Below are 121,896 nucleotides of genomic sequence, written 5' to 3' on the forward strand. Positions count from 1 at the left end.
AGAATTTGACGATAGTTGAATTGAGGTCTAAGAGGTACTGCAGATGATATGTCAAATTGTAATTCTTAAAATTGAAACCAAAACGACAATTTGACATAGATATTGCATAGTATAAACAATAGTGTGGAAGATGAGGCAAGATATTAGTTTTGTTTGGAAGGTGTAGACATAGAGGGTCAGTGCAGTGACAAAAATTTGAAAGAGAAAGTAGTTTTCCAACTTTTGAAGTTCTCTGTACCTTATACATATGCAGGCTTTAAGAAAGTTAAAAACGCCATTCTTTGAAAAATGTTTAGGGCGGTCAATATACATCCTTCTCTGCTCAATTGTCACTCAGTGGAAGCGTAGATGTAATGCTAGTCGTTACTATTTCAATGAGCAACAATGAAACATACGATACCCCAGGGGCGGATCCAGGACCGACTTCTGGGGGGGGGGCAGTGGGTTGTCATACTGCTACTTTTAAGGGCTCCAAACTTTGGGATGGGTTTTATTTATATATATAAAATAAGAAAGTTTCCTCTTCTGGGGGGGGGGGCGATCCCCCCCTGGATCCGCCCCTGCAATACTCTCGTAAGCACTTGTCAAAGCATGGTATTTTTGGTGTTTTAAACGTTAGCATATCAACAAGAAATAAAGAACTGCACAATTTGGAATGCTACTTTCTCTTTCAAATTTTTGTCACTGCATTGACCCTCTATTTCTACACTTTTCGAACAAAACTAATATCTGGTCTCACCTTGCACATTTCTGTTTATACTATGTAATATCTATATCAAATTGTCTTTTTTTTTTTTTTTTTTGGTTTCAATTTTAATAATTATAATTTTACATATCATCTGCAGTACCTCTCAGACCTCGATTCAACTGTCGTCAAATTTGATGCCACAGGCAGGAGTACCTCTGATGCAGGGTGGTAAAGTTCTCGTGCCAAAATAATCACAGTAGATACTTACAAAAATCAGGAGTGTTCGAAAACTTTTGAGCTGTAGTGTATATTATACGATATTAAAGGGAAGAACTTTCTGAATTAACTGCTAAGATCATTCTTTAAGTGATTTATATTATAACTATATACATTTTATTTAAGACTACACTTGCGGAGAGAGGAATTGGACAACCCACACAGGGAGAAGCGTTGGCACTGCTGGAAGCCTGAATTTTATGTGGAGACAATATTTGCTCCTGCAGATGAAGATTTGGTATCACAAAAAAGCTTTTCAAGATCTCACTATTCCTTCGCACTGCACTTATTAGGACGAAGAACCCATGAGGTTGAGGAGTCATGAGGGTGGGTTTGGATTTAATCCAAACCATTGAGTGAGTATAATTGCAAATACGTATCGAGTTATGCGTTAGTAATTTTTATCAAATGAGATCTAAAACAATGTCATTTCATTGAAAAAAAAAATTATAAAGAAATATTTATGTAATACGTACATTGCTATATAATGTAATTTCACGTACTTCTTCGTATGTGCATATTTCTAAGGATCTTCTTCAAACTATTTGTACGGATTGTGTGTAGATTTTATTTTTGATATCTCGTGTTATATTGTACATTTATTTCACTGACAATCATGATCTTTGCAAATTACTTACTCATGAAAAGTTACATAAAAACATGATCTAGTGCTGTAATGGAAGGATTAATTCCCTCCAATACTTGATATGCCAGTTAATATCGTCATTAGTGTTATTTTTATATCTTGTCAGATGATGAAGTTCATTAACGTTATATAATGATACATATATATTTGAAGTATTTATTCAGTACCATATTTTATCCGTTGAAAGCAAGGTATGTATTTTTATATCAATTTTATATTCCATAGACATATTATATTTGACTTTACTGTGACAAAGCAATGTGTGTATATATGTATGAAATAATTTACTTATTGCAATCAATTTGTTATACTTTTATACGTATTTTCCAGTTATAGATTTCAATATTTGCAGATCATTCATATTGTATTTTCTAACTTATTGTATGTTGTAAAATCAGATGTAATTTTATATATATATACCACTGCAGTCAATAAGTTCGTGCACCGGACGTAGTGTGGCGCTAGTGGTGTAATACAGTTGATAAATGACGTCCTGGAGGAAGCAGTGGAAGTTTGTCTCTCGACCCAGCAAGAGACAGTTGTGTCCATAGGGTGTAAATAGAGTACTGTCTCTGTTGTGAAAGGAGTTGAATGTTCCCCGGCGGACTTGGAGAATGTCGTAGTTTGAGAATGTCAGGCAAACATCAAGTCACTTTGTCGTAAGCGTTCTAAACTTGACGCAGGAAGAACTTGATGTTGTTACACGACAGCGCTCCTGCACGTCGCTCTCTCTTTGTCCAGGAGGAGCTGGCAAGGCAACAGATCACAGTTTTGCCACATCCTTCATACTCACCTGATCTCGCACCATGCGATTTCGATCTCTTTCCCTGCTTGAAAGCTGAGTTACGAGGACGTCGTTTTCCCGTCTCTCTCCCGAAGAGATCATCACTGCCATAAAGGATGCCCTACGAGAGATGTTTGCTAACGCCAACATTTTTCAAACATATTTTCAACGGTTCTACGAACGTTGGCAAAAATGTATCGCTGCCAACGTTGACTATTTTGAAGGTCAGTGTTGATCTGTTTTAGTGTCTGTGTGTGTGGACGTTTACACCGAACACAGCAACCGTGACGACATCTGGATTCTGCTGGTTGCCTATAATCTAAGTACCAGTCCACGAATTTATTGACTGTACTAGTGTAATATATATTACGTATAAATATACGTAAATTAATTTCTAGAAATTATCATACCTAATTAAAAATGCAAAGTGTCAATTCTACTGTAATCTATTAAGCATTTTTCATGTTATTTTCCGAATACGTTTTTTTTTAATGCTCCTTTTTTGTAATTGAATTATTATTAATATTTTTCACTTCGTATATCTGTAACCAAGTGGTGAATTCAAGTAAAACGTAGTTTTGTTAAAATATTGATAGATGTGCCTTACTAAAACAATTACATTTTTATTTCTGTCTAGCTATACAAAACAGATGATCAGTTATCATATAATCAACGAATTGTAGTGATAAGGTCAAACGGTTATTTGAATTGTTGAGAAGATTAACTTTTGAACATTCTTTAAATAAAGATACGAAGCACGTTCAGAAAATAAGTGTATTAGATTTTTGTAGTATTAAAAAAAAAAAAAAAAAAAAAAAAAAAAAACTTTTACATGCTTGCATCAGTACGTATGTGAACTATTTTTCCATTAGTCGCCATCCCTCTCGATGCACTTAGTGAAACGAGGAATTACTTTTTTGTATGCCTTAGTCAAAGAAGTCTGCCGCCACTTCTTTTGCCCAATTTTTCGTCTCCACCTTCACTTCGTCATCAGTTGAAAATTTTTTCCCACGCATGTGCATCTTCAGGAAGGTAAACAGATGATAGTCTGAGGGCGCCAGATCAGGAGAATGTGCATATCAGTCAAAATCGACGGTCTTCCACTCCTTTGCTCATCGTGCACATTACTACGATCATTTTTAAATTTACGACACCACTGAAACACACTCGTAAGATTCATAATTCCTTCGCTATAAAGTGATCTGATCTTATCACAATATTGCGAGCGGTGATTATATCCAATGGGGAAAAAGCGGAAAGACTATTAGTCACCGCGAAAATATGTAGCAGAATTTTCTTTTATCAATACATGCAACAGGTAGCACATTCAGAAGATGATCCTTCCTTCATCAGCCTGTGGTAGACTTCAAAAAGGATAAAAAACATGATTAAAAAGGATGATTAAAAAATGGTTAAAAGGTTAGGATATGTAAAAACAAATCTTCTGTTAAACATTAAAACATACGGGAATGGAATCTCACTGACATTGTACACTGCTGTTCACTGTTTTCTGTTCTTGCTTTCCAAATGGTGAAAGTATGTAATGAAAAGATTACTCCAAATAATATTTATTTCTCCTCTATCCAAATTAAGTGAGTTCTTTTCTTTATATAAAAGCAAAAACAGCAACGGAACGAAAAATTAAAGAATCATGTTATATTCACAAAGAAAGGCCCTCAATTAACCTGGATAGAGGAGAAATAAATATTATTTGGAGTAATCTTTTCACTACATACTTTCACCATTTGGAAAGCAAGAACAGAAAACAGTGAACAGCAGTATACAATGTCAGTGAGTTTCTATTCCCATGTGTTTTAATGTTTGACAGAAGATTTGTTTTTTACATATCCTAACCTTTTAACCATTTTTTAATCATCCTTTTTAATCATGTTTTTTTTTTTATTCTTTTTGAAGTCTACCACAGGCTGATGAAGGAAGTAGCATCTTCCGAAAGCGCTACCTGTTGCATGTAGAAGAATATTCTGCTACATATATATATATATTATATATTATATATATTCGGCGAGTAATAGCCTTTCCGCTTTTACTCATTGATTTGATCTTGTTAAAAACTTCAGACGGAAATTTTCCCTTCACGACGAGATAACGGATAACGCTGCGAATCGCGGCAGATTTTTATCGACATCTTTCACGGGGTACGTTACTGTGGCCACAGGTTTGAACGTTCTGATGCGTGATTGGACTCGCTGGAAAGGGTAAGAACTAAGCTACACGGCAGTATGACCAACATAGCAATAATAAATTCCCTCTGCCCACGATTGCCCTAGTACACTTACTTTGTGGACGTGCCTCGTAAATCGCGTACTGTTTTGATTATCCATATTCATCTTCATTGTGGTGTGTGAAAACTTTTCCAAGGATGATGACAGTGGATCGTCAAAACCATATATACAATTCATCTTTATTTGAAGACTTAAAAGGTGAGTCTTTTCAACTATTTAGTATGCATCCAGTATTATCATAAGCAGTTGTTTAAATTGTTATGCTAAAGTTATAATTAGCTGTAGATTTCTGTAGATGAGACAGAAGCAATGTGAAGTTACCACGTTTCGTACTTCCAATCTAGTCGAATGTATAATTGTGAGAAATTTTGCAACATAAACTAGTCATCCGGAAAAAAGAAACTTTTCATTTTCGTAGCATGCTTTTTAATGAAATTAAATAGATTGATTTTAAAATTTTACAAAATCGATTTCGTTTCCTTATCAAAAGAAGTATTATACCGCAGATTGTATTGTAATCAGAATATTTACCTCGATTATTGTTCTTTGTTGTAGTATACGTTGACCTCCCCCCTCCTGCTCCCTCTATTAGCATTTTCCCAGCTCGCGCCGTGTGGACTTTGTGGTGGACAAACATCGTGCTCGTGGGTTTTCTCGGGGTTCTCCCGTTTCTTCCCATTTTCTTCATTCCACCATTTTCACTCATCTCTCATTATCACCGTCTCCTTTAGCCTAACCGGCATAACCGTGGGACGTAAAACTTAAAGATTTTTTTCTATTAGCATTTTTAGATCAATCAAACTTTGTGCGATCTTTCAAACGTTGCTCCATACACACTGAGTTTGACGTATTCGAAAGTTTGAAGTCTGTAATAAATTATAAAGTAATGCAAGTTAATTCTGAATGTTCTGAAGAAGAAAGAAAAAAAACTATTGTTTTAAGTAGCTGTTAATAGGAAAATAACAAATTTTAGAATTTATGCAATATTTGCTTTGATTTTGGGGCTACAATATCTTTTTCAGATCTAAATGTCCGAATTTGCACATGCTAGAAAGTGAAATCCATTATACGATACACTTCTATATCTTACGTATAGTGAGGACTGCATATTGTCGTATTTTATAGTTAGTAATATGTTGCTGTATATTTTATATTATTGGGTTGGTTTTTTGTATTTCTATAGTTTGTGTGATTAATTTTCCCTTTTATATAGTGTACATTATTTGTGAGTGCTTGCATGACAGCATTTTTCCTTCACAATTTTTCATATTAAACTATTAAGTTTTTTTTTTTTACACATTCCTATGGATATTTATGGTTTTTGTATGTGTTTTATACTTTCATGTGGTAATGCATTAAAAACCATGTTGCAAAGATCTTGTAATTTTGTTTCAGGGAAGTATTAGGTAATCACATTTTGTACAGTTATTTTCATTGTAATATTGGTTGGTTTGGAGCTTAACGTTCTTTTTCAGGATCCGAATCACAAAAGTTCTCACTAGGAAGTTCTCACAGTTATGCTAACAATATATCTACCTAGGTGCTCGAGTGTAATCTTGGGTTAATGTTGCATATCACGTTTTTTATACACAATAGACTCCCAATTATCCGTCCTACTTTTCTTTTATCGTAATTAAATAAGGAAGGCAAGGCGTTGCATTGGCAACATTGTCAAGGTACTGGAAGAGGATGTCTGCTACGATCCTCCTACGTGTCGTGTGCTAAATACAAGTTACGACATGAAAAGAGCAGCGTTCTGCTCCTTGTTCATTGTTTCCTCAGTGTGTGACGGACCTCAATACAGTACGCTTGCCGCTGTTCCTGATTATAACTGTACAGTACTGTATTTGTAAATTCTTCTTGAGGTATGCTTAATGAGTTCATAAAACTCCGGCCTGTCCAGCTTTTTAAAATCCGGTCTCCCCCTTCCGCCGCATTAGGCCGGGTACTCGGGAGTCTACTGTATATTGAATGTCGCAATACTTCATAATTCCATTTATTTTTAATTCTTGTTCGCATTTTTCAGTAATTATGTCGCACTTTATAATTTCATATCATAACTTTCATTGTAATATCTCAGCTGGTATCTCTTTAAATATCGCTATTACATATTGAAGGTAGTTTCCGCTAATATACCTAAGTGTTACTAGATAAGAATAACGCTTTTGGTCTTTTCTTTTAGTTGTTCGTGACACCCTTAAAGCATATTAGTACGCTGTTCGTCGTAGAGTTCCACTAATATAAATATTACTGATTAGCACACGTGCATTGAAGGAAGATCCTAGAATTACTTTGGATGGCACAGCCGTTATCAGCAGGACCACTCACGAGTATGATAGATAGATAAAAAGGGTAATAGAAATAAATCTCAGGGCTAAACACAAGTAGAAAGAAAGGTATGAAGTTTCATACGTAGCATGTTATGCATTAATACAACAAACCACATTACTTAATTAGTCCTCTTGTTCTTATTAAAATGTGGAACTTTCAGTGCATGTTTCCACCTGAGATTTTTTTTTTTTTTTTTTTTTTTTTTTTTTTTTTTTGTCGTCTGTACTATATATTCATTGACACTTCTTCACCGTGTTTTCTGCTTATTTCCTCCGTTAGTAGTCACAGAGCACCGTAGCGCATGATCTCATGTATTTTCTGGACCGGACTTACAGCAACATTATCTCTCACGATGGCGATGTTTTGCGCAGAACGTCTAACACGAGGACACCCCGAGAGTTTAATGTCCACAACCGAACCGTTTTTCTCAAATTTCAGTCTCATTACAGTCGAGTTATTCGGTGTATTACGTTGACCAAACATTCCACGGAGTTTGCGAACAGTGCTCAGCCAGAGGTACTTGGTGAGTACTTCAAATTATATGCCCATAAGCAGACTCCCTGTATAAAAGTTGTTGTGTGAGTACCGCAGGATACTGAAACTTGGATATTTGGTAGGACATATATTAGTTCCTAAGTGAAGTCTTGACCCGACTACGGTAAGTCCCATAGTATGGAAGTTATGGGCCTTTCAATTTCATTTTTTCATGTTTTCAGCAGCCTGTAACTCGGAAATAACGGATTTGTGCACCCAGGTTGGTCTACACTTTTTGTCTTATCTTGATGTCAGGAATCACCTCCCAAACGTTGTCGGCGTTGTTTTGAAACACCTTATATATATATATATATATATATATATATATATATATATATATATATATATATATATATATATATATATATATATATATAATATAAAAATTAAAAATGGTTCTATCTTGGGTGGTATTTCTATATTTCTGGCCACTGCTGTGAGTCCTTTGGCAGATAACAATGAATTTATGGAAAACAAAGAAAATCGAAAACTTTCCTTTTTTTAACTAAAAAAATGGGTGTTCTTATTGAAGGGTAAGAGTAACGTTACTGGTAAAGTAAGAGTACTTGCAAATCTTCATAGCATTTAGAGTGAAAAGGTTTACATTAAAGTGACATAGCTCGATATTACTTTCTTTTTCTATTTTGTGTAGCAGTACACTTAGTGTGCTGAAAAATAGCTGAATTTGATCGAGAAGATAAAAGCTGCTACAAGTAAGATAAGATTTGAGTTGAAAAAACACTGAAGTAAGTCCAAAAACGTCAAAATTTTGTACTTTCACCTCACTTAGTAGTATGTGATGGTAATTTTAAATGTTCTAATTAGTTTGCTTGTCTAGTTGAGATTGAAACATTGTTTTATTTGTTAAAACCAATGAATTATAAAATGAGAAATATAATGTATGTTTACATTTACAATATATATATTAGTTGAACTCTTACCTTTAGAAGCAGCCAATTATGTTCGAAACATCAGGAGTATCGTGGATGAAAGACCAAAAGCGTTGATTCTTATGTTCATGTTAACTGTTTCTGTTTTATGAGACGTTCTATTTCAATATGATATATTAAAATAATATACGTACTATATAGTTAAATTGTTTCCGTATTTATTTATTTACCCGTTTATATATGTATTGATAACATTTAGTTCATCATTGAATTCGAGTTGCTCTGATGGATAATTATGGGTTTTCATCAGTTCTGCAGAACGCGGTGGTGTAGTCATCAAAGACATTTATTTAGCAACAGGATAGCCCAGGTTTCATATTGGTGCAGTAGGATTTATTTTTAAGGGGTTTGTTTTACAAAAACGTCTCTCTCTCTCTCTCTCTCTCTCTCTCTCTCTCTCTCTCTTTGTGTATGTGTGTGTGTGTGTGTGTGTGTGTGTGTGTGTCTGTCTGTCTGTATCTGTATGTATGCATGTGTGTGTGTGTGTGGGTGTATGTCTGTCTGTCTGTCTTTCTCTATCTGTGTGTGTGTGTGTGTCTATCTGTTTGTCTCTCCCTATATATGTTATCTCTCTCTCTGTGTGTATCCTCTCTCTCTCTCTCTCTCTCTCTGTTTATCTGTCTCTGGAAATATATATATATATATGTACATACAGGGTGTTAATGAACTACACCGAAAAACTGTAAGAGGCGATTCCTCACATCAAAATAAGAAAAAAAGTTCATATGGACCTATGGCGAAAATTGGATAGTTTCAGAGCTAGGGCTGTCCAAAATCGCGCAAAAGCCAAATTTCAACAGACCCCGACACAGCCAAATTTCGAATTCCAGAAACTGTAGACATGGTCCTTATCAGCGTAAAGGAAGCCACGCATACATAATCCAAAAGTGCATATTTCGGCAATTTTCAATAGGTGTACAAGGCATTTCCTACAGGGTATAATTCTCACAAATACTCTCAATTGAGTTGTCAGATATACCCTAATTTCAAGGAGGATCTAAAGTAGGCAGGAAGTAAGCCTTGACAACAATGGACATCCAATGCTTCGAAGGGAAGTCGGAAGTGTTAGGAACCGGCAGCTTCATGTTTTTTGTGTTCGGAATAACGCGCGATGCGATGTATTTCGTCATTGTATATTCAGGGTGTCTACTGATACTGGAAATACTGGAAATATTGAATTATACTGAAGTTTAATTTTGATACTGGAAATACTGGAAATATACTGGAATTTTGGTCCACATACTGGAAAAATCATTAAACTAGTAATTTGTCAATAATACTTTTTTGTAATTGTTTTAATAGTCTTAGAAACAATTTTGTATCCATTGATGTTGTAAATTTTTCCAAAGCAAGAGTTGTATGCATTTTGTAATTAGACATTTAAAGCAATGGGTGGCGTAGAGGGCTGTGAGTGGGGTTGGGAAGCCCCTTAAAAATGTTTAAAAAATCATTGTATTTAAAAAAATCAAGTCTAACTGAATTTATTAAAAATAAAATATTCTTTTAATGGTGAAACAATTACAAACCTGAAATCATCAAGAGTGTGATTATTCCTAAAGAACTTTAAAAAATCATTATATTAGATACTGGAATTTTTGCTGATAGTTATACTGAATATACTGAAATTTTAAAAATGAAACAGTAGACACCCTGTATATTTCACGTTTTCTTCACTTATAAGCGTGAAAGAAAACATGACAGCATGCGTTCTCTCGAGTACGAGAGACCGTGCTGCCGACAATCCTTAACATTTCCGACATTGCGCCAAAGGACTCCGTGTTCACTGCTATGAAGGCTTATCGTTTGTCTACTTTGGACTAATCATAGAGTCAAATCACATCTTAAAATTCGGTTGATGGCACGTCTGGGAGTTTCACCTGCATATAATACTCTGTATACCCATTGAACATGAATGAAATATGCATTTTTGGATTACGTATGCGTGACTTCCTTTACACTGATAGGGACCACCATCCACAGTTTCTCGAATTTGAAATTGGGGCCTCTTGAAATTTGGCTTTTTCGCGATTTTGGACAGCCCTAGCTCTGAAACTATGCACTTTTTCCCGTAGGGCCATAGGAACTTTTTCTCTTATTTTGATGAAAAGAATCACCTTTTACAGTTTGTCGGTAACAAATATGTGTGTGTGAGGGGGGTATCGTCTCTCTCTCTCTCTCTCTCTGTATCTGTCTGGATCTGTTTGCCTCTCCGTCTATCTATCTATCTATCTGTGTGTGTGTATCTGGAAGACAGATATGTGAAGAACTTCTTGATAAATCACCAACAATTTGTACAGGGTGTGGAAGGTCAAAAGCTAAGAATCGAGTTTGCTAATGGAGGTGATGTTCAGACCAGAAGTGGTAGCAAACAAGTACAGTACAACCCCTCAAATCCGAACTAATTGGGGCTGAAGCCTGTTCGGATTTCGGGGGGAAGGGGAGTTCGGATTACCCGGGAAATAATATTACGTACTTATTTCGTCACTGAATTGGCGGTAAAACAACGGCTGAGATTAGACAGGGTGACCCAGTGGTCGAAAGGGCAGTGACCTTGACTGGCGGGTGTACACTCATGTCCAAAATGATTGTCGAATATCTATAACTGTCTTCTTGTAAAAATATAATTAGATAATGATTTTGAATAAGCATTAAGTCTAAAAATGTTAAAACCTTTAAAAAAAAACTAAATTTGTGTGATTAAATCTATTTTTTTTCATTTTCCAGCTGTAGTTTTTTTTTTTCTCCTGAGAACGTGTTCGGATTTCCGGGGTTCGGATTTGAGGGGTTGTACTGTATTTCCGATTTTAACGTTGATCATTATAGAAAAAAAAACTGTAATATATATAGCGAAAAGGGAATTTTTTGAAGTCGATCCAGCTTTCTAAGAATAGGTATTTTTTCTTCTTTTAGCCCCATATTCAAACTGGAACGGATAGAAATAAACCACGTGCGGTTTTAATGTTGACCACTATAGACCACCTTGTTGATCACGTGGTAGAAATCACTACTACTTCCGGTTTCAAGTTTGAGAAAATATCACGCCATGCAAATCAGATTCCTTCACGTGGTGCACACGTGGTACTTCTTGTTTCGTTCTGCTCACGTCCAAAGGTGGCTGACGGATTCACCCAACCTCTTGGGAAATATAGATGAATAAATGCGTCCAGAGCTTAATTGCTTACTACATCATCTTGTTTCCTCTAAGTTCGAGGTAATATAAGTGTAAAACATACCCTCACAAGCTAGTGAACTACATTGGAATATGGAATGAAATATTTTAGTTTAACATCCCATGATTATACCCTTTAGGCTAAGGAAGACGGTGATTAAATCAAGTGAATGATGCTGGAAGAATTGGCGGAATGAGAAAGTGGGAGGAAACGGGAGTATCACGAGAAAACCCACGGACACGATGTTGTCCACCACGAGCTTACTTGGCCAGAGATCGAACCAAGAACCCCATACGCCAGAGGTAAGCACTGTGCCATTGAGGCGCCATGTCCCCTGGGGGAAGAGGGTGGGGTGGGAAAGAACCTTTATATCGGGTCTGACCTATTTTTTTTAAAAAATAATACATTTTCTAGAACATTGTGAAAAATGAAAGAGTGATACTACCTTTGTTTTTCTGTGCAATTATTTAACGAAAATATTATTTAGAGAAACAATCTGCATTGTTGATACATTGTCGGGAGTATTCAAATAAACTGAACAAGAACAAAAACAGGGACTAGTTTATTCAGAAGTAGCATTTATTTCTTCCATGTTTTGAGAAAGTTCAATAGAAATGGAGCAGCAGAACTGATGAACGCCTATAACGAAAATAAATCATAAATAAATACTTAATGCGATTTAAGACTGTAACCTGTATCACGATTTCGTATTTTATTGTTAAAGTGTTCAGTCACATGTTAATGAAACAAATTATAAAACGGAATTGGTGCCTATGAAATAAATATATTGGTAATATGTACCACACATTGTATTCGTGTTTTCTATGTACGGGTATGAAATGGAATTTTATATTCTTATTACATAGTTCGTAATTTATTTTATGTTGCAATGTATAATGTGTGTGTTTTCAATAAAATGTTCATTACATATGTACTGTGTATTATTAGAAGTTATGCTTCATCCACAAAATATTCTCTTGCTTTATATTTATTTATGTACAGTGCAGCGGTTTGTAAACAATTCGGTTTACAAACAAGTTTTGTAAACTTTTTACCCTTGGCTTGCGAACAATATTTCGAAACGCTAAACTGACAATTCCATACACCTAGTAGCACTTTTATGAGTTTGCCGTAAACATTACCTTCCAGAGTTCTGACAAGGAAAGGGCACGAACCTGTCAACGGGACTTCCTAATCATCGTAAAACATTCGATAAATACAACAAAGATATGTTCATGCACAAAAGAATTAGGTGCCAGAGGGAAAAGCTTGTATACCAATACACGCTTTCTCCTAATACCTATTCCGTCCATCAATACAAAATTTGGTACACACATTTGGTATCTTCTATAGTATTTTTCTAGATACATTTGGATTGTGTGCTTTTACTCGGGGCCACTCCAGAGGTGTCCAAAGTTGATGGGGGGGGGATTTCTGGAGGGAATTTTCCCTGTTCAAGCACGTTTTGGGCCCCAATACATAGCACCTCTCGAAAGCTTGTTTCATGCTGAAGAGAATGAACTATAAACCATGATTATCTAATGGACAGTGTTGATACAATGGCTATTACATTTCACTGCGAGTCTACGATTTTCTTTATACTAACAGGGTTAATGGTCCCCCGGGACTTACTCCGTTGTCCATGGCACCTAATTTTTTGTGCATGAACACATCTTTGTTATGTTTATCGAATGGACTAAGTTTGATTCGGATATCAGGATGACACGTTCATGTCCGTTCCTTGTGAGTTCAGAAACTATTTCTTGTTTTCGTTTAATTTCGTGTTACTTACTTGTCTTTAAAAAAGGATAATGTTATCAACGAACTTAAAAAGTTTGTTGCTGTATTCTCTCTCTCTCTCTCTCTCTCTCTCTCTCTCTGTGTGTGTGTGTGTGTGTGTCTGTCTGTTTGTTATTTGTGATTTTTTTTCAATTTTGAGGCCTCCATTCAATAGAAAATCAAAATCAAAGAAGTGATGGAATTTTTCGCTTCACTCTTATCGTTTCCGAGATATTGCCAAAAAAAAAAAAAAAAAAAAAAAGTTCCAATTTCGGAGATTGAAGGAGCCATACCTTGGAAATCGTAAGTCATAGAGAAATAATATGTTGCGAATTTTTCAATTTTGAGCATGTGTCTTCATAAAACAACATATAGAACCTTTTAACAGAACTCGTAAACAAAACACGTGGAAAACATTTAGTACTCAAGCAAATTATAAATGGATAGATATGTTACAAGAATTGTTTATTGAGTATAATAAGAAAATACGTAAGCTTGATTAGAATTTTTTGGTTGACGCTGTAGTCACTCGTGCACCTCCAAATGAACATCTTACACAGACTTGAATTTCTGCCCTCCGAGGTACTTCTTTAAAGGACTAAAGATGTCTAAATCTGATGGTTCAAAATATGATGATAATGGCGGATGTTGGAGGCACTTGAAGCAAAGGTTGTTCATTGTTTGTACGATTTCATGAGCAGAATAAGACGGACATTGTCATATTGAAGCAAAACATCTGCATTCAGCAGTCTTCTTCGCTTGGTACATATCACTAGTTTCAAATTGTTTTTGAGAAGTTCGGTGTAAGTGGTTGTAGCCACTGTAGTACATGGGGGCATGTAGTGTTCTAGAGTAGGACCATTCTTATCCCAGAATAAGGTGAACATGAGTTTTCCTGCAGAGAGCCGCTGAACTTGTTTGGTTTCGGCAAAGACGAATGTCGCCATTCTTTGCTTTCGGCTCCGGTTGAGAATAGAGCACTCAACTTTCATCCTCGGTGACACTGAACTAGAAAATACTCGCCCTCCTCTTTATGACGTCTCAGGAGCTCTTGATATGTATCAACCATCTATCTTTCATTCCAGTTCCTGCATCAACTGGCGGGGAACCCACCTGACTGACACTTTTTCTGTAACGGAGTTCGTCATGCACAATGTGTTGGACTGAACCGAAATTCATAAGGCGGATTTTCATGCCCGCGTTAGAACGGAAGCATCACATGTAGCGTATTCACCGTAAATTATTTTCGTTTTCATACATTCGTGCGTGTATTGCGCCAAATTACTACTCCCTAGCTAATGCGCATGCGTAAAATAGAAAGTTTGCGACTTTGGTTTGTGATAATGGATTCCCGAAGGAGAGCTATCGTTTTAGCTGGAATACATTATATTTCAAAACGCCGCCGTCGGAAGTATGTTAGGAAAATGTGGTGGGTTCACCCCATTTTCCAGCTTCGACGAGAATACGGAATATACAGGAACCTTTTCTTTGAATTAAAATCCGATTCGGATAAATTTTATAAAACAAATAAAAATATTTATAAATCATACGAAAGCAGTTTCAAATTACATTGCTTTTATTTTATATAGGAATTTATAATTTGTACATACCAGTTATTGTATGAACTATCTATTGTTCCCGGTAGTACAACTAATTAACTACACAAATATAAAAGTACTAACCATCGATACCAATATTCTCAGCAATTTGATGCCATGTTTTTGTCCTTAATACTGAATCCTTGTATTTCGGATGCTTAAGGTTGTACAAAATTTCGTTTCCTCTTACTTGTTCTACGAGCAGTTCTTCAAACGTTGTTCTTACCTCCGCCATTTTAGTCAGTGAATACAACAGTGTACGCGCGCTACTTCCGTCAGAATTGAACAAATTTCTACTCTGACGCGAGTGTAGCGCGCCATCTCCGATGCGTGATTTCATTGGCTGTTTAGCACAATCGCTCGCAACTCACGGAGGTAAAGGACACATGAAAATCCGCCTATATTCAGCAAAGAAGCCATTTCAGCCTGGCTATCAGGCCGGTTTTCCTGAATAAGCCTATCTGCTGCTGCTATAGATTTCTCTGTTACACACTCACAACTCGATGAGTCTGACCTGGATAAGGAGAATCAGTTAACGAAGTGGTACTCCTGTGAATTTCTTGCACTACTTGCACCACTGACAGAAATCTAATAATTCTACTCTGTTTCTCCTTGGTGCAACTACGTAGTAGTGTCGCCATATTGAATCAGCTGTTACTCAGCTCCAACTCCATCTACCAACATGGCTTCGTACTGCCAGCTGGGAAAGACGTGAAGGACTGTATCTGCAAATTTCCAAACGCCTATAGAAGACAAAACAGATTTTTAGTGATACTTTTTTTATTTTCATTTGATTCTTTCTCCTTAAGTAGGCCTACAGGCAGGGCTGGATTAACCATCTGGAGGCCCAGAGTTAGAAAAAATATGTGGCCCCTGCTGACTTCATCTAATACATTTCTGTGAAAGTACAGTAGGAAAGTTTAAGGGAATATGTTTCATACTTTTGGTCATATTTTATTTTATCATGATGACTGTATCTTCAGGATTCTTTTTAGATAGCCAGTTGAGATTTTGATTAGAGAGGAGGCCCGGAGCTATATTCCCCCTAAGCCCCTCCCTTAATCCGGCCCTGCCTACAAGCAAGAGTCTCAAGTGGATATGGAAGAATCTAGTGTTTGTTTATGATTTCTTGGATTTAAAAAAAAAAAAATTGCGAAATATACTAAACCACGAATTAAATGCACGACAAAATAAATGTACAGAAGGTTATTTGTCTTTTTTATTCCTGCTCTTCCTCGTATGTTCTAGTATATTATTCCAAAAAAAAAAAAAATGTTTCTCTCCTTAATTAACACTTAGTTCCCTATCTAACTTTTCAGATATTTTCATTTTCATTACGAGGGCAGGGTGAAAAGTTCTCGGTCTGACAATGAAAGACTGCGAATTTCAGTTGAAAAATGATTTTATTTCTCGACATAATCTCCCTTAACTTCAATACACTTGGTCCAGCGTTTCTCCAACATCACTATTCCTTCCCGGAAGTGAGGGTCTGGAAGGTTGTGAAAGTAGTCATTTACGACCCTCTCAACTTCTTCATTCGATGTAAAGCGCTTCCCAGAAAAAAAATTCTTCAAGTTTGGGAACAGATAGAAGTCCGATGGTGCGAAATCAGGAGAATATGGGGGATGGAAGAGCGAATCGTACCCCAAATCCCGCAGTTTTCCCATCCCCAACGCACCATTGTGCACAGGTGCGCTGTCCTGGTGAAAGATGAGTTTCTTCTTCTTCAAGCCAGGCCTCTTCTCGCGAATTTTGGCATCCAGCTGGTCAAGAAGGTTGGAGTAATATTCCCCTTAATTGTTCTCCCTTTCGCAAGGTAATTAACAGGATCCCTTTCGCATCCCAAAACACACTGGCCAAGACCTTTCCGGCTGATACGATCGTCTTCGCTTTCTTTGGCGCTGCACCACCTGCTTCCTCCCACTGTTTGGACTGCTGTTTCATTTCTGGCGTGTAGTGGTGAACCCATGTCTCATCCATTGTCACAAATTGCAGCACAAAATCGGTCGAATCCCATTTGAATCGGTCCAAAGATTGCTGCGAAAATCGTTTTCGCATTTGCTTTTGGTCGGCAGTCAGCAAATGTGGCATCTATCTTGCGCAGAGCTTTCGCATCCCTAGTTCTTTGTGCAAGATGTTTCGCACCCGTTCCTATGATATTCCCACGCTCTCAGCTATCTCACTCACCTTCACTCGCCTGTCGTCCAACACGATATCATGCACTTTTTCGATTGTTTCCGGTGTGGTTGCGGTTTTCGGCCTTCTTTCACGTGGGTCATCTTCGAGGGATGTGCGACCACGTTTAAATTCAGCTGCCCACTTTTTAACGGTTGACATGGAAGGAGCAGAGTCCCCTTAAACTTTTGTCAATTTTGGATGAATTTCCGTAGAGGTTAATCCATCCAAAACGAAAAATTTGATTACCGCACGATATTCAAGTTTATCCATTTTCATAACTAACACGCAAGACGTCTCACTGCAACAATGCCTGCACACAAACTACTTGAGAGAGCAGGTTGACACTTGTTATACGAACAACTGAAAAGCACCCCCAGGCAAGAACAATAAAATTTTGCTGAGTGGAGTGCCATCTCTGGGTCAGTTCGAGAAATTTTCACCTCGCCTTTGTATACTGCATTTCCTATTTACCAACTAGTTTTCTCTATTTTCCATCTCATTTTGAAGTCATTTTCTATTCCATGCTACGAAATTTCTTTTAGTTTAACGTTTCATGTTTATGTTCCGAGGCTAAGGGAGATGGTCTTCAAGGTCTACAAATATTCTTACAGCACAGTAAAACATTCTTATAGCATGATCAACTTCGGTTTCCAATACTTGACTAGGAAATTTATAAATCATTAAATTGATTGGAACAGTTACTAACACGCTAAAGATAAAAATTTGGTGGTTTGTCCAGAGTAAGTCCACAAAAACGTTAATGTTTTCTAACGACATTCACGGAAGTAAGTAGGCCTATATAGCAAATTTACTTAAAAGTAATTAAGTTTATCCAATTCCAAAATGTATTAAAAAGTGTACATTCTATTACCAGTCAGCGATATTGATAATTTGATATTATAATAAAATTGAAACTTGACAAAGTATTCAAGAACTAGTGACAAAAATAAAATTAATAAAATAATAATACGAATAAAGCTTTACGTAACAATAATGATTATTATCATACGTAATTTGAGGACGTGCGAAAGTGGTGTGACATTTACTTCCCCCGAAATGCAGAGACTTTTCTGTAAATTTAGTCTAATTTTAGATGTAATTTTACAAATTTTACTATAATTTATCCTCATATTGGAATAGGACCCTCCCAAAATAAATTCCTGCGTGTACATGCCCATATTCTTCCTTCTCTGACAAGTTATTTCCTGTAAATAGAGAAGCTTCAATAAACCAAACTAGTGCTCCGCTAAACGTTTTATCTTGACTTGGGAGTTGTCTATGTTCATAGGATTCATCAACGTTTTTTTTTTTCCCCTCCTTGTTCTTGTCCTGCTATCATATCTTCTATCACGTACTTCAGGATCTTTTTTTCTTCAACATTGGTTCTCGCTCTCTTACCAGCAGCGATGCCAGATCTAGCATAATGATGCTAGATCTAGCGTAATTTGCATGTCTTCAGCATCTAGCATCTTGCTTTTAGCATCCTGCCCAAATCTAGCATAATTTCAGCAAGTTTATCAGAAAGCTGCAAAACCTGTAGATGAGAAAGAAGTTGGTTGTGGGGAGAAAAAGAACGGCAGAAGTGTATCCTCTCCCATTGATTCATACGGTCGGTAAATCATACTGGCAGTCATATTGTTCGTGTCAAGTTTGAAACGGCCGGAGGTCATCGCTTTACCGATGCCTTTAGAGAAGGGGCGTGGGAGTAAAAACAACTTAATGTTTCTGAAAATGAGTTAGAAAATGAATTTTATTGAAGACGGTAGCTTCTTGACGTTAAAATGAAACATATAGCACACAAATACAGGTGACTCAAAGGCCTTTCGCCATGTGTTTGGCCCAGTCCACCCCAGAGATGCATTTTTTTTAAAGCTACACCCAGAGATTTTTAATCCTTAGACTGCGAGGTCATTTTCTTTCAAAATAGGTAAACAAACACTTTGCATTCATTTATACGACATATTTTTCTTCATCCTGAGTTGTTCTTTTTAATGTTAGAGATTGTTTTTCTTTAAGAACTCTTGAATTAGTAATTATGAGAATCTAGCATAATTTGACCGAATCTAGCATAATTTCGATCAGGTTTTGGAATAATTCCGAGCTGAGAGTCTGGCAACGCTGCTTACTAGCTAATCCTAACATTTCCTCATTGATTTGTGAGAGGCACACTGGCTTAGTGGTGGAGTGCTCACCTCTTGTGAATGGTTCGGTCCCTGACCAAGTAAGTTTACGGTGGATAACATCGTGTACGTGGGTTTTCTCGGAGTACTACTGTTTCCTCCCATATTATCATTCCACTAATTCTTCTGTCATCATTCAACTGCATTAATCATGCTTTCTCCCTTAACCTAGAGTGCATAAACGAGGGACGTTAAACTGATAGATTTAATTCCATTTTCAATTCAAAGATTTTTTTTGAAGCATCTATTCCGTACTTCTTTGTGTAGACGCACTGGGCATTATGCAGAGTCGTTCTGACGCATGATTAGTGCCATACTAAAGAGTTCTACTAGCATATGTTTTTTGCAGTAGTCAGGCCTTTAGTATGACACTAATCATTCGTCAAAACGACTCTGCATAAGGCGGTCTGAGTCAAAGCATGTCTACTGGCGCGGATGTACTCTGTCACAGGACTAGCTCAGGAGAGTAATGCTCCCGGAAGTAGGAACGAAAAACACAGTTGTCATTGGTTGGCGTTATCCATTTCTTGCCACGTTGTATTCAAATAGCAGAAATCAAACTAGCGTTGTTGTCGGTCTTCGTGGCCGAGTGGGCTAGCGCTATATGCTAGTAACGAATATCTTTTTTGGCGTGAGTTCAAACCCGGCCCGAGGAAAGTTTTTAAAATATTTTTATAACACTTTTTAAATTAAAATAATGTGAAAATAATACTCAAAAAATGATTTACTTACTTTTGTGCAGATAAGTAGTAGTAGTAGTAGGAACGGGTTAGAAGCCCCGCGGGGCTGTTTGTTCCCCTTGTACTCCATGATATAGAGCTTGTTTTGTTACCCTTGTACTCCATGATATAAATTTTGTGACCAACTTAAAACAACTGGCTAGGATAGGTAGAAATCTTCATCTAGAATTCGGTCTAGATACGTTGAACAATATGGCCTCTATTTGAATGCATGTAAAAGCGTGACGAACCGACAGACGAACAGATGGACAGACATCAAAATCACTTTTTCGATATGTGGGGGCGTGAAACTTGAATTCATTGAAATCTCGAATTCAATATTTATCACTATCACTACAATTTCTACTTTTGTCGCTCGAATGTGAAAACGAATAGGAATACAACGACACGTAAGGTGATAATTTGTAATCCCCAAAATTTAATGATTTACGTTTAATGTGTTGCCATGTTAGAAAAAAAAGCTTATGCCTGTTTGTTATATCATTTTAATATCAGTTTTTCACGCTACTATATGTAGAAATATGGCATGATTATCGTTCATATTCATGCTATATTTTGGAAATATTCGTGTTCCGCATACATAGATCTGTATAATTTAGTTACGTTCAACGAAAGCATTCTTGCACTTGTGGATATGAAAAAAAAAGAGAGAGAAAGTCAATACTCTAAAAAACAAACACAGACACACATAAACGATAATTTGAGATCAGGTCGATGTAACAAGGGGTATGACTGGAAAGACTGTCAAGGTCACGTATGTTCTTTTTTCTGTTCCTGACACACAAATCCGAAGTGAGTTGTCTGCTGTTCAAGAACGGGCAGGGGAGGTGTAACATACAAGACCATAAACTGAAAGCAATCGCTGTTTCCAATAGTAGGCCTACACGTATTCTAATACTGAATAAATACGTCGATTAAAGTATACTATCAATAAGTTATTTCCTTATTATATTGTTTCGGTTCTTATTAACATCAAAATTATACACTTCCTATAATGTTTTGTAAATATATATCGTGTCAAAATAATAAAATAACTGCTAGTCCGTCACTGTATCCACCTAACCAGGGAGATTATGTTTATTTGCTCTCTTTTTCTTAACAAATAGTGCTCATAACTATGGTGCGTATCGCTTCGAACCTTAAGATAAGAGTTTTTCTGTTTAATTATATATTTTCGTACGAGATCTTGGTTACAGAAGCTAATTTATATTTGGCAAATCATCTAGACACTAGGTTTAAACCAATAAATTCAATATTTTACTCCACTTTCCAGTTCCTTCCTTCGCCTATCGCCCCTCGTTCACTGCCTATTGTCAATTTCCCTTCGCAATCGTGCTCTGCTACTGAAAATCCCTCAAAACCTTGATTGTCAGTATATACAAAACCGAGCGTAATTTGGTTTTTTGCTTATATTTTTTATTATTTTATTATATGTTTTGGAAATATCTCCTTAGATGAATACCTTTCTATCATCTCCACATACTAATAACTGAATTTTACTCATAAACGTAAGGAAAATGGAATAAATGCGAAAAATCGTGAGTTACAGTATACACGCAATTTTTTTTTTGCGCATGTGAGTACATAAGGCACATACTGGGCACATTCCCATGTACCTGATGGAACTTCATAGGCATATGTCTGCTACGTAATTGTGTTGTTAGGGTAGATACGTATTTGAGCGTTTTTTTTAACATTTTCTCTAGAAGGGGAGAAAAGAGGATGAGAAAGAAAAAGAATTGAATCACAATTACAGTGGAGTTCCGGTAATCCGAACAGGTCCGGGAGTAAAATTTTATTTTATATATTTATTTTTGTGGCGAAAAAATGCAGTTTTAGGAAATTAATACCTAAAAGGATGAAAATGGGTGTAAATTTTCGTAGGAAACGAAGTAAATTTTGTTAAATACAGCTTTTTTCTTTAATGCCTGTATTTAGGTCTCAAGTCATATTACGACAATTACACAGAGTTTGAAACAGAATACAGTACGTAGTGTACAATATTGAAACTCTTCAGGTTACAACGATATTGTATATCTGTGCATTATTTTTATGTGAATTACTTCCATTTTTCTTGTAGCTTCATTTCCATAGACACTTTCAAGGGCATACTCTTTAAGGACCTGTTCCCTAAGAGTACCATTTTTCTATCAATTTAGAAAAAAAGTATATATCCTATGTTGTGTTTACATTCATATTATTTTTCGTTATACATGAAAGTAAAGATACTACTTAAGAAGTAGGGGTAGTTGTTTTGTGTTTTTGTTTGCTCCTTTAATATGACTTCTACCACTAACTGCGTATTCTTATAGGAGCCTACCCTATATATATATACAGCGATATATACAGCGGTGCAGATCTGTCTTCAACATTGGGAGGACGGGTAACACCGTTCCTATATATATATATATGGTCTACTGTAGTCAGAAAACGTGTTTGGAAATACTATACGCTATGTATTACAGCACAATAGGCCCATTTACCCACTTCAAAACGTGATTTTAAAGTTATTCCGGCTAATCCGAACAGGGTTGAGTCCCAATTATTTCGGATTAGATTAGAGACATGAAATTTGGTACTTGGACTTCCCACCTAAAATAATAGATACATGTTTCGGTGTGTATTTACATTTGATCCAGAAAATAAGAAAATAGAGTGGGTACGGAATTACAGTGATCATAATAAGACGTCACAACTTGGAATCACTTAAGGTTACAAACAAAATTTGGTAACTGAACTTCTCATTTAAAATAATAAGACGCATGTTCTAGTGTTTTCTGATATTTGATCTAGAAGGAAAGGAAATTGCCTGTTGTTCTGTATGGTTGCAAAACATGGTCGCTTACTCTGAGGGAAGAACATAGACTGAAAGTATTTGAGAACAGGATCCTGAGAAGAATATTCGGACCCAAGAGGAACGAGAATGGGGAATGGCGGAAGCTTCATAATTTATACGGTTTACCCAACATTGTTAGGGTCGTCAAGTCTAGGAGGCTTAGGTGGGCAGGTCATGTAGCTAGAATGGAAGAAAGTAGAAACGCTTTCAAAGTCTTGACTGGTAGACCCATAGGAAAACGACCATTAGGAAGACCTAGGCGCAGATGGGAGGATAATATTAAGATGGATCTCGCAGAGATAGGAATACAAAGTAGAAACTGGATCCAATTAGCTAAGGATAGAAGTCAGTGGAGAGCTTTTGTGAACGCGGTACTGAACCTCCGGGTTTCATAGGCCATAGAGTTAGTTAGTTAGGAAAGGAAATGGAGCGTGGGGGCATTTGCTAGTTGCCAACAAACTTGAATGCTAAGTGTACAATCATGGTACTTATTGTTCAGTTATGAATACCATACTACACTCAGGGCTGGGTAATTACGCGTAAAAAAAGGTTTTCTACGTGACGTGTAAAATACGCGTAAAAACGCGTAATTTACGTAAAATACGTAAAGTACGTAAAAAGTTAGAAACAGGTCTACAAATTAAAAGAAAACGTTCTACGCGCTGAGCTTTAAAAAAAATTCTTCCTAAAATTGTATGGAATCTAGCTGAATTATGCAAAACTTAATCCGTAAGCATAAACTGGGAATTTTGTATTGTCTTTCTGAAGTAGCATTGTATAATACGGTTTGCACGCGTGACTGTTCAAAACCCATTTCATCATGTTTCATGTTTTAAACCCTCTGTAATCGAGAAGAGTTTTATGCCAGAGAAGCCATGGAAGAAACTATTGTGCAATATAACAACAATGGTAAGCCTTCGTGGTCTCCATTTGTGACGACTTTCTGCAATGTCTGAGAAAAGCATCACGAACAAGTAGAGGAGTTTCTGTTGGAAAACCTCGGCTCTTCAGGAATAACTAGCTACCAGCAATATCGGGGAAAATGTGGACATTTTGAAGAACTTATGAAGAAGGGAATTACAACACCACGCACATTCTGGTATTTCGCTACTCGGTAACATAAGGAGTTGTCGGAATTTGCTATGAAGTTACTGAACATCCTAGCATCTTCAGCGCAAATTGAAAGACTTTTTCTCAAATTGGTCCTTTGTCCATAACGTCACAAGAAACCGGCTCAGCTTCGAACGTTCGAAGAAACTACTTCAAATATACTACATCCTCAAATTACTAGACCACTCAAGTTATGAATATTAGTGCGATTAAGAGTATTGTGTTCGAATTGGGTATAATGGAAATGGCATGTAACATTTTTTTTTTAAGAATTAAAATAATGGCTGTTTTAAATGAAATGATATACGCAGTTTTATTAGAACGAAGCGAAATATATTCAGTATTCGAACTAGGAAGAAAGATAAATTGTTTCTTTCAAAAAAAAAAAAAAAAAAAAAAAAAAAAAAAAAAAAACCGAAGAAACAAGTAGTTCAATTTTCTGTTGAGTATTTTCTTCAGTTTTGTCTATTTATTATGAGCATGAAAAATTTCTACATTAAATGTTCAAGTGATAGTCAAGTGCTAAGGGGAGTAATATATTTAGTGTTGTTGTTGGACTTGGAAGAAAAGAGCAAAATAAATAAGTTCATTCCGAAAAATTTAGTATAATGTTCTGTTGGGTGCTTTTATATTTTTTCAGTTGTGTGTGTTTAAAATGAGAATCTAATAACTTTTACATCGAAAATTCAACATGTCCCAGTGCTAAGTGAAGTGGTATATATAGTATCGTTCAGACGTGGAAGAAAAACAAATCAGTTTATTCTAAAATTTCATTATTGCAATATTCTGATCAGTACTTTTCGCATCAGTTATGTGTGTGTGTTAGTGTGTAATATGAAGGTGAAATGAGCCTAACAGTCAATCTCTTTTTCTTTTCTAATAGAAGGTTCAAAGTATACTGAAATGTTTCGAGTTTTATATTAAAAGCTGCAAAGGTATAACAATAAATTGTTATAATCAAAAGGTTACTTGATACTATCAAACATATCCGAACCAACACATATTTTTAATGTGTGTGCTTATATGTTGGGTGGTTGTGCTTGGGTGTACGCTAATAGCTGGAAAGTAGTAGTGGGCCGGCGAGGGGCTATCCTAAATTATGTTTTATTACTATGATTTGGCATGAAATCATTACTTTTAAATATAATGTTTAGAAGATAATAATGTTTTAATGCTTAAATAAGAAAACTAAGCTTACAATATAACCGACTATTCAAAATGATCTTAGTTTTAATGAAAGAAGTATAGTTTTCTACGCCTGCGTAAAAAACTGGTTTTCTACATGACGTATATTACTAGTAAATTACGCGTAATTTACGTAAAATACGTAACAAGTAAATTACCTTGCCAACCCTGACTACACTACAGTAAATAAAATGTGGTTGTAATCGGATGAAACACTGTCAATAGTTGGAGAAAAAAGGAAACAGTAATTAAAGATTAATATAGAACACTACTATCCATTTCATAAAGATAGGCCCCTGACTTCGCGGTGCTGCCGTGACGTCCAGTCAAAACTTATACTGCATTGTCGTACCTCGTTGGAATTGTTGGAATGTTGTCTTTTCAATACTTAAGACATACAAATTTTCTTTGTACTGTGTAGTGAGAAAAAAATAGAAATTAATGAAAAAGTGCGTATTTTTTCGTACTTTTTTGGTAAATCAATGTTTATAGGACTATATCTCGGAAATGAGATAACATGAAATAATTTCCTGTGCACGATATGTAGGTGCATCTATTATCTGTAAGTTCTAAAAATTTCATTACTCAACACGTAGTAATTTTCTTGTTATTCAGTAAAAAGTGAGACATCATTATCTCTGAATTGCTGCGGTGTATTAAAAGTCTGAAAAAACTTTTAGAAAGATCTTAAAATAGCTTTTTCAACCAAACTATTTTGACTTGTTTTAAAAGATAAACAATCACAAATATGACATTATGATTATTTCTGCTTTGCGCCCTTTGCTATCGCAGTTTATTCGGAGTGCTACGTTGCCACATTTTCCTGGCGCGTATAGACTCTCAGCCGGACGGCTATTTAAACTTGTCACGCACACTGTCTGGCACTTTTTAGGGATATTTTAAAAATGTAATGTCTCCACAGATTTTAAACCAATTTCTTAGAAATTAACAGGATATACAGTAAATGTACCAAGTGTTCAAAATTAGAAAAGCAAACTCTTATCTTGTTTGGATTTGCATGTGATGGTCCTCGAAAATTTGTTGCTTTTTGTCAGTTTTTAACTTATTGCACGCAGTACAAAATACACTTGCACAGAAACAAAAACACGCACAAAGTTTATTATATGATACAACCTTAGTTGATATGTAATATTGAGTTTACACTTCACAGAAAATCTGTTTTCAGATCTAAGAGCTCCAATGACGCGCTTTTTTTTTTCGGCGCAGCTTCAGGTTTACTTAAAACAGAGTTACTATCTTGTTCACTCCCGGATACGCCACTGAGCACAGAATAATCAATGTCCTTATTATTAATTACTAACTCATAACCGTCTGAGTCGGAGTCATTCATCACTTCTGCAATTTCATTATCGCTAAACATTTTGCCTCTTCTTTTTGTAATATCGCCGCTCGTGAAGGAATATCCATTTTTTTTAAATCAAAAAGCACAAGATATACTCACAAAAATATAAATGCCCATTCGTCCGTTTCATTGCAATGAACCCATATGATGTGAGTGTGTGTGGAAGTTTTTGACGCCTACGAACCGAAGGGAAGTGTTGAAGATTTAATCAGTGCGACGTGATTAGACGCAAATACAGCCCTCGTCACCTACTCATTGCATTGTTTACTTTCGTTGAAAGAAAACAAAGGACTCATTCTGTGTTACATTCGGCAGGGGAATTGATCGCAGAACTTGGGTGAACACATGATTGCCAAGGTTACAGTAGGGCTACATTTCTTTTTAACCTTTAACATGTTCGTAATCTGTAGAGTGTGTATACTGATAGATCTTGAGGTAGAAATGGAGCCATTGTTTATAAATATTAGGGAAGATAGCAGGAGCAGCGATGAGTCAACAAAGCCATGACGAAAGTGAATGAAGTAAGTAGATTAAGAGATGAGTTTTTGGATGTGTTTCTTCAACGTTTTATTTCGATTACATTGAGATGTGTACACTCATGTCCAAAATTATTGTCGCATATCTATAACTATCTTCTTGTAAGAATATAATTTGATAATGATTTTGCAGGGTACTTTTAATACTGATACTATATGTAGAGTCGGGAAATGTATATTTGTAAATTTCATAGGAAAAGAATACGAAAATTAGCATGAGTAAAAGAAAATGTTCCTAAATGGATAAGAAAATTTTAGTTTCGTTTTATTGTTCTTATTTACTGCTCTTTTGACATGAAATTTGCCACATACATGTCTTTGCCGATTATACACATACTAACATTATAAGAAATACCAGGCGACTTCGTTATCAAATTATATTCCTACAATAACATATTTATAGACATGCGACAATAATTTTGGACATAAGTGTGCATGCATTAATATTTTTATGATGTTGTGAAAGGTTATAATAAATACTTTTCCTATTACATTCTTATGAAGTAGGCTTCGCGCTACAAGCTTCCTGAACGCGACAACAGTGCACGACAGCGTTGCCGCACTTCCATTTACTGTATGCTGTTTCTTCATATAAGCGCGGGGAATTTAAAGATTTGGTTGCAACATGGCTCACCGCTTAACGCAGAGAATATGTTGAAGTAAACATTTTTTTTTTAAAATAAATACTCTACCAACTAAACCCTTTTTTGTTTATAGTTCCAAATATTTGGAACACTAGACTTCCAAATTTTCGAACAGTGTTTTGTACGTTTCTCTACCTACCATGGTAAAGGAGATCAGAGCGTCGTACATTTGTTTTAATTACACAAAAAATATCAAGTGATGAAAATTGAACTTTTCACATCTTACAGTTAATGGATGCATCTACATACTGTACACAGGAAATTATTTCACGTGTTCTCTTTTCTGAGATATAGCTCTATAAGCATTGATCTACCAAAAAAGTACGAAAAAATACGCACTTTTTCATTAATTTTTATTTTTTTCTCACTACATAGTACAAAGAAAATTTTTATATCTTAAGTATTGAAAAGACAACATTCCAGCAATTCCAACGAGGTATGACAATGAAATATAAGTTTTGACTGGACGTCACGGCAGCACCGCGAAGTCAGGGGCCTATCTTTATGAAATGGATAGTAGTCACTTCACTTGCGCTAGATTGAGTACCACGTGCTAAAAGCATCCACACCAAAATAGCCTGTCTAACAATTATTGCTGATAATATTTTCAATCGTTTGGGTGTTCTGATCCTTAGAATTTTGTATAGATTCCTACGGAATGAGGCCAATAATAATATGATTACTTGTTAGATTCAGGGATATATTTTAGTAAGGAGCTGGTATCCCTTATGTTGTATTATAATAATTCATTTGTTTCGTGTGGCGGCGATGCACGAGGATTTGTTTTCATAACAAAGGAGAATTTGAAGCGAAGAATCTTGGTGGTGGTGCTAGTAATGCAAGCAAAAAATAATGCATTTGGTTTTGTTTAATTAATTCTAATGTTTCAAATATGACTGATTATTTAAGTTTTGAACCCTTGTAGTATCTTACTTAACCTAATTCATGCTGTTTCCAAATTTTGTATGGAAAATGCTCTTTCAAACGTGGTTTTGACAATATCTTGTTGCAAGAATTTTTGCTTTACCATAGTCCATTTTCCTCAAAATGGGAAGAAGTTTTTCAATTGTGAAAATAATACTGAAATCTCAATTTAGAAATCTAGGATATTGTACTTGTCTTTCATTAATGAATAGTAGATCAAGGACGTTTGCGTACGTTCATCTACAGAAGCGTTCTTATGTTCATTCTGTTGATTCTTCAGAAATACCTTCGGTGTCAGTTACTCTTATGAAGAGAACATTGAGGGACAGTGGTGTAAGCGTCGAGGAAGGATATTCATGTCTGAAAGCCCAGTGTTTTCTTTGTAGCGAAAGTCCTACTGATTCATCGAAAAAATTGTTCATAAATAAAACAACCGGTAAGTTAATGGTAGTTTATTAAGCTTAAATTTAAGGGTGGGATTTAGTATATTCTCCAAATCCACACATAATGTAAGTGTTCTATGCTATATACTATGTTTTGCGCTAATTTCATTTGTGTACCCACTCGCTGACGCGTCTGCTTCTCCGGACGCCGGACTCATTACCAAATGATTTGGGAAAGAAACTAAATAACACCCAAATTTAAGTGCAAAAGTGAGTTGAATTGCTAGTTTCAGGGATGTCTACCGGTCAGGAATTACATTATTGGTCAGAGAAGAGTCTATACCAGGACTCCTATATGAGGAATGTTAATGTTTTTGTAATGCAGATTTGTTGCCAGTCTCGTACTTAAATTCACAGAATATGTACTTTTTCCTCGGTGAATGAACTATTTCTACTTTAAACAATCATTTTTGGGGCCTGTACTTGCCTTCTTCGGTGCATATTTACTTTAGGCTGGCTTGTGTAAAAAGTACAAACCAATCTGTGCTAGGTGGCCATTACAATACACGATTACTACGTAACCGAGTCAGAGCAGGAGTGCAAGATGCATCCGTAGGGAGGAAGGCGCGTTAGCGACGGTGGGATTACAAATATACGAAAATAGCGCTAAAGACCGTAACCCATATGGCATAAGAATACTTACCTTCTGTGTTGAATTATGTATTTGTACGTTACCAAGGAACTGAAGGAAATATGGCGATATGTTTTTATAATTTTCACATTTGTGTTTTAATATAACATAACACACTACGTACGTAAATATCACAAATATTTGTATCCTTTAACTTTCGGACGCTTTTATTGTTGCGCGTAATGAGTTTACACTGACTTCAGATACTTCATCTCACTTTGCATACTATGGTTAATGGTACCTTGGTATCCGTGTTTAACAGGTTAGACTTTCATTAATGTATTTCTGCGTAGATACGCATCTCACAAATAAGAACACAACACATTTAAATTACAAGTATTTATACCAGGGATGCAAATAACCACGCTCCCGGGGCGAGTGGTTCATCGCTGCGGGCGAGTATTTAATACCTTACCGAAGGTAAGTAAATGATTTCTGTTGTGGGATGTAGGCTAGTAGCTTTTTTCGTGGGCTAGTAAAATTTTGTTGCTTATTTGCATCTCTGATTTATACTTTTATATATTAAAATATTACAAAATTGTTCTGTGAATTTTACAAATATGTGGATCCGTATAGTTAATCGCCGGCCCACTTTCTAATCAAAATTATCCTGCGTTACAATGTAGACCATATTATGTTTGTTATGTGTAAATTCTCAGTGCCACATATCTTCTGTGGTTTTCCCTAAAAATCTTAAGATCTTCGTTCTTTCTCTGAAAGATCTGGTAACCTTAAGCTTGAAGTGGAATCCGAACCACTACTCGGTTTGCACTTGAGAGAAATGATCTTTCATGTGGGCTCAAACACGGATTCCTTTGATTACAAAGGCGGCGAATCTACTGACTCATCTATAGAAATACGTTGTATGGTCTTACATACTTGTGAATATTTCAGCAGTCATGTCAGAAGGATAAAATGACACATGACTGCACAACTGAAAAAAATGAAATCTTTTACGTCCCACGATTATGCCGGTTAGGCTAAAGAAGGCGCTGATTATCACAACTGAAATCACTGCACAAAGTTATACACGTTATTAAAATAAATGGACAATTTTATAATCTAATTTAGTTTAAGTTAGTTCAATGAGTCAGAAATACAACAACTTAATCAAATTTACATATCAGTAAAAGTAGTGAATAAGGATACGAATGATTTTAGTTCACAGGTTCTCAGTCATTCGTATATATATATATATGAACATGCAGGAAATACTTTTGATTTTAATGGAATATTTATACTCATACTTCCTGAGTTTATAGTGTACTGTAGATTGCTTGTTCTTCGCACGGGGAGAATACGTTTCATTTTGTACATAAAGTACCAATGCGGGCTGAATTTAGATTTAAATGGCATCGGAAGTGTCACTGTTCATCTCAGCGACCCCGAAAACTATGTATTTAACACTAATATCGATCATATTTAAATATCTCTCCCTCCCCTGCGTTGCACCGTCAAAGTGAAATGATAAAAAACCATCGAAAGCCCGAACGTAATCTATGTGACAAATTTGATCGAGATCGGTCTTATGGTTCAAGAGCTATGAAGTGTTGAACATAGTCACTTTCAGTTTTATATAATAGATGATAGAAGATCTGGATAAGCCTTTCCCAATCTTTCTGATGTCGCGGACCCTTTGTAGCGACTGTTAAATTTCCATGGCCTCTCATGAAATAAAAAATGTTTCTTAAAAAATTCTATTTCGCATGTTATTTACGGTAATACAATATTCTTATAAATGAAGATATTCAAAAAGGAATCCCTTCATATCAGATAGACCTAATATTATGAATTAAACGTCCACCTAATGTGATGGGTGATTGATGCGTTTTTCAACCTGGATTGGTAATTTGTTATTTCTTCTTTTATCTTGGTGGTATTCTATTATTTTAATTGGTTGAAACGTAGGTAATGTACATTACAAATATCCCAGGTGTCAGCAATACAATAACAAAGTTTAATGAAAGTAAAGTGTCTTCCGGATTCCTTTTCAGTCTCTCGCCCCCGGGTAGGTCTGCGGAGCACAGATTGGGAAATACTCTTCCAGACTGTTTGAAATATGAGGAAATTTCACACGATGTGTGGCATTTTTACTCTTAATTTTTTTTGTTTCGGTTAAAAAAAAAAAAAAAAACACGTGAGTAATCCCTCTTGGTTTAAACTAACCAACCGTGCTTCACTTCAAAATTCTGACATAGTTTGTAAAAATATATTCACAAATTATTAAGAAAAATAACGATTTTTTATACTCGCCATTGTAATTCATAGTAGCAAATTATTGTGGTGTATTCGTTTCTTGCACTGAAAAATTAGTGACACATTTTTTTCAGTATGATGTGGAAAAAAAGAAGGAAATAGGAAGTTGTTAGTTTAGTTTAGAAAGTTATTAACCAAAGTTGTGCTTTCCTTAAGTTGACCATATAATTCCAGTTCTTGTCTAGAGTTCCTTGCTCGAGATTTAATTCTGTTCCCATAGTTCTAGTAAAGTCTATTGGCATAATTTTCTACTGTGGAGGCATCTTATAGAGTAATTGTGCTACCTTTTTGATGGCGTCCGTAGCCATATGCAGCCATATGCAGCCATTTGATGTTTAGAGGCAGCCATATGTGTTTATAGTCCTGAAACTGCGAGATCTTGATCCTTGCACTCTGTTATATTTTCTTTTATTCTCGTTGTCTTATGTCTTATTGTCATATCAATATAAGTTTATTTAGAATTGCAATTTGCTTAATATGTATGTGTATCCTTAAGATTGTACACATAGTAACCTTTTTTGTATCTTGTAAAATAATTTTCTGATTTCATCTGTGGGTTAAGTGCTACGTTAAAATCATACTTATTTGCTATTTTTTGTAGTTTGTACGAAAGTTTGGGTCGCAAAGGAAACGAAAACCCCTTAGTAATATTATTCTTTGCAAACTTTTTTTTTTTATTTAATCTTACTTACTTAAGCCGTCCTCTTCTACCTTCCAATGTAGAGGGGTTTCCAGAGAGCTTTCCAATCGTCTCTGTTTAGTGCTGTTGTCTGCACCGTCTTCCTGAAACCTTCTTGTTCTTTGCGAGTTCTCGAATATCTTCCAGCCGTGTTTTCCTCGGTCTTCCTTTTGGTTTCTTTCCTATAACTTTTGCCTCGTATACTTGTTTCACTATTCTCTTTTCATCCTTCTTGTTAAATGACCAAACCATCTCAACTTTATCTTCCGTATTTCATCTTCCAATGGAGCTATTTTAAGCATTTCTCTTATTTTTACATTCCTTATCTTGTCTCTTCTGGTTTTACCCTCTATTTTTCGCAGAAATCTCATTTCCGTTGCTTGTAATTTCTTTTGTTGGTTTGTACTCAAGGTCCAAGACTCACAAGAATATGTTAATATTGGCTTATATATCGCTTTGAATACTGTTGTTTTTGTTCTTTTTGTTACTTCCTTTCTGTTCAGGAGCTGTGTCTTTAACCCATTAAAACATCTTCCTGCAGCTGCTACTCTGTTAGAGATTTCTTTGTCTAGTTTCCTTCTTTATTTATCCAGGTTCCTAGGTATTTGAAGTTATCCATTTGTTCTATTGTTTCATTTCTGATTTTGATGTGGTGCTTTTTATCTTCTTTAGCAATTATCATCGATTTTGTTTTGCCTATGTTTATTTTTAAATTTCTCTTTTTCAAGTGCTCTTCCCACAACTTTAAGTTATAATTCAAATTTTCTTCTGATTTGTCTATTAGAACTACATCGTCTGCAAGTGCTAATTCTGCGATTTTTATTGGTTTCATTTTCCAGAAACCTACTTCATACCATTTGTTGTTCTTGCAGCATTCCTTCATAACGTCATCTAGTACAAGGTTGAACAAAATAGGGCTGAGTACACAGCCTTGTCTTACTCCTGATGTAGTGTAAAATTCTTTTGATGTTTCATTACATGTCCTTACGTAGTTCCTTGTTTGCCTATAATAACTCTGAATTACATGTGCTAACTTACTATTTACATTCCTGTTTTTGATTCTTTTCCATATTTCTTCTCTTCTGACGGTATCAAATGCTTTCGTTAGATCTATGAAGCAGAGATGGATTTCTTTATTTTGATTTATTCCTTTTTCTATGATTTGTCTCAGCGAAAATATTTGATCTTGTGTGCTTCTGTTTGGTCTAAATCCACTTTGAGAATCTTCCAATTGCGGATCGATGTCCTTCCTTAGCAAAGATTTTAGCTACTGTACTCAGGAGCGAAATCCCTCTAAAGTTATTGCAGTCTTTGTTGTCTCCTTTCTTATAACTGCGATTTCCCAATCACTGGGTACTTGTTCCTTCTTCCAAATCAAGTTAAATAACTTTACCAGTATTTTTCTGCCAAACGTAACTAAATACTTTATCATTTCTGGAGCGATTCCATCATGTCCTGATGCTCTTCCGGCTTTAATTTTCTTTATTGCCCTTTCCAATTCTTCCTGTTGGATGTTATTTTCCGTCTCTTCTGCTTTGTGTCTGTCGTCTTCTTGTGACAGTTTTTCGGTTCCTCTATGCGCATATTTCCTTAACTTTTGCTTTATATTTTCGACTCTCCTATTTCTCTCTTGTATTGTTTCCTCCTTCTCTTTCAGTGTTTCTTCGAAGTATTCTCCCCATCTTTTTATTATCTCATCTTCCTTAAGCAATACTTTCCCTTCTTTATCATATATTCTTTTAATTATTGGCTCTTTTTGTTCTTTTCTCATTGATTTTAGTGTACCATAGAATAACTTTACGTTTCCTTGATAATTTTTGTGTAACCTTTTCCCGAAGTTATTACTAGATCCTTAACCTTTTTTCTCTGTTCTTTGTATCTCTCATAGTCGTTATCCGTTTTCGTTGATAGATAGTTTTTCCATCTTTTGTTCTTCTCTCTGACTTCCTTTTGAATTTCTTCATTCCACCATGCTGTTCTTTTAATTTGTGATTCCCCAATTTTGGATTTCCCGCATACCTGCACTGCCTTATTTATGATTGTTGTTTTAAATTGCTCCCAAAGTTTTTCTACGTCCTCTATTTCTTCTTCTTGTAGTAACCTTTCGAATACTTCTGTTTCTTGTGTGTATGCTCTTCTAGAGTCTTCTTCTGACAATTTCTTAATCTTTATTTTCTCTGTAACTTTCCTTTTTCTAATGGCTGGTTTTCTTGTTTCTTCTCTAGTAACTATTAATTCCATTGCTAAAAGATAATGATCGCTCCCTATTTCTGGTCCTCTCATAACTCTTACATCCTTGATTTCTTTCCAGTTTTCTCTAGGCACTAATATGTAATCTATTATAGACTTCTCTTTCTTTGATGGTTCTTCTCTTGTATACAGATGGATATTTTTGTGTTTAAATTTTGTAGTGGTTATTACGAGGTTGTTTTCGACGCAAAACTCGAGGATTCTTGTTCCGTTGTCGTTTTGTATTGTTTCACCATATTGCCCTAGTAGCCCATTATAGTTCTTATAGTTTCTCCCAACTCTTCCATTGAAATCTCCAATTACTATTGTTGATAGGTTGCTGTTGTCTATTGTTTGTTGTAATGTGTGCCAAAATACTTCTTTCTGTTCTACTGGAGCATCTTCACTTGGTCCGTACCCTATAACTATTTTTTCTCGTCTATCTTCTTCCTGATCTAATATGATTGTGAGTGTCATTATGTTTTCGTTCACAAACTCCCAGTCTTGTATTCTGCTTATAATGTCCTGTTGTACTATACAACCTACTCCTCTTCTTGCTCTTTCGAATTTTGATACTCCTGAGTAAAATAAAGTATACCCATTCCCTATGGTTTCTATACCTTGTCCTTTCTTTTTGGTTTCGGTTATTCCTATAATTTTCATTTTTAGCTCCTTTGCTTCTGCTGTTAGTTCTTGTTCTTTGCCTGTTAATCCTTGAACATTCCAGGTTCCAATTCTCGTATATCCTAATCCTCGCCTTGTTGTTATCAGATCGTCCAAACCGGCTCTCTGTTTCCCTGTTCTTTTGATGGTTGACGATTTCGGACATACGAGTTATCAGCCCGTAGTATCCTATCGTGATGAAGGGGTTGCCTTCTTTAGGTGCTCACGCTCACCTTTGACTGACTGTTGGTCTGTAGACTTGTTTTACAGGGAATTAATGCCTAACCCTCCTCCTTTCTCATCCGGGCTTGGGACCGGCAATGGCGGAGTTTTTTATTTTATCAAAAGATCCAATATATTTCAATCAAAAATTTTCTTGTACGCCTTATATCTATAGAATTACATGTAGTGTAGCCAAACCCAAACTATCAGTTAACTCAAGATGGTGTGCTTACGTAGAAAATACGAAAACTCGATTTAGGGGCCGTTCAAAAATTCTGTGGCCGGTGGTCTAATTGGCCCAAAAGATCCAATGTACTTCAACAACAATTTTCGTGTAGGGCTTACCTCTGGAGAACTACATATAGTGTAGCCAAATCCAAGCTATCAGTTAACTCAGTATGATGTGCTTATTGCGTAGAAAATACGAAAACTCGATTTAGGGGCCGTTCAAAGATTTTGTAGCCCTGTTCCAAAAACTAATTATTGGCCAAGATCCATATTACCGCACTAAGATAATACATTAAAAGAACTACATTTAAAACGTTGTCAGAGAGCATGCAAACTGTTTGGAGAAGTTTTTGCTTCCCTGATGAAAGGCAAAGTCTCTTTATCTTCTTTTATCCAGTATATGTATCCTATAGTTGCAATTAACAATGCTTATATATGTATATATATATATTACCCTTTTGTCTTCAAGGGTACTTTGTGTGTCAACAATGCAGATGTTGCGGTCAGTGGGATCTTCTGAATAGATTGTTAAATCAAAAAAGAAGCGGAAAACCTGTATCAAGAGATGATATCCCTCAAATGAAACCGGATGTGATGGGACAAGAGGCAGCAGAACAACGATCGAAAATGCTGGAACAGTCATCCTTAGTTGGAAATTTATCTTCCGAGGAACTGGAGCGAATAATAAAGAGTTTTAACTTCTTTGTAAGTAGAATTATTTTACTCTTATCTGTAAAAGTACTTAAGAAGGTAAATTTTAAACAATGTAATGAAATCTTTGTTTTATGTCCCACGGTTATGTCGGCTGGGCTAAAGGAGACTATATATATATATACAGCAGCTCTTCAAGCTGTTTACACTGACACTTCTTACTAAAATTGTTTTGTTACTGACCAATTAGCCAAGTGGTTCTACAAACCAATAGATGTAACTAGAAAAATATGCTGGGTCAGCATTTGTACATTCTCTTTCTTACGAAATAAGGAGGCGTCATATCTCAGCGGTAGAGCGGTGACCTCTGGTGCGAGGGGTCCGTAGTGTTTCGTAACTTCAAAAACATGGCGATTTCTTCGTTACTCACAAAATAATAGAGAATAGAACTTAAAGTTTGATAGATAATTCCTTAAATTACCATGTTAATATTCAAAATTTGAAACATTACTTTTGAGAGAGAAGTAAAATAGGTTATAGATTTCTCGGTAGTAAAAGAATTTAGGTGAGATGCTTGTATCTATTTATGTTATATACTAATATACATGATGTTACATTGAATTAATTAAGCCATTGATACAATAAATTTACAGAATTTTGAATTGAATAAATGAAGTCTGTCATGGAGGAAGACCTTCACGCACTATGAAATTCTTATATGTTGTTCTTTACATAATTGAATTAAAAAGATTCTACTTACAGGTGTGGTATGCTTTTATTGAGTTGCCTTTAAAGAGTTCTTTAGTAATAATAGATTGATATTGATAGCGAAAGCATATCTTTCAGTAGTAGTACTAGTAGTATACATTACCTTATAATAAGCCCTGAAAGGACCTATGTTCTAAGCAGATTTATAAAAGAATACAAATTCAATGATCATGATTTATTAAAAAAAATATTTGATTTCATAACAAATTGCAGACTTAAATGTCTGTATGCAGAACAGAGTTTCTATCGGTCACGAAAGTCAAGGAAAAGGCACGAAATTTAGCTTTTGGGTCACGATTTTTTTTTCTTTTTTTTTTTTTTTTTTTTTTTTTAAATCTGTACAAATAAAAGTATAGACTGGAAAATGTTGTTCTATAAAACGTCAAAGTTCACCACCAAAAATGTCTGTGGTCGGCTTTAGACGCTACCAAATCGCAAGCAAAGTACACTTCTATCGCATGCATGAAAATTCGGCCTAATCTGCACCAAGTTCGCTCGTGAAAATGTTACTAAATTTTATGGTTTGGGAAAGAAAACGTCACGAAAATTTCATTTTTGAATTTTAGTAGACACCCTGTAGAGAGAAGAGTATACAGGGTGTCTACTGATACTGGAAATACTTGAATTATACTGGAATTTAATGTTGATACTAAAAATACTGGAAATATACTTGAATTTTGATCCACATACTGGAAAAATCATGAAACTGGTAATATGTCAACAATATTTTTTTTGTAATTGTTTTAATAGTCTTAGAAACAATTTTGTATCCATTAAGATTGTAAATTTTTCCAAAGCAAGAGTTGTATACATTTTGTAATTAGACATTTAAAGCAATGGGTGGAGTGGAGGGCTGTGAGGGGAGTTGTGAAGCCCTTTAAAAATGTTAAAAATTCATTGTATTTAAAAAAATCAAGATTAACTAAATTTATTAAAAATAAAATATTCTTTTGATGGTAAAACAATTAAAACCAGAAATCATCAAGAGTGTGATTATTCCTAAAGAACTTTTTTAAAAAATCACTGTACTAGGTACAGGAATTTTGCTGATACTTATACTAAATATACTGGAATTTTGAAAATGAAATTCAGTAGACACCCTGGTATAGTAAAGCAAAAACTAAGTAAAATGTGGTTAAATAAAACAGAGTAAAGCAAAGTGCACCTTTCTAATAGTGTGCATGATTGAAACAGTTATTTCAAATGTTAAATACAATATTACTTGAAGAATAAACTTTTGCAAATGAATACTTAAGGTAAGCCTTGAGGAGACCATCAATTGAGATACACTTCTGAAAGAAACAAACCAATAAAACAAAGACATAAGACTTACATTGCAAACGTTGCAAATGTCGGCTTAATTCTCTCATATCTCAAAACTATCCTGTGGGGGCGCGGTGGCTCAGTGGTAGAGCGTTCATCTCCGGTGCTTGGGGTCCCTGGCTCGATCCCAGTTCGCGCTGTGTGGACTTTGTGGTGGACAAACACCGTGCTCGTGGGTTTCCTCGGGGTTCTCCCACTTTCTTCATTCCACCATTTTATTCATTACTCATAATCACCGTCTCCTTAGCATAACCGTGGAACGTAAAACTCATAGATTTCATTTCATTTTTACTAATTATCCTGTATAAACTGCTTGTTGAGAGAGAAGCATCCATATATGAATCCACATAGCATCGAAGCGTCAGAATGGATTTGTGTCATTTTTCTCTCAACTATATATATGATTTTGATTTTTACAAATATGACTTTCACTTTTGATGAAATCTAGGAACTGGATTATGCTAAAGTTGCTTTGTAGAGTGTTTACGTCGTTCGGATTTTACGTTCACTCTTCTTAAAACGGGACAGGACGTTTGGGCGTGAAGTACATGGTAAAAATGACAATTTACGACATATAAAGTAAGCTAGGCACTGAAAACGAAACGCGAATCAAGATATATATACATTTCCTACACTTCTATCTTTATCTCACCTTATTTATCTATTTTCTATCTCTATCTTATTTATTCATCTAAATTAAATAAAAAAATATTTAAATAAAAATCATGTAGTTTTATCTTTTAAATTTGCATTTGCTGCACCATCCTGTCTTACTAAAAGTTGTGAAAGACGGGAAAGCAAAGTAAGCTTTGATTTGCTCTCTAGGACCAATCAGAACACGTTGTTCATGATAAACAGCCAATCGAAACACTTCAATTGTTTTGTTTAATCTTCGATATTTAAATCGATAACCTTAACTTTCGATACTTAATGTGGTAGAAGCTACTCACCGCACGTTGCAGGTGAACCATCCTTCGATCTGGAGACTCATCGAAGCTCTCAGGAGAACGCAAAGGAAAAGAGATTTGGTGTTTGAAATAATGGTGCGGGGTGAAGAGACAGAAATACATAAAGACCGATGACAGAATCAGAAAAATTGTAAATAATTTTGATAATGTTGAATTTGTTGAGTACTTAAGAGGGTTAGCCCATAACGTCATCATGGATTGATTCTTTTCTTGTTCACGATTCTTGTACTTCAACATGTTGATCTAATTTTTGTATTATATAAGAAAGCTAGGACATGAAGGAATCAGACGAACTGTTAATAATTTTGTTTTTGTTAATTAAAACATTTTGATTGAATTTTTGTATTTTTTTTTTTTTTTTAAAAAAACAACTTAATAATTACATACTTATGAATATTAAAATTTGTTTTCTTTCGTATTACGTTTGCCAGACTCTTCTCTTCCTTAAGTCCAATAAAGAACTACCAATAAAAGATTTCCGCGCACTCGAGTTGAGGGAAAGATGTTAATACAGGGTGTCTAAGACATTGAGTTTAGGAACTTCAGTTGTATGCCGTATTTCTGGTATCATTTTTTTAAAATTAGGATTCCAGTATAAAAATCAAAACTTAACATATTTTCATTTCGTCCCATGGTAAGCATTTAATCTGTATTAAGGAAAGTGACGAAAGGAAAAAAAGAATGATTTCAAAGTTAAAAATAAGAGTTAAGTGTACATATATTAATCATTTAGCCACTAAAAATGTGTTTGACATTCGCACTGTTTGCATAACTACAGTAGTAGGCCTGCTTTAAGTTCTTTAATGGAATAGGCCCACTATGTATGTAATGTAGTCAATTATATGTAGTCTGGTCTGCTTACCTTTGGCTTGAAAAGTTATCAAATAAAAAGCACACTTAACTTTGGTTGAAACTTAAATTTACGAAATTTAATTGTTAATTAAGTTTTTAGAATTTTGAAATTCCAGTATTTCTAGTATGTAAAACAAAATCCAGTATAACTCAAGGACTTCCACTACAGTAGACACCTTGTGATATCTTGATTCGAACTTAGTACTTAGCGCCTAACATAATGACCTTTTAATTTAACTCGCGTCCAAACGTCTGGCGCCTAAACGTCCAGTGCCTAAACGGCGGGGCTCAAACGATGGCGCCCAAACGACGTAACGTCTTAAAATAATTTTTGCTTTTCATCTGAGTTCCTAATTTCATGTACATGCTTAAAAAAAAAGTTTTGATTTTCGTACATGCTTGGAAAAAATATTTTTAATATTTCAACAAATGAAATCGTGATTTCTAATTAAACAACACAGAGGATAGATGATTAATTTAACAGACTGAAGACCATTATGCCTATTTGAATCTGCTTGTGAACAACTTGACTATACTGAGAGACAGAGGCGGATCCAAGGGGAGGCTATAGGAGCTATAGCCCTCCCTTGACGCTCAAGGTATACACTGGATAAAATCCTGCTTTACACTGCATAAAACTGCAAACTATGATTTAGTCCCTCCCTTAATCATATGCTGGATCCGCCACTGCTGATAGATACGACGCTATTGACATGTCTGACTTGGTGGTGGGAAAATTCCCTGGGAGTATTCGCGGGAAGATTCCCAAAAATGGGAATATTCCGGGAATTTATGTAAAAACACAAAGAAAATTGAATTCTATTACTATATTATGATTTCAAAATAAAATTCATTCTTATTACAGTATACTTATTAGTGTTGTCTCCAGAGGATTCTTTAAAATGTACATTTTAAACGGTATTATGTTATTTAGAGACTACGCATAAATGTATGTTTACTTCCAATATTTTTCATGCGAGTAAATACGTAGGAGAAACATTTGATATAGAAAGTCCACATGCATTTACACCGTTAAACAGTTTAAATTTATATGTAAGTGGATTTTCTTAATTTAACCCTATTACTAACATTAGAGTCATAGTAAATTTTAAAATGTTATAAACAAAGTAGGTTGTTAACTGCCAGAAAACATACATAGTCCCTTGAGAAATTCGTAAGGTTACCATTGTATGGAATGGCATATTTACAGAATGTTGATTTTAGATACACCGTGCATCGTTACTGTGTTCTTATTGTGTACTATTAAATCTCTAATTTAAGAACATAGGCTCTTTCGAACAATATTTATGGTGTTACAAAAATTCTCCAACAACGCTTGGTACATGATTACACACGTAAAAAGAAGGAAACAAATACTAATTAATATATGTCCGGAAACACCGGTACTAATGAAATACCCTGAGAAATCACCCCTAATTTTGATATGTAAACATTACATTTTAAAAGTATATGTATCTACGATTACATAGATTTCTTTATTCAATATCTGGTTCTTCCTCAGAGAGCGAAATTCGAATCAAGAGACGGCAGACAGACTGACATCTATTACTAATTTTGGTTCGGGGTGTATTTATAGTACTTCACCTTTATCTCTACAGAATTTGTAGATTACTTTACAAACTGGTTCCTTTTCATCATTTATAAATTAATATTTTGCTACTTTCGAGTGCAAATGGAAATGCAAATTTAAAAAAATCATATTAATTAGTTAAATAAAATACCGTCAACGAATTTCATTTTTTTTAAACCTCCAAATTATTTAACACCTAGAAGTGAATGATAGTAAATGAAAATAAAATAATTAGTCACATTTTCTCAAAATTTTGAAAATAAAGTAAAGAAATAGAAATAAATTCCTTCCCGGGAGTTTATATGCCAGGGGAAAAAAACCCGGGAATATTCCCATTTTATATTTTCCTTCCTACCGGGAATATTCCCACTGCCCATCACTAGTCAGACTGTTCTGACCCTTTGTTAATTTTTTTGGTCAGTTTATACATTTTTGTTTTGGCCTTTCACTTATATATGAGTTCCTTGTTTACACTGTGTATTTTGACGTTGTCACTTTCATTTACCTGTTTTCACTTCCTTGGAAGTGAGTCTATTTGTTTATAGAAACTTGTTTCTTTTTTCTTTTTTTTTACTTTCAATAATAACATTTTTAATATACATTGATGAATTTTTAAGAACTACGTTACAGTAGTTCTAACCCAGGTAATGTCAGTTTGTGGTGGATAACATTGTGTTTGTATATTTTCTTGAGGTTCTTAGGCTTCGTCTCACAGTATCATTCAATTTCATTAATCATCCCTCTCCTTTAGCCTACAGGCACAATCATGGGACGTAAAACTACAAGTTTAATTTCATCTGTACTTTTTCTTACGAAATGACCATTTTCCGCGTTATTTAATGTATTTCTTTTATATATGGCGCTAAATTCGTTGTACAAAAGCAGAGGAGTGATTCCTGGTAGTAAAACAAACAAAAAAGTTCCTATAAACATACGGCGAAAATCCCATCGTTTATGTGTTATAGGCTGCCGAAAACATAAAAAAATGAATTCTAAAGGTCCATACCTCCAAAACTATGGGACCTACCAAAGTCGGCTCAAGACTTGACTTAGGAACTAGTATGTGCTCTATCCAAAAATACATGTTTTAGAATCCTAAGGTACTCACGCAATAATTTTTATGGAGGTAGTTGGAGAGTACTTGATATCATAGGCCCGTAGTCAAACTCCTTCTATAAAAATTGTTGTGGAAACACCTCAGGATTCTGAAACACGTATTTTTGGATAGAGCACATACTAGTTCCTAAGTGAAGTCTTGACCCGATCAAGGTAGGTCTCATAGTTCATGAACCTTTAAAATTCATTTTTTCATGATTTCGGCAGCCTATAACAGATAAACGATGGGGTTTTCGCCCTATGTTTATTGGAACTTTTTTGTTTGTTTTATTCTCAGGAATCACTCCTCTGCTGTTGTACAACGAATTTAGCGCCATACTATATATATATATATATATATATATATATATATATATATATATATATATAAAAGAATACAATAGTTAGAAGTTCTGTCGTTTTATGATGAAAGCGAGAGATTTAAAAAAAAAAAAAAAACTTTGAGAAAAAGGAAACCAAAATAGGCACAAAAACCATCGGAAAAAACTTCGTCTTCGTATATTTGCAAAACAACTTTCATATGTATACAGGTATTGAACAAAATAATGGAAACGTGAAAGTCGGAACATCTTGTATTACTACGATTTTAGTTCTCCTTTAGCATGCAGCTTTATCTCCGGACGGAATATATCGATACAAGTACTGAATAGTGCTGAGTGGATTTTGAAACCATTGTTCTTACAGCATAGTCTCCAGCTCAGGTAGAGACGAAAGAGGTGGAAATCGACGCCGAACCCTGTTTATCAAAACAACCCTCAGAGGCTTGATAATGATCAGATCTAAGGACTGGGCGGGACAGAGAAGAGGCATGCTCTTGAACGGAAGTATGAATGGAACATTATTATCCTGGAATATGACATTCTCGTATGGATATAAAGTTTGCACTATTGAGTGGACCTGGTCACTCAAGAGTTCTCTATATACCGAGTGAGCCGAACGTGCAGTGTGACAAGAGGAGTTGCCGAATACCATGATACGGCAACCCAGATCATAATAGAGCCGCCACAATGTTTCACAGTCAAGCAGAGACAGTGCACATCATATGTTTCGGAGAGTGTTCGTCATGCGAACACGCGTCTGGTGGTTGGGAAGAGGATAAAGGATAACTTGTCCAAGAAAACTACAAGTTGCCAGTTTCTTTTTCTCTTTTTAAGTTTAACTTCTCACGGTTATGGCCATTTCACAATGAATGTTACATTTACACATTCATGTCGTTTGTTAGGAGCTTGGAAATAGCAACACGCCAGTGGATATCCCGCCGCACTGTTTTGTATGGCACTGATTAAGCTCTGTAGCCGTTGTCCTCACAGCCTCAGCCACACTTTCTTTGCCGCTGTCGTCACAATAACGCTTCAATTCCAGGCGTACCTATTCTGCAGCTTCGTCTTTGGACCACTTTTTTGTTTTAACCGTGTACTGTGTATGCGGTCCCGACTTTCGAGACCATGCCTTGTGTTACACTTCATAACGTCGCTGTGCTCAACGATGCTTCAGCTAACAGGATATCAAGAATTAGATCTCTCGGATACTCCGTCAGATCGTATATTACTGGTCACCCAACGCCTACAACCACACTACATCACTCTACTAGTTGAGTTGAGTTGATTTTGAGTTTAACGTCGCGTTCAGCAGCGAGGCATATGAGACGTGGACCTACTGATTAACGTGGAATCCGAACCACATGAGCTCCCGCCGGGAATCGAACCCGGGTCTCTCACACCATAGGCGCGTACGCTAACATCTTAGCCACAGAGGAGCTCTCATCACTACTAGTATACACAACTAGTATTACCCCGAAAGGAAGCATTTGTGCACCCAGGTTGTTCCACACTTTTTATCTTATCTCGGTGTTAGGAATCACTTCCCAAACGTTGTCAGTGTTGGTTTGATACACCCTGTATATAAGTAAATAAAGAAAAAGGTGAGAAGATAACATAAGTCAAGATCTTTGAGAAGTGGATAATAATAGTCTTGATCGTATTATTTAATACGGAATAGCATTTTTTTTTCTGTGGTTATAATGTAGAACATAGACATTTTGTATTCTTAGCCTTTGGATTTTATTAAGAGCAGCCTCAGTGTATAATGTATAATGTTCTACCTCCGTACAGTTGAAAGCTGGTCAGTGAGACTCCCTGCTATTTTGTGGTGGGTAAACACCGTAGAAAGTGACTTTTACGGAAATGTGCATGCTTTCCCCTATTTCGTGATAATACAAATCACTTGAATATATAATTGTTTTGTTAATTCTAAAGAACATGTGAATGAGAAACAATTGAATGGGAGTAGGTGTGCCTCGCTTAGGACTTCATTTAATATCTTACATGTCTCGTGGTTTGATGGTATCTATAAATTATGTCTTTCTGGTTTCATGATTCCTCTGCACTACCAAAGTAACTTATGAATTAAAATGTATTCTGATACCACATCTACAGAGGTCATTTTTAGTAATTGTTACAATATTGCAGATTTCGGAGAAGTTATCTTTATTATATGTATAAAGGCAACCAAAAAATTATGTAGCTTTCTCACCCATTACCTTCGAACATCGATATGGCACCTAAGACGTACCTGGAAGATCACAAATAGTCCCCATCAGCATCGACGATCTTCTGCCAACGTTCTGGAAGGCCATTGATTCCATCACGGTAGAACTTGGTGGGCCGTGAAGCGAAGGTATTAAGTGCATTTTGCACCTCTTCAAGGGATTTGTACTGGCGTCCTCTAAGGTGATTGTCCAAGGAATGGAACAGGTAATAATCGGACGGTGCAGTGTCTGAGAAGTATGGCGGATGCAATAGTTTCCTATCTAAGGCGTAGAATGGTGTCCCGGGTCATCCTAGCCACGTAGGGCTTAGTGTTGTCCTGTAACAGGAGGACCCCTTTGCGATTCAGAAGTGCTAGCTCCAGAGTTTTGAGTTTTTCTTCAACACGGCTCAACTGCTGACAGTACACAGATTCATTGATGCTGTGACCAGTTGGTAACAGTTCCGATGCACGATGTCACAAGTAGTCCACCAAACACAGGAGGACCTTCTGGTGCATTGCTGGTTTCGATTGTTTTGGAACCCGTTCATGGGATGCTAACTAAAGATGACGGCGCTGTGGAGCTTCATACAGGACCCACTTCTCATCACATGTCATCATCTTGTCCAGAAATGGTTCCTTCCGCAGACGAGACAGCAAAGAAACACAGGTGTCTGCTCGCGTTACCTTCTGACCCGGAGTCAAATCATGTGGGACCCATCGACCCAACTTGTAGAGCTTCCCAGGTTGATGGAGGTGCTTCTGCGATACGTGATGTGTTTTCGAGTGTTTCGTTATCGTCCTTAAACTGGTTAAACCACCACTGCACTGTCCGCGTAGTCACGACACCCTCACCAAAGGCCTGCCATATCTTCCGCCCCGCTGCAGCGGCGTTTGACCCCAGTTTGAACTCGTACAGCATGCACGTCCTTAATGACGTTCTGTGGGGGTCCCATGTTTACTCTGTCCTTACGCAAGTTCATAGTGTAACTGAACTGCCACAACCAGGTGGATATACCCAAATCAACAACTAATATGTTCCCTTAGTCAGTCACTTTTTACTATTACTGAAGCGCTCTCTGATAAACGATGGTTTTTTTTTTTTTTTTTTTTTTTGTCTTGCCGGTCATTTTCGATCATTTTTATGTATCTCCCCCAAGTTGCAGGGTTGAATTTTGATTTAAACGGCAACGGAAGTGTCAGTGTTTGTCTCAGCGAACCCGAATACTATGCAATCGGCAGTAATATCGGTTATTTTTGTATATCACCCCTTTCCCTCCCCTAAGTTGCACCGTCAAAGTGAAATGATAAAATCCATCCCGGGCTTGAACGTCATCTATGTAATAAGTTTGATTGAGATCGGTCTCATGGTTTAAGAGTTAAGTTACAAACATAGTCACTTTCATTTATATATATATATATATATATATATATTTGTATTGCTGTATTTATAATCAGTTGTATGTAGTATAGTCTGTTATTTATTTCTAATAGGCATCAGAGGTAGATTAAGAGAAAATGTTTTAAGGCAATTGGTCAAGTATAAACAACAGGTGTGTCTGGAAAAGATAAACACAGGTGGGAGGGTAATTAAGTCAGGGCAGGTGGCCGAAAGATGACGTCCGGGGAAGTCCGACCCAGGTGGCTTCCCATGCACACAAGGACTTTCACTTTTAGTATAAATAACTGCGCTCTAAGATATCTCTTTCAGTTAGTGTCTGATGAAGACAACGTTACGTTGTTGAAACTGTTACACTGGAATTTAGTTTTTAATAAACAAGTGTATATACTCTGGTCAGAAGTGTTTATTATTTCTATAAAATATATATTTCATACATCCGTTGAATTTTCTTTATTGCTTGTAAGGGAATGATGGGTACTGTTCTATCTGACTCCTGACTTCTTTTCGAATCTTTCTTCTGAGGTCTCGTTTCAGTGTTTCGAGCGCAAGATGGCCCGAAATGCGTAAGATTATATATAAAAACTTCGAGTAGGGTCCCATTAAATAAACAAGTAATGCGCTGAGATATTTATGTGCGGTGTTTTTCTCATATTATTAAAATTCCATATTTTGACTGTAGAAAGTTTGCTTTGTTTACGAAGAAAGGAGGAATGAACATTCGACTAAGAGCAAGAAAATACAAACAAAGTATGACTTCATTTATTAGGTAATAATAACACACACACACACACACGTTAGCGTAGCACCCCTTAAAAACTCATCAGCTTTCAAGTCAGATTCTACACAATTAAAACCGCTTCTACATCATTATGTAACACTGCACATTTTTAAGAATTCCTGCACACTTTATAGTCACCTTGAGAGTCTTGTCCATAGTTTGTAGTGGGCACTATTGTGGTCGTGGGCTTTCTCCGGTTTCTTGTACATTCTCGTTCCACCAATTCTTCCATAGTTATTAATCATTCATCTCCTTTAGCTAAAGGGCATACCGTCGAACTTTAAATTCAAAATTTCTTATATATAGGACAGTTCAAAGATATACGTTGGAAAGTTTATGGCATGGGCCGTCGAGTGGCCTTACCAGAGGAGGGCTGGATGAAGGAGAGGAACAAGAAAAAACATAGATAACCGGACAACATTGGTTTATAATCGTATGAGCAACGGTTACACAAAACTACTTTACAATCGTACACAGTACAGGTCTTGCAAGTTCCCTGGATATTTAGCAACCTTCGAAGTAGTCTCCGACTGTTCTTTGCCAGCGATGAGGAAGGCGTTGAATATCATTTGCTTTATGTGAAGCACTGATGTGAGCTACCTTCCGTCGAAATGCTTCACAATGTCGGGTTTGTTAGCAAAACGTTTCCTACGCAATGGTGTTTCATATGGGGATTAGATCATAATCGAATGGACTAAGATCAGGAGAATATGGCGGGTGTGGAAAAAACTTGTCCAGCGCGTATCATCGCGTAAGCATTGTTCCAACACCATCACCCGTACAACTTTGTCCGTGGACACCCACTGCGCAGCAGAACGGCAGTAGTCACTCTACCTCGTTTGAATGCCATTATCCAACTCGCACTTAAAGTTTCCCGTAATTCGGTGTGGCATTCCCCGTGCCAACGGACGTTGTTCCCTCTTCGTTACCTCCATACTGGACCACTGTCGCTCACCTACAAAATTTCTGTCCACTTTTTAAAGTGAATCTTTGAAAAAGAAAAATAAGAATCTTATCAAAGTTTGAAATTAACAAACCTGATGACTATAGTTGAGGTAAGTGACTGTCCCGGGCTCGAGCAAGTGTTTTGAGGACAGTAATTGAAGAAAGATTATTTTTATTTATTTATTTATTGTGTGTGTGTGTAATTTTGAATTCTCAGTGCTTTTTAAGAAAATGTATTTCAACTACTTTACTTCTTCTTTTTCCTTTTATTTACAGCGCATATCTCCTTCTGTTCTTCAATCCTACGAGACGCGAATAAGTAATGATCACCAAACACTATATTTTCCTTTGTATTCTGGCGAGAATTTAGCAGGATTCAAAGTTGTAAGAAAACCTATCGATACAAAAGATCCTCCACAAGAAGATGTGCTTCCGATTGGATTGCAGTTACTCCTGGGTCTGAAGCAGACCAAGCGAAAGCAGGAAGTGGTGCTTGTGAAGGATGTCAGAGATGCTTTGGCAGTTGCTCAAAGTTCATCTGTTGGAGTTCTTTGTTTACCTCACGGTAAGAAAATTTTTATACAGGGTGTTTCAAAACAACACCGACAACGTTTAGGAGGTGATTCCTGACACCAAGATAAGACAAAAAGTATAGACCAATCAGAGTGCACAAATGCTTCTTTTCGGAGTTTTTAGAGGTAGTTGGTGAGTACTTCAAATTATATGCCCGTAGTGAAACTTCCTCTATAAAAATGGTTGCGGAAGTACCACAGGATTCTCAAACATGGATATTTGGATACGGCACATACTAGCTCTTAAGTGAAGTCTTGACCTGACTACAGTAGGTCCCATAGTATTGCAGTTTTGGACCTTTAAAGTTCATTTTTTCATGTTTTCGGCAGCCGAAAACTCCGTAAGGAAGCATTTGTGCACCCAGGTTGGTCTATACTTTTTGTCTTATCTTGGTATCAGGAATCACCTCTCAAACGTTGTTGGTGTTGTTTTGAAACACCCTGTATACACATGTTACCCTGACTTGGAAGTTCAATTCAGTCAAACAATTGTGAATCTTCTGTAGCTGTCTAAAATCTTCATTTCAAGCCAGAACATTAAAATATTCTACCTACTTTATTTTTGAAGTTGAGGTATGATTTGCCTACAACGAATATTCTTCATTAACCTTGCCTAGGCTGTATTACATAACGCAAAATTTTACAAGATCAGCGTAACATTCGAGATGCTGCCCAGAAGTTTCGAGAATTTTTATTATTTTGTCCATACCAGTAGCACCACAAATTCTGCCACCAGTTGTTTCAATTGGTGTGCATTTTAACTGGTAGTCCCGAAGTGGTATTGTTGTGTGTTCACCCCTTAATTAGTTTTTGCTGCTTTCGTTGCGCTGTTCCGCTGTGTCAACGAATTTTGGGATGGGTGACATGAAAGAAAAAAGTGTCTGTATTAATTTTTCTTTGAAGCTGAAGAAAACTGCAAACACTGAATTTTGAAGGAAGTTTTGTATTACAACATGGCGTGAATTTGGCCTTGAGGCCAGAAGGTAGACAATCCATTATGTTTGGTTAAAGAGTTGGACTGTCGTAGAGACATGTCAATGCATTTTAGTAGATGAATTGAGCATGGAATGAGTTGCAGCAGCATAGTTTGGTCCTTGTATAGAAGCCTGAGGTGACTACTTCGAAGGTAAGTTCCCTGATTTTTAAGAAGAAATTTTGGGTAGCACCTCGTATGAACTGAATAGGATGTAGTAGTGATAACAGAATCCAACTTGTAAGTACGAGTTAATAGCTATTTAACTAATCCTAGTATCGTTGTGTGTGTGCGAGTATGTATGGATGTTTCTTCTTTCGTTATGTAAATACTGGAAATATGTATGTAAGAGGTTTGTGTTTCCATTTTTGTAGGTTTGAAAACTTTAGATCAAGAACTTCTTCCTGCTTTGGAAGCTTACAAGAAAGTAATCTTGTGGTTTGGAAATGACATCGAAGCGTGGGGAGCCACTAGGGCATTTGCCAAGAAGCTAAATGAAAAACGGTGTTTTCTAGTCAGGTAGGCAGAAGGAGGAAAATACATTTCAACTGTCAAATATCTTGTCATGTTCTATATGGGATTTAAATATTATTGCCATTATTTACATTAAGTCAATATACACAGATCAGCCAGAACATTATGACCACCTACCTACTATTGATGTAAACCGTCCAGGCAATAGCAGCGTCACGACGAAGAATGCCTGCTAGTCAGACACACGTACGGTACATGTAGTATCAGTGAGCGTTCTGGCCGTGTGTAGAACGGGGAAGCCGCGCGATCTATCTGAGTTTGACCGATGACAGATTGTAATGGTCCGGAGGCTTGGCACGAGTATTTTGGAAACTGCAGGACTTGTCGGGTGTTCGAGGAGTGCTGTGGTGAGTGTCTTCAACAAGTGGCAAAACCAAGGTGAAACGACGTCCAAACGAAGGATTGGGCGCTTCCCACCCTCATTACAGATGTTGGATGTCGTAGGCTGGGCAGACTGGTAAAACAGGACAGGCGGCGAACTGTGGTGGAACTATCATCAGACTTTAATGCTGGGCAGAGTACAAGTGTTTCTGAACACACAGTGCACCGAACACTCCTAATGATGGACCTCCGCAGCCGACGACACATCCATGTGTCAATGTTAACATGACGACATCGGCAGCTACCACTAAAACGGGCACGCAACCATTGCCACTGAACCTTGATGCAGTGGTAGTGTGTTACATGGTCTGATGAATCCCGATACCTTCTTCATCATGACGATGGGAGGGTGCGAATCCGCCATCTTTCAGGGGAACAGCTCCTTGACACCTGTACTGCAGGACGGAGACAGGCTGGCGGCGACTCAACTATGCTCTGGGGAACATTGATTTGGGCATCCATGGTTCTAGTGGAGCACGTACAAGGCACCATGACGGTCGAGGCATATCGTACATTGGTTGCAGACTACGTACATCCCTTCCTGACGATCATGTTTCCCAACGGCAATAGCATTTTCCAACAAGATAATACGCTATGTCACAAGGTTAGGAGTGTGATGGAGTGGTTCAAGGAACACAGTAGCGAGTTCCAATTGATGTACTGTCCCCACCCCCAACTTGTTGGATCTGGACCTAATCGAACACCTTTGAGATGTGATTGAACGTGCTGTGAGAGCGCGTCGCCCCCTCCCCGGACTTTACAGGAATTAGGTGACGTGTGTGTGCAGATGTGGTGCCAACTGCAGCGACCTACCAAGACCTCAGTGCTTCCATGCCAAGACGCATCGCTGCTGTTATCCGTTCCAAAGGTGGACGTACCGATCATTAGGTAGATGGTCATAATGTTCTGGCTGATCAGTGTAGATGCATATAGTTAAGTTAAAAACTCTTAATTTATCGCTTGAACTCCCTCGTGGCTATATCGTTAGCGTACGGGAGGCCGAGTTTGATTCCCAGTTGGACTTCATATGGGTCCACGTCTCATATAACCTCGGTGCTGAATGGGACGCTAAACCGTAACTCAAGGAACCAACCAATCTAATTTAGGGATTATTAAATTGAATATTTATCTCACTGTTGGTGAGTTCCTACGCCAGCTTATTTTTTACGTCATTGATTTCTATGCAAAATTATTTTTCTGTTTTCTTGAGAAGAAACTGAATTTTAATTATGTGATTTTACTTATACAGGATTTCTCATAAAGAACGCAACCTTTGAAGTGCCCGCCATTTCTCTTGTAGTATCATGGACTCTATTCAACTCAATTATTAAACTCTTTTTATGTGAATGTATTTTTAGTTCATTGCTCTTCAAATGACTTACAAAGGACAGTGAAAGGAAACGTTGGATAATTTCAAAACTCAGTTGTGATTAATTATAGTTTTATGTTTGAATTTGTTTCCAAGTACTGGAGTCATCTACCGTACACAATCCTTCGTGTAAGTTCATGCGTTGATAAACATGACAGAAGCTTATTGATAGGTACACGTTCGTACTATTTTACTATGAGTACAGTAAATGCATGACCTCAGCACTAGTCGAGAAACAAAAACGACTTGGCTTTCAATAGTCGAGACAGTTAACTATGCAAATCTGAGTAAGAAGAGAACATCGTACCCGAGATAGGAAGAGACTTGATTGATCTACAGGACTTATATTCTCCACATATTTATATTTTACGTCGCAAGTCTAAAGTTTGTAATCGTAGTTTTGATTCGGTACTTGGGAAGTTTCAACAAACGCGAATAAGCATAAATTCCACGTATTAAAGTCATTCTTCCAAAACTCTATTCTTTCATTGCACCGTAAACAAAATGTTCATGAATATTGATGTAAGAATTAACGATGACTAGATTTCTAAGAAAAGGTTGGTTATTGCTGTGACTACGAAATCTCTCGCGTACGTTCCGTTCTATGTTAATCATATGTAACACATAGCATAACCGCACTAGTAAGTTGGCAGCACTGAATGTTACATGATTTTTATCTATTATCTTTGTGGTTAGTAGTCACACAGTGCTGAATAGCACATGATCGTCATCTGTTTTCTGTATGAGTAGCAATGGAGCACATCACGATGGAACAACATGATGTTATAGTGAAGACATTACAAATATGGTGAATGTTGTACAGAGATTGTTAGAAAACTTCGTGAAATGTTTAGTTAGCGTCATGGGAGTCGACTTATTCGGTGCATGCATCTATAAGGGATTATATGTAGAAAGTGTACAGTAGATATTATTATACCGCATTAATTTTATTGTATTTTGTAGGCCAACCGATTCCCAGGCAGATCCATATGTGGCGCTGTGTAAAGGCAAAGACATCAAAAGAATATTGGCCCAAGCACAACCAATAAGTCATCAGGCTATCACAACATTCTCCAGCTTGAGAGAGGACGTTTTATCTGAATTGCAGAATGTGGAAAAGGTAAAGAACAGATCAACTTTTAGAGAGGGAGAACTTTGATCAGTGTATGAAGAGAGGGAAAAGCACTCTGTTCCTATGCGGGCCAAGGAATGAAGTTCTGATTCAAGCTACATAGTTTAAGATGAGGTTTCAATATAGAGTTGGACAAAATACTGAATTCATTATTCCAATTACCTTGAGTGTCAACCGACTTTTATTCTGCAATGCATGTAGTAGAAGCTGTTGCAAGGAATGCTTGTAGTAGAAGCTGTTGCAAGGAATGCTTGTAGTAAAAGCTGTTGCAAACTGCAGTTTCGGTGGTTTCGTTGTGACATCACTAGCTAGAGATCAATTTGTTATAATTCTTTTGCTTATGGTTTTGTTCTTCCTTGATTCAACACTGACTGAGGGCTGTGTAATAAATTTTGGTTTGAATGTGGTTATCGATAACGATAGCATCTTTTATCATGTCATTTTCCGTACATGGATAACTTCATTCCTGTATAACACAGTATCCTATAAAGTAATTTGTACTTTCTAATTGACATTAATATCAAAACAGCATTACAACTTAATAAGGAAATTGGGGGGCGCGGTGGCTCAGTGGTAGAACGTTCACCTCCGGTGCTTGGGGTCCCTGGTTCGATCCCAGCTCGCGCCGTGTGGACTTTGTGGTGGACAAACACCGTGCTCGTGGATTTTCTCCGGGTGCTCCCGTTTCCTCCCACTTTCTTCATTCCACCATTTCACTCATTTCTCATTATCACTGTCTCCTTTAGCCTAACCGGCATAACAGTGGGACGTTAAACTTAAAGATTTTATTTTTCATTTAATAAGGAAATTTTACTTAGTTTGATTGTGTAATACCGTGAATATAAGCCGCGTGCGAACTTTTGACATGAGATTATAGAAAAGTAAATCTTCGAATATAGGCCACAATACTAACTTTACGAGAAAATTCAATTAGACAATACTTTGGGATGCATTTCTCTCTCTCCCGTTCCTTAACTTTCGCATAACTAAGGATGACTTATGAAAATGATCTTCTTTGTAATAGTGATTGTGAGCAGCATTCTGGATCGTCTAGCGAGGGTGAAGAATCAGACGCTGGTGGTGCTGAGATGGTAGAAGTGATTGTGCTTGATTTGGGTGGGTACAGAAGCTGACACAGTTTTGCGAAACGAAGTTGCTTTTCTTTTTTTAATAACAGTTAATGTATATAAGTATTCCGTATATATTATATATACTGTATACCAAAGATACGTATTCCTGTTATTCAAACTATTAAGTGTACAAATGTTTTTTGTGCCAGTGTAAGGTGTTACTGGTACCCAATAAAGGTGGCAATTTTTGCGAAGAAGGTATGTTTTTCTGCTATTTTCTTCCTAAGTTTTTGATGGTTGTAATGATATTAATTTCAACCCACAAGATACGTGTACATGTCATTTTGAAATTGACGATTTATTATCTGAGGAGGAAAATCTCGATTATAGGCCGCACCATGATTTTTCAAGCCAAAATTTAGGAAAAAAAAAAGTGCGGCGTATATTCGCGCAAATAGGGTACTTAAGAGGAGTAACGCTTTCACTCCTATGTTTACATAGTTATGCAAATTCCAGCTTCCTGCCATTTTAGTTCATTTTTAAAGGACATACCAAGTAGCACAAAGAAGATAGGCATGCGAATATATATAGAGCAAATAAATCTGTAAGCATTCTGTTGTAAGATGAGTGTAAAATTTAATGGTATTGCTGCAATATGACTTGAAACAAATACTCTTACATAGAAAAAAAACATTTTTAAAACGGAAACATAATGTGAAAAGGTTCACAACTTGTTTTATTATTGTTAATATCGGGTGAAATTACTACAATGTTCGCTATTTGCTCTTCATTTATTTATATCTCTCTATGTATTGCTATATAATAATAATACGAGAAAAAAAAAAAAAAAAAAACAAAGTTAAATTTCTTAACACAATACATTCATCAGTGTTCGTGAGCAGTATACCACAAAACAAGAAAATCTTTCAACATAGAAGATCTTCAGAACTTCATCGCTAGATGTCAAGCAAATAATGTTTCCTTTAAAGTGAGAGTTCAAGTAAGTTTTTCCGAAAATCGACCATCACGCACGAAAGGTTGCTGAGAGATTAATATTTCCATCCCGACTTGGACTTAGCCTTCGTCCAGTCGCATTAAAAGGTACCTCAAATCCTGTTTGGCCTTATAAAATCGAAAGTCTTAAATTAAAATATCAATATTAGTATATATAGTCGCGTTGCTAGTGTTGATGTTTAAGTAGGTAGGACTATAAATAAGTAGGACTTAACCATTGTATTCATTATGGAGATGTAGTATCTAAAATTTCTCTTCTTTTATTAAGTGCTCAGTAGACAGATGCCGGAATTGCAACGTTGAACACAAATAAGGCTTAGGGAGCACTGGGCTCAGTGGTAGAGCGCTCACTTCTTTGTCCGATCCCGGGCCATGTGAGTTTGTGGTTGACCACATCTTATTTGTAGATCTTCTAAGGGTCCTCCCTTTCCTCCCACGTTCTCATTTCGGTAATTATTACTCGTCCACCAATTGCCCTCTTCAAATCATCATCAGTCTTCTTTAGCCTACGGAACATAAACGTGGGACGAAAATCTAGATTTCGTGACCTCGCGTAGCGTAGTCGCTAACACACTCGCCTTCGGTGCGAGTGGTCCTTGGTTCTATTCCCGGTGGAGGCATTCGGTCGAAAACGTGTAAAAAGCTTTTTCAGGCCAGCAATCCTGAATGAGGTTTTCCTCATTCACTCCAGGCAAAAAATCTTTGAGTTTTACGTCCCATGGTTATGTCGGTTAGGCTAAAGGAGACGGTGATTATGAGAAATGAATGAAATGGTGGAATGAATAAAGTGGGAGGAAACGGGAGAACCCCGAGAAAACCCACGTACACGGTATTTGTCCACCACAAAGTTCACTTGGCGGGAGCAGCACACCAGGCAAATGCCGCGGTGGTACCTAACATATAGGTCCCAGTCCATTCCTTCCTTCCCCAAATCTTTGTTCCCTTTTCTCCGGTAGCGTGCTCGTCGAAGAACGTCGTCCCTCAAACGTGACGGACTAACGAGGCCATAGATGATGAAAGCCCAGAAATCTAAATTCTAAAATCCCCTAAAAATCTTGATTTCTTTCATTTCATTTCACAAGCAAGCATTACATTCCTTAGGAACATATGTATTATTTGCTTATACAGTTACAGTTGTAGACTTACTTATTTATTTATTATTGGAATTTTGAAAATTGTATGGAATCGTTCTATAATAATAATAATAATAATAATAATAATATACAGTGAAACCTGTCTTTAGCGGAATCGAGCGGGACTTGGAAAAATTTCCGTTAAAGTCAGGTTTCCGCTTAGTGGAGGTAGACCTTTCCTTTTTTTTTTTTTTTTTAAAAAAAAGATACATGCTTATAAAGGGGCATACTGAGAAAATATATTGCTGTACGTACATTGTTCGATTACAGTACTTCTTTCTTCTACGAATAAATACACAAAAAATTAAAATGAATACAAAATATACTATGCACACGTTTTCTTTATTTTTCTAATAGCCAAGCTGGGTTTTCTGTGTACATTGCTGCTTGGCTGCTTGACTTTCCGCATACACTTTAGCCTGAGAAATTATACTAAGTGAATCAGAATCATTTTTCCGTAAGGCAAATTTTTGCAGTCCCTTTAAACTTCTGAGAACATCTTGATATGTATTTATTCTACACTCTTCTTCGAACTCGGTATCGTATTCCTCTTCTTCCTCTATCTTGTTTTTTTCTTTCCGATATTCCCTATGATTCTTGATTAAGTTGCGGGGATTAAGGACAATTTGTGGGGGTGAATATGAGTAGTGGTTGGGGAAGGTAAACACTGTCCAGAAATATTTAACAAAAGAAAGAACATTTTATTGCAGACAGTGTAATGTATATGTCTCACAAAATGTCTAAACATCTTCTAAACGCTGTTGTCCGGAACTCAGAATTTTCCGTTAAGTGTTTATTTTTCTTTCCGTTGTCCGCGTAACACAGTTTCCACTTAATTAAGGGACTTTTTACACGTTTTGTTCTCCAAAATTCATGGGACCGTGAAATATTTCCGTTTAAGACAGTTTTCCGTTTAATAAAGGGTCCGTTGAAGACAGGTTTTACTGTATTTATTTATTTATTTATTTATAATAGTCCTCTACAGAGCCAAACTCCATTTACAGAGGAACATATGTACACACACATAATTACATATGAAATACATATATATCTATATACTGAAAGAAATAAAAAAAATACATGTAAACAAGGAAAAATACAAGTTAAATAATAAAAACAAATTAAAATATTAATAGTATAAATTTAATAGTATAAATAATAATAATAATAATCCATTATTGTTTTATTTACAGGTTTCAGGAGTAAAATGGAAACGGTATCCCACTCTAAATAATATTCTCAAGGGCCATCGTAGAGGGGAGCTCACTGTGTTAACAGGACCTACAGGCAGCGGGAAAACCACATTCATGAGCGAGTACTCCCTTGATTTATGTATGCAAGGAGTAAGTAATTTGTTGCTGACTTTACCTTAATAACTATTAGTTGATAACTTGTGGTTAGCTTTCTTCTCAGTCGGGATCATGTGGATTGGAATCCCTCTGATAGCCATCGTAATAGGTTTTCTTCAGGTCCACCAGGCAAATACCAGAGTAATACCTTTAAGTGTAGGCCTTCCTGTTCATTTTATTTTCTAATGTTGGTTCTTAATTATTTTAAAGTAAATTAACGTCGTGTTTTGTATTTGAAAGTCGCTTATACAGGGTCGACAATATTTGGGAGATGATTCCTGACACCAAGATAAAACAAAAGTATAGACGAACTGGGTGCACAAATGCTTCCTTTCGGAGTTATAGGCTACCGAAAACATGAAAAAATGAACTTTAAAGGTCCATAGGGACCTACGGTAGTCGGGTCAAGACCACTTAGGAACTAGTATGTACCCAATCTAAATATCCAAGTTTCAGAATTCTGCGGTACTTCCACAACAATTTTTATAGAGGTAGTTAATGAGTACTTCAAATTATATGCCCGTAGCCAAACTCCCTCTGTAAAAATTGTTGCGTGAGTATCTTAGAATTCTAAAATATACATTTTTGGATAGCACACATATTAGTTCGTAAGTGAAGTCTTGACCCGACTACGGTAGATGCCATAGGAGTTATGGACCTTTAAAGTTGATTTTTTTCATGTTTCCTGCAGCCCAAAATTCCGAAAAGGAAGCATTTGTGCACGCAAGTTTTTGTCTAATATTGGTGTCAGGAATCACCTCTTAAATTTCGGCGTTGTTTTGAAACACCCTGTATAAGGTAAATTTATTTGCTTATTGTGTTTAAAGACAAAAATTGACTCATTTTAAATTAAATTATTAATGAGATAAGTGAAACTCTTATTTCATTGATTGCAGCTATCCTCAGGTCTTATTTCAATTTTAGAACCAATGAACCGAAAGTGTAAAATATATTTGTATACTGATTTGATCTTAACATGACTTAAGCTGGTAACAAGTGTTGGTATATAATGGTATGTTTTATTTAGGTTGGCTGAAAATGATTAAGGGTATTACTGTCCTGTTGGTGGTATGAAAGAAGATAGCTATTCTTTTTTTTTATATACTGTATAAGTGTTGAATTCGTTAGTTACAGAGTCATTGTCAAATTGGCTAGTGAATGAACAAGTTTATTTATAATTGATTGTACGAAAAGGTACAACTCTTATTTAAAAACAATATAAGGACACATAATAATAATAATAATAAAAAAAATGAAGTGAAATCTTTCAGTTTAACGTTTCACGTTTATGCCCTTTAGGCTAATGAAAACGATGAGTAAAGGCAAGTGAATAATAATGGAAGAATTAATTGTTGGAAAGAGAACGCGGGAAGAAACGGTAGTAGCCGCAGAAAACCCACGGACACGGTGTTTTGTCTACTACAAACTTACCTAATCAGGGATCGAACCACGGACCTCACTCACAAGAGGTAAGAATTCTACCACTGAGTCACCGCGCCTCCCTGCCACATAATAATAAGTGACTATGGCACGGCCAACAAGAGATGTTCTCTGACGTTTCTTACCACATGCGGTGGGACATTGCAGCCCCTACTTTGATACCAGTGTTACCAACCACGATCACTCTGTCTTATATCATTAATTAAATTGCCACTACAGTTGCACCGAAAAAAAAAAAAAAAAAAAACTTGACACACGAGTAGTGGCAATGTCACTGCGAGCTGTCAGAGACGTTCTCTTACTGGACGCTCTATAAAACTGTACTGGAAAACTCTTACAGATATAAATATTGAAGTAAGGATTTCATTAAAAAAAAAAAAAAAAAAAAAAAAAAAAAAAAAAAAAAAAAAAAAAAAAGCTTAATGTATATGATAAGTTGAGGAAAAATATATTTTTCATAACTAATTCCTCCATAGTTATGAATTCAGTAATACTCGGAGAGTGAAAAAATTCACGACTGAACCGAGAATCGAACTTCGGTCTCCAGCTTATCATGTTGGTGTGTTAACCACTACGCTACTCAGTTAACTCTCTGATCAGCCAAACAGTTTTATACCGTTGACGTAGCTGTTGAACTATTCAGAATACGTGGACTATGTCGTAAATCTTAAATGGTTAAGCACTGACATAAAATGCGAAAAATACGTGTGGCTAATCAGGAAACGGATTGAGCTACATAATGGTTCAAGGTGTCTATCGGTGACGAAAGTCACAAAAAAAAAAGTCACGAAATCAAAATGGTCATGAAAGTCAAGAAAAATTCACGAAATTTAGCTTTTGAGTCACGATTTTTTTCCACGTTCTACAGAAGTTTTAGCGGACGACTTGCTACAAGCGAAACTTTCATTCCTGCAACCAGTAGTGTTGAAGTAGAATACTGTATGGCAGATTTTCAATCGGACAAACCTTTTTAATCATTCATGTTTGACGAACTGTATTCTCTGGTCCACGGTATTGGTAATCGCTTCTTGAAAAAGAGTGTAATGTCTTCTGTTAAAACAGCCAAGCAATCTAATAGCTGTGGATGTGACAAAGACAGAGAATCTTATGGATGTTAGACCAATGGATATTGCCTTTGGTGCAACAGCAACATGTAAAGGAATACAAGAACTTGGAATTCTTTCTTTCATAAAAGATGGCAGAAACTTTCTCGTTTCTTTGTTTACATCATTAGTCAATAAGAAATCACCACTGCTCAAGGTTATAGTGAAAAGGTAATTATGCCTTTCTCCGTATGTGATGGCAAATAGGTGTTTGAGAGAATCTCGTATTACTAATGCTGTACAAGACTTGACCTCTAAAAGCCATGCAGCTTGCGTCGAAGCAGATGAAATTAAGAAAAGTTTTTTATCGGTGTGTGAAAAACAACATATTGAAGAAACCTGTAAGTCGTTTAATTGGAAGAAAGACAGATTAGATGTTTTCTTATGAAAATTTTCAGTAATGATGAAAAACTTGTAGAATTTTTTAAACGTATACTTAGAATGTTCCATGGAAATAGTGCTGTAGAAAGAGGATTTTCTGTTGACAAAGAGTGTTTAGTGGAGAACGTCTCTGAACATTCTTTGATTTCCCAACGTTTATATATTGTGCCGTACTATCCATTGGAAGTTTACATAAGGTATCGCTAACAAAGTCTATGATCATGGCTGTGAGAAATGCTTTGCTGAAACAAATGGAAGCTTTGAAGCAAAAACGAGATGAGGAACACAAAAGACGAAACAAAATTAGGATGGAAGCAGAATACCTTAAAGAGTTGAAGAAGAAGAAAAGGAGATTGTTACAGCAGACCGAAGAGGAAGTTGAAAGACTTCAGAAGGAGATCGAAAAAGCTCAAAGAATGGGGTAAAACAATATTAGCCAACTTAAAAGAGAGATAGAATCCATCAGTACAACTGTTTACAGTCAGTGTGACATTTTTAAAGGATTGTTAAGAATTTGTCAATATACGTAGTTATATCATAAATACTGTCACAAGTTTGAACGTGAATAACACAGAGAGTATTAACACCAAGGCAATTTATTTTTGTCATGTTTTACATTGATATGTTGCAGTGGCGAAGCGTGCCGTAAAAAAGTGGGTATACAGATAGACACACACACACATATAATATATATATATATATATATATATATATATATATCAGCGTTTCCCAACCTTTTTCAACTTGCGGCACACTACGGGGGTAGCTTGAATTCCCGCGGCACACTCAAAGATATAATTATTATTTGTAAATATAAAGTACCGTGGTATTTTTCTGTGATTACTGATTTTCTCACAGAGAAGAAAGCTCGATCACTTCCCCCCCCCCCCGTGGAAATCATTATGCTTATTTTTCATTTCAATTTAAAACTTCAAAACAATTGTAATGAAATATAGGATTCAGATTTTTTTTTAAAAAATACAATTTCTGTTTCGAAAGCTGTATCCGATTTTTCACTAACGAGGGAACCTATCCAATTGTAACTCTGACTTTGAGTCGAGACTATGGCCGTTGGATACCTTGTCCCAAAAGAACATAACACGAAAAGGGATACATCCTCGATCGCAACCGTTGCGGAGATATTAAGCTCCATACTATACATTACAAAGTCAGATTCCGGGTCAGATTTTTCCGAAACGGTCGGGTAAGGAAACTCAGCGAATACATATCAAATTAGTGTGAGGAACCCAGCACCTTCTGGATGAAAAACTTGTGTCCGCAGGGCACCCGCAGGTTCCCAGGCGGGGTCCAACTCAAAATTTGCAAATGGAACCTGGGGTCAGTAGCATACTGTATGAAAGCTATTGTTAAATAAAAGAAGATACAACAAATCTCAACTCTCCTGTGCCAACGGGTAACTGGTCAAAATGTCAATACAACCAACATCAGAAAAACTATGGCCACGCTTCTAAATCCGTTAAGTTGCGATAATAACAAAACAGAAAAACATGTTTAAAAGTGCAAGGTATTGAAGTAAAGCAAATTGCTGCAGTCTCTCACAGAATCGCACAACGGACCTTATCCAAGTATAAGTGTGACTTCGAATGACCAATAAACCATAGAATAACCATGACCATTGGATTTCGTGTCCTAGCAGAGAAAGGTTACATTGTCAATCGCAACCGTCGTGGAGGGTGAGAAGGTCAAAAGACAACGGTATATCCTTCGCGCATCGAGACCCCAGATTCACAGATTACACCGTGAAATTTCTGTCGGAGGATTTGCTGAACGAGAAACATGATGGTAAAGACGAATAGGAGTGATCTTGAACTGTGAGGCAACTTGGAGAGGAGTGGGATTGAAGAAACCTGGAATAATGGTGCAGAAATAAAATATATCGGAGAATGCTTTTGAGAGAGAGACTGCAGCAATTTGCTTTACGTCAATACCATGCACTTTTAAACATGTTTTTCTGTTTTGTTATTGTCGCAACTTAACAGATTTAGAAGCGTGGCCATAGATTTCTTGATGTAGGTTGTATTGACATTTTGACCAGTTGCCCCTTGGCACAGGGTTATTGTAGAGTTGAGAATTGTTTTATCTTCTTTTATTTAACAATAGCTTTCATATAATATGATACTTGACCCCCGGTTCCATTTGCAAATTTTGAGCTGGACCCCGCCTGGTACCCTGCGAGTGCCCCGGGGACACAGATTTTTCATTCAAAAGGTTCTGGGCTCCCCACACTAATTTGATATTTATTCGCTGAGTTTCCTTACCCGACCGTTTCCGAAAAATCTGACCCGGAATCTGACTTTGTAATGTATAGTATGGAGCTCAATTTCTAACTTTTCACGCTTATATCTTCGCAACGGTTGCAATCGAGGGTATATCCCTTTTCGTGTTATGTTCTTTTGGGACAAGGTATCCAACGGCCATAGTCTCGACTCGAAGTCAGTGTTACACTTGGATAGGTTCCCTCGTAAGAAGGAAGATCACTCAAGAACGAACGAACAAACAAATCTCTTGTACTTTTAAAACACAGTAGGTAATTTGTATGCACGTTTCCTTTGCCGAGAGGATTGAATGATTTCTTTAAAATTAAGTTACGAAATAGTCTGCAACAATAAAGAAGCAATAATGGTCATGACAATAATAACAAATACGTTTGTCCACATTAAAAATGTACAGAAAAATAACACAGCATGAAACTTAAAATTATAGATTCATAGTAGAGGTTCATAGTAATGTGAAATAACAAATATACAATTTTTGCCTATGTCTTGCAATTTATTGCTATAGAATTAATAATTTTGTTTCGATTTCCTCGCGGCCCATTCGCGGCACACCAGTGTGCCGCGGCACACCGGTTGGGAAACGCTGATATATATAATATGACTCTAAAGAGGATATGGGGAAGTAATGTTCCCATGCCCCCTCCCCATTTCTAGCAAATGTACCAATCGGAAATCTATACTTCTGAAAAACATACCATACACCAAATTTAACTAATTATGAAATTCAGACTAAACATATATTGCAAATAATATTGAAAACTCAAACATTAACACAGTAGTATATTTACGAATTATCAGAGATCATTTTATTTGATGGAGTGATTAGTGTACATTAACATCCTTTATACAATACAAAATATCAGAACTAAATGGAGGTAAAAAACAAATACCTTATACCACAGTCTTGTATATTAGCTCTGTACCTTGTTCTTCATTTCAGCGAAAATATTAATAGCTCTTTCTTTGAATTCAGATATCACCCAATTACGCGAGGGTGATTGACAACTCCCTTCGCGAGGGCGAGGGCCAAATAACGCGAGGGCGAAGACAAGTTTCGGCAGCGATAGCGAGGGTGAACGAGGGCGAGGCCAAGTTTTCAGCACGAGGGCGAAGATGAATGAGGGCGAGCACTAATTGTCACTGCGAGGGTGAGGTTGCGCGAGGGCGAAAGTCAACTTCCTCTGCACTGACGAGAGTTCACGAGGGCGAAGAACAATTTCCGTCGCGAGAACGAGGGCACGCGAGGGAGAAGGACAAATTTCCGTAACAACTATTTTGAATTTGCTGTTTAACCATTTTTGGAGGATTACGAGACGAGACGACGAGAATTTTTTCGAGTCTTAGCAACACTAGTTCAGCCAAGTCTTAGGTCTCACACACTATTTTAGCGCTGAATGATCCGTTTGAAAAACCTATAAATTGATAAAGGTGATCACAATGAAGAGCATTTATGAACGTTTAAAGATACTCAAATCACAATATATTCCAATATTAAATATGGTTTAAATGTTCTTACACCTCTCGTGACGCAGAATTCTGAGAATTTCTAGATAAGAGAATACATTCTGCACGTAAATTTACAGAACGAGACGAGAAGCGAGTCGTCGAGAATCGAGACAATAAAGTTTCCGAAAATTGAGATGAGACGAGACTTCTATAAAATTTACGAGACGAGATGATAAACCTTAGTCTCTCGTCTCGCCTCATGAGCGACACTAATTTGCACCGAAAGATGTAAAGGAAACTATTCAAATTTCATCTGAACATATGCATGGTAATACTAAGCGTGGAGTAGTCAATGATTTGTTCTATTTTAGGTGATCTGGAGGAAGTTATACGATGATATGTGTAGTTTTCTTTGTTTAGGACGTATGTTAAGGAAAACAATTCAGCAAATAGGCTGGAAAATTGAGGATCTGATCCTCGCAAGGGCTTCTTCACCCTCAAATGACCTCGCCCTTAATGATATGAGGGCGAGCGAGGGCGATGGACAACTCCCTTCGCGAGGGTGAGGGCCAACTGCCATTGCCAGGGCGAGGAGAAGTTTCTAGTACAAGAGCGAGGGCGATGCACAACCATCTTCGCGAGGGCGAGGGTGCGCGAGGGTGATGGACAACTCACTTCACGAGGGCAAGGACAAGTTTCCAGTACGAGGGAGGGCGAGGGCTAACTGTCACTGCGAGGGCGATGGACAATTCCCTTCGTGAGGGCGAGGGCCAACTGGCACTGTGAGGGCGAGGGTAAGGTCGGAGCAAAATGAACTTCTATGCGCTGTCAACCCTGTCTCCCCCAAGCCTCGCCACTGATATGTTGTACACCTGACGCACAAATCATTTTTCGAAATGTCCCCCCTTGGCCTTGATGCAGGCACGAAGTCTGTCCGGCCACTGGTCAATGGCATTACGCACCACGAAAATTGTTCACTGCTCGGGTCAAGGATTGGTTCAGACTGTCGACAGATGGATGCTGTTTATGACATACCTTTGCCTGAAGGACTACCCAAAGTTTGTAGTTCAGCGGATTAAGGTCTGGGGTGCTAGAAGGCCAATCAGCGGTAGAAATGAAGTCGGGGACTTTCCGTGCCAATCAGTCCTGGGTTGTTTTCGCTTTGTGGCCCGGAGCGGAATCCTGCCGGAAGGTCCACCTTTCTCCAGAGAATATGATAGCAGACAGTGATTTCACTATAGGTGTTAGCACTGTGTACTGGTACACCTTGCCAGATGTTTTAACACCTTGTTCGCAAAAATGCAGCTGGGTTGTGCCTGTAGCTCATTCCCCACCTGACCATCACTGAGGCAGAATGATGTGCCCTCTGAATCCTTGGAACTGCCTCAGCAGCTGCAGTATATGACGTGGCATACACACGATCATTTTGGGCGTTGTAGGCCTGCTCAATTGTGAACACCTTTTCGTTAGTGAACAGAATCTTTCTGTGCAGATTGTTGGCGTAACACCGCAACCATCTCTTTGATTTAAGGATCCTCTGCCACATTAATGTGTGGGTCAGAAAGTGACCAGTCCGCCTCTTATACGCCCGTAAATGTAGGTCACTCCTGAGCATACGAGACATGGAATTTCTGCTGATGTTCATCTCAGCAGCCATCACACTTTGTGTTCGAACAGGATTTCTTCGAATTCTTGCTGCGACTGCTTTCTGGACCTGCGGGGTTCGTACCGTTCGTGGTCTGCCACTCCTTGCGCGGACAGCTGGCGTTCCAGTCTCTGTGTATCGCTGTATGGCGCGATACACGAATCTCTTGCTGATTTGTAGGTATATCAGGAGACTGAAAATCTTACCTGCTGTCTTCCCAACTTTGTGTAGTGCAATTACTGCTACACGATTTTTGTAATTGCCTCACTAAACCAAAACTCAGTACAGTATCAACGTATGTCATGAACAGTCAAACACACACTATATGCATCTTCCGCTTTATATACAGATGGCAGCACTGTGCCACTACGGATGCCTACAGCGCCACTCCAAACTTTGTGACAGTATTTATGATATAACTAGGGATGTATGTGTATTTAGATACGTAATTGTAAGATTAGTGGATTTGTGAGTGTTTGCTGTTGGTTAGTTACCGATCAAAACAGACCATATACAGTGAATATACCGAAAGTGATATGAGAAGACACCAAGTTTTTTATTACTCCAGGGAATAGTCTTTGAAAGTAGAGATAAGATAAAAATACTGTAAGTGCCAAAGAATATACGTACTGTTACTAGTTATTGAATGTTACGAAATTTTATGGTTTGGTAAAGAAAAGGTCACGAAATTTCATTTTGGAATTTTAATAGACACTGTGGTTAATGCACCGGCACAATAAGTGGGAGATGCCGTTGCGATTCTGGGTACAGTCATATATCTTTTCACTCTTTGAATATCGATGATTAATTACTTAAAATACATAAGGGGACTTATTCATAGTTTTAACACCCACCTCCATATTCCCCGGGGACACATGATCTACAGTATTTCAAGAAAACTCGTTCTTCTTGAGCGGATAATGATGAGTGTATATTTTGCAGGATTCCATTGTTATTTACATATTGATAATCCTTATATTTGTTGTTACACTTGAGAAAAACTATTCAAAGTTTATATGTTACTGTCTTCTTTAATTTATTATTAGCTATCCCGTGCTGTCCACACAGTACATCTTTCTAATATGAGTATGAATCTCCTTTGCACTTCCTCACTATGTTTGTATATATCGCTTTATCCACTAGGGAGTAAATTTCTATAAATGCAAGAATTTTTAACCTTTCCGCTCCAATGCTCGCTTGAGATGCAAGGCAAATAAATCCTAGACTAAAAAAGATAACGGATATATGTTTTCAGTGTAAGAAAGTTCATTATTCTGGCTAAAATTTCCGGGTGGTTAGTTGAGTGTCTTTTTCAGCAGCAAGACTGTATAAGACGTAGACCCACAGTTTAACGTGGAATCCGAACCATACGAGCTTCCCGAAAATCGAACCCGGATCTCCCATGATATAGTCACGAGCGAGCTCTTCTCTGAAGTATAAGAAGATAGTACACGTATAGATATTAGCAAAGGAACTAATATGTGAATAAGCAAGAATTTTAAGAATGATCCAAGAAAACGCATAAAAAGACTGCGATCTTGGCCAATAATTAGTTTTTGGACCAGGGCCATAAAATTTTTGAACGGCCCCTAAATCGAGTTTTCGGATTTTTTTTTCTTTTCTTTTTTTTCGGAATAAGCATATGATACTGAGTTAAATGATAGTTTGGGTTTGCTTACACTATATATAGTTCTCCAAATATAAGGTCTACAAGAAATTTTTTGCCTGAAATATATTAGATCTTTTCATCCAAAAATAGAATCATCTAAAATACAGTAATTGCTGTCCGTTGAAGATAAAATCGGTTTTCCTTAAAATATTTGCAGATAAATTACAAGTATCTGTCCTCAGAGAACATGGAGATGATCGTTGAAAATATATAAAAGTGATTTTTTTTTAACTCTAAATGAAACACAGTCTGTTAAATTGCTAATATATTCGTTATTTTTTTTTTTTTTTCCTGAAAGACAGGTCAACACTTTGTGGGGTAGTTTTGAAATACGAAATTCTAGGTTAGCCCGCACTATGCTCCAACAAATGGCAGGCTTTCCACTGGTAGATCATTTGGACAAGTATGATTATTGGGCTGACAAATTTGAACAGCTTCCGTTATATTTCATGACTTTCCATGGACAACAACCCATCAAAGTTGTAATGGAGGTAGGTTCACAACATGTAATCAAGGATGTTATTAAAATTTACATAAGGCTTCTTTAGTTGCGGAAAGAAATGTGTTTAAATTTGTATTGTATACGAACAAAGAATGCAACGGAAATTCTAAGTAAGGATAATTTAGACAAATAATGGGATTATATAATCAGTAACTTTAGTAATTAAAGTTAACATGTTTTTAATTTCCTTTTTGTCGAAGCGCTTTAAAAAAAAAATCTCGAATTACGTCCTAATTTCGGATCCCAGGCATGAGGTGGTTCTCTCATCTTCGTTTTACCTATTAACCTTTCAAATCTTTCACTTGCACCTGTCATTCGTCTCCGTTAGTCTACATGACATAACTGTAAAACGTTAAAGAAGATATTTTATTTCATTTTGTGCATAACTACATTATCCGTTTTCCTGTAGGATGAGGATGTACGAGGGAGAATCAGAAATTAAGGTTACAAGGCCGATGTTCGTGAAGTTCCGTCTGTTATAGAGGAATGAGGAGTGTACGGTAATTTTAATACATGGAGTTGGCAACTATGCAGAATTTTAGTCACCCGCCACCTACAGCGCTAGTTGTAGTTAAACACAAATGGCAACTCGTTTAGAAAAGTGGTTTCGCGAAGAAGTCGGCTCAGTTATTTGATTTCTGTGGGGCGAAACATGTAACCTAATCTGAAATTCACCGGCAGCTGGTAGAGGTTTACGGAGAGACTGTAATATCTCGTCAGCATGTCGCAGAATGGTGTGGTGGTTGCAGAAGATTACCATGCTGTTGCAACAGTTTCGCTAAGACATCATCGACTATTCTCCCTACAGCCCGGAGCTCGCGCCAAGCGACTTGCACCTGTTTCCGCACTTGAAGGAGCATCTAAGAGGCCGTCGCTTTGCTTCAGGTAACGAGGTGAAACACTTCGTGACAACGTGGTTGAACACGCAAGGACAGGATTTTTACTAGGAAAGAATCTTCAACTCGTCCCACGATGTGATATAAGTGCCTCAACCAATATGGAGACTGTCGAAAAATAACCTAATGTATGTACTATCTGTTGGCTGTATTTGTTGTATGAAATTATATATATATGTGTGCTTTGTAACGTTACTTTCTGAGAATCACCCCTCGTAAATATTGTGTGGGTATTAGTTATTTGAAGTAAATTAAAGAATTGTATAAGTAAGACCGTTCATTTTCTGTATAATGCTCTCTGAAGATTTCTCCTTACAGTATTTCGAGCGCTTCTAGCTTGAAAACTCCTGCTGTTAATATTATTGTATACTTCTAAATACAAAATGCTTATACTAAATTAAGTATTGCTCTCATGTTAGGTAACTATGTTTAGCAGATCTGTTTTTCAACTCTCAGTAATAGGGACATATCTAAGTATACGAGATAGTGTGAGACGGGACGTTAATGTTGATTTGTATGCAAATAGAAATCATTTAGAATATTTTTTACTTTTGCGTCAACTCAGTAAGTGACTAGAAATGTGGAACTTGTATCGCTTTTAGTTTGTTGTTCATTCGTTTTCTGGAGCCATCTTGTGGCAAAATGAACAACTTTCTGCTAAAATTTCATATGAAAGGTTGTAGGGAATTTCGGTATATGTGAAACTTACGCCACTTTTTATTGTATAAAGTAGATATTGCTTTGCATTCGAGTTCGTTCTGCCCTCTTGTGACGGACCATTTGTGCTATCAAATAGACAACCATTTAATGTTACCAGTACGTTGTCTAAGTTTAAATTTTTATGAAAGTTAGTTTTCATGAGTTTGACGTAGAGCGCTTCATATAGTAATTTCGAATTTTCTCGATGGGTCTTGTGTCTGCAATAGTACCTTGGTAATCGACATTTCAAGAACACCCTTTATATTGTTCTCATGTAATAAGTAGAGACGAAACATTTTCGCAACAATTTTGATATTTTGTAGCATTAATTATCACAATTTTCGCATTTATGTCGCATTTATTTTTTAAATGTAGCACAAGTTTTTTTTTTTTTTTTTTTATATGGTACTTGTAAACAGTATATTTTTGGTAGTAAGGTGTATCTGATACAAAAATGAGGACATACCTTACTTAGGTGCACATTCTAGCTAATGTATTTACTGAAATATAGAGATTAATGCAAAAATTTAAACACTTCCTCTAACTTCACCCTTAATTAAAGGATAACATGCAGCAAGACATTACCAATTCTTCTTTTAAGTTTGTTCTTCTGTCAGTAATAATCATATTATATTTGGAAAAGAATCTCTCGGCATCAACACTCGAGACTGGCGACCATATTGAACGTAACGAGCTGACAAGAAAAGACCTGTGGTTAACTTTCAAACTGTTTAACGATAATATAATGTCAACTTCCTCCTAGAAAGTGAAATCACGCCATGCAAGCTTACGGATTTTATGGAGAACAAAATTTAGCGTCGTGTACGTTTTCGGTAAAATGCAATGATTGCATTAGTGAAAAAGTTTCGTCTCTAGTAATAAAACATTTAGTGAGATGAGAGTAGTACAAATATAAGTCTCATTTAAATAGTTAACTATGTTTCGTCCTGTTTTTACCCGTATCCTATGAAAATAACTATCTCGGACTATTTATTCCTGCTAATGGTCTACATCCTGCTGTTTATTATTGCTCTTTGATCCTAATGCAGCTTTCGATTTTTCCTGCTAATGGCCTACATCCTGTTCTCCATTATTCTACATCCTGTTCTCCATTATTCCTGCTAATGGTCTACATCATGTTCTCCATTATTCCTGCTAATGGTCTACATTCTGTTCATTATTCTTGCTAATGGTCTACATTCTGTTCATTATTCCTGCTAATGGTCTAGATACTGTTCTCCATTATTCCTGCTAATGGTCTACATCCTGTTCTTCAATCCCTGCTAATGGTCTACACCCTGTTCTTCATTATTCCTGCTAATGGTCTACATCCTGTTCTCCAATTCCTGCTAATGGTCTACATCCTGTTCTCCATTATTCCTGCTAATGGTCTACATCATGTTCTCCAGTTCCTGCTAATGGTCTACACCCTGTTATCCATTATTCCGGCTAATGGTCTACATCCTGTTCTCCAATTCCTGCTAATGGTCTACATCCTGTTCTCCATTATTCCTGCTAATGGTCTACATTCTGTTCATTATTCTTGCTAATGGTCTACATTCTGTTCGTTATTCCTGCTAATGGTCTAGATACTGTTCTCCATTATTCCTGCTAATGGTCTACATCCTGTTCTTCAATCCTGCTAATGGTCTACACCCTTTTTTCCATTATTCCTGCTAATGGTCTACATCCTGTTCTCCAATTCCTGCTAATGGTCTACATCCTGTTCTCCATTATTCCTGCTAATGGTCTACATCCTGTTCTCCAATTCCTGCTAATGGTCTACATCCTGTTCTCCATTATTCCTGCTAATGGTCTACATCCTGTTCTCCATTATTCCTGCTAATGGTCTACATCCTGTTCTCCATTATTCCTCTTTGATCCTAATGCAGCTTTCGATTGAAGGTAAATTTTATAGCGAAAGAACATTTTATTGGATTTCAGGCTGTAACACATGCAACGTATGTGCATGATATAAGCCACGTTGTGATTGACAACGTACAGTTTATGATGGGGATGCTGGATGAGTCAAGACACGTGGACAGGTTCTATCGGCAGGACATAATCATTGCGTCCTTCAGGAGTTTCGCCACAAACAACAACTGCCACGTGACGCTGGTTATTCATCCGAGAAAGGTAGGCTTTAACAACCATCATTTGACACCGATGGTCTCTTCTCTTTCCATTCCATCCAATTTAATATTCTTCCCATATTTCCACTCATAACAATTATGCCCTTATTCAGCCCATTTCCTGAATTTTATTATTATTTTTTTTTCTGTAAAGACAATTCCAACAAATGCAGTTTCTCTTTGAGTATGTTATTTTTGTATGTGATTGTTTACATTATTTATAACCTGTCTGTAAAGAAGATGTAAAATGAACGTTGGACGCATTAAAAGTACACGATTACTAAAATATTGAAGAATGTGATAATTGTTGTGGTTCTTGGAAGACTGCAGTGCTAATTTCGTTAATAAATTGGTAAAAATCAAGGGTTATTAGTTCTCCATCCACAATTTGTTTCTGATATTTCAAAACAGATTAATGCTCACCTCCTCGGAATTCTACTAATGCTCGATTAGCGAAAAACGTCCATTGAAGAAAGATTAGAATAATATTCAAGGATGTACCCGTTATCAACAAAATCACATATTAGTTTATTTAGTTACACGTATTTGGACAAGCACAAGTGTAGATTTGGACATACATTGTACAAGGTTCTACCACATATCCGAATTAATTTAACTTCAATGCAACTATGAGAGATATATTGAAATTACGTTACTAGTTTTGAACATAGTCCCCTGGTGCGGCAACACAGTTTTATCATTTGACTACGAGTGTTTGTATTTTGACAGCATAGAGTTCTTTTGGCTGGTTCACTCCTAAAAGTTTGAATTTCGTCCGGTAGATGTCAGCCGCTGGAGGATGTTTTTAGGGGTTTCAGAAGTACTTAAAATTGTTTGTGTGGTTGGCTGGTAGCGACATAAGTAGCTGTTTAGTTCACTAAGTTCAAATACGGAAGTCGCTTTATAAGAGCATCTCAATTGTTGCTCTTTCTTGCAGGAGAAGGAGACGGAAGAATTGACGGCCAGTTCCATTTTTGGAAGTGCGAAAGCTACTCAGGAAGCAGATAATGTACTAATTATTCAAGATAAAAGACTGACTACACTTAGAGGGAAAAAGTACTTACAGGTTAGCGATTACCTTTAAAAAATTCTTAGGTCATAGCAACAAGTAAGTTTAATGTAAAACTTGTTAAACATACTCTGAAACTTGTTGACCTCTCCCTTTGACCTTGAAAGTTTGAGAAGGTCATGGGAAGTAAAGTGTGTCCGCGAAATGCTTTAAAATATGCCGAGAGTAAGGGAAGTTGCTGTATTTCACAGAAGAGCCAAGAAAGACGCAATCAAATTTCACGAAAGTATTCATTGTATTCATATTATTCAAGCGATGTTAACAAGCATTACAGCTCACAGAAAATACCAAGAACACCTTAAGAAATCAATGCAAAATGACTGTAAAAAGATTGTTTATCTTTACGAATAAAGAAGATCGAGAAGTATCAAAAAGTGTCAAAGCTTCGAAAGAACAAAAAATTAAATCAAATGTTTAGATGCTATAGGAGAAGAAAATAAGTTAGTTTTGTTGGTTATAGATAACCAAAGAGAGAGGTCAAATTATGACAGATGTTTACTTGTTTATGTTTACGGTTGTATTCAGAATGCCGAGATACTACGTTAGTGCAGACATTTTTGTTAAGAGGGGTCCAACACTTCAAGTCACTACGTCTATGTAGTATTAAACGATTATTATTCTGCACCTGAAAAGACGATAAGAAATTGTAAAATACTTCCACCTATATTTTCAGAAAAATAAATTATAGAACTAGATTGTTTTTATAAGAGAAAGAGTACAGATGAAGTGTAAGATCACATTTTCATTAAGTGTAGTTTTATTGAGAAAGTGTGCAAATGTACTGTTTACCCATTCGACCGAGATCTCTAGTTGGCAGAGTGCCAAGAAGAGTCTATCTTAATGAAAGGAATGGACTGTAAAAGAAAAAGGAAAGGAAGAAAAGCGTTGGTTATTCATATCGGCGGTAAAGGTATTGTTTGCAGTGTTACCAACCCGGCTCAGTAAATCTCTACCTGATAAGATTTTATAAATAATAATATGAAAATGAAATGAAAGTGGGCCTACAGCACTGAAAGCACGATTACCGATTATTATTGTCCGTAGGGCATGATTGGGATCTACGGTGCAAGATGAAAAAAAAAAAATCCAAAATTTGGAGGCGGGGATAAGCACAATACTTTGCTTTCACTGGTTGACGGTATTGGCTCCATCATAATAAAATAACAAAACGACGCGCGTACATACACACGCTCACGCAAACATAACCACGAAACATAAGAAAAAGAACTAGAAAAATACAGTAAACTCCACACGCACAAGCGTATGTGTACTGTGCAGAAAGACAATAACTGAAGTTCTCCCGCGGGTTGTTGGCGCGATCCACCAAATGTCGAAGCCCCTAAAACACAAATGCTAGGCTGCATTTAAAATGCGCGCGCTCTGTTCACTGCGTGACATCATCACGTAACAAGAATGTATTGGTAACCTGGGACCAATATACGTAGGCTGGCAACTATGTTTAAACTTCCAACCTTCTTTCTCTCGCTCCCACAGGAGAAAACGAACACATGTTGTCCGTACATACACATACCCATTTTTCGTAATGGACTCTTCTACTTCTGTCATGCGCAGAAGTGTCGAGGGACCTAATGTCCGAGGGTAAACAGTATGTTGAGTTAGGAAGTTTTTTTTTTTTTATTTTATTTTGGTGGGTGGGGGGTCTGGACCCGGTGAACACCCTGTGGATGCACCCCTGCGTTAGTGAATAATTATAGTTTGGTACTACTGTTTTATTGTATTCCAAAAACAGGAAACTTGGCTCATAATAAGTATGTACCGTAAGCAAGTAAGCTCATACTGTATATAAAAAAGTCGGAAGGAGAGCGTTTGAGGGCTATGCTATGGGGTGGTGGAGGGCGATTAAAAATAAATAAATAAATACATCTTAAACCTCGCTGTAAATGATGGTGCCGTGAGTCAGAGAGAATTTACTTACTTAAGTAATGGAATTCTAGGAAAGTTAGGGAAATAAATACCAAAATTTTAACGTGAACTATGATATTGAATTTTCCCCATCTCTTCAGGTTGAAGTTTCTAAGAATTCATGCCATGGCATATTCTATTAATGTAGAAGTCCCCATATATCAAATTACCTGACTTAAGTGAATGAAATGTTCATATTCTGTTTATGAAAAAAAGTAACTATTTTCTGAATTTTGTGACTTTATGTTCAAAAGTTTAAAAGAAACATTTAATAATAGTTAAATTATCCATCTCCGATCTGAGGAAATTTCCAAAGTTTATGCAAATGATTGAGGTATTCGTTTGTATGAAAAATTCCGAAATTATTATGTATCCATCATTTTTTGGATAGAGCTTAAATTAGAACTTGTACACAAAGGGATTAGTTGATGTGGTGTGGCCAGTATAGGAGACAGTTAATGCAGCTGTCAAGGTAAAGTCTTTATGGTAAAGAGGTTTCGCTGCTGTTAAGACAGACTGTCGAGGTGGTAAGGTGATGCTACAAGACTAATAAATAAACATTAAATTTGGTGTAAAACTGAGGAAGGCATGGACTCTGCTAAGCCAGACGTATGGGGAGAAAGCAGCGTCTCAGACTCAAGTTCATAAGTAGCACAGGCGACTCACAAATAATGTTTTCACTGAAGATAACCCATCTCCAAGAAGACTCAGATTAGCAAGAACTAAAATGACTATCAAGAGTATATGAACAGGTCAGACGAGACCGCAGATTACACTTCTTTTCACAGGGAGTTGCTCAAAAGGCGACATTTCGCTTCACTGAATTAAGTCAAGATGAAATGAAATATTTCAGTTTAACATCCCACGAATATATCCGCTAGCCCAAGGGAGACGATGATTTAGACAAGTGAATGATGATGGAAGAATTGGTGGAATGAGAAAGTGGGAGGAAACGGGAAAACCCACGGACACGATGTTGTCCACCACAAACTAACTTGGCCGGGAATCGAACCAGGGACCTCACGCACCAGAAAGAAGATGTCTACCACTGATCACCGTGCCCCCGTAAAAGAAGCCAAGACGTATAAGAGGTGGTGCAGCCTGAAAGAGATACCCAAAAATTATATTCGGGGTAATTTTGACAAGTAGTTCGTAAATACTAGCAGAAGTATACCAGTGCGCAAGATCTTACGTTGAAGGTGGTGGTGTGTGAAAGGTTGCATTTTATTTGGAATATGAGTTTCTATATAATGTAGATTTATTTTTGACTCTAGCAGTATTACTTGTCACAATTTGTTATCTGAAATATGGAAACCCCTCTAATGACGCCCCGCCCCTGGTCGGATTTGTGTAGTTCATGTCAACCTATAAAATTCTGAATATGGATTTAAGTATATATATCTGAAGTAAAAGGGTAGACCCAAACAAGGAAACATCAAATAAAAATACCTACAGGGTGGCCATAAAGTCCCGTTAGCCCTGAAAATAAGTAACATAAACCACTAATCGTAACACTGAAAGAACCGAATGACCTGAACAACAGAGCTTTCGAGAAGTTTTATTGAGATAGAAAACATTAAGTATCCAAAGGACCGTCATTCTCATAACAAAGGATAATACGCCGCCAGATTCTGTGCGACATTGTGCGGAGCATTGTACGTGTAACTTGAGTGAAAGCTTTTTTTTTTTTTCACAGCTTCTGTCAGTTCGGCAGTGGTATCATTAACGGTTTTATGCCACGATGCCCTTTATGAATCCCCATAGCGCTTTATCACAGGTGGTAAGGTCTGGGCTTCGTGGTGGAACCCAACAACTTCGTGGTGACATGTTCTTCAATACTGTATCTGGAAGTATCAGCCGTCGTTCACACAATCTGAAACAATGCAAAACCTTACATTAGCATTTATCAAGAGGTAACAGGACTTTGTGGACACCCTACATTAGAAAGTAACTATAGTTTTCATGTAGGTTATAAGTTTATAATTGCTTTTGAATTGTAAATTTCTTCTAACTGTATGTATGAATCAGGGTCCCCACTCGTCCTGTAAATGTCCTTGAAATTGACAGAGATACTGAATGTCAGCTTTTTCGTAATTATAATGAAGGTTTTAATTGATTACTATTTCTGTATTGCTATTCCTGTTTCTGTGCTCAATAATAATCTGTCATGATCCTGCATATGTGTGTGTGTGGTTGGTGGGCTTCCTTTCTCCCAACAGGGTGGTTGCCTGGGAGAACTTCTCTCTTCTGTCATCCACTAGTCTGTCAACCCATTTTTGAATGCTGTCTTCACTAGCACTATCTTCCAGAAACTGTGCTTTGTGCCAGTATCAATCCTCCATAATCAGTCTGTTTTCGCAGCAGTACTAACTCTTCAGTAAAATTTCATGTGAATGCTATTTGTGACAAGGTCATATCTAGGTGGAACTAAATTCCTTGCTATACCAAAGAAACTTTAAGTTTTCCCGAGTTGTTAAGTTGTTGAAATAAGGACTGTTGAAAGAGAAAGTCAAGTGCAGAGTAAGAAGAAAAAGGTGAGTGAAAATGTACAGCAGCTGCTGAGAAAGAAAAGAAAATTGATGGAAATAAGTGAAGCTTTGGAGATTGAAGCACACCAGTTTGCACATGAAGCAGAGCACAAGTCTTGCTTTACTTTATTGACAAAGTCAAATGCTATCCGTAGAGCAGCTTCGTTAAAGAAGAAAGAGATTATATCTATAGATGAGGAAATCAACAACTCTATACTCAGTTGAAAAACTTGTAATATAATTCCTTGTTTGTTTGTTTGTTTTTTTTTTTCCTTAATTATATTTGTCACACTGTCACGCAATGAAGATGCCATGTACGAAAAATAGATTTTTGTTGTTTGTAAATTTTTTAAGTACATGATTAAAATTTCATGTAGAAAGAATGAAAATATGTGTTGCTGGATGTGGGTGGATCGGATGGCTATAAGGGGAGTTGAAAAACCACCAAAAAAAAATCCACTTTGTGTATTTAATTATTGTATATTAATACTGTACTTGCATTAATATTCAGTGGATAAGCTACTGTACTTTTCATTTCACTGTTGTGAGTTTTAAACCTGCAGTTGCAATTTTGTTATACTTTCCTGTGTCGAAGTCCTGGAAAATTGGTGATTTGTCCTGGAAACGTCCTGGATTTTTTTTTTTTGGGGTGGGGGAGAGTGGGAACCCTGATGATCTTGTTACGTTAAATTTCATATAGAATAGTATAGTGTTACTTTGAGGGAATAGATAATGATTTTGTACTCGTTTATAGAGGATATGGTGAGATATAAAATCGGGCATTTTCTTTACTTATCATCTATAATCTGTTTAACAAATAAAATAAAAAAAAATAGATGAAATTGTCATCCAATTTCTCATTAAGCATTTAATTTGTTTTTAGTAAATGTTTATAGGAATTATAAAATGTTTTAATTGCAGGTAGCAAAGAATAGGTATAGCGGAGATCTTGGTGTGATGGTATTAGAATTCGACAAAGCATCATTAAGCTACGGAAAGAAGAGAAAACCAAGAGATCCAGTTAGTCAAGGCAGCTCAGAAGTAGTAAAGCAATCGAAATAAATCAGTGAAATTAATATTATTAGTCTTAAAGTTTGTAAATAAATTATTTTGTAGAAATGTTTATTGAACCTTTAAGTCAACTTCCTTTTATATAATCCGCACTTTCATTTTACTTTAACAAGAAATAAGTTAATTGTGGTGGAATGGATTAACCACATTTCCTTGTACCGCCTCTTCTTTTACGCACTGATTTTGAAGTAAACCAGAAATTAAAAGAAACAAACTAGGGCAGACTTTCAAACTATGCGAATTCAGCATTGAAACATACCCATTAAGTCCTGCATTCCAATAGAAAGAAAGAGTGAGAAATGGAACGTGTTAAGTAGTAAATTTTTACCATGTCCGGTCCTAATAGAGGGGTACAGGAGAAGATGGCACATTTTTATGAGACGTTGAATCGATTGTAAAAGAACCCTTGTCGCTATCTATTATCGTTTTAGTTGTATGGCAATCAATATTGAAACCGGAAGTACTAGATTTTTTTTACCACTTTTGATAGCGATAATATCTTTCCTAGTGACTGTATCGATTTTTTTTTAAAAAAAAGTTTGTCCCTATCTGCGAGGCTCATGTCAAAAAAAAAGCAGTAATTTTATAGGCGGGGTTGGTAACACTGATAAAGTTGAGCATGCGCAGGAGCATGTCCGAATGGAGTTGTAGTGCGAGTAGCAGTAAGGTGAAATGGCTGCCGTAATACAAAATCCCGCCAAATGTGAAGTGAGATTTTTTTATACAATTTCTGAATGCCAATAGCCAGAATGCAGCTAACATCTATAGGTAATAGTGTGACGTTTAGAGACCGACGATAATAAGTGAAGGCAAGATCAGGCAGTGGTGCAGAGAGTTTGGGGAAGGGCGTTCAAATGTTCATGATGATGAGTATAGCGGAAACTCTAGTGCTCAGATTGACGATTTGGTGGAATGCGCTAACGAGAAAGTGCGATCCAATTGTCGGTTCAGAATAACTGAACTCACAGAAGTGTCTGCATCAAATTGTGACCGAGAAGCTGTGTCACCACAAACGGTGCGGAGGTGAGTGTCAAAAATACTGATTGACGCTCACAAAGAGCAAAGAATGACAACTGCATGTGATTTTTTTGGCCCGCTGTCATTTTTTTGGGGGGGAGGGGGAATGGGATGACCTCTTTCCTCACATAGTGACGGGGGATGAAACCTTGGATATCGTACGCCATTTGGAAGTTTATGATGTGGCAGTGAATACAATGGCGGTACTATGGTTCTTCTAAACCTAAGAAACTCAAACAAAACCATCAATTCACGAAAGCAGGCAACCGTGTTTTGGGACCAAAAGGGTGTGTTTCTTGTGGAATTCTTGGAATCAGATGTTTACTGCCAGTAATCAGTGTGTAAAATTAGCTTTTCAACTTACTTTCTTCTAGCATTTAAGGTAAAAATATTTCTTAACAGGTAAAATAAAATAACGTGAAGTAGGATGCAAAATATTCCTCAGAGGGAATATAAGTTGAGGTAATTCTTCTTTTGTAGCTCCAGCGTGATAAAATTAACGCATTCTCTTAGAAAAAACAACTTACTCGTCTGTTAATGCACTCGGACCGGATTTAATGTTTTGCTACACTTCTCCGCAGAGGTCAAATAATAAAAATCCAGAATAATGTTACGTCGGAATACTTTTGATACACAAGGTGGCTCAGTGGTAGAGCTCTCACCTCTTATGCATAAGGTTCCTGGTTCGAACCCAGCTTGCGCAAAGTGATCTTTTGGACAAACACAATGAGCGTGGTTTTCTCGGGGTTCTCTCGTTTCCTATCCTTTCTTCCACCATTTCATTAATTATCACCGTCTCTTTTAACCTTGCTGCATAAACGTGAGAGGTTAAACTAGACACTTAATTTCATTCCATTTTGATGATGATAGGTATAGCTGATTTTTGAAATTACACTCGAAATTTTGTGTATGGGAATTCTGACTTTTGCATTACCCTGTATATGGCAGTAAAAATTGAAATTTTAAATATGAATTCAGATGATTTATCTCAGTAAATTATCAATCGTTCCGAATATAATAGGGTGTCCCACATAAAACCTGTACGCCTCACGCACAAACACACATACAAAAGAACGAACAACCGACACACTGCTACGTTCAACTTTCAGATAAAATCCAGTGTAGCCAACTTTCGAGATAGTGTTGTGACCCCACAAGCAATTTAACTAGAGATGATTAACCGGTACGTGAAGTGTACCGGTTTTATGTGGGACACCCTGTGTATATATATATTTACGACGATGATTTATGATATATATAATTTATAATAAATCATCGTCGCAAATTTAAAAGAACACTTAAATCCTTTTTTCTTATTATTATTTAAGTCAAAAGTCCAAATTTTAATACAGATAGAGGAAATTTAAACAAAAAATGAGATGCAATAATAAACAGGTTTATTAATAGTAATAAAAAAACATTACACAATAGTCATTTTATAATAATAATCGGTTAATTTCAGTTTCACAGTTTTTCAATTCAAACAGTGTACTTTCTCACAATGATTTGATAAAATTCGTTTTATGAAGATTTTATGATTTTAGTGTCAAAACGGCGGAGTAAAAGCAAGTTTTGATCACAGGACTGCTAAGAAGGATTTCAGTTAACCAGACAGGAGCATTTTTTTCCTTTTTCGTAAATGTATCTTCTCTACCACCTTAAATTTCCTGGCCCATCTTTTCTATCTAGGTAAGTACTGTGACGAAGGAAGTAGTTTAAATAACGTTACCGAAATTGTAGTAAACAAAATACAACGTATATGAGGTTACAGTGTTTTAAATATATGCTGTTTGGGTACCTAACACAAATCTGCAAAACGTAGTTTTATCCCTGAATTACACACTATTATTGACACGTTCCATAAACTTCGACAAACGTAGTTTTGATCGCTAAGTCACGTTCCTTAATTATTACTTTATGAACGTTTCTCCAGAAATAATGGTAAAAATCGAGTTATGAATAATCGATTCAGTACAATCACTTTAGACACAAGATCGCTTCTTGCAACCAAACTAGTGAATGCATGCTTATTATGAGAGTTCACATTCGAATTAATCAAACGTGCATACATCTTTAGGTTCTTCCGACCATACACTTTACAACAAGCAGAGGTCTTTTATTATTATTATTATTATTATTATTATTATTATTATTATTATTATTATTATTATTATTTCTAAATCTTATTCAAATTCAACGTACATTTCATGACCTTTAACCTCATTTCTAACAATGAGGGTGAGGTCGAATTTCAACTGAGTTACTCATTAACAGTTGTCCATGCACAAAGACAACCCATATATATATATACAAAAAAAAAAAAAAAAAAAAAAAAAAAAACAGTTGCATGGTAGTAACTGCGCTAGTTCGTATTTCCTTTGCAAGTGTGTGTGTACAATGTTCTCCATTAAACTACAAGAAATTGTTAAAAAAAAAAAAAAAATTGTAGTAGACTTGGTAGAGGGATAGAAAAATATACAATAGATGGACAGAATATATATATATTTTTTTTATTCCGTCAAGGCCTGAAGGTTGTTAGCTGAAGATAGGTGATGGCAGAGATTGGCCATTTTGCATTCATGCTTACTAATCCTAGTCACTAATAGAGAGTGAGACTTTGATGCCTCTGGTGCATATAACCTTCTCATTTTATGGCAAGTGATTTGGCAGTGGTATCAAAATGATAATAATAATAATAATAATGATGATGATTGTGTGTAATGACAGTCAAAGTCAAGAATACCTCGAAAATACCTTGGTGCCACCAAATAGGATTATTTCCTAGAATGACTATTGTTGTAGAACCCGAAGATGGTGGAAACCAGAGATAAATTGCATTAAAATCGAAGGTTCCTCTGTCTACCATCAGTCAGCTCACCATGGCAGTTCAAACCAGCGAAGCTCTTTCAGGTGGACCACGTATAACGGCACAGAATTGAAAGCTGCAAATTGAATCACAGAAGAAAACTCCCATTGCAGGGATACAAATGCGACGGAACACCTTTAAGTGAGTCGTAATACTTCAGGTATCTTTACTGTTAGGCTATCAGAAGGGGGTTCCAGGTGAAAAACCTTTCGTTAGTGGTTCGGATCCTACTTTAGGCAGCACCGTCTCGTCTCATGTAGCCCTGGTGCTGAAAACAAGCGTTAACTTCAATTGATCAATCTACAACGCAGGTAATACTGAAAGCAGCTCAGTGGGCAAATGTCCTATGAGATTTTAGAATTATTTCCTCTTAGATGTGTGATGCAGTTGTTTGCTCAGTTTTCGTGTAGTAATTGCGTACGGACGAGAAGAAAATCCAGCAAAAAAGCATAAGCCAAGTTCAACCAAACAATAATGAATGGTTAATTTTTTTGTATTGGTTTGCAGTACGGTACTATTTGACATACAGGACTATCGCATCTCGTGAATCGTATGGAGAAATTTGTAGATAGGCATTTAATGGGGGAGGGGAGATACAGCAATTGAGTCACTGGATAGAAATTTCGTACAACATATCTGTGTCAATTATAATTCTACGATAAGGCGACGTTTCCGATAGCTTCCTTCCAGTGGAGAGCTGTTCCTTTTTTGCGTGTAGAGTGAAGTCAGCATTTCACAAGTCAAGGTTACAGAACACATTCATTCCTTTCCCGACCATGTTAAAGCTTCGAGGGGGGAAAAAAAAGTGGTACAGCTAGTTTTGCTAAGCACAATTTGCATTTGTATCAAATTGTCATGAAAAACCATCACATCTGTTTACTTATGGATTGTTTTTGTAGATTTTTTTTTTTAAATAGCGATCTAAAACAAAACCCTTCCGGTACGTCTTTAATTACGACCAATTATCAGCTTAATTTGTTATCAACCTCATGACCTTCAAACTGAAAACTCTTGGACCCTCAATTTCCCATATCGAAATTCACTGTGGCGCTGAGTTTGTTCACCTCTCACAATTATGCATTGTTTTAGAAACCACATCATTTCGGCCAGTATTCCACAATGTCGTACTTTTCAGCCGGGAACATTCCTTTCTTCCCATTTTGATCATTGTCATTTTTTCGGTTCTCGTGATCCACGTCTTAACGCCCATAGTCACTTGTTCAATGAAGATGCTCCTTGAGTGTTATCTTTTGTAGCAGCCTATGTGCTGAAAGCAAAATGGGCAGAAATGATGAACGTCTTGGCAGCAATTCAGTCCATACGGCAGAAAGCAGCAACAAATAAGAGTCCTGGAAAATTCAACAGAATATTCTATTTTAGACTATATTCTTTTTCTGTAAAGTACTTTAAATCTATTACCATTTTATTTTGAGACATAATTGAATTTCATATACGAAGATAGAGCTTTTCTATTTCAAGTATGACCCTGCTGGTGGTGTTGTCGATGTGTGTTTTCCCGTACCTCCCTAAGGTTGCCAACTGGCCGGTTTTACACCAGTCTGGTCGGAAATAATGCTGTTATTTCGATTAAAGCCGGTGACCAGTACAAACTACTTACCAATCACTTTATGACTTTTTTTTTTTTCTCAAATTTGTATCTAGTTCGAAGCAATTCCATCTAGTTTGAAGTATAAATTTTAAAAGTAGCTTTCATCTATAAATCCAAAACTGTCACCTTTTACCATCTATTAATAATATAGGAAAATTAGGCCCAAATTGGGCAAAGTGCGGAAAAATAGTATAACAAGCTGAAAATTGGTGGATGTGTTCTTTGGATACCCCTGATTAACATACTCAAAATCCCAAAAAATCCCACCTGGGCAACATGCCGCCATCTTGGAAAATGGCCGCCATTGATTTTTTTTACTTAGGTTCCTTTCGAAGGCCATAACATCGGACACAAGAGAGATATTGATGTGCGGTTTGCGCGAGGTTATCGCAGACACTCCAGACTATTCACTGAAAACAACATTTAAACCTTTAATTGGAAATCTATGTAAACAAAGTAAATAAAAATTACAACTGCGAAAAGTTTTCGATACATATTTTCAATACAACTCGATTTTCGCTCTTTTCCGTCCGTTTTATCAAAAAAAGTAATGAAGCAAATGTTGTAGAGCACACAAAAATACACAAGAATATATCCTAGTTTTGTCCAAAAACTCAAGTCTGAATGGTTTAATAGAGCGCGCAGTAAACGCAGTTTCACTTGCTTAGCCTTAGTTAGTTGCTGCACAAGAATGTAACAAAACAACTTCCAGATGGGCAATACTTCCAAATATTTTACTTTGAGCATTTTCTTTTGAAGGAACCTACGGATTTAGAGCATCCACGTCGCTTGCTTGCGGTTGATATCAGGTTCGGCATTTCGTTATCGGTCAGGTCTTCATGTTCTTCTTCATAGATCATTGAATCTGCAGTATCCTCTTGATTTGTACATCCTTCAATTGCACAGTTGCTGCAAAATGGTGAGCATCGAAGTCCATCTTTCCGACAACTACAATATTTTTCACACCCTACGTGGCAATTGCTGCTTACAAGGTTCATCAGCATATCTGGAGCTGGAGGTTGAGTGCTAGGGACAGGTATTAACTCACCATTACTGTTTTTCTTCCAGCCCCATTCGACTGGAGGAAGGGACACACCACGCCATTCCTGAACCTGATGATACACTCTTAAGCAATGTTGCTTCGCTGCTGCTGATGTTGGAGAAAGGGTTGCTAAATCGAACGTTGCACCTATTTTCTGTTTAGCAACAGTCCTGACGTAGCACTTATATCGAGTTTTGTTAAGCCCATCGGAAATTTTTCCATCGTACATAGCGACAAGAAATTCTTCACCAGCCGTCACGATCTCATCAACTGCTGCATTCTCCTTATTAAAAATGTCCACTTTTTTGCTAAGGTTTGGAGATGCTTCCAGTGTCTTAAAGGCGAGTATTTTTCCTCTTTTGAAAGGTGCCGATGTGGTGTCACAGCCAGATATTGCGTGAAGGAAAACATATGATTATACATGTCACCCAGGGCCAGCTGCAATTTCGTAGATTCGAACAATTTTGGGGGGTGCGACTTCGGGCCCGGTATAAGCAACCGAATATTATTTGTTGGTGCAAGTGCCGTAACAAGTACTAGCAAGTCGGTATCTGTGCCCACAATGACAGGGTTTTCCTCACTTTTTCCCCAGTTCGATAGCAGTAACTACTATGAGACGGTCAGCATCACCCGAAGCGTTGATCACAGTAATTCCATTTTCTTTCAATTGTGATCCTAGAAGCGCTATGAAGCTTGCCTTGTTCGCCTCATTTCCTAAAAATTGATGCTGTGAAGTACTTGCTTCAGTTTGCAGCTCTACCAGCACTTCTGAAGACGAAAGTTGTGATCTTCGTCGCATGCGCTCTGTGGCTTTTGTTGTACATTCCGTATAAGCATCAAAAACTATCGTAACCTGTCCTTTATAATTTGCTTTGATGAATGAAACATAGCTCTGACATACATCACTGAAAGTCCCTGGTCTTGGCCAGTGAACTCGATGCAGTAAATCTCCTCCGTCTAGAACAAAGCTTGAAGTTTCAGGAAAGGTTTCAGATGGGGGCCATATTTTCTCCATAACACCTCTTAAAGTTGACTTTGTGCCTTTCCTAAGCATAGTTGCGTCGAAGAGTGCTGGTGGCATCGATGCCAGTTCGTAGTTCATACAACCTTCCAGTTTCTCTTCACTTCGAACAACGCATGCCATTCGATGGAACAGCTGGTTAGGATTCACAGGAATCAATTCACCCCGAACAACCATGGCATTCGTCATTGCTGCAAGAGTGACTACCTTGTCCTTCCGTTGAAGCTTGATGTCCGCAAAAGATTTCCCATCAAGCTTCTTTAAGGTCTTAATTCCCTACTCGTAAGCTGAATCACAGTTCACTGTTTCGTCTGCTATAACACCACTGTGCAAAGAAACTAGAAGATCGGGAGGTTTCTCAAAAGGAGAATGCGTTCGTAACCACATTGCGAATATTTCTATGTGCCTTAAGTCCCTTTTTTGGCAGGCTTGTCCAAGTTCTACATGCTGTTGTGATATTGCGATAGCTACACCTGCGAAATCTTTCAAAGCATCCAGTACCTTCATTGATGCCGGCATAGAATGTATCCAGCGTGCGAGAACAGAGTCGGATATATCACGACCACGAGTTAAACCTCCGGTCGTCTTTATATTCTTCATCAAAACCTGCTCAATGGTCAAGTCTGACCAAACTCCGCTCCAGAATTTCAATTTCCGTCGTACAGTGAAAAATCCCTTCTTCACGAATTCTTCATAGTCGGAAGATGACAAATATGATTTCAGCTTTGTCCTCTGCTGCAAATACATGTGAGCAGATTTCGCATAATTAATATGGCCACCGGCATGCAAATAGGGAAGCATTTTTTGTACGCTGAATAAGTGCAGTGCCCAATCCCCTGTGCATTCTGCTCTAACAAAATTGCGCATAATTTCTACCTGCTCAAAGTACTTGACCCATAGTTTGCCTGTCCTGCTTTTCAGAGCTTCTACTTCTAAAGCTGTTTTAATCGATGAAATAAGCTTTCTCACTGCATCGGTGCGTAGAACATCATCTACTTTCTTCTTCCCCTGGAATAAAAGTTCATAATCTTCTTTAACTTCTTTCAGTCTTTCTTCACACAGCACTTCATCGTTAATGATTTTGGTCACAAGCAATAAGCAGAGAGCATTTTGAGTTAAGAAGTGAGCTCGTAGTGCTCTAGCGTAAGAATGTCCTGTCAACATAGGTACTACAGAGTTTTTCGCAAATAGTTGCTGCCAAAGCTCTTGTAAGCCACTGCCTTCCATAATTTTTCCAACGGCACCCATGAACGACATTAACAAATGGAATCCTCCAAGACGTACAATCACTTTTGAGAGCGGGCTGTCAACATTTGCTGCTAAAACGATGTCCATAGCTTTAACGTAAAGTGGCTGGTCAACTGTTACGATACATGATGACTGATTTTGTTTCTTGCACTGCTCTAATGCAAACTCCAAACAGGAGTATATAGTCGACATGTTACTGGGTTCGAGGTTCACTATTGGAAGTGGTAGTACATCAGATATTTCCACACACTCCTCAGATTGCATTATTGTTTCCATGAATCCGCTCCATCCTACAAAATTTTACACTTTACAACTTGGTCCAGACATCCATAACAAGTCGATATTTCTAGCGAATTCAGCATTCTGTGGCTTAATGTTAAGTATGCTAACATCCTCCATAGAAAAATGCTTGAGTCCACTTTTGTAGTGCTTGTTATACGTCCTGATCTTTGTGTAACCAAACCTCCCGATATTGTTGGAAGAAGGCACTGACGCTGGACGAAGAACCTCATTTTCAACTTTCACGTAAGAAGCTGGCGTTGCACAGACGATTCCACCCATTACATGAAAATTACCATATCCGTCAACACTGCTAACGTTGTGATCTATGTTATCGAACCCATACTGAACGAAAGCTCTGTCGTCTATTAATGTCGGGGCATGTTCCGTTACTGAAGATTCATACTTAATCGCTTCACTGTAAGATGAACACAATCCCATGGCATGGAAAAGGTCGATAATTGAGCGGCACCGAAACCTTCTATGCAAATAAACTGATACACCCAATTGAATTGGTGACACGAATGATCTTGGCCGTACTGCTGATATAATTGCATGGGCTATGGTCAGTGTTGTTTGTGATTTGCAGTAATGTTTCTTCTTTGTTACTGTTTCCAAAAACGGTTTTAAATTTTCTGGAAGCATGTCAGCACCCCCTTTTCGAATGTCTTCAGCTGATAGATATGTATCAGTCGTGTATACAACAGAACAAATATCTTCTTTGATAATCTCTGCTGCCATTTGCACTATTCTCTTCTTTTCATTCGAAAGATTGATTTCCACTCTTTTAAACCATTCGTCCGTTAGTACACGGCTCACTACACTTCTAAATGACACTACGATACCCGATTTGCCTTTGGTGTGTGTGAAAATTACTCTTGGGCCAAAATGTTGCTGCAGTCTTTCTTTAAGGTGCCTTTCACTGTACAGTTCTACACCAGGAGACAACTCACTCATTACCCGATGAAGATCGGCTAAACGGTATTGGCACTCATCATCATTTTCCATGAATTCACACAGTTTTGCAAACGCTGTATCCTTTTCCAACTCAGGCCCCCTGCTATGATAACCCACAGATGGACGATTTTGATTTTTCGCTGCAAACGTAGAAAAACATTTTCGGTGATACTTAGCTTCAACTGCAACAAGGTCAATCACAGAGCAGACCCGTAGAAGAACTTCGCTTCCCCATTCGTCATTTCTTCTTTTTGCCTGTGCAATGATAGTTTCTTTAAATGGCAATGTAGTAACACAACTAACTGCGGGAAAACGTTCGGGATGTTTTCTCGATTCGGCAAACTGGGTTGGTTTGCCACACAGCAAGCAGTGTGCCTTGAAATCAAACGCATCGACACTTTTACGTAGGTTTATGCTAAAATCTTGTCCCTTATCTGTAACTTTCTTAATTCGACGTGTGTAGTCTTTCCTACATTTATTATGCACTGTCATTTTTTCTTTGTCCACTAAACTCTTATGCAAGTCATCTCCTCGAATTAAGCTTATGGAGCGAATAGTTTCTAACCCTCTAGTCACGATCACAGCCTCATTTTCGGATATCGGGTCTTTGCATATCACACATACAACACTCTCCATCATATCAATTGTAAACCCTATTCAACACGAAAATTACCACAGTTTGGTACTCATTTTCAAGCCAAAACCACTGATCCCACCAAACACTGTTCACTAGTCAAGTTTATTTATTTATTTTTTTTTAACGCTGTCGAAACTGCATATAAAGACAGAATTACAAACAAAAACTTCGAACCGTTGTAGATACAACACCGCTAACATGTGTTAACGCTGTTGCCAAATTTACGCGTTGCCAGGTATGCACTATTAAAGAACCTAGCTTATCAAATTTTCTTTTCCATATTTGGGAAAATAAATATACTCACATACTTGGTTTTATCGTACGTAAGAAACTAACGAACTTATAATTTGTGAAGATATAGTTTTGTACTTTAAAGTGCAAATATTTTGATTGCTTTTCATACAAATGGAAAAGGCACATAACAACCGGAGAAAAAAATACTGCACTACACATGGTGCCGCGTTTACTGCGCGTTCTATTAAACCATTCAGACTTGAGTTTTTGGACAAAACTAGGATATATTCTTGTGTATTTTTGTGTGCTCTACAACATTTGCTTCATTACTTTTTTTGATAAAACGGACGGAAAAGAGCGAAAATCGAGTTGTATTGAAAATATGTATCGAAAACTTTTTGCAGTTGTAATTTTTATTTACTTTGTTTACATAGATTTCCAATTAAAGGTTTAAATGTTGTTTTCAGTGAATAGTCTGGAGTGTCTGCGATAACCTCGCGCAAACCGCACATCAATATCTCTCTTGTGTCCGATGTTATGGCCTTCGAAAGGAATCTAAGTAAAAAAAATCAATGGCGGCCATTTTCCAAGATGGCGGCATGTTGCCCAGGTGGGATTTTTTGGGATTTTGAGTATGTTAATCAGGGGTATCCAAAGAACACATCCACCAATTTTCAGCTTGTTATACTATTTTTCCGCACTTCGAACTAATTTTCCTATACTATAAAGATTAATATATTTTGTTCGTCTGTTTAGATAATTTTAAAGAGATAAGAGGGACTGTATCAGTGAAAATTTGAAATTTACTTGTAAGGAATTTTATACATTTATTGAGAGTGAAAAAGGACTTCTTAAAGCAATTTCCTGTAGTTGAAGTATAAGTTTAAAGAATAAATTTCATTTTCCAAATCCAAAATTGCCACGTAAAGGTTAATATACTTTTGTTCATTTGTTTCGATAATTTTAAAGAAGTGGCAGTTACTGGTAAATACAATAAAATGATCAATGGCGATTCTAGTTTCTCATTTATAGCACAATGTATCTATTAATAAGCTTATTAGTGAATGTACTAAGGATATGCAGAATATAGGTGCTAATGCACTTTTGTTCATGATAGTACATTTCCTTGCCATGGATGGGTCGAACAGAGATACTTCATACTTAGACCTAAGTTATATCATAGGGAATTTTGAGGGGGTGTCGTTTTTATTTTTATTTTCCAGAGTTGGCAACCCTGTACCTCCCTCGAAAGAGGAGAAACAAGTTGCTGTGGTAGATGATCTTTCAATGGTTTTATACAGACAGGGTTGCCACACTGAATACTTCACTCGCCAAAAACGACTGAATGACAAATTGGCAACACAGCTGACGTCATTCACTTCTTTCCCCAAAGCAAAGGGAGGGTTTTCTCCGTAAGAGATTAGCAAGGGTGGATCCGAAGTATGTTTCACACATTTTCCGAGGGCACACTTGAAATAGATAGGCTCTAGAACATATTCATTATTTAGATTGTTTAGAACAAGGTTTCTCAACCTGGGGGTCGCGACTCCTAGGGAGAGAGTTTCGTGGAGGTCACAAAGATAAGCGGAAGAGATAAATATAATTAAAATCTAATTCTGGAATATATTTTTAAATATTATTTTGAATTTTGTTCTGATAGGCATATTTTTATTTTTATTCATACTGTTAAGAACAACAAAAAATAGATCTACTAAACAATTTCAACAGGTACAGAGTTGTTTAAAAATCAATGTAAATGAAAGAGGCACGATATGAAACTAATGAGAACTACAAATTGAAATACTGTACCAGAAAAATACAAATGCAACAAAATCTGCATATTGAAATATAATAAAAAATGAAAGCTAATGACATACCTGAGCATGGTGTGATTTCACTAGAGCGGCAATGTCCGGTCGTAATGCACATTATCAAGTCATTTAAAATACTCAATAACTTTTTTTTTAACAACTGTCCAAGTTTTTTTTTAACTAAAATTAAAAATCACTTCGTTTTTTTATCATATGACTCAAAATTAAGGGAGTTGTGAAGTTTTAAAATTTTCAAACAGTCTGACGGATCGAATTCGATATTTGTAATATGAATGAACTGACCAAATTTGGTTTTAATTCATTCGCTTTTAGGGAAATTAATGTATCCACTATATACAAGAAACGGATTCTACTATTATAGAAATAGATAGATATCGTAAGATCTCCGCAATAGGTATATTAAAAATCCCACACAAGCTTACTACAAACCAGAAGTTATAAATGGGTTGCTGGCAAAGGGGTCGTGATAGGAATTAGTTTGAGAACCACTGGTTTAGAACATAAATATACTCGAAGGAACTAAGTAGACACTTCGTTTACGATCAAGAAAATGGAAATGTAGAAGTTGAAATAAACAACCATCTTCGATACCGTCATTATGATTATCATTATTAGCCTTAATACGAAAAAAAGGAGAAAAAGAGAATGAAAGAAGGTTGCACGTGGTTTAATCCAGGCTCACAGCAGCTCTGTAAACGTAAATTTACATCTTTAATTCGTGGAAAATATAATTGAGGGGGCGCTAGCTTTCGATATGAGCATACAGTTTCTAAATCTTAAGAAGATATGTTTGGTTAGTAGTTTGGTGTTGATTTTTATTTTATTTATATGAATATAAAATAAAGCTTCATATCAGCATACAATTGCTGTAAATAGCTTAGTTTGTTATGTAACAGTTTATATATTTTTTTAAAAAAATTATAGTTTAAATTATTTTGAAAAGGAAATTTGGAAAATAAGTGTCCACTTGTTATTATCAGTACTATTAGATGTAGTATTATTGAAAAACTGTTTTTTAAAACAAATGTTACGTTGTCTTAATATACCGCTCTAACTATAATTTGATGCCTTTCTCTAGAGTAAAATAAATAAATAAATGTCAATTTATTTTAAATACTAGTCACACTGTAATATCTGTTCTCATGATATTAGCAAAGTCAAGCAGTCCCGCCAGAGGAAAGGCGGGAAACCGTTTATACTTGCAAGATGGTGTTGGCATTATAGTGTCCACCTAGCGTCGTGAGAACAATTGAGGAGCCACTTAAAAGGAATTGCGAACTTCAGACTAGAAAGCTAGAATTAATAGCGAAGTGAGTCGATCTGCTGACCACACATCACCTCAGAGTCATGAGTGCCACAAGCGGCTATTAGGCCCTGGCCCCCTAAGGGCCGCTACTCCAGGAATTTTATACAGGGTGAGTCAAAATGATGTTCTTGATTTATATTATTATTATTATTATTGCTTTTAATAATGTGTGTGTAAACAGAGATTACACACACTGACTGATGAACTCAAAAAGTTTTTTTTCTAATATATTATAAATGTTTAATATGCGATCCACGTGTTACACGACACACATCTAATCTATAATCAATTTCCTGACAAACTTTTCCTAGCATGTCAGAGTGGATATTGCCCACAGCTGCAGTGCTGCGTTCACGTAATTCAACCACAGCTGTAGCAAATGGCGGCACAAATACGCGATCTTTCATGAAACCTCAAAAGAAGAAATCGCACGAGGTGAGGTCTGGGGATATTGGGGGTCATTTCAAACACACAGAACGCTTTCTGCTGGCTTGTAGAAGCCATATTGTTCACTTCGATTAAACTGTCTCCTAGTGGACGTCTACGTAACTATGCCTTTGCAGTAGAAAGAACAAAAAAACTTTTGGAGATTATATTCCAGAAAAAGAAAATATATTGGCAAGAAGATTACTGTTCGAATTGTAAATTAATGAAATCGGGATTCAATTTAAAAATGAAAATAGGAAAAAAAAAAAAAAAAAAAGAGACAGTTTTCTGGGAAAAGCTACAGTAGAAATAAGCCGTCGAAGAGTGTAAAGACCAAGGATCTTATAAAATAGAGGATCTGCCCATATGTATCTTCATCCTATTAAATAATGAAGTCAAAAAAACAACCGAGCATCGGCACGTCTGATTGGTTACTCTCGTTTCCGCCATCGTCTGATTGGCTACTTTCGTTTCCGCCATGTTTGTTGGCTCAAAACATTGCGATCCTATTGGGCGGAGTGGGCAGAGAGGAGTGGCGAAACTGTGACGTATGGCTTCAAGATTTTGTTGTAAGGGCAGATCCTCTATTTTATAACATCCTTGGTAAAGACTGAGTTTTTCAATAAATGTTTACAATGTCGTCTTTCCACATCCTATATCTGTTATAGGCTATGTAGTCTAGTCAAGATAAAGATTGACCTTGAACAAATTGCAATAGAAATGAAACATGTGTCAAAATGATGCTCAGCAGTTTCTAAGGAAACCGGAAAAAAGTCCTCAAGAATATTCAGTCTGGAAGGTCATTAAATCCAATATGGCCGCCGTTGGTGGTCATTTACGGCAGACATAACAACCGGAGTAATTATCTGACTTTGTAACAAAATTACAGGCTCAACACCCCTTACAAAAGTTGTTTGCCATTATGTGTACTTTCGAATGAGACATTGAACATACCTCTAATATACTTTATTCATTATCTACACATAGCAGGTCCTTTATGCTTCTTGTAAGTATAAATGTAACTCTGTTTGTGTTAATAGTAATGCTGCAACTACTGATAGAAGAGTGAAGTTTTTTCTGTAAATTTTGATTGAGGATAACAGTGAAAATCTTTATTCGTATACATAACACACTCGACGGTACCTACTTATGCAGTACTACTACATTATGAGAAATAAATATGAAAGTTACAAAGTAATATAATTCAGATGAATAGGACGAATAGCCCACAAATGAACTCCAGAATTTTTTTAATACATATAATGTACGAAATAGAAATTTAAAAAAATAAATCCATAGTAGGCATTAATAATAAAAAAACTTTAAGAATAATGCATTAATAATTGTTTCTAATTTTGGTCATTGTCTTCCAATATTCGTGCGCTGTTCGTGCATGAAGTGTCGTGGCAGTTCTTGCATGAGTAAGAACAGTAACGTTGTTGTTTCCTACAGCCACATGCTTTACCACGAGTGAGCAGTATCCTATTCAATGTTTTCCACTAGCTGTATAACACTACAACAACAGGATGAATATTAAAAACTTGCATTGTAAAATTAAAATCATCAGTTCCAGTTCAGTATTCAACCATTCAGCCATTTGAAAAAAAAAAAAAAAAAAAAAAAAAAAGAGAGAAACAGGGTTAAGGACCTACTATGTGTAGATAATGAATAAAGTATATAGATTATATTAGAGGCATGTTCAATGTTTCATTCGAAAGTACACATAATGGTGAACAACTTTTATAAGGGGTGTTAAGTCTGTAATTTTGTTACAAAGTCAGATAATTACTCCGGTTGTTATTATGTCTGCCATAAATGAGCACCAACGGCGGCCATATTGAATTAACGACCTTCCAGATTGAATATCCTTGAGGACTTTTTCAGGTTTGCTTAGAAAGTACTCAGTATCATTTTGGCGAATGTTTCATTTCTATGGCAATTTGTTCAAGGTAGAGTGCCTTTTTTCTCGTACGTTTTCTGGACTAATGTAGAAGAAAATGACTTATTCCCTGTCCGACACAAATAGTAGCGATACTTACAGGAAGGCTGCCCAAATATGCGTTTTAACACCAGGCTTGTATTCGATGTCTGTACAGATCTTTCCTCTACAAGAGGGACATATCATATGACTTGGATGAGGTCCGAAGGCGACGCAGCCGAATGGTTCCGACGTTTCGTCTTGAGCAAGTCTCGGTGGGGTTCTTGAAACTGCTGAAAAAAATAAATTGAAGAATTACAATACTTAGATATGTTAATTATGTAAACGAGATTCCAGACAAGTTTGTTTTACATTGTTTTGCGTCTTGATACTCTATCGTGATCAGAGGCGTATTTAGGGAGCTATCGAGTTCACCCCCCCCCCCAAATAAATTTGTTAGCTTCTCGCATTCCACATACCATCCTTCTTACCATTTCTAAGAATTTCATTGACTTTCCATTTTTTTAATGCTCTTTGTTCTTAAATAATACTGTATTTGTCAAATTTCATTCCATGTAAGAATTGCGTTCTTTCTTTCGTCCATTCTACTCTTCTGTTTCTTTTTCTTTCGTGAGTCAAGTCGACCGTCGTCAGTAACACCAAAACTGAAGAGTTGATAAGCGAAACTGGTATTCCACACCAACTTGCATGGATATCAACACAACGGGACTTTAGTTATTATAACAAAGGAATATTTACATCGTTTAGTTATAAAGAAAGGTAACAGTTTGAATTAAAGAAAATCAAGAGGGGGAATAAGTAGCCCAGGAAATTAGGTAGTCCAAGAGGATACTTCCTTTTTTTTTTTTTTTTCTATGAATAGAATAAAAGGTTAGATTCACTGTTAAATGTTTGTGTGTATCATGCCACATATGATTCACCAGTCTGCATTTCTTATCATTAAAACTGCAATCAGTGTATTTGAGCTATTTTCTTTCAGATAAAAACGTACACAGATAAAACTGAATATTTCCATATTTTCTCTAAAATGAAATCAATGAAGTTCAAATGAGATTACAAATAGTCAACGTGTGATTGCAGTAGCGTCCTTTCAGATTTACCTGGGAGGGGAGGGGGGTGAGGTCCTCCACCGACATACGAGTTTCACGTTTTTTCCTATTATATTACTGATTAAAATATATTTAATTCTCAAACTCTGATGAGCAATTGTCTCCCTGATTCCTCATGTTGTGGATGGCCCCCCGAAACAAAAAATCCTAAATACGCCACTGATTATGATCTTCGCTACGCTCCGCACTACTTTGCTTATTTTCTGTAAATTATTAAACTAGAACAAAAAATGACAGTGTGTTCAAAAGTGGAGCATTTAAATTTTTACAAACTGATAATTAAATTTTCAACAATGGGAGTAGCGTTTAACTAGAAGAGCAAGTGGGAAGAAGGAACTGTCCAAATAAATCTCATTCAGCTGAAAATATTATATAGTTGAGAATAAATTCTCATGCGCAGTTTACGAGAAAATAACTCCATGCCGTAAACATGGCGAACACCTAGTGGCCCACTTGCTGGTAAATGCCGATTATCAATATAGCTACTAGTGTGCTACTGGTGGGAGGGTTTTGTCGAGTCGAAACAGATATCTAGAGTCGGGATGCTCAAGTTACCACCGCGTAGCAGCGAGAACTTCATTTTGGTCCGCGCTCCTTCAATTCGTCGTGGAGAATCGTGAAGGGACTAACACGAACTATCGCCAGTCATGCATGCAGTTATATATATATATATATATACGAATTGTTCCTAAAGTGAGCTCCGAGGGTCAAGAGTAACCCCTACCTCTACATCATGAAGTGAAAAATTTTGGGAGGAGTGCGCATAATTGTATGAATTTAGATGGCGACTGCCGCCGATCATTAAAAAATGAATATGGAAGAACTGTGAAATAAAGTACATGGTCGCGCGTCATTTTGTTATCAAATTACATGGCGAGCGGATTTTATTTGATCTCAAACGGTTATTGTCGAATATACATGGTTAAAAGAGCACTTTGATTGACCAAATTAAAGAGATCTCAACGATTTATACCTCTAAAAGTGAGGGTTTCTTCATCAATTCCGTGGCGAAATCGGAAGAACATCTGTCTAGTAATCATAAAGTTTGTAGTTCGCGCCCTGCCCGGGGTACTTTTATTTAAGTGTTCCTTTAGACTTACCTTAATATAAACAGATCACGCAGATAGGCGATTTAACATATTTTCTGGGGATTAATTTTGTGGTTCATTGGCGTTTCGTGGCGTGTCTACCGCTGGTTCTATAATTTTCAAAACGGAAGTGGGATCACCGCGGATCGTTGCTGCAGGGCCGCCAATTTTTGGAGAGAAGTCCATCATGTGCCCATGTGTAGTCCACAGACGCTTATGGCATGGCGAATCTTTTGGAAATGTAGAAATTCATAATGTACGATAGCCACACTATCTATTAGGACGATATAGTATTAATTAAGATATTTCGTTTTCTTCTGTAGCCTAGCCGGCATAACCATGGGATGTAAAACTCAAAGATATTTCGTTTGACGAGAACTTCTATTATTTCTCTTCTATTTTATAATAGACTTGATGCTTGATAGCTAGACAGTAAGAAACAACTGAATAGAAATTAAATAAGTTAATTCCCTACCTTTTCGTTTTGCTTTTTTCCTCTTTTTCGTCTTTTTAATGGAGCTACTATTGGGAAACTCTGACGTCACCAGGTAATTTGGCATTCTGTCTGTTAAACGAAAATCAATAATCGATAGAGTTAGAACGTAGTTTAAATATTCAATAAACCAAGTTTCTGCTATAAAATAATATTTAGTGTATATATATATATATATATATATATATATATATATATATATATATATATATATATATTTTATGAAACCCACAGTTTCTCGTAAAATGCATACTATTTATGATTATTAGTTAACCACAATAGTAGCCAGTTAAGGACACTTGTCGCTGATTGGTTCTTTTGAGTCATGTGAGGTTTTCTTAATGGTTATTTGTGGTCACATGATCTGAAGGCGATTGACGTAGAAGAAAATCAACATCCACAACTACTACAATATGCAATATTAATTATCAAGTGTAAGATAATAAAATATGACATTTATATCATGCAGGATCTAAAGACTACCGTAAGACGAAGTTACTTTGCACAAAATATGAAAAAGAGTTTCAAAGTCCTTTGTCGGTAAAACCATGAACTGTAAAGAGGAAGTTTCAACTGCTACCGTAAAGATATAACATCTAACTGTATTTTGGCTATAATGTTGGCGGTTAACATCAGTTCTAATTACCCGGAGGGTTTGTTGTTGTAGAGGTATGGAAAACAGTCACTGTAAAGGTCGCCAAAATTTGAAAGATATCAAGTACAAGGTTTTCCATCAAAGTTAAGCCAGTTTCGTAGAATACTACTGTGTATAATGGGACTTAGTTGAAATTGAAATATCAAACGTTTTAGTCCTTAAAAAAAAAAAAAAAAAAAAAAAAGTAAAACTGGGAGAAAGCGGTATCAGCTTCTACTCAGGGTTACTTTGCATCGGTCCAAAATATCGCTTAGATAGGAAATTATTACTACTGGAACCTTCTGCATTCTAAATGTAGGTAAATTTCCTATTTAGATAGATGCCGGAATGAACTTCTTGTTGGAAAATAAATTATGAGCAGTGGCGGATCCAAAAAAATAGTTTGATAGGACTTCACTCACAAAGGCTTTTTTTTTTTTTTTTTAAAAAAAAAAGGAAATCACTAGATATTTATTTGAGGAAGTCGAAACTTATACCCATAGGAATGACTAACATTAGATTTTCTAAAAAAGAAATCATGCAATTTGTGTGGGCTTCAGCCTGAAAGTCCCAAATCCCCTTAAATCTTCCACTGATTAGAGTTGGGATGATATTCTTGGACATAAGGAATAACCAAGGCAAATCAGTTCACTGGGATTTTTTTTCTTTCCTGAGTTGGCATTTTGTGGGACATATGCTAAACTATTAGAAGATGGTTCTTGTGCCGGTACTAGAAAATACATAATTTTCTTTACAAATATAGTTAATTCATACTAAGTATCGATACCAACATTCTAATATCAATATTTGTAGACTGCATCCAGTTTTGTGTAGAAAGTGAAATGTATAAATACTGAAGGGAAAACATTGCACAGAAACGTTATGTTCGTATGTTGAACACAGTCTTTTGGTATGTTGTGCAAAGTAACCCCACCTATGGGGTTACTTTGCACGAAAGTTTATATTTCAATAACTACGGTTATACTGAATGTTTACTAATGAACTTGCACGAATGTTTTCCACATATATCTAGCTGTTATAATGTTTAAAATACAATGTGCTAAATCATTACGTTTGTAAGTTACATGCGATTTTCTTTAAAATTCCTTATATCTTGTGCGTAATCCTGCCTTACGGTATACAAAACACAAAGTTAAAGCTTAAAGAAGGATCCAAACTAAAGGGCTTCTACTGGGATTTCAATCCTGTGTATCCCGTATCAAAGGTTATAAAAACATATAGCTAGCAGGGAAGATCAAAGTTTTGCGACTTGTCAATACCAAGTCTCTATAAGACATGAACCTTAAGCGAAACGTAGGATCCGAATCACATGCTCCTACTAGAAATCGAACCCTGGGGACATATCATTATGTTATCATGTACGCTAGCCTGTAAAGTTTTGTGTCCTGCCAATATATGCAACATCAAGCTAAAGCTTATCATGAGATCCAAATCTAAAAAGCTTCCACAGAGAATCGAAACCAGGACCTTCTGTGTCAGGCCTTAGCCATATGAGAGAAAGCGACAGAGATGAAAATATTAAGATGGATATGTAGTGTGGCGAGGAAGAATAGAATAAGAAATGATTGTTATACAAGAGGCAGTGGGATTCTTTAGTAAAATTTTCAAGAATTGGATAACTGGAGATAAGGGAAGAGAAGAAGATCCAAAATGAGATGAAAGGAAGGACACGTTACAAAATAACTTCTTGGGGAAAGATTATGGACATTAGAGGAGACGCAGGGTAGAAGAGAATGGATGAAGATAATTAAAAATGCAAATGCCAATCCCATAAAACTTATAAATATGGGAAAAGGCGGAGGCAAAGAAGAATAATTAAAGATAATTACATTAACATTTTACGAGAACGGTGAACCAGTAAACTATTCAAAAAGCGTTTAGTCACTGTTCTATTATAGTGACGAGTTTGGTTTACCAAAACTCCTTTATAGACGTATATTAATTCTGTCTGTGCGTCCGTCCGTCCAGGGACCAGGGGGGGGACGATTGCCCCCCCCAGAAGAGGAAACTTCCTTATTTTATATATAAATAAAACCCATCCCAAAGTTTGAAGCTCTAAAAAGTAACTCTTAAGTAGCAGTATTACAACCCACCGACCCCTCAGAAGTCCTTCCTGGATCCGCCCCTGTCCGGGGAATAACAAAACCTCAAGAATTATTTCATGGATAACAATCGGTCTTGTTAGGAATTGAGTTCTTGATGGAGGTAATAGACGAGGCAGAAATCAACAAATTCCAGTTTTTACATCGATTCCACTTTACTATAAACCAAAATATAATAGATAAGTACAAACTATTTTCTGCATTTCATTGAGTGTCTCAAGAATATATTGTGTCCATCCTCAGTTCTCTACTAAAACCGGAAGTGATAGAAATCCATTGAAACTTCCGGTTTCAATATTGATATACATAGAACGAAAACAATAAAAGGTAGCGAAAACCGTTTTTTTTTTTTTTTTTTTTGCAATCGGTTTAACGTTCTAACAATAGATACGGCTTACATTTTTCTATCAAAACCGGAAATGACAGAAACCAAGTACTTTCGGTTTTAATGTTGATTGCCATAGAATAAAAACAGTAATAAATAGCGAGAAATAGTTTCCATAATCAATTAAGAGTCCCAAGAACATATTTAATTTCCACTCTAATCTTTCTCTACTGAAACCAGAAGTAGTAGAAATCTACTATCACTTCCGGTTTCAAAATTGAGAAAATATCATCTCATGCAAACCAAATTCTTTCACGTGCTGTTCACGTGACACTACTGCCTCTTTAATAATATCTAAAATAATTACATACTGAATTTACAAATAGCAAGTTGCAGATAGATTATGATTCCAGCCGCTTTACCCTTTTACTTGATACATACTTGCACATTTAGTTGAATATCATTTACATTTTATTTCTAGAATAGAGTGGTTAAATTAATGTTTAACAAAAATAGACATAATTCAATATAGTATTATTATTATGTATTCTAACCTTCAAATAATTTGTAATTACAAATTAATTCGTGATGTACTTACTTATGATTATAGCAAAACAACAAAGTGGTATTAAAAATGAAATTCTCTTTAAACCGCATCAGCTGAGTTCAAAGTCACTGTCCTTCATCACTCACATGATTGTTATTGGCAAGGCAGTGTCTCTTATCGACACTGATCAAATGAATAGCTTCTTAAGAAGTCACAGTGTCAACAAATTGAACGTACGTTTGCATGAGAGAGACAGAGAGAGTTTGATAGGATTTATAAACTTATTACTTTCGTAACTTCTCTTTATTATTAAATTCGAGTTTATTACACTGCTGGCCAATACATTTGCAAGTCTAAAAAAGAGAAGAGCTAGCAAATGCTAAATTTGACAAGCAAATATCTTATATGGTATTACAAAGGTGGAATGAGTAAACTTCTGCATTACGCGATGTGAAAACTCCCCGCGGCAGCCTATCAGAACTAGGGATTGCCGGAACCGGTTTTCGGCTCTGAACGGGTCCGGTTTCGAAACCGGTTTTCGGATTCAAGTCTGAAACCCAGTTTTCGGATCCATATCTGCAACCGGATCTCCAGGAGAACCGGTTTCTAACGGAACCGGAACTTTGTCGCTATTTCTAATCAGAACGTGGTGCTATCATAGACATCAAAAACTAGTGAGCCATAAAGAGAAAGAGCATTGAATATTATCCTGGGTATCGCAAACCATGCAGATGCGAAACAGTGACAAAGTTTGTCTGCTGAGAGTAAAATTGGTGGGAGGGGACTAGTAGCGTACGGTTTGATGGCTTGGGCTACTACTAACCTTTATAATACCTATACATTATTATTATTATTATTATTATTATTATTATTATTATTATTATTATTATTATTATTATTATTATTATTATTATTATTATTATTATAGTTTAGTTTCGGTTATTATACAGTCTTCAAAATAATAATAATAATAATAAAACACAACACATTTTCCTTTTTGTCAAGTAGGTAAATATGATATTCTCTTCACTCGCAACACTTATCTTATTAGTGTTAAGGAAAAATGATCGTACATTTCTACTTTCATTTGCTGCATGAAATATCCCTACATTTTGCATTGGATAGGTGGTAACCCTACTCACCAGACTCACCAGAGTAAATGGAAGGTGCCCGAGTAATAATGAACACTGAAATAGGCGATTAGCAACGAATGGGCCTCAGTCTGTAAGAGCCTTCGCAACAAACGCAAATAATGAAACGATATTTATGACAGCTATGCCAACAATTGCAAAATACTGTAAAACACAAACTTTTTGTTACGTTGACGCAACCGCTATGGAACGAGCATCAAAATGTACGAGACAATTTCCAGAGATCCAAAAAATTACTGTCATTACACGTATAATTTCCCTTTACTCTTCGCTCACAACCAAGAAACCGATTTCTCTAGATGCAACTGGTGTTATCTGGGGGAGCCCATTCGTATGCATTGGGTGGAGGTGGAGCGAAGGAGAATGCGCTGATAACTACAAGATTCTTGCTGAAGTAGAGTAACTAAAGAAGTGGTATCTGCTGCTTTGTTTTGTTGAAGACCTCTTAAGGAAGCGGAACAGACTGCGTGCAAAGAAGTTAGTGGATATTTCTAAATACATACAAATCTCAGATACTTGTATCACTGAAAGAAAGTACTAAAGTATAAAATTATCAATATTATTTTGTTTATATTATAATAACTTTATTTTGTAATATTCTAGGGCTACCGCCGGTAGGCCTGGTAACCCACAAAATACGCCACTGGAGGAGACGGAGACTTTTTAATTGTGTCGTTATGGCGTTGTTAAGAGAATCAAGAGAACATGCGGTCGCATATTGTCCTGTTTGAACTTCTTTTCGGAAACATCTAAAAAAAAAATAATAATAAAAAAAAAAAAACAGTGACAAGTTGATATAGAAATTATTAACTAAAATATCTGTAAGAACATAAGTTATAGTGTTTCACTCTTTGAATGCTTTATTATTGATTTATCTTAGATTTTTATTATACATTTTGAACAAAATTGGAGCGCTTGGTCCCAGAGAAGGATTATCCGGAACGCGGAACTAGGAAAATAAAAAATGGAGCAGTCATGGATAAACTGTAATGGCAACCACTACGATGTACTGTTGGATAGTTACCACCCTGCATGTTGTCTTGTCAATAGCTTGGGTCCGAGCCGGTCAGTTTTACTCATATTTTTTTATGCAGGGAGATGTTGTAAAATATTAGAAACTGTTCAATTTGTTCCGAAGTCATTGTCACAAAATCATGTAAGGTTCAGATATAATATCTATGTTGAGAACTGGTGTTCTTCCTAAAGACATATTTCATGGCCTAAACAAAGGAATTTCAACGGTAGTAAGGTTACCTTAATGAAGATACGAAACCATGTCTTTGTCAGATTTTTGCTCACCTACTTTAACGTAATTAGATGAGTCTACTAAGCATGCAGGCCAATAATAGGGTCCTGACTAAATGAGATCCTGCCAGTGTCGTGCCATGAAAAATCAGTGCCTGGGGCGAGAGTATACGACGGCGCCCTCGTACATATGAGTAAGGTCGACAGACCAGCGGCGAAGCACCACCATAGTTGGCGCAAAGCGTAAGAAAATTTTCAAAAATATTTAAACCATGCTTTTCCTTGAATTTGGGCACTTTTTTCCTTCCATTTTATATATATGCAGTGATTCGGGTGTAAATAGACGGGCGAGGCGCTTTTAGCAAGTGTCTAAGGACTTAAGAAGTATAAATCTGATCCTGGTCAAACTAAATATTAGGTTGAAACATACTGCTGTTCATCTAAAATGTTCCAAGCAATTTTTCCTCTTTTTTCTTTCTTTCTTTCCTCTTTTCTCTCGAATTTTGCGCCTCCTTACTTCGGCGCCAGGGCCCGTCGCCCCGCTCGCCCCCCCCACTACGGCACGGCACTGGATCCTGTACAGCGGTTGAGCGCTCACTTCTGATGCGTGGGGCAACAAAATCGATCCCAGCTTTCGCCAAGTGGGGGTTGTGGTGGCAAACACTGAATGTTTGAGTTTTCTCGGGTGTTTTCCCATGTTTCCACTTTTTTCGCTCCTCCATTCCGTTCGTTATTATCGAGCCCATAAGACGATATGTAACAAAATTTTCGTGTTGAAAGACGAGACAAGACTGGGCTATTCCAATAGAAATAAATATACTTTTCGGGACAAGACTAGATTATTCCAATAGAAATAATTATACTTTTCGAGACGAGACAAGACGGGTATTGCAATAAAAATAAATATACTTTTCGAGACGAGACAAGAATAGGCTATTCCAGTAAAAATAAATGTACTTTTCGGGCCGAGACAAGACTGGGCTATTTCAATAGAAATAAACATAGTTTTCGAGACGGGACAGGCCAAAATCTTGTCTCGTGAGCACTACTTCGGAGCACAAACGCAGAGCTTTTTAAATTTGAAAAGAATGATCAAATGCAAGAATAAGTAATGTAATCTCCGTAGACCAACGATTCTTCAGTAACAGTCAAACACTGAATAAAATTGGTATCTTTCTAACTAGAAGCAGACAAGAAAATAAATCAATATGAACTTACCACAGGATTTATCCAATGAGGCTTCCATTTCGACAATCGCCATCTGGGAAAAGGTGTTTTGTGACAACAGAAACAACAATCTCTCGCTTTTGTATTTCTAGGAAGGAAATGTCATCAGTAATTTCTTCTTAATCAATAGGCTATAACTTCCTTTCTTTATTGAAAAAGAAAATATGAAAGAATGCGCACGGGCAATTGCGAAACAATATGGATCGGAGGTTATTATTTTTTTTCCTTCTAAGTTTAGTTTATTGAAGTCTCTTGATCGAAAACGGAATATTCCAGATGGCGACATCTTGGAATCATTCAATAATTTCTCTATGCGTGAATAAGGCAATTTTTAAATTTATGGAATCTATTCTGGGATAATTTATATTTGTCTATTATTTAGTTCAATGAAAGGAAAAGATTTGTAATAAACCGAAACTAGATTCCGTCATGAGAGGTAGAGAGATTACTTCTAGTGCTATTGGGTCAGTGGGCGGCTCTTGACGGAAATCATATCGGTAGAAATTAAAATTCTGTCGCTAGAATCTAAGGGAAGACAATTAACCTATTATCCTAATTCCTGTATAGACATATAGGGATAACATTTTAATTTTCATCGATGTAACTTTCTTCAAGTGCCACCATTATCCCTAGTACTATAGAGACAGCAACAACTCTTAAAGCCTGGGCTCTACCCCCATCAGAATTCTGCCGCCTATAGTCGGACAATTTGTCCATGCCGACCAGATGCCGCGGTCGGCTTGCCGGCGCCGGACGCCGGCATCTTTCAGCGCAATTTTCGACCGCGACGAATAGTTGCCTTGGCAAGCGGTCGGCAAACAGCCGGAAATGAGCATTAAATGCGCCGGCACCGCCGTCGGGAAGTTGTCTTGCCGAACAGTCGGCAAACAACCGTAAAGGCGCAGTAAATGCGCCGGCGCCGCCGTCGAAAAGAGGCCGGCATAAGAAGTCGGAAAGAGGCCTTTCCGATTGTTTTGCCGGCTCTGACGGTCGGCAACAGTCGGCAAAGAGTTGGCAAAGGGAATTTTACTTGACGATTTTCGACCGCTTGCCGCCTCGGCAAAAGGTCGGCAACTTTGAACAAGTAGATCGTCGTGCCGCCGCGGACGGGTGCCGGCCGCCTCCGGCGGCCCGCCACCGTCGACGGCGGCAATCCCTCTTTCCGACCGCGACGTCCTGATGGGGACACCAATCATATAACTAATTTGCTTCACGTGTGATGTATCGGAAGCAGGGGCGTCATTTCAGACTTCGCTTGGGGGGGGGCAAGAGCACCACCGACATAAGACTTTCATGTTTTGTACTAGTATATTAGTATACAAATGGTTAAAGTATATGTGGTTCTCAAACTCTTGGGGGGGGGCAATTGCCCCCTCCTGCCCCCCCTAAATGACGCCCCTGATCGGAAGAATTCGGTACGATTCGTGGAGCTGTCTTCCGAACGCACATTTTGAGAAAGCGTGAAACTAGCAGAAGTGAACCAACCAGCCATGTTACCAAACTTAGAAAATATGGCGAAAGAATGACAAAGAAATGACACTTACAGAACTATAACAACTATTCGAATTAAATGATAACCATAATAACAGCAAAAAATAAAACAACGATAACAATAATAACAAGAAAAAACTTACTTAGTGGAAATTTGACAACACTGTATCCTCACGAAATGTTCTCTGTATAGCGCCAGAAACGACACTTACAAAATTTTATGGATGTGGGGGGTTGACGATCGAGACACACTCTCGTGTTCTATTGGGTGCTGAAATTGGAAAATCTATGTCAAGCTTCACAACTCATTGCGATCACTATAGGTCGCAAGGATGTCTACAGGAGGCTTTTAGCACACAAGTTGCGTCCATGAGATTATTTATTTGGCGGGGGAACAATTTTTAATTGAAAATGACACAATGGAACTGTAATTATACCACAATTATACTTTTGAGAACCCTAAGTATGAAGAAGAACTTAGAATAATTAATATTTTTAAATAAGTAATTGTCATAGCAAATAATCAGTTCTCTTTTGACTTAAATAACAATATTGAGGCGGAAGGCTTGAATCGATATAGAATAATCCTGTTTAAAAAGTAAGAGGCGCAGACTACGAAGTGTATTAGATATTGAAATCAGTGTAAGGCTCATTATATTTTCTTTGTGTTTTTTGGGGGGGATTTGTAAATTTGGGGGGGGGGGGAGATTGGCAGTTGCTAAGTCATGTGGTATGTGGTAGATAATATCGTGTCCGTGGGTTTTTCTTTATTGTTCCATTACTTCCAACTTTTTCATTCCACCAAATATTTCATATATACGTATATTCGTCATGGTGTCTGGAATCAGCTCCCAAACGTTGCCAGTGTTGTTTTGAAACACCATGTATATATCACAAGAGTTATTTAGAATATCCGGACATGAATCTTTTTAGCTCTGAAAGGAGCTTATGATAGAGATCTTAAAGATGAAACATACCAAAAATGACCAAAAGTGGACTTAATTATCTAATGTACTGAATGCACCAAGTATCTTAAAATTACACTTACAGATTATTCAACTTTTCATACTGAAGATATAAAGAAGCAGCTCCCAAGGAAATGATACTGTAAAAGCATTAAAGAGTCTCACTACAAACTGTTTTTTTTGTCTCGTTTCGACCAGAATTGTTTGTTTTTTTCTGATGATAACGTTATCTAATCAAGCTACTATCTACACTAACAATTTATCATTTCATTAAAAACTTAAGAATGAACAACTTAAACAAAGGAAGCATTAAGAAACTAGTTTGTCTTGTCTCATCAATTAAAAGAGTGACGATGTGATAATTAATTACAATTAGTTTATTGAAGTAGTAGGTCACGCATCCATCCTTGTTGAATCTAAGACGGTCCAGTTCGCAAATTTTCGAAATACACTCTGCCCTAGCCAGAAGGCATTACGTTTGGCAACATCACATTGAAACAAATGAATGCTGAATTGCATTCTAACCCGTATCTTCTTCTACTACTACTACTACTACTACTACTACTTTTACTACTACTATTACTATACTACTACTACTGCTACTACTTTTGCTATGGATCTGTATAGTACAAGGGCAAACCAGAGGCGCCATTTAGGGGGGCAAGGAGGGGCAATTGCCCCCCCATGAGTTTGAGATTTCTATTGACTTTATCAATAAAATAGTAGTAAATCAGTGAAATACGCGAAATTTTACTTATATCAAGGGGTCTTGCCCAAGGGCGCCGATCCTGAGGGGCCGGGCCCCTATTGCATTTACGAATATACAGTAATTGGCATAATTTGAATGCAATTTGTCTTAAAATCCTCATATCTTATTTTAACTAAAGAAATGTTATAAAAATTTTAAAAATGATAAAAAAATTTCCTTAGCAGGGTTTGAACCCACGCCAAAAACGATTTTTTTACTAGTATGTTGCGCTAGTTCACTCTTTTTTTAATTTATTACTATAATAGCACCATTCCAAAAATCTCGTCTTCGCTCAGTCGGCTGCAAGGCCCGACAGCGTCTGATCTTTACTTTGAGCTATATGTAGGTCATGAGTCGTGATGTGACCAACAGGGTCGCGATATAGACGTCATTCATTTTTCCTACATTGTTGCCAAGTGTAATCCGTTCACAATGCCTTATGGCTAGAGTTCAGTGTATTTCGAAAATACGCTTCAGTTCAGGGAAAGCCCGAGAGAACTGCCGCCCCGAGCAGTGTTCGTAAGTTTCCTTAAGAACATTTCCCTCGACTAACTCAAAATTCCTAGTTTCCTATTTTGTTGAGTGTCCAATTCCTATGACAGAAGTAATGTGTTGAAATTAATTTAGCTATGTTAAAGGAAGTACCAAGCACATTGGTTTTATTCATTGCCTTATTGCTTATATATATATATACCTTTTCCGTCACTTTTTTCTTTACAAAACAAAATATACACAAACACACTCATTCTGAAAAACAAAGAAAAATTTAAGCATTTATATTGGTCAATCACTGAGCGCTAAAATTTCCCTGAATTATCACATTTTATCGAAAAATTCCCTTTTTTCTTTTTGCTAAATTTACCAACGTCCCTCAAACTACGAACACTGGCCCCCGCGTAGTCTTGTCCATTTACTAAATCGCACAGTTACAACTACACGCAATTGGCCTCAAATAGCTATAGGTCCCATATAGAGTTCGTTGGTTAATGCTGATATACAAACCGCAAGTGGGAGAAATAACGTATTTTCGGTTTTAACATTGATCACTAGAGAGCAAAAACGGTAATACATAACGAAGAGCGTTTTTCTGCAATCGATTAAGCATCCCAACAACATATTTCTTCTCTATCCTCAGGTCCTTATTAAAACCGGAAGTGATCCAGAACTTCCACTTTCAATATCGATTTTAATAAAGCAATAACGATAAGAAATATATAAAAAAAAAAAAACCTTTTTCTTTAAAGATCGATTGTTTAAAGAGCGTTCTAAGAATAGGCAACACCTTCCTCATGCGGTACCCTAGCCAACTATTTTTAAGTTGGTTACAAGGAAGCGGTAAAGTTGGATTTACTTCGAAGTTGCACTACCCGAGTGTGACGTAATGTCAGGTGATATTATCATAGGAGCAAAGGTGGAATAAAACGAGCCCTGCGGTGGTTCCACTCCCTTCATTCGCTGACGCTCGCTCGTAACGTAAGTGAATCACTTTTTTTTTTATCAATAAAGTTGTGTGCAAAGTGGACTAATTGCCACGTGACATTACGTCACGACCGGATGGTGTAACTTCAATGTAAACTTAACTACACTCCAAACAAGGCAAGGAAGCGTATAACTACCTTTTCCCTTCTTGGTGACTCCGGCACCTCCACCCTTCTAACACCCCACTTCCCCCTACAACCCCAAGCTTCTCAAGGGCCCCACTTCTTACTCTCCTGTTGATTTATAACGTCATTGTTTATAAAGGCTATCAGAAATCTCTAGGCAAATGGTGAAAAAAAGCACAATTTATGCATTATATATTACGTACAAGGATGAATGAGTATTATTTTCAGCTTACCTTAATGATAAAAGTATTATAAAATTAAAAAAAGTATAAAATAAAAACTTTCCTTGGGCCGGGCTTGAACCCACGACAAAAGCGATTTTCAATGGTAGCTCTTGACTACTATCAAGGGGTGAAATTTGACCCCAGCAAACACATTTATCGCTAGGAATAAACTGTATTTTGCTTCACTAAGGCATGCAGGCGTCTATTCCCAGTTGATCTTGAAATCTCGTAGTGTCCATGCGCTTTGTTGTTTCGATGGTGGAAGACCTCTGGGGTTGAAATTGACCCCAGGGTTATACAGAATATTGGATGTTGCATGCGTAAATAGGCATGTTCTGTACCATCTTTGCAAAGAATCAAGAAGGCTTCAGAGACAAGACTTCGTGAAGAGTATTAGGATCACGTTCATTCAAGATCACCTAAAAGTAAGGGTCAAATGCAGGACACTTCCTCGTAGCCATCGGCAGTCATCGTCACGACTAACTAGGAACATTGATGAAAACCGTCCACAAACAGATGTCCCAGCTCAAAGGACGAGATGTGCTATTTGTCCTCAAATTGATGACAAAAACATTCTTGGATTTGTTCTGTGTGCAAGTATCACTCAAGACAAACCACTGTATGTACTGACTGTCAGTAGAACAAAAGCCATCCTTCATATGCAGCAACTGAGTTGTATCACTGCTTGCGAAGCATTGCTTTAAATTGGAGCTTTCGTATGGAGCAACTGCAGTTGCAACTAAGCATTATCTTAAACGAGAGCTTTCGTACGAGGCAACTGCAGTAGCCGAAACCGCACAATGTTGCCAGTGTATCTTGTAAGAAAAAAAAATTAGATTACTGATTAGAGACGAAAAATGCACAATTGATTATTGCTTAAAATTTACCTTATTTTAATTTTATACTGAAGTTCTCGATTGTCTTAAAATAACTATAGACTATTCCTCTATTTTGTGTTAAAATGCGGTATAATCCCTATGATGAACACATAGGATACGTGGAATAGATTGTTGCATGCTTCTTTATATTGCTGCCATCTTCCAAATTACCTTTATAATATAATCCTGATCTTTCTATAATACAAAACGTGCCTGTGGAAGCTAACTAACCATGCATTATGTTTTGTTCTTTGTATAATAATCATTCAATTTCCACTCATTCCTATTTTCCAAATGAAGCATTTCCAGATCTATTATTATTATTATTATTATTATTATTATTATTATTATTATTATTATTATTATTATTATTATTATTATTATTATTATTATTATTATTATTATACCTTAGGCTAAGGGAGACGATGATTAAAGCAAATGAATGATGATGGAATCATTGGTAGAATGAGATTGTGAGAGGGAACGAAATGCCCCGAGAAAACCCACGGAGACGATGTTGTCCACCACAAACTTGCTTGGTTAGGTATCGAACCATTGACCCCACACACCAGAGGTAAGTGCTCTACCAATCTGCCATCGTGTCTCTTACTGTGGTTTGAATTAAATCTACGGATCTACTACATCTAATATAGCCTACTAATATCTAGGTGCTGTATATTTCTTGTGCTCTGTCAACATCGTCCCACTACAGAAAAAAATATATGGGTGTTGAAAGATAAAAGAAAAAAAAAGTGTCAGTGCCTGCTATCAGTTGCTTAGTTTATATTTCCGTTCATACTAGTGGCGCAGCTCCGTTGCTGTGTATGAAAGAGCACTAAGGTTCACCCTACCTCTTTACAATTGAAAGAATCCAGTGCGTGGTGCTAATTATATCAATCGAGAAAGTATAGAGCCTTTAAGCTCTCATGTCTAGATCTAAAATGGCGGAGGGCTATCTTTGCTTTACTTACTAACAGACTAGAAACAAAAATTAAACACTTAGGCGCGCTATACATTACGAGATCAATCCTAGGAAATATCTTAGGATTTATCTTCGGAAAAATGTTATGACATATCTTGTAGGAAATCTTACCCTTGTGTGCCATACACGTGAAGATTTTTCCTGTCTGACCGAATGACGTATATCAACATTGTGAAATAGCTCTATTTAATAAAAGTATAAAGTTGAAGAATTACTATGCTAACCACACTGCACATCCCACTGATATTAATATCAGGCGCTATATTGTTAAATTGGATACCTCTAAAAAAAAAAAAAAAAAAAAAAAAAAAGCATAAGTCAGAAGGGTGCTGGTATACTTTTGGCGCACCACATTTTAGAAGATTTACAAGTAAAATTTAATACTTTGCACGAAAAGACATATTTATAAGGAACAATTTTTTTGGAAGCAACATAATTAAATACAAAGTAATGCACCTGTATTTTATGTTTACAACTGTAGGGTTACTAGTGTAAAATCATTATAAATGTTTTAACGACGGTTAAAATAGGTGAGACAATGTTTAGCAGAAAGGGTCCAGCTATTTTTTCTAGGAAATGCTACAATTTCGGTAGTTTATATTCACATTAGTTTAGTTTAGGTTGGTTCAGGTTAGTTACGGTTATGTTACGTTAGATTATATTAGTACATGGGTCCAACACAATTTTCAAAAAGTGATAGAATTTCGCTTACTTCTATTAATATTAGGTTAGTTTAAGCTAGTTAACTTCATTAGGTTAGATTTAGTTAGGTTGTGTTAGGTCTAAGTACTTGCATCTTCCATTTCTCCTGTAAATTTTGTATGTTCTGCTTACTTCTGGACCCCTTCTGCGAAACTTTTACGTAAGTGAGTGCATATGAAAGTTGACCGGTGTTACTATTTTCCACCACCGGTGTATTTCTGCATAGTTTACAGAAGCTATAATTTATGTTTACGAGTGGAGCGCTACTACCACGATACCATGACAAGTGCTATTCAAACTCGTATCATTACCAAAACGCACTCGTTTTCACTACATCAACTGACGCGCCTGCTTCCTTCGCTCGCACCCCCTCACTGAAGCCCTGCTCTGACTCGGTTAAATAGCATTCGTACTTTCTAGAAACAACCTAGCACAACTTGGTTTGCGTTTTTTGCACTATAGTTTTTATACTATATATATATCTTGACCCCGTATTTATACGCAAATCGTAAAAGAATTGTAGTTTATCAACAATTGCTTTTGTTGGTCCCCTTCAGGGATTTTATCTATGCTATGTAAGATATTTTCATGTCGGTCAACGCAAATCATTTAGGAAATAGTGACAAATTATAATTTTTCAACAATTATTTCGAGTGGTACATCTAAAGTAAACCTGTACGATCAGAAGATACCTCATCATTTGTGTTTTCATTTGTTTTGTTTTCACTTTCTCTCACCTGATGTCGCTTAAATCGAAATATTACGAATTTTCTTTCCGAAATAGAGCGTGCTCTAAACAAGAGAAATCTCATAGGATCGTTCAGAACACAGGAAATGACATGGGATCTGTTACCATACACGTTGAGATTTTGACTCTAGGATAAATCGTAAGAGATTTCCTAGGATCTATCTTATAGTGTATAGCCGGCCTTACTTGTTAAACTTTGATGATTTCTTGAAACGATGTCCAGATCTATGCTTAAGCTTTCTTCCTCCTTGTCTAGTGGCTATTTGCGTAGAACATTTTAAGATTCGTTTACGACTTTCACATGATGTTGCAAGCAAAAGCTATTTTTAAATTTTAAGTTGTCAGTCACACTAACAAGTAAGAAATATTTGTTTACAAAACACATTTCGTATTATCTTTAAGAGAAAGGACGATTATCAGGAACAATTAAATTATGCCCACGCAAGGGCCTAACAAGGAGAGGGAGATTATATCGAAGTGGAAGATGCTTTACACACCAATAAAAAGCACTAAGGACACCTATTAAGAAACTATACTAAAATTTTTCCGAATGCATATATTGTGTGTTATATGAATATGCAGGGTGTCCAGAAAGTCCGTGTCACCCCAAGAAATCGCAAACGGTGAGGCAGCTGACAAAACAGGAAAGCACATGTTTGATTTTTTGAAAACTACATCGTATCAAAGCAAAAAATGTTATCCCAGGGCTACCCGCAGAGTCCCAGGAGGGGTCCAACTAGAAAATTTCAAATGGCAAAGGAGTCAAGTAGAATATCATTGGAAAGCTGTTGAAAAATGAAAGAAGACGGCACAAGTCTCGACTTTCTAAAAATTACCCTGTGGAAAATGCGGCCGGTCAAAATGTCAGCAAAAATGTCATTGTAAAGTCTATGTCCACCTACAGAAAACTAAAACGGTGAGACAAATGTCAAAACAGGAAAATGCGTGTTTCATCACTTCAAAAGTACAATGATTTAAAGTGAAAATATTTGTCCCACGGTCCTCCACAGGGTCCCAGACGATGTCCTACTCAATTTTCACATGACAAGGGGATCTAGTAGCATATCGTTTGAAAGCTGTTGTTAATCGAAAGCAGATGGAACAAGTCTGGACGTTCTACGATAATACTGTGCAAAAATCTTATCTGTTACTTCTTCTTTCTCTAGTCGGGTTTTAGTTTGTTTTCATTTCAATTCGTGTACTCAACGTAAAGAAAGGAAATTCCCCCAATGTGAGATTCTGTTCTTTGGGCCCAATAATGTGTAAAGAAAGAAAGAAAGAACAATCGTACGAAAGAAAAAAAGAAAATAAAAGAAATGACAAGAACAGAAAAGCTAAAAGAGACTGAGATTATATATCAAAGTGGAAGACTGTTTATACACCAATCGAAAGTACTATTATGCTCATTAAGGAACTGTAATATTATTGTTCCAAATGCATGTCCTTTGGGAATCATATGCATTTTTAATCGTTAAGTTTCCTATTTTCACCGAATATCGTACCAGAACGCATCGGAAATGGTTTGAATATAATCTGAAACTGATTTCCTGGAGACTTCCGTCTGATAAAAGTGCACAGTGTTATGGTACTGTTATCGTGATATTTGCACAGCGTTATCGTATAGTATCCGGACTTGTTCCATCTGCTTTCGATTAATAACACCTTTCAAACGATATGCTACTTGACCCCCTTGCCATGTAAAATTTGAGTAGAACCTCGTCTGGGACCCTGCGGTGGACCGTGGGCGAAATATTTTCACTTTAAATCATTGTACTTTTGAAATGATGAAACACGTATTTTCCTGTTTTGACATTTGTCTCACCGTTTTAGTTTTCTGGGGGTGGCCGTAAACTTTACAATGGCGTTTTTGCTGACATTTTACAGGCCGCCATTTTGCACAGGGTTATTTTAGAGTCAAGACTTCTTCCCTCTACTTTCATATCCCAACAGCTTTCAAACAATATGCTACTTGACCTCTTATAATTTGAAATTTTTGAGTTGGACCCCGTCTGGAACTCTGCGGCTTACCCTGAGGCAACATTTTTTTTGCTTTGTCACATTGTACGTTTAAAATGATCAAACACGTATTTTCCTGTTTTGCCATCTGTTTCACCGTTTGCGATTTCTAGGGGTGGGAACGGATTTTCTGGACACCCTATATATTTATATAACATTTGAAAAAATACAACTTTATGTTGCGTTACAATATCACTGCTTGTTTATTTAGAGGTATTACAGAGTATATAGAAGAATTTCCCCTTTAATATTTCACGCAACATGGTACAAAATTTCAGTATTCTTCGTCTTGAAATTTTTTTGGCTGTCCAGCTCGCTCTTGGTCTGCCAAGCCGAAATCACCACTTCTAAACCGTGCAAACCACTTCTGACACGTTCGCTCAGCTAGAGCATGGTCACCATACACTTCCACCAAAATACGATGACTTTCAGTCGCACTTTTCTGCATGTTAAAGTAATGCAGCAGGACACCCCGCAAAAACACTTTATCAGGCACAAATTGCGCCATGTTCACTTAACTACAAACTGGTGTTGTTGACGCTTTAATCCACTGCCCTATACTACGAACGATACGCGATGACAGGGGTTTGCAACACATGTGTGGATACACGGAACTGTGGGACGCTCCGTTCGTTGCGCCATCTCTTGTCCACCCGCACGAATTAATTCCTAGACCAAATATATATATTTCTATAATTACCATATTTATATTTATGTTGTATTCAATTATACTCGTTATTATGTTACTGCTCTTATGTTATTAAAACTACACCCACCATTCAAGTATGATTATGATCGAAAAGATCATAATGTCCTAGTTCTAGTAATAAATAAATAAATAAATTACTCTTAGCCCACCCATTCCTTACTTCTTTACCATAATACTTTCACTTCTCCCACCTAAGAGAGGGTGTAGCCCTCAAAAAGGGAGCTAGCCTGTGGCGAGCAGTTAAAAAAAACGCTTTTAATTGCTATTGTAGCATTTTAATAGATAGATGTTGTGTTCGGTTATCTGTTTGTGGTCAACACTTTCGACAATGAGATCTCGGAAACTGCATGCTCTAGAAAGATGACGTTTTCACTGATCGATTGCAAATTTCATGTAGATTGTCCAGTTCTAATTGAATATTTAAAAAACATGGACACTATTTCTTTATTACATTTTTACGGGTACATTGGAATGGGAGAAATTAAAAAATATAGTATCACATCCTACGCATTATGCATTCCAACACCACATAGTTGTATATAGGGGTTGTATATGTCTCAGGCGTTTGTTTCATGACCAAATAATAATGGAAAGGCAAGGATAACAATTTCTCCAGTTTAAGATGAACCTTTATTTTTGGAGTGTTTTGCCCAATGAACACTATATATAACTGACATTATAATTAATTGTGTATGTAATGTATTGTCTTATTCTACTGCATGCAAGAAGAAAGAAAACACTGGTCATACATGAATTAGAAACTCCAACCGGAAGTAGGCTCAAATCTTGCAAACGGTGCGAGATATTGAGAAAAAAATAATCGAAAATAGTCTCCCATTTATGATACCCCTTGGTTTTTTTTAATCAATACGTCTTTCACTTGTGTCTGTAAAGGGACATGTACAGATGTTGTGAGGAATGAGAAGGAGATTTTTGCTCATATACGAATGATGCGCTGTGTAGAGAGCGCAGGTTCAGCTCGTAAACAATTAATATGCCTGTAACTTTTACCCAAATTGGCATATCTTAAAACTAACTTCACCATTGTCTTCCTAATTAAATTATAGCCCGAAATTATGTATCGTATTACCTATTCCTATTTAAAAAACATGGCCTTAATTCAAAATGGCGGATTTCAAGATGGATGCCGTCAAGGTCATACCTACAATACGACTTCCCCCTAAGCTTTATATATACATCGTTGTACATATATATACATTGTTGTTTTTTTCATTAACGCTCCGTTTACAAAGGGTAGTAAGGAACTTCTGCAGTAATCTCTAATAACCACATCACAACTCTTAAAAATTATAAAAAATAGAAACATGCACCACGGCAAATATTTCTATCATCACAAATAGTGCATACATGTTCTTTAACAGAAAAAAAAATAATTGAAATCAGAGCCGGACAATTGAGTGATGTCCTTTGTTAGATTTAAAATCAATCAAGAACGATGGAGTGGATTCCACCCCACCCCACTGCGACATGTTTCATACTGTGTTCGATTGATTGATTAATAAATTAATTGAGATTTAACGTTCGTTTTCAATACTATTTTTACATGAGCGAGTTAAGCACCTTCCTTCCGCTGAAATCGATATTATACATGGCAATTGCAATAGAATAATCTAAATACTTCTTTGTTCTATCTACAAAAGTTGTAATTCTGCCATCCCGTGTGACAGCTCGCTGCGTGCACGTGGTGCTCGATGCTGCGTTGCCAGCTTTTGCGTCGGGTATTGAAACTACACGAGTAGAACGAGTGAATTATTTCTTATTCCATATCAACATTTACTAAATGTAGAACGCTTATTTAAAAACGCACTTATAAGGGAGACAAACATTGTAAATTTCATTGGTACAATATTAAAGTATATATTGTACCATTCCTAATATCCAACCATTCCTCCCTCTGACTTTATTTCTATAGGAAACTTTTACTTTCACTGCAGAAAACAGAAATTTCCATATAGCTGTAGCAAAATTACTAACATCAATACTGAACTTTGTTTATAATTACTGAACTTACGTTTGTATACCATATATCGCAAACAATACGTCTTCATTTTGAACTCGTGACATTTGTATTGCTACAATTTTAAAATTTAATATATATAGTAGTAAATAAGAAAGAGAATTGTACTTACGTTTACTGTGTGATTGGGGATACTCCCAGTGAAGAATCACTGTCACTTTCGGAGCTGGAATTAACAGATATTATCACTTCTTCCACACACTGTTCAAGAATTCCCTCTTTATCCCATTGCTCGTCTAGGAGCTTCTTCGAATGCTGAACAACATTAGCCCAGTCTTCCGCAGTGACACTATCAATTGCTTCTTTTGTAAGTCTTTCCACTTCTGCCACTGTGAATTTTTTATTTTCCCTCGCGACGTATCCTTTTACTTGCGCCCAAATATTTTCTATAGGGTTGAAGTGGGCGTGGTAGGGGGGAAGTCTTATGACCTGGTGCCCCTTTTCCCTTGCTAATTCGTCGATTCTGTACAAAGGGAATTTGGGCTTGTATATGGTCACCAGTTCTAGAAGCTCTGCCTTCTTCATGTCAGGCTCTAACTGCACACTGGTATTGCGCTTTAACCAGTCCAAGATCTCAGACTTCCGGGACTGAGTTGTTGGAGGTTTGTCGAGCATAACAGAATGGTATGGTGCATTGTCCATAACGATAATGGATTTAGGGGATATGTTTTCCAAAAGAGATTCTTGGAACCACTTTGTAAATGTATCGAAGTTCATTTCCTCGTGATAATCACCAGTTCTTTTAGATCTGAAAATGAGGAGGCAGTTTGGGACAAAACCACGAGATGTGCCAGCATGAAGAACAATTATTCTTCCCCCCTTCCCTATTGGTGCGTTCATTGTACTATGCGCAGTATGATCGGTCCAGCCTTTTTCTAATGTGTGGCCTGCATTGACCCATGTCTCATCTAACCAAACCACATTATTATAATCACATTTCTTCATAGCTCTGAGGTACCGACAACGCCAAGCCACGATGTCACTTCTTTCCATCAGCACTGTGCGTTTGGAGAATTTATTAAATTCGAACCCCAGATCTATGAGACAGCTTCTAAGTGAGAACTTACTTCCGTGGAACAAGTTTGCTTCTTTAAGGCTGGCTTGGAGCTTGCTTAATGTAGGATGCTCCTTGCGCATATAATAAGAGTAAATGTGGCGACGAAGGGCATCCCGCTGGAATGAATCGAGATTTGTGACCTTCTTTTCATAGCAGCGATGTTTTCCTGGAGTTTCAAGCAGTACCTGCGATGGTCCAGGCTCGTCCTTTCCTTGTTCTTCCTTCTCCTCAAGTTCCTCCTCTTTCCTTATTTTTTCTTTCCCAATTCGCGCCACTGTTTTTCTGCTGATTTTAAGGGCAGCCGCTGTCCTTTCTGTAACTCGATTTACATCGATAAGAGGACCACCATTTTCTCTTTCCCACTCAAAGTATTCGCGTAGTGAACACACCATCTCGCGAGCTTGGCCTCGTAAAGCAACACCCTGTCCAATTTTTGAATACTTCTTTACAGGCGAGTGAATTCTTCGTCGCCCCCTTCTTCGACGAACAAGATTTGAACTTTCTCCCACTTCATCCATTTTAGAGGACATACACACACACGCGCACAAAAAAAAAAAAAAAAAAAAGAGAGAGAGAGAGAATCAGAAATAAATAATGCACTAAACACTGAAGTACCGTATACACAAAACACGAAATTATTCACTGCAAGTAAATCTCAGTTTTATAAAATTAAATGACACGAACTAAAACGAATGCTACCAGCAGGTCCACTACTCAAGTTGACATCCGACTAAAACAATGTGCATTTGTTTATATTCAAACTGGCAACGTGCGGAGAGGGTGGAATGTTTACCACTGCAGAGCGAGAGAAATGAGCCACTAGAATTGGCTGAACGTGCTGTTGTCGTAGAAACATTCCTTCTTGGCTGATTGTTATGACCACGTGCAGGAAGAAAAAAAACAGAGGAAAACAACTGTCACATGGGACAAGTTGTATAAATTGAATTATAGGACTCCACGCTAATCAGTAGGTCCATGTCTCATATAGCCTCGCTGCTGAAAGGGGTGTTAAACTCAAAATCAACTCAATTAGAGTTTAGCGTCCCTTTCAGCAGCGGGCCTACTTGAGATATGGAAACACAACTCAACGTGGGACCCGCACCGCATATGCTTCTACCTATAATCGAAATCTGGTGCCTCGCGTAAGAAATTACAGTAATACCGTTGAAACAGTGAAGATATTTACCATCCTGTTTTCAGCTATGGCATTTTACATTTACAGTTCTTATAATATGGTTTCCTAATCAAATTTGAAACGAAAACACTTGAATAAAGAATTACTTTTAAAAAATGTTCTCAGTCTCCGGGTAAGTTAGAAAGAAAATTTAAAAAATCAAATATGACTTTCTCCATGTCTTGAACACACGGTTAACAAATTATTCATCAAACTTTTGGACTATTGTGTACGCTACTTTAGGTTTATTTTGTGTAAAGTGGTTTTCTGTTCCACAGCCAGATACTATAGAACTTGCGACAAATAATTGGAAATTACATTTCTGGCAACATGTTGTATTTTCCTGTTTCGCCTATTTCAGTTTCGCCGAATGTCTTTGTCTACTTAATTATGGCACACCTGTGCAGGCGGCCATGTTCGACGCATCAGCACTTCTTGTTACCCCGAAAACTAGTTAAAGGGAATTTATACCCACAACGGAGGGTTATGAAGTGGTTCCGCTGAGATCCGAACGAGATAATTGTTTGCATTTGATATGTTATAATAACTAGACGAATCCCAAAGTTACACGTGCCACCGGGCGGGATATCGTGAGTTACAATATACTTTTTAGTGTAAAAGCTACAAAACTAACAGAATAGTTGAAATCGGGTAATTTGTTCGGAAACGGTTGGGTAAGTGGAAAAGTCGGCGAACACGAATCCCACCATTTTCAAGGGCACACAGTTTGGGGTAAAATAGTATGTCCCAGGATCCCCCACACGGTCCCAGACGGTGTTCAACTCAAAAGTTTCAAATAACAAGGGGGTTAAGTAGCATGTCATTTGAAAGCTGTTGTTAAATGAAAGAAAATGGAGCAAGTCTCGACTCTCTACGACAACCGTGCAAAATGGCAGCGGGTCAAAATGTAA

The 121,896-nt window shown here is 36.8% G+C and overlaps 3 protein-coding genes across 13 annotated transcripts in view; 2 read left to right on the forward strand and 1 right to left on the reverse strand.

Annotated features, from left to right (window-relative positions):
- LOC145662299 (phosphatidylinositol 3,4,5-trisphosphate 3-phosphatase TPTE2-like) overlaps positions 1-3,219 on the forward strand; it is a 113,536-nt gene extending 110,317 nt beyond the window's left edge. For all 3 annotated transcript variants that reach the window (XM_081727724.1, XM_081727726.1, XM_081727725.1), the window contains one exon: positions 1,091-3,219. In XM_081727724.1, the coding sequence (XP_081583850.1) occupies positions 1,091-1,289 (199 nt within the window). In that variant the 3' untranslated portion in view covers positions 1,290-3,219. The remainder of the gene's footprint in view (positions 1-1,090) is intronic.
- A 25,391-nt stretch (positions 3,220-28,610) lies between these two features.
- Positions 28,611-79,346, forward strand: mtDNA-helicase (mitochondrial DNA helicase). Of its 4 annotated transcripts, XM_081727727.1 has the most exons (10): positions 28,611-29,131; positions 36,516-36,751; positions 49,243-49,531; positions 50,886-51,030; positions 53,759-53,915; positions 58,338-58,487; positions 68,777-68,965; positions 72,516-72,707; positions 73,641-73,769; positions 79,145-79,346. In XM_081727727.1, exons 1-10 carry the CDS (start codon positions 28,819-28,821, stop codon positions 79,283-79,285), a joined length of 1,941 nt encoding a protein of 646 aa, XP_081583853.1. In that variant the 5' UTR covers positions 28,611-28,818; the 3' UTR covers positions 79,286-79,346. The 4 variants fall into 4 exon arrangements, with proteins under 4 accessions (XP_081583853.1, XP_081583854.1, XP_081583856.1 ...); XM_081727728.1 differs by lacking the exon at positions 73,641-73,769; XM_081727730.1 differs by lacking the exon at positions 72,516-72,707.
- Positions 79,347-79,487: 141 nt separating this feature from the next.
- On the reverse strand, positions 79,488-114,303 carry LOC145662301 (lipopolysaccharide-induced tumor necrosis factor-alpha factor homolog). 6 transcript variants are annotated; one of them, XM_081727737.1, is made up of 4 exons: positions 114,187-114,303; positions 98,380-98,469; positions 95,808-95,976; positions 79,488-84,526 (listed from the first exon to the last, which is right to left on the reverse strand). In XM_081727737.1, exons 2-4 carry the CDS (start codon positions 98,462-98,464, stop codon positions 84,421-84,423), a joined length of 360 nt encoding a protein of 119 aa, XP_081583863.1. In that variant the 5' UTR covers positions 98,465-98,469; positions 114,187-114,303; the 3' UTR covers positions 79,488-84,420. The 6 variants fall into 6 exon arrangements, with proteins under 6 accessions (XP_081583863.1, XP_081583862.1, XP_081583861.1 ...); XM_081727736.1 differs by lacking the exon at positions 114,187-114,303 and adding an exon at positions 108,189-108,275; XM_081727735.1 differs by lacking the exon at positions 114,187-114,303 and adding an exon at positions 102,078-102,248.
- Between the last annotated feature and the right edge of the window lie 7,593 nt (positions 114,304-121,896).

This window comes from Thermobia domestica, chromosome 10 (assembly GCF_964235325.1).
Source record: "Thermobia domestica chromosome 10, izTheDome1.hap1.1, whole genome shotgun sequence".
NCBI classification, from domain to species: domain Eukaryota; kingdom Metazoa; phylum Arthropoda; class Insecta; order Zygentoma; family Lepismatidae; genus Thermobia; species Thermobia domestica.

Excerpts from the sequence above, each read along its gene's own strand:
- mtDNA-helicase (XM_081727727.1), top strand. The coding sequence starts at position 28,819 with ATGGGAAGAAGTTTTTCAATTGTGAAAATAATACTGAAATCTCAATTT. Across the intron at positions 51,031-53,758 it reads AAACGGTGTTTTCTAGTCAG|GCCAACCGATTCCCAGGCAG; the intron begins GTAGGCAGAAGG and ends TGTATTTTGTAG. Across the intron at positions 68,966-72,515 it reads CCATCAAAGTTGTAATGGAG|GCTGTAACACATGCAACGTA; the intron begins GTAGGTTCACAA and ends ATTGGATTTCAG.
- LOC145662301 (XM_081727734.1), bottom strand. The coding sequence starts at position 98,464 with ATGCCAAATTACCTGGTGACGTCAGAGTTTCCCAATAGTAGCTCCATT. Across the intron at positions 95,980-98,379 it reads GAAAAAAGCAAAACGAAAAG|CAGTTTCAAGAACCCCACCG; the intron begins GTAGGGAATTAA and ends TATTTTTTTCAG. Across the intron at positions 84,527-95,807 it reads CATATTTGGGCAGCCTTCCT|GACTCTTATTTGTTGCTGCT; the intron begins GTAAGTATCGCT and ends TGAATTTTCCAG.